Raw genomic sequence first — 133,431 nt, 5'->3', positions numbered from 1 at the left:
AAGTGTGGGTTCAGGGGCTGGGCGGCCTGTGGGGCTGCGGGCTGAGGACGAGAGCTGCCTGTCCCCCAGAACGAGGGCGGGCACCGCAGCCCTGGGCCCCCACGTGCTCAGCTCCTTTCATCTTCCACAGCAGCGCGGAGGCCCCAGGCTGCCCGAGGGCTGAGCAGCTGTTGCTGCTGATGCAAGCTGTTGGCTTCGGGAGGGCGGGAGGGCCGGAGGAAGGGGAGAGCTGCTCTCAGAGTGAGGGTCTCTGTGTAAGCCTGTCGACAAGCTTTCAAGTCTGCGAGATGTGACTCCGGGTCTTAACCAGATTAATTTCTGTCCCAAGTGGGTCTCAAGGCCAGGCCTCTAGGCTTTTGGGGATCAGGGTGGAGTCCAGCTGCCAGCTGTTATGGTAACCTGTACCGCTTCAGGACCACACTGAATGGCTTAGAAGCCGAAGCCCGGGGGACCAGGGGCTCAGAAGTACGTGGCAATCGGCAAGCCCACGGCTGTTCCAGTGGGGACCCTCCAGGGTAGGGCCCAGGAAGGGGCCCAGCTTGGCCCAGTCGCTTCCTCCCAGTCCTCGCCTCTTCCCGGCAGCGTCTCCTGGGTCTGGCCTAACTAAACTGGGCTTCAGCCAAGCTGGCTGGCCTCCAGGTGGATTTGGGACAGACAGCTGGGATGTGGAGTTTCCCGCTCTAATGAGATGGATGCTGGAGACGGGGCCAAGGTGGGGATGCAGCCTGGGGCGCCGAGCCCCTCGGACGTGGATCTCAGCAGGATAGTGGGGTTCTGCTACCTGGCCAGCGGCGGGGGTGGACGCCGGCCGGAGTGTCTTCAGTCAGGTTTCCCAGGGAGGAGATGTATCAAAGGATCAGGGCCAGGTGGTCCCCATTCTTTATCCTGGTGCCCCTGAGACCTGAGCGGATCCCTCTGGAAGGTCGGCTAACTGGCCCTGACACCCCACTCTGAGCTCACCCCGTGGCTCTCACTCATTCAGGAGAAGGGTTCCTCTTCTTTCTGGCGTCAGGTCAAGATAGCATCAGACACTGTCACCTGCCATTTGTTTCATATCCCAGTGGACTTCGTCATAGCTGCCTAGACTCCTGCTTCTGGCATAGCCACTGCCTTCAGCACCCCAAGACCACCTGTGCTTGGCTGTATGCAGCACGCATGACAAATAACACAGCCCTTCTCCCCACCCCCAGCTGCTGGGTTCCACTTTGGCCCTTCTTCCTGTCCTTTCTTGTCTGGACAAGTCCTGTCCATCCTTTGAGGCCATGTCAGATGAGCAGATGTTCCTGTCCTTCCCCATCTGTTCCGGGCAGACATGCTCGTTCCCAGCTCTGTGCGCCTTCAGCACGGAGCTCTGAGGGGACACAGCCTCCTGAAGAGCCGCTCCGAGCTCACTCTCCTGCTCAAGCGTTGTCCGTGGCTCCCCAATACAGAAAGGCCTTTTGGACTTTTCAGCTTCATCCCCCATCTCCAGGCTGTGCCAGAGAGCCCTCTGCTCCAATCAAACGGTCCCCAGCTTCCCCCCAAGCTTGGCCTGCACTTTTCCTCTCTGCTCCCCTGCGCAGGCCGCCTCCTCTCCCTGGAGGGCGCGACACCATGCTCACCTGTCGAACTGCTACCCACTAGGCAAGGCCTGGGTCTGCTGGATCCCTTGGAAGGCAGCTGCTCCCAAAAGAACAGGAGAGAAACCTCCCTCGGGGGCCCAGGGTTCCTCCTCCACTCCCTCCTGTGCTGTCCAGAGCCAATGGCTAGTGACCAATTCCCATCACATATTCCATTATTTGAACCAAGCAGCAACTGACAGCCTCCCTTTAATATCCCATGTGAGTGCACATGGTGTGCCATAGTGTGTGGATGAATACACATGTGTTCATAAGCAGATACAAGCAAGCATGTGCATGGGCAGTTAGGTGTGTGTGCATGTGAGCCTGGGCAGTCAACTTGTGTCTTGTGCCAAAGTGTGCGTGCAATGTGAATCTGATGGGTGTTTGGTGTGTTGAAGGTGTGTGCTCACACGGGCACGTGGATCTACGTGAGCACATGGGTGGATGTGTCCTCATGTGCTTCCTTCCGCCCAGCCTGGGGGCCCAGGGAAGGCCAAGACCAGCCTGCCTTCCGCATCCCCCCGCCTCCAGGGAGCGAGGCTGGACTGCACCCGTCATCCCAGCCTCGGGCAGGGATAAACGAGCATTCCTGTGAGGTTGCCGGGCCAAGGCGACGAGCAGCTGGGAGTGGCAGGCGTCTGGCCCCGTGGCGACCTGGTCCCTGGCCTCCAGGCTTCAGCAGCCCTGTCCCCCACTGAGCTGGCAACCAGGACTAAGAGGGCCCGGGAGGGGTCCAGCAAGAGGTGGTGGCTCTTTCGTGGTCCCCAGGCCACAGGAGCCTCGCTGGGCCTGTGAGGAGCTGCACGTACTGGGCCCTGGCAGGGGGATGGTGGCAGGGCCAGGGTGCCCGGAGAATGCCAGGGCTACGGCCTTCTGTCCTCCGGGGAGTGAACTGTGTAGGAACAAAGCAACAGGCTAATGCTGAGGGAGGGTCCATGTATGTGGGCCACTTAGATGGAATAAGGAGAGGCAGGTTTGAAGTACAGCGCGGAAGTTTAAGCTAGACCTAAGAAAGAGCGTCCTTTGTTGACAGAGGCCACAAAATATCTGTCCGCAAAGACCCCCAAAACAGTACCCATGTCCATGCACAGGGCTGGTAGAGGGTGGGAGGCAGGGAACTGGCCTGGATGACCTTCAGAAGCCCCACCCGCACTGTCCTCTGCAGCCCTAATGGGTCCCGGGGGCGCTGCTGGGGAGGAGATTAGTCAGGTGCACTTCTGTGCACTGCTCCCAAGATCCTTCCCTCCACTCCTTGCTCTGGAACCTTCTTTTCCTCCATTTCCTGCTGCCCTCCTCTCACCTCCAAGTGGCAGCCCCAGCCTTGCCCCCAAAGTGGCTTACTCACCCCCTCCCTGCTGCTCCAAAATTCAGGAAAGAAGCCACAAATTCTCCCCGAAGACCATTCCCAAAGGCCCAGCCCAGTTCTGCTTGGTCCCTGCAGTGCAGCCCTGGGCCTCTGCCCACAACCCCCAGGAGAGGTGCTGGAGGCCCAAACCAAGACGGGCGGGAGGCAGGGCGGCGCAGGCTCAGTGGGCTAGAGCCTTTACCAGGGCGGTCCTCGGGGAGCGGAAGCTCGCTGAGATTGAGAGAGTGCCCTGGCTTGGGGTCAGAGGAGCCTGGGGCCCACCACCTTCGTGCTGGAGTCCCCCTTAGTGAGGGACTTTGGGACCCGGCCTTGCCTTTCCCAGTGGTTTCCTCTTGTTCCCTAGTGAGTGACCCCAGGAAGGACTCACAGAGGTGCTTGGGGTGGATGTGGAGGGAGGGTGGGTTCCCCTCCACACCCTGAGCCCCCCTCCCTCTCCTCCCCCTGATGCTCCTGTGCCTTCCCTGGGAGGTCTGACCCAGGCGAGCCCAGGGACGAGAGGAGGAGGAGGTCATTAATCACCGTTATTTATTATTTCTTATGTAACGGGTGTTATGAAACATGGGCCCTTGTACCAGGCACGACTGGGAATATGTGAAAGATGGTCCCTACCACTAAGAGCTTCCCATGGGACGACCAGGCCGGCCCAGAGTCAGCGGTGACCTGCAGACCGGCCTGGACAGAGGGGTGCAGGCCCGACTGGGCTGTGGCCGGAGGTGGGTCGGTCTCACTCTGGCAGCCCCTCTCTAGCTCTGGAGGCCCCAGACAAGGAAGGGAGCTGGGTTGGGGGCCCCGTGTACCACAGCAGGCCCAGATCAGCTCTGGCTCCAGGGTGGCCTGGGTCACAGCTGGAGTTGTCACAATATTGACCCAGGAGGAGATAACATCCAAAGGGCTTGGAGTCCCAGTCAGACCAGGAGGGGGATGTCGCCGGAAAAGATCCCTGGCCCCAGGGGGATCAAACTAAATGGGGCTTTAATAGGTCTCTTCCAGCTCAGATTTCACGGGTAATTGGAAGCAGGTCCTGGTTGGGCTGAGTGGGCTGGCCCTGGTGGCCTGTCTGGGACTGGGGCGTGGCAGAGGGATGCAGCCTCTAGCCGCCCCTCACCAGGGGGCTTCTGGATTCCCTTAAGCTGCTTTGGAAGTGCTGTTATTTTAACCCTTTCAGGAAAAGAAGGTGGATCAGTGAAGGGAGAAAACTTGAGTCAGAGTTAGCTTACAGGGGAAAAGAGAAGCAAGTACTGAGCCAGTCATGCATTGGGCCTTCATTCATTCATTCATTCATTCATTCATTCATTCACTCACTCAACAGCCCTATATTAACATTTATATCTGGCAACAACCCTTTAAGATAGAACCCTTACATTATTAATTACAAAAGAAGGTACATTCTTGTTGAAGTCAAATTCAAGCAATATCAAGGAATATTAAGGAAGAAATGAAATCTATCTTCCTCTACACCCATTACTCGGCCCCTCCCTCCCCACTCCTGCAGCTTCTGTTCAACGATGCTTCATTAATATCCTTCCAGGGCAGCGATTAGAGTGCATACTCCTCACTCCCACTTTAAAGATGAGAAAACTGAGGTTCTGAAAGCTTTAATGGCTGTCCCAGGCCCCTGGGAGGGTAGATATGATGGCACAGAAGGGCTGGAACAACCCTGAGGGACAGTTGAGTGGAGAGAGAGGGGTGAAAAATGAGAAGGAAGCAGCAGGCTGGGGCTGGGGAGGGCGCATGCAACGTCTGCTGGAAGTGCAGCAGGGTCCCTCCTCCAATGTCCCCCTGGGAGCTGTGCACACAGGGGCATGGACCAAGCACCTAGGGCCCGGAGGCCTGGGCTGGGCAGCTGGCAGTGGAGGGTTTTCAAACCAAACCTGGCAAGAAGGATGGAAGAATTGCATTTCAGCCCCCAACATGCCTGGGCCCATATAGGTCAAGGTTGCCCTCTTCCTAGGTCTCATGGGACATTTCCTGCCTAACATCATTGGCGGACGCTGGCCAATACCCTTGCCTGCTAATGCTGACCAGATGGGCCTGTATCCTCTCTCTAGGGCTATCATCCCACATTCCCCTGCAGCCTCCAGTATGTCCTCTAGCCAAAGGGGGGCACCCCTGATGCAGCCAAAACCTGCAGTAGCCAGGACAAGCCCTTACTCACAGAGGGTTCAGGGCACCTCCCTGAAGGAGGTGACTGAAGGGACAATCAGGTGGGAGGCAAGCTCAGCCTGTGCCTCAGCCTGCAGTGTAAACAAGGCAGGCTCTGAAAAGGTCATGACCCAGGGCCTCCACACGAGACACCTAGCCTTCCTCCTCCTTGCCTGGGACCTCCAAGGGAGGAAACTGAAAGAACATAGAGGATAGGCAGGGAAGAAAATATCCCACGTCCCTGCTGGGCAGGCACACTCATGCACATGTGCACACTCCTGTGCACACGTGCTAATGCAGAAAGGGAGAGCCACTGCCAAATCCTAGGTCTCTGGCCTAGGAATGGCAAGGGTAGTACTGCTGCCCGTCAGAGATGGCGGAAGGGCTGCTACCCGTACGTACACACAGGGGTATGGACTGGGGGCCTTTGGAGAGCTGTCTGCTGCTGAGACTGTTTGGAAAAATGCTCCCACAAGGACCACCCAGGCCTTGGAGGGGATCACAGAGATTCTCCCACGAGGCACTGAAGCCAACTGGGGAAGAGGAGGCTGATCTTGCCAATATTCCTGGCAAACCTCCTTTGTGCCAGGCACCATTCTGGGCCTGAGAGTACACGGTGCACCTGCAAGGCCTGTACTAGCCACCACTGGACACATGGAAAGAGGGTCCCTGCCACCAAGAGAAGGGCCAACCTCTCCACCTGGGGTTTGCTGAGCAGTCACTGAGGGGCAGCCGAACGGTCTTTGGCCAAGCTGAGGCCATTCCTAGGACAGAGACCATGGGCTGCCCTAGCCAGTGCCCAACTTACCCGGGGCCTGGGAGGGCCTAAGTCTCTTCCCTGCCTCCACCCCACCTCCACAATTCTGGCCCAGGCTGGGGCCCCAGAAAGGAAATCACTAAGGAAGACTGAGTGTCGATTCACAAAATAATACAATCAGTGCAAACAGTTGCAGCACGCAGCGTTCCCCTGTGGCTCCCTCTCCTTTTCCGAAGACCCTAGCGGGTGGGGGCTGGCAGGTCAGCCCCTGCTGGGCTGCGAGGCCAATTACAGCGCCTCTGTCACCACGGTGGTGGCGGTGACGCGGCGTTAACAACTGTCTGCCCATCAGGCTCCTTCCTGGGGAGTCCGGGAGGGGATGACCCATCACAGCTCTTCTCCAAGAAGCAGGAGCTCGAAACTGGATCCCAACAGCACGCCGCTGGCCGCCGGCCAGGGTAACGCCTGGCTCCTCTCGCTGCCTGCTGGCCTCTTGTGTGTTCGCCCCTGCTCTTCCTGCCTGGGCAGAGGGCCCACGAGGGGACTGCGTGTCCCGGGCCCTAACGCCGGTGCTCCCCCCAGGCGTCATCATCATCATCATCATCGCTGCCTACAGCTGAGCCTGGGGAGGCGGTGTTCCATGGCAGCCAGAATAAATTAGGTGCCTGGACGTTGAGGTCTGCTAGGCATTTCCTGTGTTGGCTTTGGCTGGTGAGGCCAGGCCAGTGGGCCGCCCTCCTGACCCTAACAGAGTCAAACAGGCACGTCCCAGACTCTGGAGCCCACTGGCTTCTGCTCTGCGCCCCACAGGGAATCCTGTTCCGGAAAAAAGATTCCTCCTCCCTGCCTGGGCTCCCACTGAGTTGCCTTCCTTTGCCTTGTAGGGTGCACTGGCCGCCCCAGGCCTGGCCAGCCCCCAACTGGGCTCCTCTCAGAGCATGTACCTCAGGCTCCAGAATGGAGCTCATGGAGTTTGCAGATCTCTGAGCCTCCCAGTGCCTCCTGGGTGTGGTGAGACCTGTAGTGCAGTCTCCCAAAGCTGGGGTTTATCAGGTTGGGCGGGGGAGCGCTAAACTTCTCTGTCTCCTGCTCCTGTCTGTGGAATAATTTCTCCAGCCCAAGGCCTGTCCTTTGCTTGGACCCCAAGGAGCCGTGGACAAGGAGGCCGCAGTGATGTCAGTTCCCCTGGCTTCAGCCTGGGAGCTCCCCTGCCCGACCCTGGAAGGGCCGGCTTCACCTGCAGGCTTCAGCATGGCTGGCTCGGGTTCCTCAGCCTGTGTTTTCCTTGGCTTTGGATCTCAGGGACACCAGCTTGTCCAAAACAAGAAGGCTTCGTGATACTTATTTTCCCCAAGAGCAGAGTCTGTAACATAATCAGGCTCTTTGTGCACAGCACGGTCCCCAGCTGCCCCCTCTCCGGTTGCCTCCACCCCTGCCCAAGCCAGGTCCCCTTGGGGCACGAAGCATACTCTTCATTCCCAGGGGGCAAGGGTCTCTGGTCTAGGATCTGGCAACGCTGGGCAGAAAGGGCAGTGCCAAATCCCACTGCTATAGACTGTCACTGGCCCACAGCTCCTTCTCCCTTTCACCTCAGGGTGCCAGCAGTGCCCCTGTGAGAGGAAGCAGGACATGAGAACAGTCTACAGCACAGGCTCCAGAGTTGCAGGCCCCTGAACGAGAATCCCAGCTCTATGCTGCACACCGGCTGTGTGCCTTACACATGGGCTCAAATGGCTGTGGAACGGTTGCTTTGTCAGTGAAATGGGGACAAGAGGGTCACCTACGGCACAGGGTTTGTGCAAGCAGTCAGTAAGCCTAGCTGATAGTAAGCCCGCAGTAAACGGCTAGCATTGCTACAGCTATCCCTGTGTGCGGGGTTGGTTGAGCAGTCACTAAGGGCTCCAAGAGTGGCCCCGGGCCAAGCCTACGCCACCCTCAGGATGGAGGCCCTGCACCCCTACCCCACTGGTTGCTTGCTTGCACCCAGCTGGCTCTGCACTGCCGTCTCTCTGAATAGGCTCCAGGCCCAGCTGGGTGTCTCTTGAGCCTGGGTGTCCAATCAAGAACTTGCCATCTCGATTGGACGGGCCAGCCCACCAGGACAGAGCAGCCTTAGGGGCACGGGAGGATGGTTGGGTACCCCAAATCCCTGCTTGTGGAGGTCTCTACCTTTCTCCAGGGAGAAAGAAGACATAGCATTAGCCACCCTGGCTTCTCAGTGCCAGGCACATGAGCGCTCAGAAATTTGCTGACTGTGTGGTAAAAGAAGGAAAAGGTTCTGCATTTGCTACATGGAGGGACAATAGGTATAATGTTTCTAGAAAGTTTGAGGGAGATATTTATCGAGACCGAGCAGCATTTATCACTTTGATGAACAGTTCCAGTTCTGGAATGCTCCCTTGGGAAATAATCTGAAATGTCAGAAGTCAGGCAGGACTGCAGGAGGGCCCATAAAAGTTTCTACAGTGTCATTTATAATTGCAAACAAAAAAAGAAGGTACGTTAGTATACAATGCAGGAGACTGGTTAAGTATATTATGTTATATCCATTCACATCAGGAAGTAAAAGGCACTAAAAATTGTGTTTAGGAAAAAAATTTTAATTATATGGCAGCATCTGAGTAAAAAAAAAAATCAGGATATATAATTGCTGACATAATCTTTTTTTAAAAAGATTTTATTTATTTTGTTTTAGAGAAAAGAGAGGGGAGAGAGAGAGTGAGAGAAACATCGATGTGCAGGAGAAACATCAATGGGTTCCCTCTCTCAGGCACCTTGACCGGGAACCAAACCCGCAACCCAAGCACGTGCCCTGACTAGGAATCAAACCGGCCCCCTTCTGTTTTGCAGGATGCCACCCAGCCAACTGAGCCACACCGGTCAGGGCAGTATAATCTTAATCATATGAAAAAAAAGTTTATGAATGAGTAAACGAAATGTGAGAGAGACATATAATGGAGTATTAATCAGCCTTAAAAAGGAATGAATTCTGACACATGCTACAATATGGATGAGCTTTGAAGACATTATGCTAAGTGAAATAAGCCAGACAGTAAAGGGCAAATACTGTATGATTCCACTTACATGAGGTTTCCAGCGTAGTCACATTCATAGAGACAGAAAGTAGAACCACGACTGCCGGAGGCTGGGGGGTGTGGTGAGTTAGAGTTTAGTAAGGGCAGGGTTTCACTTTGGGAAGATGAAAATTTCTGGAGATGGTGATAGTTGCACAACAATGTGAATGTACTTAAGGCCACTAACCCGTACACTTAAAAATGGTTAAAATGGTAAATTTATGTATTGTATATTTTAGCACAATAAAAAAGAGGTCACAGGGAAACATATCAAAACGTTCTCAGTGAATACTTTTGAGTGAGGGGATGATGCGTGATCTTTATACTTTTTAATCTCCAACATTTTGCCCCTAGTTAATGAGATATTTTTTGTTTTGTTTGTTGTTTGTTTTAAGGGAGCTGGCTCCAGGATCTCCCAGATGTGTGCGGGGGTGGGGGAGGGGAGAGGCTCTGTCCAGCTGCGGTTGGAAATGGGGGATAGAAGCACAACTCGCAGAGGTGGTGGGGGGCGGGGGGTGCTGGCTCAGAGGAAGCTTGGTGCCTCCCCTGAACCCTTGCTCTCCACCTGCCAGGCTGATTCTCTGCCTTCTCTCCATACTCGGGGCCCGGCCCAGGGGCCTTTCCCTAGGAAAAGGACAGTTGCTAGCCTGAAGGAGCTGCCTCTGTCCTAGTGGGAATTTGGGCTCAGGGCTTTCTCAGACGGTCAGTACCCCGAGACGCCTTCCTGCTGCTGCTGCTGCTCCGCCCCAGCCCAGCTGCAAAAACAACAGCCCATGCCCGGGGCCCTGTGACTGCAGCCCCGAGTGGAGCCTCGGTGTGCAGGGGAGTGATGGGGCCTGCTGGCCCTGAACAGAACGAGGGAGCCGCAGGGCTCCTGGGAGGCCGGAGGCTTTCCTCCCCTGGGGAAACCTGGCTCCAAGGTGTGCGGAGACAGGCTTAGGGAGGCCTGTGGGACTGAGGGCCAACATTGCCAGGGGCCTCCCTGACTCCCTGGGGACTGTGGAGGCTGAGGATGGACGGGGGAGGAATCCAAACCACTTGGGAACCCACAGAGCCAAGCCGTGGGCAGGAGGCGGCACCGTCGTGGCTCCCAGGCGGGCCAGGGCCACGGCTTTCCCACGGGGTGCGACTGGTCATGGGGCTCCACGAAGCACCCGCCCCAGGGCAGGGCCTGTGAGCCTAGGGAAGCTTTGAGCAGCCTTCCCTGCAGTGGGGAGGGGCTGGCAGGGACGATTCAGAACTCAGCGGGACTCTTCTCTGCCCATCCCCAGCACCACCAGTTGTGTGCTGGGCACCCTAGCAAGGCCAGGGCACAGCTCTCAGAAGCCTGCCTTCCCGCTTTCTCCGCATCAGCTCTAGTCCCATTGCCTCCTTACTCATGTGACAGGGTAGGGCCAACAGAGCTGCTATCACCAAGACCTGTAAGGTCTTAGACTGGTGGAAGCCCGGCCCCTGTTTGACCCCTAAAGGCCGTTCCCTCAACTCTAACGCGGAGGGTGCGAGTGCTGTGGAATTGGGAGGCATGGCGGAAGTCTCTGGAGACATACCTGGAGTAGAACCTAAGCTCTGCCCACCAGCTATATAACCAGGCATGTCCCTTAACCTCTCTGATCCTCAGTTTTCTCCACTGTAAAATGAAGAAGTTAACGTTTCCCTTGTCAAGTTTTGGAAAGTTTAGATATAAGTGCTTACTAATTGGAGGATACTGTGATTCTTATTCAAGTCCCCAAACATGAAATTAGCTAAGATTGGAAAGACATTCCTGATGTCCAGCCTTAGCTTCTCCTCCCTCGCTGCATCATGCAAATGTAGAGAGTGTACTTGAGCTGCTCCACTTCTGCTCTGTCAGGAGCCACTTAAGTGAACTACATCCTGAAGTAAGACAATGGCTGTTGTTAAGGATGTTCCCGGCCACAGGCCTCGAACTAGCGAAGATGCTCTTCCAGGGAAGCAGGGAAGCGAGATGGGAGAGGGTGAGCTCCCTTTGGGAGCCACGAGCAGCCTCTGACTGCAGGTTAATCACTGCGTCATTTTTGTACTGAGTGGCGGGAAGCTGCTCAGACCCAGGGCACAGGTCTCCTGACTGGGCATCATGAACACTCTCAGGTAGTTACAATAACTGATGTATTCTTGAAAGAGAGGAGTTATGGAAATAAAAGCTGGAATTCTTTTTCTCTGGATTATCCAGTCTTCAAAATTACAATCAGCTCCTTATTAACTACACTCAAACCCCCTTCTTTGGAGATTTTTAAAAATTCTTTCAATTATATAATGGGTATCCAGACCTACTGCTTTGAAGATCACTAATAGGACAGTGTCTCTAAATCTTTGAGATCACCACTTCTTTCAAATGTCACCGTTACTGTCACCTCCACTGACAGACAAGTTGGGAGGGGTAGACCTAAGATCTGAACTGAGATCTGTATGATTCCAAACCCAAACTTCCCAAGAATTTAACATTCAATGACACTTCTACCACAGCTAAGAGGATAACGGGCTAGTGGGCCTCGAATTCCACATTTTTTTTCTCAGAATCACAGACTTTTTTTTTTTTTGTCTACCTATGTGCTTGGCCAATGCTCACTTAGAATGGAACTATCAATTGTGGAATAAATGATCTCTTGACTAGAGCCAGCCAACTTCATAGGACTGTTTAGAGACAAAAATAGGTAAGAAATATAAAAGTTTTTAATGAAAAGGCAAGGTACTCTAAGGGTAAGCGATGAGTTTCCCCTTGCACTAGTACAGGAGCTGTTTTCCAATATGCAGTATGGTGCTTGGTAAAAAGATGCTCTCAATATTTGTTACATATTGAATATGTTGACCTATAAAAAGCAATTGTTAATCTGCAATTCTAATAACAATAGAGGAGTAAATTTTTCTAATCTCATGCCCTGGACCCCTGCCTGTGTCTGTCATTAGAATTTCCCTCCAGATTCCTAGCAATTGACTATGTTCACGTGGAAGGGAATCTCAAGAACAGAGGCAGATTCCACTGAAATATAAGTTCACATATAGACCAAGATTAACTTGTAGTCTGGCAGAATCAGTCAAATAATAATGAACTCCTACCTTGGCTGAAAATAGAGTTGGGCTCCCAGGAAGACAAATGAGAGACTTAAGTGAAGGCTCTAGCAACTCAAAAAGTTAAAACAAAAGGGAATCGGTTGAGAAGTCCAATCTTCAGTCCTGGTTAAATCTAAGGGTTTATTACATCAGCTCATTTAAAGTAATCAACTTATTTGTTTTTTCTCTCTCACTCTAAAACTTGGCTCTGCTTGCTTCTGGTTCTCCCGGAGAAGTTGCCTGACTGTGTTTTGCAGACAAGCTTTCTCCATGAGGCAGGAAAGCTGGCCACTGAGTCCAAGTCGACCTCCTGACAGTGGATAGTCTCAAGGAGAAAAAACTGCTTTCTTCTGGGGTCTGTATAGCAAATCACAGGGAAGGACTGAATGGCTTTGCACAGCCAATCAGCCTGGCAGTAGGGTGCCTGACCAGACCTGAGTGGTGTGCCATGCCCGTGGCTAGGGGCTGCTTGGGGCTTCAGGAGGCCCTGGGAATGACAGTTCCACCTGAATGACATGCGATGCGGAGGGGCAGTTCCCAAAGGAAAAGGGGTGTTCAGGACAGACAAAAACAACAGGTGTCCACTACAATAGCACTTGTTCTCAGGTTGCGTAGAGACATGACTTATTCACCAAAACAATCAGATAAGGATAAAAACAGTAGTGCGTTCACATGCCCAAGTGTTAAGTCAAAGCCCTTCAGGAAAAGGAAGTGATCCGATGGCCTTAAAGGAGATTCTTTAGAACAGGAGGAGAAAGGCACAAATATTTTTGTCAATCTTCCTGCCCCCAGTTGAGAATTATCATCATAATCACCTTATTCCCCACGTTAAGTTTGGAAACATCTATGATTTGGTAATAATGAAATTGGGACACTTTGGGAAAATCAACAAAATCATACTCTCGGTAGAAAAAAATGGGCCTAATGAAAGATTTATTTTTCTTGTTTATCTTACAAGTAAATTTTCTTCCTGATTAAAAATGGGACGTGTTACAGAACAGCACACAAATGAAAATAAAAATCACTCTCGTATTTGTTGAGATGGGGTGTGACTGCGAGCGATGGAAACCCCAAGATAGCAGCGGCTTAAACAAGGCTTAAGTTCATTTGCCTTGCAGCTACATGAAGTCCAAATGTCCAGGCTGGCATGGGAGTCCTACTCCACAGAGGCCTCAGGAGGAGAAAGAGCCCCACTCTTTCCAGCCACTACTCTGCCATCCCTGTGGTGTGGCCTGTATCCTCCTCCTCATCTGAGCTGGCAGAGCAAAGAGAAAGGGATGAAGAGGCCAAGGACTCATGCCAGCCACTTCCTAGGGAAGGTTCTCAGGGGCAGCAATGCAACACTTCTGCACTCTCCCATGGGTAAGAACACAGTCACATGGCCATATCTACCTGCTGGGGAGCCGGGGAAATGGCTTTATTTTAGCTGGCGGTGTGCCAAGTTGAAACTCCATTACTATAGAAAAGTGACTTTTGAGGCAATTAGGGTTTCTTTTTAAAAAAAAGTTTGTTGTTCAATTACTGTTGTCCCTGTTTTTCCCCCATTGCTCTCCCCTGCCCTGCCCACCCTCCTCTCCCACTTTCAGTCCTCCCCCGACCCCACTGTTCTTGTCCACGGGTCCTTTATATACACGGTCCTTGACTTGCCCCTTCCCCTTCTTTGCCCCTTATCCCCCTCCCCTCTCCCCACTGGCCACTGTCAGTTTGCTCTTTATTTACAGGTCTCTGGTTCTAGTTTGCTTGCTCGTTTGTTTTGTTAAGTTCCACTTATAGGTGAGATTATATTACTAAGTGAATATAATATAAGAAGGAGCTCCTTCTTTCTTTCTGCTGCGTAGTATTCCATTGTGTAAATGCACCACAGTTTTTTGATCCACGCATTTACTGATGAGCACTGAGGCTGTTTCCAGCACTTGGTTATTGTAAATAATGCTGCTATCAATATGGGGATGTGTAGAGCGTTTTCTAATAAACCCATAACACGCAACCTAGAGATAGCGTGTATCTCTTGATATATGTGATTTATACACACACATCTATCTACCCACCCACTCATACCTACATAGATTGATAGATATGGAAATATATGTAGATACAGTATATAGACATGTATATGCATATATATATGTGTGGGTATAAGTACATGTGAGCATATATGTATATATATTTATATGTAACAGTTCATATGAAAAACACATATAAATATTTTAAATGAAGTTGAGATCCCACCAAATGTTATTTTTGCATCCTATTTTGAAAATATTGCAGACTTTAAACAGTCTCTTTTATTATATATTTTAGCACTGAGTCTTTGAACAATTATAGCTAATATAATGCAATACTTTATAATTTTCTTTTAAAAAGATTTTTTATTTCATAAATCCTGGTTTATGAAGTTTTTGTTTACTATTTCTTTTAAAATAATTGTAGATTAATAGGAGGTTGAAGGCATGTATACCAAAGTCCCACGCACCATTCCCCTGCCGCCTCCAACGGTTACATCTTATATAACTATTTTACAATATCAAAAACAAGGTATTGACCTGGGTACAATCCAAAGAGTTTATTTCCCTATTTATGTATGTACTTATTCATTTACTTTTATTTCTTTATTTTTACTTACACTTTTATTTTTTATTTTTATTTTACTTTCAAAAAATCTTTACTGTATTTTTTCATTACTGTTTTGTCCCCTTATACCCTATTCCCCCCAGCAATCACCACGCAGTTGTCCATGCCCCAGAGAGCTTATTCAGATTTCACACTTACACGTGCACGTGTGTGTGTTTGCAGTTTGATCCCATTTTACCATGTGTAGCCTTGCAGAGCCGTCACCACAGTCAAGAGACTTTAACTGCGCTATTCTTTCTGTCACTGCTTTATAGCCACGCCCATCCCATGCTCCCACCCATCCCTCAATGCTGGCAACCACTAATCTATTCTTTACCTCTGTAATTATGCTACTTCAGGAACGTCACATAAATGAAATCATGTAGCATGTGTACTTTTGGGAGTGGCAGTTTTCACTCGACATAATTTCATGGACGTTCATCTAAGTTGCTGCACGTGTTGAGCCATATTCCCTGGTAAGAAGTACGAGTGTGTTTAAACACTAACCCATTGGAGGACATCTGGGTAGTTTCCAGCTTTTGGTTATTATGAATAATGCTGTTATGAACATTCATGTGCAAACTCTTATTTGAACATAAGTGCTCACTTCTCTGGAATAAATGACCAAGAGTACAATTGCTGGCAGGTATTATAAATCCATTTTTAGTTTTTAAAGGAACTGTTAAATTATTTTCCAGAGTGACTGTGTACAACCTGCTTTTTAAACTTGATATATTATCAACAATTCAACTTATCATTAAGCATTTTATGTCATTAAATATTCTTCTAAAGCATGCTATTCCTTTGTATGGCTGTATTATAATTTCCTAACTTTGAATATTTAGGAGTATTTGTGTTATACATAATAAAGTAAAAATATTATGTGGTAATACTTTATTTCTATTTCTGATTATTTCCTTGGACTAAATTTCTAAACACAGTTATGCTGGTTTAAAAATTACGAATGAACATTTTGAAGTCTTTTGTTATGTCTTTCCAAATTGTCCCACTGAAAAGTGTTTCAATTTATATTCCCACAGCAATATGAGAATTGGGCAAAGTTTTTAAAAATACTAATATTGCAACACGAATTGCATTCAGACAGTTGGTATCCTTAACATATAAACAGAGCTTATAAATCAACTAGAAAAAGAAAAATATCCAACTCAGGATGATTTGGGCTGCAAGGGACAGAAAACTCAACTGAAAATTATATAAGCAATAGAGAAATGTATTATTTAATATAATAAAAAATATAAAGTTGGAGCAACTTTCTGGACTTGTTGATTTCACACAATGACTTGAATAAAAGGCACCGCAATACACAGACTAATGGTGCAGGCTCTGAAGCTCGACTGGTGAGTTTATATCCCAGCTTTTCCACTGACTAGGTATGTGACATTGAGCAAGTTACTTATCCTATTTATGCCTCAGTTTCCTCTTTTGAAAATGGTTCTATTAAGAGTATAATATTTCATAGGATAGTTGTAATGATGAAAGAGTTAATATATGTAAAATACCTATAAAGTGTTGATATTTTCAAGAATCTAAGTTCTTTCTGTTTGTTTGTTTTTTTTCTATTCTGCCATCCTCAGTATGTTAACTTTATCTGTAGTCTTGAGACTGCCACAAGATAGCCACAGTAACTCTAGGCATTACATCCAATAAGGCCAGAGATAGAACAGACTAAGTAGTCTTCTCTGTTTTTTCTTAAGACCAGAAAACCTTTCCGGTTATTCCCAAATGGACCTGATTCATATCTCACTAGCTAGAAAATGGATTATCCTACACCAATCGGTAAGAAAAGGAGAAAGAAAGTACCACAATTGGCTTAGACAAATCAGGATTTACCTGTAAGCTAAAAACTCTTACCTTTTCGATAGAAATGTTTCAAAATTGGTTCTTTTAATAAGGAAGAAGGAAATGGATATTGGGTGGACAACCAGAATGTCTATCATATCTTACATAAGAAAAATAGGTAAACCATATATACCAGCAATTCATAAGAGGATAAATACAAATGGTATAGAAACATGAAAAAATGTTCATCATGATTAATGATGAATTAGAAATGCAAATTAAAAATAATTTTTAAAATTTCCTCTATCAATTTGGCAATGATGAAAAGAATGATAATCACTTACAATACAAAAAATATATAAGGTGTGTAGAAATAGGTCTTACAAAAGATGTGTAAGACTTACATAAAGAAAATTATAAAATTTTACTGAATCATATTAAAGAAGACTTAAAAAATGCGGGTATATATCATGTTTATGGATTGGAAGGTTCATACCTTAAAAATGCCAATTCTTAAATTGATTTAGAGATTTAAAATCAAAATCTCAAAATCTTTCTCTTTTTGCCCTCCTGTTCCCCTGTCTCTAAAAAATAAATAAACTCTTTAAAAAATTATATATATATATAAAAAAGAAAGGTATATGGCACTGAATTTTTTTTTTACCAGATAAGCAAAACTTAAAAAAAAAGACAATAGTAATTAATGTGATATTGGTTTAGTGACAAACAAATTGAGCAATTTTTATGGATACTTTTGTGGATCAATGTGTTTGTGGGTAATTTTGTGATGATACTTAAATCATCGCACCTCTTCCCCACCTCCCTCTTTTGATCTGGTTGCCTCTGGAGACTCCACAGACACAATGATGAAAGCAGTCAGGTCCTTACATCCTTACACAAACTCTTCACAAAATAGAAGGCCCTCAAAATAGACACACAGTACAGAAACTTGACATACTACAGTGGGAGTACTGAAAGTCACTGGAGAAAAACTGAAAAATGAAAATAAAATTGGATTCCCATCTTTCACCTTATATAGAAATTCCAAATTATGTGTAGAGACAAAATTTTAAAATATTTATAAGAAAATATAGATTATGATTTTGGATTAGAAAATAATTTTCTAAATAAAACACAAAAGGCATTAACTATAAAAGGAATTAACTATGTCTCTGGCTGGCGTGGCTCAGTGGATTGAGTGCTGGCCTGAGGACTGAAAGGTTACCAGTTTGATTCCCAGTCAGGTCATATACCAGGGTTGCAGGTCAGGTCCCCATTTGGGAGCATGTGCGAGGCAACTGATTGATTTATCTCTTGCACATAGATGTTTCTCTCCCTCTCTTTCCACTCTCTAAAAATAAATAAATAAAATCTTTTAAAAAACAAACAAACAAAAAAAAAAAGGCATTAACTGTGAAAGACAAGATTGGTACATTTGACTATATTAAAACCAAAGCAAATTTAAAAAGCCATAAATGGAGAGAAGATATTTATAAGATAAATAGCTTAAAAAGAATATATAGAGAACTTCTATGAATATATTAGAAAAATATTTTTTTCTAAACTGAAAGAGAGGTTTCTGGTCAAGATGGGAGTTTAGGTAAACACAGTTCGCCTCCTAGTAAAACCACGTCAAAATTACAACTAAACCATAGAATAATCATCACAGAACCATCAGAAATCAAGTTCAATTGAAGTCCAATAACTACAGAATTAAAGAAACCACATTCATGCAGACTAGTAGGAGGGTACGAGACATGGAGACACAGAATGGGCTGGCCCCACACACACATGGGGTGGGTAAAAATTTGGGAGATCTATCTCAGGAGCAAGGGGTCCTAGCCTCTCAGCCCAGGGTTCCAATGCCAAAAAGATAAATCCCTATAACTCCTGGCTGTAAAAACCAGCAGAGACTGAGTCAGTGGGAAAAACTGCTGGATTCCCAAGCAGTTCTTCTTAAAAAACTCACACATGGACTTACTCAGACTCACTCCTTCTGAGCTCCAGCACTGGGGTAGCAGTTTAAAAAACACCAGTGGCACATGGGGAAGGACTGAAGTTTCTGGCATCAGGGTGAGAACTGGGAGATAGCGTTTTCCCAGACAGAAAGGCAGGTAGAGGCCTTTGTTCCTTCTCTGAACCCCCTCCCCGAACAGAGCCACAGAATCAGCAGGTGGGTGCCATGTCTGAGACTTTATCAACAGGCTCTCACTCTTTGCCCCACCCTGGTGATTCTCTGAGGATTTGCCCCACCCCACTTACAGGCCCACCCAAGCTGTTAACAGTGGCTTTTCCATATGAATGGCTTGTCTTGGCTCAAGCTTCACATCTTCCTAAATCTTCTCAAACAAGTAAGAGCCAGCCTCAGTGAACCCCCAGCCTCAGTACCTCTTGTTAAGGGGCCCAAGGCCTGGCACTAGCAGCAGCCAGCCTGGGTTCACAGTTTGGCTTTGCCTGGGAACCCCTAAGCCCAACACAAGTAGCAGCCATCTAGCCATCTGCAGACTGTTTTGTAACTCATGCTGGTGACCCCAGGAAGAACACAGGTCGTGGCTAATGTTGGCCTGCATCCCCTGGGAAACCCCAGAGCCTAAACACCCAGAAGACATCTACAGACCACATCAGAGTACCGCCATCATGCCTTTGCACAGCTCATCCTCCATGGAGGGCAGAGGTTGGTGGTCAGTGGTCACAGCCAGTCCTTGAAGCTGACTGGCTGGGTAAATCTCCCCCACTGACCAGTCAACAACAACCAAGACTCAACTACAAGAGGAGGGTGTACTTAGCCTAAATGGAGGATGCACATCAAGTACCCAGCTTGGGAGATAGGGGAGGCTGTGCCACTGTACCCTACAGGACACCTACTATATTAAGCCACGTTACCAAGACAGGGAGTCATAGCAGCTCTACTTAATACATAGAAACAAACACAGGGAGTCTGCCAAAAGGAGAAGATAAAGAAACATGTTCCAAATACAAGAAAAGATCAAAATGCAGAAAAAGAACTAAACAAAATGGAGATATGCAATCTATCAGACGCAGAGTTCAAAACACTGGTTATAAGCATGCTCAAAGAACTTAGTGAGGACCTCAACAACATAAAAATGATCCAGTCAAAAGCAAAGGAAGCACTAATAGAAATTAAGAACAATTTACAGGGAAACAACAGCAGAGTAGGAGAAGCCAAGAATCAAATCAATGATTTGGAACATAAGGAAACAAAAAACAACCAATCAGGACAACAAGAAAAAAAAAGGACTCCAAAAAAATGAGGATGGTGTTGGGAACCTCTGGGACACCTTCAACTGTTCCAACATTCACTTCCTAGAGGTGCCAGAAGAAGAGAAAGAGTAAAAAATTAGAAATCTATTTGAAAAAATAATGAAACAAAACTTCCCTAATTTGGTAAAGGGAATAGATATGAAAGTCCAGGAAATACAGAGTCCCACATCAAGACACATCATAATTAAAATGCTAAAGGTTAAAGATAAAGAGAGAATCTTAAACACAACAAGAGAAAAGCAATTAGGTACCTGCAGGGGAGTTCCCATAAGACTGACAGGTGATTTCTCAAAAGAACCTTTGCAGGCTAGAAGGGACTGGCAAGAAACACTCAAAGTCATGAAAAGTGGGGACATAACAGCCAAGACTGCTCTACCCAGCAAAGCTATCATTTAGAATCAAATGGCAGATAAGGAACTTCGCAGACAAGAAAAAGCTAAAGAAGTTCATCATCACAAAGCCATTATTATATGAAATTTTAAAAGGACCTATTTAAGAAAAAAAGGATCAAAACTATGAACAATAAAATGGCAATACATACATATCTATCAACAGTTAAACCAAAAAAACAAACTAAGCAAGCAAGAAGAACAGAAACAGAATCATGGATACAGAGAGCATTTTGATGGTTGCCAGATGGGAGGGCAGTTTGGGGAACTGGATGAAGAGGTGAGGGGATTAAGAAATACAGACTGATTGTTACAGAATATCCATGGGGATGTAAATTAGAGTACAGGAAAAAGAGAAGCCAAAGAACTATACATACAACCCAGGAACGTGAACTAAGTGGGGGGGTTTGCCTGAGGTAATGGGGGGTGTTGGGTGGAGTGGGGCAAAGGGAGAAAAGTTTGGACAATTGTAATAGCATTATCAATCGAATAAAATTAAAAAAATAAAAGCCAAAAGAAAGTAGGCAAAAGACAAAAACATACTTCACAAAGAAGGAAAACACTTGGCCAATAAACATGTGAAAAAAGTGAGCAAGAATAAGAAAATAAATTAAGATCACAATGATGTAGTCTTTCATATACACATAATTCTCCAAAACTAAAATAGTGTATAATATTGAGTACTGGTAAGGATGTAGATCTGGAATTCTGTAAGTCCTGCCAGAGAGAGCATACATTAATTTAACCACTTTGGCTTTTGTTTGTTTGTTTGTTTGTTTATTGATCATTTTATTTTTTAATTACTATTTTTATATTTATTGACTATGCTATTACAGTGGTCCCATTTTTTTCTCCCCTTTATTCCCCTCTGCACTCCATCTCCCTCCCACCAGCATTCCTGTCCCCCTTATGGGTCAGGGTCCATGGGCCGTACATATAATTTCTTTGGGTCGTACATGTAAGTTCTTTGGCTTCTCCATGTACTATACTCTTCTTAACCTCCCCCTGTCTATTTATTTATGCTTCTTATTCCCTGTACCTTTTGCCCATCCTCTCCCCTCCCCCTATACTCTGATCTCCATTTCTTTGATTCTGTTCCTGTCCTAGTTGTTTGCTTAGTTCATTTTTGTTTTTGTCTTTAAAGATTTTATTTATTTATTTTTAGAGAGAGGGGAAGGGAAGGAGAAAGAGAGGGAGAGAAACATTACTGTGTGGTTGCCTCTTGTGCATCCCCCACTAGGGACCTGGCCCCCGACCCAGGTGTGTGCACTGACTGGGAATTGATCTGATGACCCTTCGCTTCACAGTCCGGCGCTCAATCCACTGAGCCACACCAGCTGTTTTTGTTTTTCTTTTTTAGGTTCAGTTGTTGATAGTTGTGAGTTTGTTGTCATTTTACTGTTCATAGTTTTTGATCTTCTTTTTCTTAGATAAGTCCCTTTAACCTTTCATATAATAAGGGCTTGGTGATGATGAACTCCTCTAACTTTACCTTATCTGGAAAGCACTTTATCTGCCCTCCCATTCTAAATGATAGATTTGCTGGATAAAGTAATCTTGGATGTAGGTCCTTGTCTTTCATGACTTTGAATACTTCTTTCCAGCTCCTTCTTGCCTGCAAAGTTTCTTTTGAAAAATCAGCTCATAGTCTTATGGGAACTCCTTTGTAGGTAACTGTCTCCTTTTCTCTTGCTGCTTTTAAGATTCTTTCCTTATCTCTAATCTTGGGTAATTTAATTATGATGTGCCTTGGCGTGTGCCTCCTTGTGTCCAACTTCTTTGGGACTCTCTGAGCTTCCTGGATCTTCTGGAAGTCTTTTTCCCTCGCCAGACTGGAGAAGTTCTCCATTATTTTTTCAAGTAACTTTTCAACTTCTTGCTCTTCCTTTTCTCCTTCTGGCACTTCTGGCATTCTGACGTCGGAATGTCTAAAGTTGTCCCAGAGGTTCCTAAGCTTCTCATTTTTTAAAATTCTTTTTCTACATTCTGTTCTGGTTGAATGTTTATCTCTTCCTTCTGCTCCAAGTTGTTGACTTGAGTCCCAGTTTCCTTCCTTTTGCTGTTGGTTCCCTGTATATTTTTCTTTATTTCACTTTGCATAGCTTTCACTTTTTCCTCTGTTTTGCAACCATACTCCACCATTTCTATGAGCATCCTGATTACCAGTGTTTTGAACTCTGCATCTGACAGGTTGGCTGTCTCTTTATCACTTAGTTCTATTTTTAGAGCTTTGATCTGTTCTTTTATTTAGGCCATATTTCTTTGTCTCAGTGCACCTATTATTTTGGAAGGGGCAGAGACTTAGGTATTCGCCAGGGCAGGGCAACCCAGATCGCTGCATGTGATGCTGTGTGTTGGGGAAGGATGGGGAGGGAACAATGCAGCTTGCTCTGCTATCAGCGGCTTTCACTCACTTCCCCCGCTACCCACAAGTGAGTTGGGCCCTTTTGCTGCTGATTCCCAGGTAGGTGGGTTTCTGTATGTTCTAGGACCCTGTGGGTCTCTCCAGTGAACTCTCCTGTTAGGCTGGGAGTTTCTCCCACTGCCGCACCCCCTACAGCTTTTTACCAGCAAATGTGGGACTGCCTAGTCTGCCAGCCGCCGCCTCACGCACCTGGTCCTCCAGCTGCCCCCTTGCCGCCCATTCTCTCCACCCCAGCTGCCCCATCTCTACCTCTCCTACCGGTCTGCATGAATGTTTCTTATTTAACTCCTTGGTTGTCAGACTTCCATGTAGTTCAATTTTCTGGCTGTTCTGGCTGTTTTTTGGTTTTAAATTTGTTGTTGTCCTTCTTTTGGTTGTGCAAGGAGGCAAAGATTATCTACCTAAGCCTCCATCTTGGCCAGAAGTCCTGTTTATTTAATTTAACCACTTTGTTAGACTAGCATTATTTGTAAAGGTGAACATTCACATAGCAATGACTCCTCTGTTCCACTGAGGATATACATGATTTTATATTCACCCACCCACTCAAGAAAAGATTGGAAACAACTTAAGCATCTGTTGAAGAAAAACGAATTGTGGTACAGTCACACAATTGAATATTATACAGCAGTAAGAAAGAGAGAACTACAGATACATGTAACAATATGGATAAGTTTTAGGAATGTAATAGTGAAAAATAAGTTGTAAAATATTAGAATTTTTAAAAGACTCAGAACAAGAAAAACTAAATATTTTGTTTAAGAGTTGTAAATATATAATATTTTTATAAAGCAAGGAATATCAAGCAAAATTAAGTTTAGTGGTTATCCTTGGGTATGGGAGAAGGCAGGAAAATGAGTTAGGAGAACAGCACAAATGTTGATGTGATGGTACTGGGAGTATTTTATAGGTTTTTTTTTCACATATCACATATATACAGGCGAGTGCAAAAGTAGGTTTACAATTATAATACAAATAAATGACACAATAATTAATAAATAATAATACAAGAATATCCTGTATGTTTCATGTATTCACAACTGTAAACCTACTTTTGCCTAACCCTGTATTTATTTAAATTTTGGCAAAATACACACAACATAAAATTTACCATTTTAATTTTATTAAAGTGTGCGGTTCAGTGGCATTAAGTACATTTACGTCGTTTTGTGATGTAAGTGCACATCTGTCATCCACCTTGGATCTCTAGAACCCTTTTCATCTTGTAAAACCAAAACTTCAGACCCATTAAATAATAATTCACCCCTCCCTCCAAACCCTGACAGCATTCTTTTTTCTGTGTCTATAAATTTGAGAATTTTAGTTTTTAAGTTGCAAAATAGGTCATGGGTGGTCATTTTGTTGTTATGCTTCATAACTTCCATATACATATATATACACACATATATATGTCACACATATGACTATATATGTATAAAATAGTATTGCCTTATTTTTAATGGCTCAGTACCTAAAAAAATAAAGAGCAATAATATGCAAAATTGGCCAGAACATGGTAAGTGCTAGCAAGCATATAAATTGATGCAATTTTTAGACATTTAAAACTCAACATGCAGTAAAATTGACAACTGTTTTATGGTTTTTGGGAGCTATTATGTTTTCAATTTTGGTTTCTGGTTATTCATTATTAGTATAGAGAAATATAATGGATTTTTATAATATATTTTATTATGTTATTACAGTTGTCCCAAATTTTTTCCCTTTGACCCCTTCCACCCAGTATCCCCACTCTCCTCAGCACCCACCCCTTAGTCCATGTCCATGGGTTGTGTCTATAAGTTCTTTGTCTTCACATTTCCCATACTATTCTTAACATCCCCCTGTATATGTTGCACCTACAAATTTATGCTTCTTAATCCCTACACCTTTCTCCCCATTCTCCCCCTTCTCCCACCTAGCTAATAACCCTCCAAGGGGTCTCCATATCTATGATTCTGTTCCTGTTCTGATTGCTTGTTTTTTGGTTTTTGGGTTTTTTTTTTAGATGCAGTTGTCGATAGTTGTGCATTTGCTGCCATTTTAATGTCCATAATTTTGATCTTCTTTTTCCTAAATAAGTCCCTTTAACATTTCATATAATAAATGCTTGGTGATGATGAACTCCTTTAGTTTTACCTTGTCTGGGAAGCTTTATCTGCCCTTCAATTCTAAATGATAGATTTGCTAGATAGGGTAACCTAGGTTGTAGGTCTTTGCTTGTCATTACTTTGAATACTTCTTGCCAGTCGCTTCTAGACTACAAATTCCTTTTGAGAAATCAGCTGACAGTCTTATGGGAACTCCTTTGAAGGTAACTCTCTGTTTTTCTCTTGCTGTTTTTAAGACTCTCTATCTTTAACCTTTGGCATTTTAATTATGATGTGTCTTGGTGTGGTCCTCTTTGGGTCCATCTTGTTTGAGACTTTCCCTGTTTCCTGGACTCACATGTCTATTTCCTTCACCAAATTAGGGAAGTTTTCCTTTATTGTTTTTTCAAATAAGTTTTCAATTTCTTGCTCGTTCTCTTCTCCTTCCAGCATCCCTATGATTTGGATGTTTGTATGTTTGGAGATGTGCCAGAGGCTTCTTAGTCTACCCACATTTTTAAAATTCTTTTTTCTTCTTGCTGTTCTGATTTAATGTTTATTTCTTCCTTATATTCCAAATTGTTGACTTGATTCTCAGTTTCTCTGCTCCACTGTTGGTTCCCTGTAGATTTTTATTTCACATAATGTAACCTTAATTTCTGGCTGGGTCTTTTTTATGCTGTTGCTATACTCAGTGAGTTCTTTGAGCATCCTGATAACCAGTGTTTTGACCTATCCATCTGATAAGTTGGTTATCTCATTTCATTTAATTCTTTTGCTGGAGTTTTGTTCTGTTCTTCAGTTAGGCCATATTTCTTTGTCTCCTCTATTTGGCAGTCTCCCTGTTTTTGTTTCTGTGTGTTAGGTACAGCTGCATTGACTCCCTGTCTTAGTAGTGCGGCCTTTTGTACAAGAGTAGACCTATGAATTGTGTGGGGCAGACCATTAGGTGATCACCAGGGCAGGGCAACCTGTTTCACTATTTTGTGGTTTTGTGTAGGAGGAGGGCTTGGAGAGGGGACAATGTTGCTGCCTGGCTTCTGGAAGATTGTCCGGAGGAAGCTGTCTCCCAGAACTTATCCTGTTTCTTGTCTCTTCACTTTCTCTCCATATACCACTTGTGCCCTTCCAGCTGTTGACCTGGTGCTGAATCCCAGAGGGAGTCCTAAGTCTGTGCGAGCCCTTTGAGAGGAATCTCCTGATCTGGCAGTTTCTCTGCCACCCCAAACCCCACTGGTTTTTACAACCAGAAGTTTTGGGGATTTATCTACCTGGCACTGGAAACCTGGGCTGCTGGGTGGTCTGGTTTGGGGTGGGATCCCTTGCTCTCAAGGTATCCCTCCTGATTTTATCCACCACACTTGAATGTGGGACCCACCCCCATTTACTGCCTCTCTGCACCACTCCCACAGCTCCATGCCTCTCAGTGCCTCTCCACCTCTCTCCACGTCTCTGCCCCCTGCCCATCTGTCTGGATGTATGTGGCTCTTTTAAATCTTTGGTTGTCGAACTTTCATACAGGTCAATTTTCTGATGGTCCTGGGTGATACTTGTTTTGTAGTCTAGTTGTAATTTTTCCTGTAGTTGTGTGAGGATGTGAAGCATGTTTACCTCCACCTCCACCTTGACTGGAAGTCTATAATCAATTTTTGTGTTTTGGCCTTGTAGCCTTGCTTAATTCACTTATTAGTTTTAGGAGGCTTTTTTGTTACTATTGATTCTTTGGGATTGTCTATGTAGTTAATGATGTCTTCCAAGAAGAGGGAATTTTCTTTCTCTCTACTCTGTATGTTTTTAAATTTTTTTCTTGCCTTATTGCAATGGCTAGGACTAGTACAATGTTAAATAGGAATGATGAGAGGAGACATCCTTGCTTTGTTTCTGATCTTAGGGAAAAAGCAGTCTTTCACCATAAAGTATGATGTTAGGATTTTTTAGATGCCCTTTATCAAATTGAAGAACTTCCCTTCTATTCCTAGTTCTGTGAGTTTTTAAAAATTAAATGGCTGTTGAATTTTGTCAAGTGCTTGTTGCCTCAATTGCTATAATCATGTGTTTCATCTATTCAGGTTGTTAAAAACTGAAACTGGTTTATTAAATTGATTGATTTTCAAATATTGAAACAGTTTTGTATTATAAGCTTAAATTCTTGTTGGTAATTATGTATTAATTTTTTTATGTATTGCTAGATTTGATTTGCTAATAATTTGTTGCAGATTTTTGCATCTGCTGTTCATGTGGAATACTTGTCTGTAGTTTTTTGTTTTTTTTTTCCTTGAACTATCATCTGATTTTGGTATTGATATGTCTTTTCAGAGGGCAATTTTTCAATTGTAACAAGTCTTTACAATGTATGTGTCCAAGGATTCCACTTCTAAGAATTTATCTTAAGGAAATAATTGGAGATTCTCATTACATACAGACTTTGTGTCCAGATAACCCTGGATTTAAATATAAATGCATCCCTTTACTAACTGCTTAGATTCTATGGCTGTTTCCTAATCTGTAAAATAAGGATAAGAGGACATATCTCAGAGTTGTGTTAGATGAGACAATTCACATACTGTAAGCTTTAAGTAAATGGTAGCTCTTGGTATTGTATTATATTGTACAGCCTCTGTATTCTGTCCAAATGGAAGGACATCGTCTTTGCTTCCATATTAACTGCCACTTTGAATCTCCTTAGATTGGTGGGTATGAGTCTCTTCAGTCCTAATCACTCTGTCTCATATTAGGTGCTAGGTGTTGGCAACACAAAGGCAAAAAAGATACAGTCCCAGTCCTCTGGAAGCTGAATCTGTTAGGGAGACTTAAGCACAAAAACTGCATTATAAAGGGGGGCGGGGCGGGCCAAGAGGCAGCAAGAGCTGGAGGCGCTTTCAGAGCGTCTGTGTCAGGAGATGGGGCGGTCACCAGAGCCAAGGGACCAGGAAAGAAGGCCACAGCTTCTCCAACGTAGCCTGGAGTAGTACTGTCAGCTGAAAAGACAGACCGCTCCCATACCTGCGGGACTTAACACTCTCTTGAGGTCTCTGGAGTCAATTCTTCAGCGTCTGAAGAAACAGCGAAGGCGAACAGATACGTAATTGTAAAGAACTGGAGCTCCACGTCTCTGATTGGCTCATGCAGCGAGGGGCGTGGCCCGCCGTCTCCCAAACTGGAGTTCTTCCCGTAGAGCGGAAGCCCATCTAGTCCGCCCCGGAAGTGCAAACCGGCTAGCATTCTTACTGGTGTGGCTGCTGTCTTCCGCGCGGCTTCTTTCAAGATGCCAGGAGCCGCGGCCAAGGTCTCGGAGTTGTCCGAGAGGATCGAGAGTTTCGTGGAGGCCCTGAAGCGGGACGGTGGGCGGCGCAGCTCCGAGGACATGGCTCGGGAGACCCTGGGGCTGCTGCGCCAGATCATCACGGACCACCGCTGGAGCCACGCAGGTAAGGCAGGCCAGCTCCATCGCGTCCCTCGCCGCTTCCGTTCCCTGTTCCCTGTTCCCTGGTGGAAAGTCGCCCAGGCCTCACCGCGCGCTTGTTCTGCTCACTCTCTCTGGCTTGGACTGCAGGGGAGCTGATGAAACTGATCCGCAGAGAGGGCCGGAGGATGACGGCCGCGCAGCCCTCAGAGACCACGGTTGGCAATATGGTGCGGAGAGTGCTCAGAATCATCCGGGAGGAGTATGGCAGGTCAGGTCCATGTCATGGGCTCTGCTCTGGATCCAGTGACGCTTCTTGCACGATCCCCTATCTCCGCTTGGCGCCTTTGTTGGAGCTGAACAGGTCTTGTTACACATCACACCACTTTCACACCTTATTCTACGACGTGTTGCCTCCACAGACTCCACGGACGCAGCGACGAGAGCGACCAGCAGGAGTCCCTGCACAAACTCTTGACATCCGGAGGCCTGAGCGAGGATTTCAGCTTCCATTATGCCCAACTCCAGTCCAACATCGTTGAGGCAATTAATGAGCTGCTTGTGGAGCTGGGTAAGAGTCCTGATCCCTAGGTGAAGAGGAAAAGTTGCAGAAAAAGGAGAGAACAACAGAAGTCCCTCGGAGTTGTTCTTCAGCAGGACTGGGAAATAACTAATACTCTGGTTCTCAGAGGCTTCCCCTCCATCCTGATTAGGAAAGGTTGGAACAGGTGGTAGGACTAAGATAACTCTCTAGATTTCCTTGCAGACCAACCCTTTGGAGACTGCACACTCACTGTGGCAGAGCCTCCATTAGAACAGGGCTTTATTTTCATTTTAACGGAGGTGAACTCACTAAAACCATGGCTAGAAGACCCTCACTTAACTTCCTCTTGAATTTTTATGCCCGCTCTCACCACTACCATCCATCTTGTTTTTGTGACCAAGGATGCCTGCAGATACTTAACTACAATCGGAGCTCCTCCGGAGAGGGAGAAGCTGGGACTGTCTGTGCACTGAGCTGCTGCTTCCAAATCCCACCCCCCATTCTTCCTCTGTGGCCCCCTCTTACGTGGAGGTGTCATGGCCATCTTTTGGAGGATCTTTTAATTTTATTTTAATTTTATTAATTTTATTTTTTAAATTATTTTATTTTATTTTTTTTTATGGGGGAGTTCTGTTTACGCCACCCTCAGCACTTTAGGGTTCCCCAGACTGGACCATTTTTTGCCTGAAATCACTATCTTCAAAATCAGTTGTAAAGGAGTGGGTGTCATGGCAGGGCATGGGTGTAAATTGTTGAGGGGGTACTGCTGGGAAAGAGGGCAGCCTGAGAACTTGAGAGATGGAAGATCTCAGAGGAGCAGCGTTCTTAAGAAAATGTGACACTTCATATTAAGTTGGTAAACCCTGCGCTACAAGGGTCAGCTGGGTGGGCAGTCTGTGATGGGCGTACATCCCATTTTGCGCTCTGTCATGTCTCTCGATACTGGGGCATGACAGTTTCCTATCTTGTAAAACTGATTGTTCTTGCAGAAGGGACAACAGAGAACATTGCAGCCCAGGCTCTGGAGCACATCCACTCTAATGAGGTGATCATGACCATTGGCTTCTCCCGAACAGTAGAGGCCTTCCTCAAAGAGGCTGCCCAGAAGAGGAAATTCCATGTCATTGTGGCAGAGTGTGCTCCTTTCTGTCAGGTAGGGAGACTGCTGGAGCTGCCAAGGAAAATGAAAAATGAGAGAGTAAAGAAGTAATAGATGGGATCCATGACAACTTTGAATTGATAAGCAAGACATTGAGGAGATAAAGTAAAACATTAAGGGAGTTTTCAACTTGTTCATCCTGTGAACATTCTTAAACATGGGTGAACTGCTGGGTCCATGAAAAGATAAACATTGGTTTTTTTTTCAGGTATCAAAATAAGGTAAATTACCTTGGGGATGACTGAGTCTTAGTTGGACCTCACTGCGTCCCTAGGTAAATAGGTAAATAATATGTAAGGAGGTAGAATGTAAGGAAGTAGAATGTTGTAAATGAGGAGCCAGGCCTCTCTTCTCAGTGATGCCTGATTATGCAGACAAGTAGTATTTCCAGTTTTGTGGCTGCTCTGGTCCTGCCGTGGAGCAGTAAGTATTTATGAGCTTCCTTTGGGCTTCCTTGCAGCTCACCAGAGAATACGTACCACAGGCAGAAAAGTGAGTTAGTTATGTGTTGAGACTTGCATGTTGCATATGCCCAGTATCACAGAATTCCCCAGGTCCAGTGACGTTTGAAAAGTCTTTCCCTTGCTCTCACACTCTCTCCCAGCATCAGCCTTTCTCTCTGTTGCAGGGTCATGAAATGGCAGTCAATTTGTCTAAAGCAGGTATTGAGACAACTGTCATGACTGACGCTGCCATTTTTGCAGTGATGTCAAGAGTCAACAAGGTGGGTATATTTGGAGCTCTGAATATCTCTGAAATACTGATTTTTATTCTCCTTTTTGAAACATCCATGAGGAGAGTTTCTAGCACCTTTTGAAAGTACATACTGGTGCCTCTTTAATCTATTAACTGAATTCTTTTCCCTTTGTCCGTATCATTGTTCCTCATTGGAAATCGCCCCTTTTTGGTTAAAGCATTGAAAGAATGAAGTCGGCCTACTCTAAGCAGGTCAGCTACCAGGGATCCCGCCCCCCTTGTGCTCAGAGAGCTCAGCGATGGTGGATGGAGAATGAGAAAGGCTCCCTGCTTCTCAGGAGGTGTGGCATATAGATTTTTAGAAGACAAGGCAAAAAGCAGCAGATGTTGCAGTTTCCTGTCCTGTACTATGTGAACTCTTTCCTTGGGAGTCCACTTTTAAGCTAGAACTTGTCCTGAGCCTAGAATCTCTTTCTCTCTACTGCTGTGTGGCTCCTCAGGATGCCAAGACTCAGGCCTGAGCATATAGGCGGTTGTGACCCATGGCCTTCTAAGGCTTTATCCCCAGGATGGCTCACATTTTTCTTCCTGTCTCAAAGGTGATCATTGGCACAAAGACCATCCTGGCCAACGGTGCCCTGAGAGCTGTGACCGGAACTCACACTCTAGCATTGGCAGCAAAACACCATTCTACCCCACTCATTGTCTGTGCCCCTATGTTCAAGCTTTCGCCACAGGTATGTCTGTCTGCCTTTAACCAACAGAGGGAAGGAAGCCAAAGTGTAGGCTTGATCTCTAGGCCTTCAACCTACTCACTCTGGGGCTTCTTTTTATCTGCATTTACTCAGTGGATTAGATCCAGGAGAGGCTGGAAAAGCCCCAAGAGTCTCGATCCAGGAAAAACAACTGATATTTTTAACCTGTCATTTATAACCTGATATTTATAAGCTTTGAGAAGTTGAAATTGCAAGGTCAAGACAATGCATAGTTGGGGGTGGCCCATTGTTTACATTGCCGCCACTCCCTCTTCACCGGACCACCTTTCCAGATGCCAAGCAAGTCACGTTTAGGAACGTAAATTTGTTTTATTTGTCATAGTTCCAGCGACTGTCCTCTGAAGCCTGAATACAAGCAGTTACTAAGTGAAGAGTCATTTCATTAGTGATAAAAACTATTTGCTTTGGAAATATCAATCTATTTATATGTCTCATTTTTTTTTAAATTGAGGTATAATTCATGTAACATACAATTAACCATTTTTAAGTATTCAGTTCAGTGGTTTTACTGCACACACAGCATTGTGCAACTACCACTCTCTAGTTTCAAAACTTTTCATCATCCAAAAAAATACTTGGTGCCCATTAAGTAATTTTCTCCCTTCTCCTCACCTCCTAGTAATCACTAATCTGCTTTCTACCTCCATGGGTTTGCCTATTTTGGGTATTTTATATAAACAGAGTACAGTGCATGCCCTTTTGCTCATGGCCTCTTTCACTTAGCATGATGTTTTCCAGGTTCATCTGAGTTGTAGCACAGTGCTCTGTTTATTTTTATGACTGAATCATATTCCTGTGTGTGGACATATCACAGTTTATCAGTTCACCTGCTGATGGGCATTTGGGCTGTTTCTGTCTTTTGGATTTTGTGAATAATGCTGCTGTAAGCATGTGTGTCCAGTTTCTGTGGGGACATGTGTTTTTTTAATTTCTCGAGTACCTAGAAATAAAATTGCTGGGTCTATTTTTAAATTTTTTTCTTTTTCAGTTCCCCAGTGAAGAAGATTCATTTCACAAGTTTGTGGCTCCTGAAGAAGTCCTGCCCTTCACAGAAGGTACAGAAGTACCTGTGTGTGCACGTGCGTGTGTTTGGTCTTTGATTTTGGTTCGGTGGCCAGTGGGATTGAGCGCTGCCCGGCTGTGCTTTTTACCATACTGGGGGACTGTCCTCTTTAGCAACTTAGAGTGCCTAGAGACCTAATCTAGTTTAGGTTCATTTTGTTCTGAAACTGATATGTTTTAGCTGAGTTATATCGGCCACAGTGGGTTGGATCACCCAGTATTGATTGGGTTCAGCTTTGCACATTGTTTGAGACACAGGCAACAACCCAGTGGGAAATGTACTTGTTTTTAGTTGCTGTTGGGAGTCATTTTGGTGATGTGGCTGCCAGAGGAAGCAGGCTCTGAAATGTTCCTACTTATAAAAGTAGGCCTGTAACTTGGATACCTTTGTGTGTTGGGGTCCTTTTCTCTGACTTCTGAAGGCAGCAGCTGTGTTGAGCAAGCCTCATCAACAGTTGACATGGTCTTAAGCACTCTTGGGGAGCAAAGCGTGGTATTTGGGTGGTTATTCTTCAGTTGAAAAACTTCATCCATTTATTTAAACATTCATTCTTTTAGAAATATTTTTATCTGTTAAGCACCCGCTATGCACCTGGCACTATTCTAGGCACTAGGGGTATAAAAGTGAACACTACAGAGAGCTTACTCCCACAGAGCTTACAGCCTGTTGCAGCAGATGGACAAGAAAATGTGAGGTCATAGGATGTTTTAGGAAAAAACAAATAAGCATGAAGAGATGGAAAGTGGCTAGGAGGCTGCCTTAGATCGGGGAAGAGCCTCAGTGAGATGACATTTCAGCTGAGCTCTGCGCGTGCAGGGCGGCACATGGAGATCAAGGCGTTGGTGCGGAGGGCCTGAGTTGGGTATGTGCTTAGCCAGCTGGGGAAGGATGGCCATATGACCAGAGGGGAATGAGCAAGAGGGAGAGTGGTACGGTTTGTAATTGGTGTAGTGTGGTGGGTAGGGGCTAGATCTCGAAGGCTGCAGTCCCAGGTTTGAATTCTAATGGCTAGGGAAAGGCACTGAGGAGTTTTAATCGGAGTATCATGATCCTCAGTCATCGGTTGTGGCCTGCATTTTGCTGCAGCTTCCCTTCCTTGGGGCAGCAAGTACGTCTACATTATCGAGCCTAGAATCTTTGTACTGCTTAAGCGTTAGAACAGGATCCTCAGTTTTATCTTTATCGCATGTGATTGCCTTTCAGGGGACATCCTGGAGAAAGTCAGCGTTCATTGCCCTGTGTTTGACTATGTCCCCCCAGAGCTCATTACCCTCTTTATCTCCAACATCGGTGGGAATGCACCTTCCTACATCTACCGTCTGATGAGTGAACTCTACCATCCTGATGATCATGTCCTTTGATACCACTCGTCCTGAGCAGAAGCTGCTTAGGCAAACCCAGAATGGAGAGGGCACTTTGGTGCCACTGCCGAAACGCATTTTCCTTGTAGTGACTGGAGTCAACCCAAAAAAGCTGGATACTGTTTCCTGCCGTTTTAGTCATCCCGCGACAAGGATGCATGTCCAGGACTGGTTTGGTGTAGGGGTGGGTTTTTTTTTGTTTTTTTTTTTTTCCTTTTGCCTTTCACATCTTAACAGAGCAGCAGGGCTTGACCTATTGATTTTGGAGCTTCTTAGTGACCTGGGGTGTCTGTTTCAGGAACTTAAACTTTCTGGTTCACTGGTGTGTTAAACATAACACTGAATAGCTTGCTGGGATACAGGTTTTTCCTCAGAAATGGCGACCACACCTTTTTGTAGGCTGTGCCAATAAAAGCTGCTCGAAGGTTCCGGAATTGGTTTATTTATTGTTCTGCCCTGATTGAACTGCCTGAAACAGCAGCAGCAGAGCCCTTTTCTTGTTTTCATAGAGGGCTGTAATTAGCAGTAACAGTCTAAAACAGAGATGTACAAATGAAAGTATTTATAAATACTTTCTAAAGTTTCTATAGTTTCCTTTAGAATTTATTGGAAATGGCCCCCAACAACTTGTTAGTAACGTAAGATGGTGGTTCCAAAACCTCTCTGATCATTAGAACCATCTGGGAGCTTAAACAAACACACAAACACTGTTGGGCTCCATCCCAGACCCACTGCATCTGATCTCCGGGGTGGCACCTGGGGATGTCTAAAGCTCCGGGGAAAAGGACCCTCTCATGTACTGTTAATAGGATTGTAAACTGGTACAGAGTTTTCTAGGGCAGCCTTGAACTTGTACTTCTAGAACTATTTGTACTAGCACACAGAAGTATAGACGAGGCTGTCCATGAGCTGTAATGTCACAGCCTAGGTGTTCGCAATAACATTTTGTATTCTGTTAGTTAAAAGCAAGAAAGGTTTTAAAATAATTGTGACATATTAAAATAATTATGACATACTGTGGAACATTATGTATCCACTGCAATAGAGGTTTCAAAAGGGTGGCTTGAGGGCAGTGTCTGGATTGAAGACACTTTGGCTGCTGGTTCACCCAGTATATAATTTGAATTAGTTATCAATATTTAAACATCTGGAGATTGCACATTAAACCATTTAGATTTCTTGATTCTTTTGTCAGAAGACTTGGCGACTCTGGGTCCACATTCCCAAGTGGCAGCAGTTGGCTAGAGTTGGGTAGCTTCTGATTCCATTAGATGGGAAACCTCCAATTTCCTGCAGTTCCTCCTGGGTCCATTTAACTTATGTTATCTGCCTAACCCTGTAGGCATTTGATATGTGAGTCTTGTGTTAATGAATGGGGTAGATTTGTAAGGAAGTCCGCTTCCTAATTGTTAGTTAAAAGCAAGCTGCCAAGCAATATGTATCATGATCCTTCATTAAAACAAAATGTGTCCTTGCAGAGGATAAGTCTGGAAATTAACACGAAACAGTGGCAAGGAGGAAGACATCTAATTTTATTTAGTACGTTTATATACTGTTTCCATATTTTGTGTGTAGTCCTTGAGTAATTACATTTTTTAAAAAGCCTCTCCAGGTAAACCAGGCGATCTGTGGGTTTGGGAAGCACTGGTCTGAAGCAGAAGGCCAAGGCAGGCTTGAGTGTGTAGGCGAACCCCCCGGAGTGCTGTCACAAAGGCTGGCCGCCTGCCTCTTGGCGTGTCGGGGTGGAGCAAGCTCCAGAAGTCTGCGTGTTTAACAAGCACGCCAAGGGACTCTAACAGGTGATCTGGTGACCGCACTTGGGTTAGCACTGGCCAGAAGTACACTGTTCTTTTGATAGCTCCTTCAGCCTTAGGGCTCCTGTCTTTCCTGAAGGAGGAAAAAAACAAGATCTGAGTCAGTCTAAGAAAGTGACCTTAAAGTCTTATGACTCAGAGAAGCCTGACTCACTCAGGCCTCAGTCTGCCAATTATTTCTCACAGCATCTAAGACCCCAGGCTTTCTCAGTGAAGCAGCTTATAGCTGCCAATTACAAGCAATTGTCTGCTCCAAAGGCACCAATTCTAACAGCAGTTCACTTGGGTATAATTGTGTGGTCTGGAGTAAGGGCAGCAGTGAGTCAAGGAACTTAAATCTGTTTCTTGCACAAAAAATTGCTTTATACTTGTTCTTTGTGCCTCTTAGTCTCTGGGTTTAAAATTAGCACCAACATCTTCCCAGGCACGATTGAGGTGGATGAAGGGTAGAGGTTCTCTTAGTCAGCTCTTGCCGTGCCTGGAACAGAACTGTGTAAGTGCATATTCTTGAGAATCTAGGACCTCAAGTAAATCCCACAAAGCTATTAATATGCCTTGCTTTTTCTATTTCCCTCTCCCCCTTTCCGGATTTGAGGAAGAGTCAGTATTGGAAAGGGAGACCCTGTCCTGAACAGGGAGAGGCTGAGATGTCCGTGTTGACTTACCACCTCTCACCAGCCTTTGTGCCTGCCTCACTGCCCACCTTTGCAGGCAGAACCCAGAGGCTCGTTAAAAAAAGAAAAGAAAAAAGCTTTTAGCTGAGATAATTAAGAGAAAGAGGATTCCAGCTAAATCCAATGTGAAAGGCTTCCTATGCCAAACAAACCCAGTTAGATAACTTACTTAATACAGTTTATAAAGACACTTTTTCCCACGGTTTATATCTTCCAATTTGGGCGGAGGGCAGGAAAGGCATAATTCTTGGAACTCAAATAAGGAACAGAAATCCTAATTTAGCTTCAGAAAAGAAGTCTCCAAAAAGTATTCTACCAAGAAAAACTTAAATGTAAAGTGATACCTCAAAGAAAAAAATGCTAGTACCCACAGGATCGTAAGTTTCACAGATGTGCTTCAAAACCATTTCTCAGAGCAATCTGTTGCATCAGTGCGGGGGTCACTGAAGGCTGGCGGTTGCAGTTCCATCGTGGAGCTCAATGGCTCTGTACTGCCCCTATGCAGAACTCGGCACATCAGAACTGCTTTGCCATAAAGACAGTACCAGATGGTGATGTGATCATTGTAAGGGCCCCGTACTGTCCACCTGTCCTCGCAAAACTCCCTCTGCAGACATGCACCTCTTTTGACACAAAGGAGCTATTTTGAAATGTGCCTTGGAAGTGTTTTATATCTGGCCTGCTTTGCTTTGAATTATTCTTTTCATTCACTGAACAGCTGTTCCAGGATATTGTGCAAGTGGCTAAGCAATTATTATTAATAAAGACCTATAGTCTAAGCTTTCAGTCTTCACAACACTCCCACAATGGAGGGCTGCCCTTGTGGGCTTCATGGTTGCTCGCTTATATTAAATACGGTGCTGAAGAGAAGGGGCCTTCAGAGGTGTTTCTTTTTTTTTTTTTCCAGGCATGTTACATATGCCTAGAATTAAGACCTGCATAGAAAAAGCTTGACCACGATCCTAAAATTCATAATTTATATGTTAAATTCTGCAACTTACTACTACAGAAGAGGTTATGAAATGCTTTGACTAATGATAAACTAATGACAGTAGCTAAGTCCAAACTACTTTTTTGTGGGGACCATCACTGAATACTACTTGCTTTTGAAGTAAACAAGAGCGCATGTTTGGCCAGGCAAGTTGTTAGGGCAGTCAGGCCAAGTCGGCTTCTGCAGACTGCTGCTGGAGTCACACGGGCTTATTGGCTCCAGGGATTCCAGTATGTGAGACCCTCAGATTCCCACTGGCTTTGATCAGGTCTCCCGAACTTTATCAAATGTTTCTGGATAAGGCTGAGTGCTCTAAGACAAATGGGCATGCATTGAAAATGACCCAAGGGTTTGAAAAAATCCTAAGCCATTGGATAACCCCTTTTTAATTTATATCCCCCCACAATTTCTGATGCAACATATTTAGAAGGAACTCAGGAGTTACTGAATGATGAAGGGAGAAATAGAAGAAAGGGATTAATTGGTACAGATTATCCAGATTTTTGGTTTCCCAGACTTTTTCTCTTCTGAGCCTACCTTTTTGCCATCTCACTGTGAATGAGCAACTTCAGCTCAGAAAGGGTGAAAATAGGTGGAGCAGATAGTGACAAACAGACCCATCGGTTCTTTTTGTAACCCTGCATTTGTAAAGAGTTTTGATGGAATGGATGGCACTTCAGGTGGGTAACAGGGAGAAAGTTCTTTGTGCCAGAAACTGCTGTTCCTCCACTCGGGTGAAGCTTCAGCTGAGCTTGGTTGTCAGCGCTCGAGGACCTAATGGGCTGCATCCATTCTCAGCATGGCTTCCTCAGCCCCTACACACCTCTAGAACTTGGCTCTCTCCTGCCCTGCCCCTGTTCTCACCACCGTGGTTTTTTTCGGTCCATTAAGCCCAGATCCCAGCTGTTCATTTGTTCTGACCCCTTTGCCTTGCTCTGACGTCTGAGTGCTAGAACCTCTCCATTGTCAACTATTCATGGAGTTCCAGATCCCCAGTTAGGGTACGGACCTTGCCCTAGCTCTCCCCCAAGTCCTTCCCCTTCCTTCTGTCCTACACTCTGAGCATCGTGCCGCTAGCTCCTATTGCCATCTATAGCCTTAATTCTGGCAGAATTATTTTCTCTTATCTCAATAATAAAGACAGCTGTAACTCAGTGATCCCTAAACCTAGAGGAAGTTACCGTATTCTATCATCAGTTTCCTTGCCCCTCTCCCTGACTACAGCTAAGCTTCTTGGAGTTCTGCGCCTTTATTTCTCAATAAAAACTTGAAGGATGTTACCAAAAAAGGGAACTCTCAAGAACAGCTTCATTGTATATCTCATCTCTCAAGTTTTACTCAAAAGTTAAAGTCTCCACCAACCAGATTCTAACAAAAATGAACCACTGGCCTTCAAACTGATAAATCGCTAATAAATATAAAATGTATAGGGCGTATGGGGGTAATAACGGGAGGGAGTGTGCAATGTGAAGCCCCACAGACCTGGGTATAAATTCTGGCTTTCCTAGGTAGATCCTGAGCCAACTAGTTAACACCCCTGAGCCTTAGTAGTCTCATTGTAACAGAGACACTAGCTTCCTAAAAGGCTATTGTAAGTATTAAAATATGTGCATGGTAACTGTTATTCTTGTTATTGGAGCTAGAAGACTTGGATGCCACTCTCCGCTTTACTTACTAGCTGTGTGATCTTAAGACATATCATTTAATATTTTTCAGCCTTAGTATCCCCCTCTGCAAAATGGGGAGAATAATACCACCTTATCTCATGGGTTACCAAGAAATTCAGGTAAGTATGTAAAAATTATTTTGTAAACCTTAAGAATTATGAAAAAGATGTTGCAGTGAGAATTTCCGCTTCTGTATTTCCTGACCAGCCTGCTCCAATGGGCCTTTGTATCAATGGAACTATTTTCCATTGATAAATTGGAAAACTGAAATGTATCTTTGCTTTTATGGCTCCTGAGTTAAAAACAAAACAGAGCAAAACCCTAACAGGCAATAATAAAAGTAATATTAGGGGTTTTTTTGGCTAATAGTTTGGTTTTATACTGATGCATGGTACCGAGTTTATAAATTATTAAAATAGGATAATTATCTCTTATACTGATCCAGGCTAGCTAGGAAAATTGGTAACATAATTTATGGCGAACTTTTTATAATCTCTTATTCTCCAGAAAACAGTAGTTTGGGATTATAGCAAAACCTTTTGAAATTATACCTCATCATCCTAATATAAGAAGTGTTATAACACTTTTTTTTAATCCCACAAATTGGCCTGACCTAAAAAGATCTTTACAGCTCCCGGCACAGCAGGCCTCCGTGTGGCTCTGCAGAGTGGAGACAGAGGGCCAGAGGCCACGGCACCCCCGGGCCTGCAGGCAGAGCCCCCGACAGCCTCGCAAATTCCCTGAAAACACTCTCCTTTCTAAGGTCCTCTCTCCCAGCTATGAAACCGTTGAGGCATGTTTAGGAGAATAAGACCATTTCTAGACAGTGGTGCCTATTCTTCAGGGTTCCAATTACATAATTCTACAAGGATCCCCTCGAACACCGGGTTCGGGCTTTCCCTGAACCACCTCTGAGGCGCACACTAATGAATGCTGCACTTCATGGTGTCCGTAAGATCCACTGCGGGGCTGCTGGCAAACACACTTTTCTTCCATGAGCACAGATTTGTTTCCTGTATTTAAAAATGAGGAAAATAATTCCATTGATACAAAAGCCAATTTGAGCAGGCTGGTCAGGAAATACAAAAGTGGAAATTCTCATTGCAACATCTTTTTCGTTGTATAACATCCCAGTTGCAATAAACATTGCCAGCTGTTTTGTTTTTTTGTTTTTTTTGTTTTTGTTTTGCTTTTTTCCCCCTTCTATAGGACTTTAGCCTATTAAGTCTTATTAACCAGAAATCAGGTCACCTAAATAAGTGGGGGAAATACAAATTAAAAGTGGCATAACAAGCATTTGCAGAAAGATCCTAAATGAAATTATGAGGCCATTAGTTACGCATACTGTAATAAAACCAAGATATAATTTGAAAGGGAGCAAAAGAAACCTTGTCTCCTGAACAAATGTAGAGAACACATCTGGTTAGTTCGAAGGATAAAGGCTGCATTTTGATATGAAAATTGCTTTCACTTAAAGAGATACTTTATATAAAGTATAAAAAAATTTTTTTAAAAACAACTCATAGTACTTTCATCATTTTACTGGTTCGGGATATGAACAACAACAACAACAAAAAACATGAAGAAAAGGACTTTAATTTTCTCTATTCTATCCCTGTCCTTGTTCTTTATCAATAGTTTTTACCCCTAAAATATTCTAACTACGGGCCTGAGGGAAGACTACAGAGAGTGTTTTTACCGGGTGTAGAGAAACTCGTTAAGCCTGAGTTCTAAATATGTAAAGGAGCAGCAGAGGAAAGGGAAGAGACTGAAGGGAAAGGAAGGGGCTGGCAGAGCACGACCCTGCGCAGTCTAGGAAGGCGGACTTGATTCCTGGGAGTTCAGCATGAGGTAAGAAATAGTAACGCAAATTATGAAGCTGGAATAAATTGCAAAATCAAACCAAAAAAATGCCACATCCCACCCTAGGAAAACCACAAACAAACCAACCAGACAATTAGACAATTAATTATTAAATTTTATCCCTAAATAAGTTACAAAAAGCAGATATTAAAGGGCAACCGCCTGTATCCATGGATACAATGGAATGAAGGGCCTTTAGGCTTGACTTCCATCTGGCTACCCAACTAGATGGATCAGCTGCTCAAGGAAGACCGACAGGGAAGATGCTGCTCGGGCGCACCGGGCCGCTTCGGTCAGGACCTGCTGGCGCCTGCTCTTTATGCGCTCTGCTCAGAGGCATATAGTCAGCGTCCCTCTGGTTCTTTATAGATCAGTAATTCTCACGGTGGCTCACATGGAGGCACGGATGCATGCAGGTTTTGCCTGGTATCACATCCTTCTGCTTTTCCAAAGAGACACCAGGCCTGGGCCATTTTGCGAAGTTTTGCAAGATTGGGTTTAACCTATGGGAAGAAAGGGAATAGCTCCAATTACCAGGATGAAAAGCCAAGTAGCACGTATGTATTTCTTAATTATGGCTATTCAAACCTGTTTAGATATCTAATTTCTGGATTCAAAAAAGATAGATTTCCTAAGATAAGAGGGACTAAAAAGTCTAGATTCCCATCTCTTCAGAAATAGGGACAAAACTTTTCATTGTCATGTGAAACAAAAAGGTTTTAATGGAGTCAAATCTGCTGGATGAGTCAGAACACATAAGCACCTGAAAACTCCATGCAGGAAGAGATTTTATAGCCCTTGGAAGGAAAAGTAAGCCAAAGAAAAGATTTTGGAAACCAGGACAGTCATATATGCTCTCATGTTGTTTCATACAAGATTGTAACAAGGAAAGGAAATGTCCTTTAATTTAAATCACTCTGCACCTTTACTGTATTAATCATTGTTCTCGGGCTGCTGAGTAATTAGGGCCAAAGCCTAATGTGGAAACAGCCTAAGCTTGGCTGCCCTGCACCTGATGGTCCCCGAATCATAACGCTGGAGGTACTTGGAGATGGTCACCGTTTCCAGCAAGGCCACCATCAAGCAACTGGCTGTTTAGGTTACATTTGCCAGCAGTGAATGTGCTGTTTGTACCAACTTTCTGTAACCCCAGAAAACTTCTGCATCTTATCAAACCTAGAGCCAGTAGGCAACAGATGTTCCAAATACGTCAGTCTGAACATGTGCTAAGCTTAAAAAATACGAAGGCATCATGTGTATAATCTGACAGTGCAGACTAAGCTCTAATTTGAATTTGAGCCGGAAGCTGAAATGGTGAGGCTTTACATACAACTTCCAATGTGTAATTTTTAAAAATCTGTTTTGCAAAGGATTAAGACAGATTACATTTGGATAACAGGATCTGAAAAAGCAGCAACTAAACTTTGCTTTTTCTTCTGTTAGTCATTATTGTACCTGTTTTTCCTGCTCCAAGTGGTCTATGTCCGCCAACGGCAGCATAGAAGGTCTCCCATGAGCACACTGGAATGGCAGCTGGCAGCGGGACAGAGCTTCGATAAGGCGGCAGCTCTCCTCCAAGCTCAGGCCATCATTAAACTTAATGGCCCCTAAATGAAAGACAGAAACAAGAAGGTTATGGTGTATATGGTGGGAAACCAATGCAGACCCTGGGCCAGAGTCAAATATCTGGGAAAAATAAAGTGTTTCTGAGGCTTCTTTCATGTGACTTTAATACTGCTTGTAATTAGCACTTAAGGCCCTGGATGAAGCCGAGGCTTCAGGACCAACCTCTCTCTCAGCTTTTCCTCCCGGAGCCCTTGTCTTTCTGATCCCCGTCGGAGGCGTTCCTTAACTTGCTAGGGTTTTGTTTTCAGAGTTTTTCTCAAAGAGAGCAGAGTAACATTTTTGCTTACTTCTCACAGGCGTATGAAATCAAGGTCATCTTTCGTCCATAGCAATCTATCACCAAGTCTCTGACTGTTTCCTACAATGTCCATTTCATTTGCTGCTTTTTTCTATTTCCATAACAATCTTCCTAATCTAAACTCTCATATTGTCAGAACTTGCCCTTATGCACACATTAACTTAGTCAACAAGTATTCCCAAGTGTACACTTTGTATTAGGAACCAGGCCCGGCAGTGAAGGAGACGAGGGTCTCCACCCTCAGGAAGCTTCTGATCTAATGGGTCTAACAGGTGAGAAAACACTAAACAAACAATAATACAGTAATTTAAATGACAAATTAAATAATATATACTATAAAATACTTTATATATTTTTATATATGTGTTTTATAGTATATATGGATAAGTACTGTAAAATGGAGGGTATGAAAGAATATGTAACAGAAAAAGCAAACCCAGTTTGGGAGGTCAGGCAATGCTTCCCTGGCAAAAGGATATTTAATCTGAGACCTTAGATTAAGAAAGACAATAAAGAATCAGGAAAGCATTTCAGAGGGAGGGAAGAGGCAAGCGTGAAAGTGCAGACACAGAAGAACGAGGCTAAGGAAGCAGGCTAGAAGTGACGGCAGGGTGGGAGGGATGAAACCGGAAAGACGGGGGCCAGAAGCCCCTTGCAGGCCATGGTGAACAGTAAAGCTTTTTTAAAATTTGATTTACTTATTAGAGAGAGAGGAAAGGAGGGAGGAGAGGGAGAGAAACACTGATGTTTCTCTCGGTTGCCTCTTGCACCCAGCTCCCAACCCAGGCATGTGCCCTGACCAGGAATTGAGCCAGCAGCCTTCTGGTTCACAGGCCAGCGCCCAGCCACTTGAGCCACACCAGCCAGGGCTGAAGAGTAAAATTTTCATCCTAAGAGCAATGAATAGTCTTTTTTTTTTTTTTAATCCTTACCCGAGCATATATTTACTGATTTTAGAGAGAGAGGAAGGGGGAGAGAGAGAAAAACACTGATGTAAGAGGGAAACATGTTGGTCAGCTGCCTCTTGTACGTGTCCTGACTGAGGATCGAACCCACCACCTAGGTATGTGCCCTGACTGGGGATTGAACCTGTAACCTTTTTGTGTATGGGACTACACTCCAAGCAACTGAGCCACCCGGCCAGGGCAGCAATGAATAGTCTTGACACATTTTAGTTAGAAGAATGACAGACGAAGAGGGATGTTTCAAAAAGATCCTTCTGGGTGCTGAGGGAAGAGGAGCTTGAAGCAGAGCCAGAATGGAGGTGGGGGACTAAGGGGACTCAAATGGCAAGGACTAGGGAGGTGGCAGTGGAAACAGATCACATCAGACAGATTTAAGATACATTCTGAAGGTGGAGATGGTGAAATTTGGTGATGAAGCACATATGAGGAGTAAGGATAAAGGGGTGAGGGGGTTTAGGGTATTTACAGGAAGCAATGAGTGACTGGTCACTAAGCAGGAAAAGACTTTAGGAAGCGAACAGAGGAGGAGGCTAATGAAGACGGGTCAAACAGAGGGAGGGTGTCGGCAGACTGGACATCTCTCTGTGGTCAAATGATAGTTACAGGGGATTCGATCGCTGTCAGGATCCCTAAGGTAAGTTCCTCTGAAACTGCTTTCTGTATTTTATCACATTACCCTCCCCTCCCCTCCGTGATTCTAATGCCTTCTGTATGAAATCTAAAGGTTTTGTTGTGACCTTCTAGGCTTCTCTATTCTTTTTACCAGCTTAACTTATTAATATGCTTTGTCATATAACTAATTTGTGCCTCTGCACAGGCTATTTCCTCCCCCTGTAGTAAACTCTCCTCCCATCCTATGAATCCACGTCCCTCTGTTCATTCAAAACTTGACTCAGAATGTGTCTCCTCTAGGATTTACTCCTCCACTCATATAATACAACAATTAATAAATAATAACACAACAATAAACTCAGTTTCGCATACTCACAACTGTAAACCTACCTTTCCCCCACCCCGTCTATGTGTTGGTGTTTTGCTTTGTAGCAGTAATTTTTCAGTGCTCATTTTGAGTGCAGTCAGCTTCTTGACCTAAATCGTGCCCTCCGGAGGCGAGGGGTGAACGTGCCCTCCACTTCCTTTCAAACTTGCTGTACGCCTGCCAGTGCTTAGCACTCAGAGGCGCTGTGGCTGCCGTGTTGAGTCTTACCGTGGCAGGCTTGCGATGCCAACACCTTCTGGACAGTCAGTGGCAGCGTCCCTTGGATGCCTCCTGTGGTCTGGAGTAGCTAGTGCGGAAACATATTCTTTATTAATGAGAGAAGGAAATGGACGACGGTGCCTTTTGTGTGCAGAACCCCAAATAAGAGAAAAGTTTACCTCCACTTGTTCTCGAAGAAATTCCTATGAAGCAAAAAGGGAAACAGGCATTAATCCATGTTATGTTATATTTGCCCTTTGATAGTTTATAAAATATCCCCACTTTCTTCTTTAAAATATGCCTCCTGAAGGAGAGTTCTAGCGATACAGCACTTAGGTGCAAATCATTTACTTGTAATACACTTTAAATATGAAATACCAAGACGACTGAATAGAACTCTTATTGAGTAAAGAATATATTTAGCTACTGAAACTTCCTCCAGAGGTAGCACATCAACTCATGGGGTTATGCAACTGGTGAGAGGAGCCTGATGATTCAACCGAATTGAAATATCAGAGAGGCATCTCACTAAGAGGCTGTTTGTATTCATAATCTCAACCAAAACAAGGGTAATATTACACAGAAACAGAATAAATATACAAGAATCATGAACACAACTGTGCACTCAGTGTAACACTTGCTTAAATGTCATAAACATAAGTAGTCACTTCAGTTCCCACAGGCATTTTTTTTTTTTTGGACAATTCCCTTCAGGTCAAAAGCTCACTTTCTGAGGCATTTTATTGAGAAGTTTCTCCTCACTAGCATATCTCTGTCCCAAGGGTGGTCTTTTTAACAGTTATATCCTGGCAGATGTTAATATTTACAAAAGGACTTTAAAGAAATTTAAAGCAGACGCTATTTCATGCTACCTACTTGCTAAATCTCTGGTGGTAACTGTTTTGAGATAATGGCACATTTAATAATTTATTTATAAGAAAACACAGGATTTCTTTACTCGTAGAAATGCCTATGTATAAATCAGCTTCCTAAGACTACAACATGGTAGATTTTTCTTTTTAAACTAGACTCAGAAAATTCTCTCCCCGTCTTCAGTACACTCTACTGTGCTTATAAATGAGCATAGTTACAAAGAGCAAGGTGGTAGGTATTATGCATTTTTAAAAAGCGCCCTATTTTCCCAAACAAACCTAAGCAGAAAGATGTCTCATTAATACCTCACCCCTTAACAAAGCTTAGCGTGGATACAGATCAAACCTAACTTCTTTGCTATTCTCTCTTACGCCTGTATATCTGGGACTTGTAAAACAATAATTTGTAAGCTTTGTGAGGGGTAGATATATCTTACTCTCTGTTCATTTCATATTTCAATGGTTCAATTTATGTCAGATAATTTAAATAATATTAAAATGACTCATTCATCAGGCTAGAGGATAGAACTTTACAGAAAGATGTATTAGTGATCTCTCAACTGCTGGACCCAAGGAGCTACCACTTTCTTCAAGACACCAAAACTATTCCAGCTTCTTCCAGAATCAACAGAATCTCTCTTGATCAGCCTGATTTAACATAATCAAGATTTTCTGAAACTATAAGCCTTGTTTCAACTTGAGGTAAACTCCTTACCAGCAGTCTTTGAAAGTCACTTTATGAAAAGTTTTTATTGTAATTTTCTGGCTAAATACTTAGGGATTGAATTACAATAAAAGATTCTAACAGACCCTATCTTTTGGATTTAAGAATTTAGAGGCACAGCCTTGGAAAAAGAGCTACGTTGAGTGATGCTGACAACAAAGCAAAGGTTGTCTGATCAAAGGGCAGTTTTGGAAAGGGTAAAGTCAAGGTAATCCAAGAGCTGTCTTTTTCTGTCTGCAGCCAAAGGTCCTGAAAGACTCGTGTACTTAGCTCCACTTCCCCTCCCTTCATTCACTCTCTGACCCATAGCAATCTGTCTGCTGCCCTGCCCAACCAGGAAATAATTCCACAATGTAACCCGTCTCCTCAGGGAAGCCAAATCCACTTGCTATTGCTGACCACTCCCTTCTTGCCTTAAACTTCCCTTGGCTTTGGCAATACTGATTTCCCCCAATTTTCCTCCTCCCTCATCGACCAAATAGATTCAATGATCCTTTACTGTTTCTACGTTCCAGCAGCAGCTTTCCAGACTTCTGCTAAAACATATATACCCTGAATGCTGCTGTTCCACGAGCTCCACCCTTTGTTCTTTTCTCTTTTTATTCATACGTTTGCTGGACAATCTCACTTCCTTTAGAATGCCAGTTTCTGATATTATCAAAATATTTATACTATTACCTCCCAAAGAAAGACGGGTAGCCCAGATCTTTCCCAAGTGCTAGGTCTATAGGTCTGCCCATCTACTGGACAGCCCCACTTGTAGGCACATTCAATGTATCTAAAGGTGGACTCAGACTCGCTCCCCAGACAGGTGTACTCCTCCTCTGCTGCCTTTTGCTGTCAAGGGCCCCACGCTCCTTCCAGTCCTTCAAGCCAGAACCCTCAGAACCATTACCTATCTGTTCTCCTTTATCCCTTTTATATTCTGTTGCTTACCAGGTCCTCTTGATTCTACCTCCCAATTTATGTTACAAACATGCCCCTCCTCTGCATTGCCACTGCTTTGCCTTGGCCCCGTCCTCATCCTCTCCTATTTGAACCAGTGCAATAACCTCTCCACTGCTCTCCGTACCTCAGGTCTTTCCCGTGTCCATCTATCTCACAATTTATCCAGTAAATTTATCTTCTAATTTTTATATATTATTAAAGTAGTTCAGATTTCTAACAAAATGGTCCACTAGGTTGATGTGGATTTGCCTGTGCTCCAAACATAAAGAGCTGGAGATGAAGGAGTAAGAAACCATAATGAATAAAATGGGACACCGTGAAGAAAGAACTGACAGATCTGAAAAAGAACCAAAATTCCAGAAACAAAAAATATAGTGATGGAAATTATAAAAAAAAAAAAAATTCAGTGGACAAGTTAAACATCTAATTAAATAGTAGTTGAAAAAAGAATTTAGTTCACTGGAAGATAAATGAAGAAATTTCCTGGAATACATCACAGAGAGATAAAACAAATGAGGAACATGAAAGAAAAGTTAAAAGACATGGAAAAGAAAAAGATAAGGTCAAGTACACATCTCACAGGATTTCTAGGAGACCAGAAATGGGAAAAGAAGCAATCAATGTTTGAAATGATAATAACTGTATATTTTCTAAATTGAAGAATTATGATGAATCTCAAGAAGGAAATGAAAATAAATCCATACAAAGATACGTCATAGGGAAACTGCAGAACATCAAAGACAAGGAGAAAATCTTAAAGGCAACCAGAGAGAAACCCAGATTACCTACAAAAAGTAATGATTAGTTTGACAATGGACTTTAATGGCAAAAATAGAATGTCAAAAGTAATAGAATACTCTTTATGAGTGTGGGGGTAAGGTTGGTTTTTATTTTTAATTATTTTATATCTTTAATATTTAATGTTGAGATTAATGGCCTCTGATGTAAATTATACTCCTGAAGGAATAAGTCATAGACATTAATTTCCTTGTCCTCAAGGTAAAAAAAAGTAATGGAATATTTTCAAAATGCTGAGGGATAACTGGCAATATGTAATATTTTTAGTTAGGCAATCATGCCAGTGTGAAGGCAAAAGAAAGATATTTTCAAAGACAGTTTACCATTAATGGACTCTTAAAAAAAGAACTTTTAGGAGATTTACTTCAATAAAAAGAAACTATACACAAAGTAGGATGCAGGAAGCAACAGTGAATAAAGACTTTGTGAAACATTTTGGTTAATCTAAATAAACATTGACTATAGCCCTGGCTGGTGTGGCTCAGTTGGTTGGAGTGTCTTTCCAGAAACCAAAAAGGCCATGGGTTCAATTCCTGGACAGGGCATGTGTCTAGGTTGCATGTTTGGTCCCTGGTAGGGGCATGTTACGTACTAGAGGCAACCAATCAATGTCTCCCTCTCTCTTTCCCTCCCCCTCTCTTCCCTCTCCTCTAAAAATAAGTATGTCTTCAGGTGAGGATTAAAAATGTATGTGTGTGTGTATATATATTTACTATAAAAGTAATGACTACCAGGGGAATTAAAAACAAGGTGGAATTAAAATAGGCAACAACATGGAAGATGTGAGAGAGGTGATGGTTGATTTTTGTTAAGTTTAGAGAGAAAACAGAGAAATAAATTACTTTTAAACTTTGTTAGATATGCAAATTCAACTTCTAAGCCAGTAGAGGAAATAAAAGAAAATGAAATGAAATGAAGAAAATGCTGCCCTAGCCAGGTGGCTCAGTTGGTTGGAGCATCATCCCATGCGCTAAAAGGGTGCAGATTTGATGCCCAGTCATGGCACATACCTAGGTTGCAGGTTCAAGCCCTGGCCGGGGCACATACAGAAGGCAACTGATGTTTCTCGCTCACATCAATGTTTCTCTCTCTCAAGTTAATAAACATATCCTCGAATGAGGATAAAAAAAGAAGAAGAAGAAAACACTAATAGAAAACAGAAAAGGATGACCCATGATTCCACTGCTGGGATTATACCCTAAGAATCCCAAAACACCAATTCAAAAGAACCTATGCACCCCAATGTTCATAGCAGCACAATTTATAATAGCCAAGTGCTGGAAGCAACACAAGTGTCCATCAATAAATGAGTGGACCAAAAAACTATGGTACATTTACACAATGGAATACTAAGCAGCAAAAGAAGGAAATAGCTACTACCCTTTGCGACAGCATGGATGGAACTGGAGAGCATTATGCCAAGCAAAATAAGCCAGGGGGTGAAAGACAAATACCGTATGATCTCACCTGTAAGTGGAACCTAATCAACAAAACAAACAAGCAAGAAAGATATAACCAGCAACATTGAAAGAAAAAACAATCCGATAGTAAGGAGAGGGAAGGAGGGAGGGAGGAACAGGGAAAAGAAAGGGGAGGGTCAAATCAAGGAACAGGTATAAAAGACCCCTGGACAAAGCCAAAGTGGGGAAGGACTGAGGGTGGGAGGTGGAGGTGGGGGGGGGGGGAGGGGAAAGCGGTGGCGGGAAAATGGAGACAAATGTATTTGAACAATAAAAAAACAAAAACAAAAACAGAGAAGGAGAAAAGAAAGGGCAACAAGGACAAAAATAAATCATGTTGTAAAAAAAAAAAAAAAAAGAAACATAAGTAAGATAAGAAGTAATGGTCCTCTTCAACACCCACAATGCCACGTCCCAGCAGCAGCTTTCCAGACCTTCACCAAAACATACACATGCAGTCATGCTGCAAATGCCTACAGGATGAATGCTAACTACTTAGCAGAATATGCTAAACCCCTTTATGATTTGGTCTTGGCAACCTATGTAGCCCCATTTGGTTCTACCACAACCCCATATATATCTTAATATGAACCATTTGGTAGTTCCCTAAACACAGGATCTGCATCAAACTTCTAGTATCTGTTAGAAAGCCCTTCTCCCCATCCTCTGCATTTGGCAGGCTCCTGCTGTTTTACAAGACATTTTCTGAAAACAAAAACAAAAGCCAGCTTTTCTGTGACAGTCTTCCTGATTGCCACCCTTCTGGGTACAGCAATCATTTTGTATTTCCATAGCACTTCTGCATATACTTATATTGTCCAAATTTCACTGTGTTATAATTACATAAATGTCCTTCTATGTCACCTTGAGCTAATTCATCTTTGACTCTCTAGTACCTGGCATACAGCAGGTATTTCATAAATGCCTACTGAATAAAAGATGACTACAGAGTTTCTAAACAAAAGGGGAGGTTACTATGGCTCAGTAATTTTAACATCTGCAGCTATTTCTTACCTCTACAATACTCTTGGTCACGGTAGGTCTTCCTCTTCGAAGTTCATTGGCTTCTCTTTCTACAAAACAGAGTGGTACTTTTCCTACAAGGACCAGAGAATCACTAGTGTCTGGAAATATAATTCCAAGGCCCAGATCTTCCAGATTTTTGTGGTAACACCTAAAGGGATAACCTCAAATGTAAAAGTATTACAACCTCAAATGTAAAAGTATTAGTTCATTCACATTTCAGTACTGGTTCCAAACGCCTGATAGTTTCTCAAAAGCTGCCGTAAGTTTTGTAAGTTACACTGCTTTTCTCACATTTATGAGTATTTGTTTAGGATTTTGTTAGTAAATTTCTTTTTTGAATCACAGTAACTTTTTTTTTTTCTCTTTTCCATTGAGAGAGTCAATTTAGTTCTAAGTCGTGTTCCTAAGTCTTTATTTTTCACTGAATAATTGCTAACTTCTCATGCTGGCTCTTGAAGGAGTTTGGCACAAATAAAAGGGCTGAGAGTGTTTTGAATCACCAGTAAAGCAGGGAGGTAATTAACAGCCCCAGGAACTGAGAAGTCCTGATTAAGGAGATGTAAATAAATGGATCTGCCTCTAATATAAATTATGCCCCATGGGAAAATACTTATTGGCAGTGGCATATTCCCAAACCTGAAATAAACTCAGAGACAATTCTCTCTTTTTTATTTCCAACAGCCAAAAGTGGGGAAATGTCCTGTCTTGTGACTCATTACATGACTTGCCCCTTGCTTGCGGCCCAGTGTTTTACTTTCTTCCCAGTATGATTATGATAATGAAAACTAAGAATCTAGAATGCACCAAGGCAAAGCATAATGGAAGCAATTACTGAGTAACTTTGCTTTCAGAAAGAGCACAGCATAAACATTGACTGTTCCAAGAAATGGTAAGAGTATTCTAAGCCAACTGCTGGAAAAAATTATCAGGGAAACTCTATCCTATACTCACCAGCTGTAATATAGTGGAAAGAATAGCATTTGGAGTCAGAAAACCTGCCTCTGAGTGCCTGCTCCACCACTTAATCATTGTTATGACCTTGAACAAGTCACATAACCTCTCTTAGTCTCAGGTGACTCATATGAAAAAAGGAACAATAGTTACGCTTATACCTCACAAAGTTGTTGTGAATATTTACACTATCAACAGCACATCCTTGTGGTGGTACTAACCGTAAGAGTCTCCTTTGCTCCTCTGTTACTGTTATTTCTAGTGGAGGACTTACAGTGGAAGCGAGTAATTTTTTCCGACCAGAGCCTGGTGGCTGTTGCTTCTCATAGGAATCTATTGGGAGAAAGACAAATGGGTTAAGAGTAGGAAGTGAAGTCTTCTAGATTCAGATAAAAATGAAGCATGGCAAGGCACAGCCATGTAATTACTATAGTGCTTAGCAGTGGTTCAATGTACAGTTTTAGGCTTTGAATTTCCATTATTAAAGTCAAACTAGTGAATATCCAGTCTGTTTATTCATGGAATACAGTATTTCCAAAAATAAGAAATAGAAGGCTTAAATCTTATATTCAAATGAATAATGCAATGTTCCTATAGATAGTCAATAAATGCGGCTTTAATTACAGAAGTGAATGATGTGGACTGCTGAGGAAATAAAGTGGGTTTACTCTAACAGTCCTGTGGCTCAAGAGGGCCTCCCCATTCCTTCAGAAGGGTTCGCCAGTCTTTGAAGACTTAAGTCATTAGTACTATTCTCAAATGGTCCAGGGATTAGAGCAAGTAAGTTTTTACTATACTTTTTCCAACAATTAGATCTTCATTTTACAAGAAAAAGTGAACATGGAGGGAACATCATTGCCATTCTAATCCATAAAATATCACCCCAGGTCCTCGCCTAACTCTTTGACATTAGGTATTTCATTACTTGACCATAGCAGTTAAGAGTTTCCTTGTATTTTACCTCTTGGGGAACATACTGCTCAATGATGAGAAAAAAGGGTTGCAAAGATTAGAAAGCACGCACCGACTTTGGAAGGATACATAACAAATTAATGATACTGGTTGCATCTGGGGAGAGAAACTAGGTGGGGTGAGAGACAAAGGTGGAAAGAGGACTTGACTATATTTCCTTTTGTACCTTTCTGACTTAAACCTACTTGATTATACTTATTCAACCACAAAATTTAAAATAAAAACAATTTATTGGGCTTTCTGAGCTGCTGGTGGTCTCTGCCTGATAAACTGTGAGGAAGGTACACCAAGATCATATGGGCAGCCCTGGCTGGTGAGGCTCAGTGGATTGAGTGCTGGCCTGTGAACCAAAAGGTCGCCAGTTCGATTCTCAGTCAGGGCACATGCCTGGGTTGTGGGCCAGGTCCCAGTTGGGGGTGTGTGAGAGGCAACTGACTGATGTATCTCTCACACGTCGGATGTTTCTCTCCCTCTCTTTTTCCCTCCTTTCTCCTCTCTGTAAAAGTAAATAAATAAAATCTTTAAAAAGAAAAGATTATATGAGCCCATGGCATATATTGGTGCCTGACATCATAATGAAGCAGCCTAATCCTTAGACACCCAATCCTTAGAGTTTATGATAAATATACAGCAAATGTATCTTTGACAATGCAAGGTCCACATGTTTGAATTAGTAAAGTGAACTACTTCATTCTTTCAGTTTTAAAAGAAGCTAAACCAGAGGACTTCAGCTTAATTTTTAAAACATACAATTCATTTTCCTCACAACAGTCACAGTTAGAAAAACTTTCAGGTATAGTCATTTGGCCGAGGCATCTCAACTCTCTTTTAGTCCCAGGTAGATCCTTACCAATAATAAGCTGCTCCAAACGGACACGCTCGTGGGCAGCATGCTGATCCACCAAGACTAGCAAATTTCCACCTAGAAGATTATCAAGGGTTACTAGAGTTTCAAATTAGTCGATCAAGATTAAAATAATCAGTCCTGGCTGGTGTGGCTCAATGGACTGAGCGTCAGCCTGCAAACTAAAGGGTCACCAGTTCAATTCCCACTCAGGCCACATGCCTGGGTTGCAGGCCAGGTCCCTAGGAAGGGGCGCGCGAGAGGCAACCACACATTGATGTTTCTCTCCCTCTCTTTCTCACTCCCTTCCCCTCTGTCTAAAAACAAAACAAATTTTTAAAAAATCAGTCGATTCTGCTAAAAAAAGATTAAAATAATCATGTGTAGAGCGAGCAAAAGGTTAATTCAAACTACTTAATGAGGTGAGCATAAGAGAAACATACTGAGTAGTAAGAACTGTATATTTTATTTCCTTAAATGAAATTATGAGGAAAAATACAACAAATTTATGTCTGATGAAAAACTCTTTAGTTCATTATTATTTCATTTATAAAACAAAATTAAAACCCTACATTTTAATCTTTAAATAATGGTTTCGCTTTATTAATTCAAATTTGGTAGAATGAAGGATCATTAAACAATACATTATTATAATCAGCTGATGTTGATTTGCAAGCTACTCTGGAACTGATGAAGAATGTAACCTACTACGCTTTAGATCAGAGTTCAGAAAATTTTTTTCTGTGAAGGACCAGAGAGTAAATATTTCAGGTTTTTGAGACACATGGTTTCTGTCACAGCTACTCAACTATTCATTTTGAACCAAAGCAGCCACAGATAACATGTGAAGATTGTAGCTATGTTCCCGTAAAACTTAGTTTCTGTATACTTTTAATATATCAAGAAATATTCTTCTTTTGCTTTTTCCCAACCACTTAAAGAATGTAAAAACCATTCTTATCTACCTGGCAGTAAAAAAACAGGTGATGCCTGGATCTAGCCCACTGGCCACAGTTGGCTTTGATTTAGACTCAGGCTTTTCAAACTTTGATGGGCACACAAATCATCTAGAGATCTTACTAAAATGCAGATTCTGACTCAGTTAAGTGAAGGGTGGAACACGAACTTCTGCGGTTCTAATGAACTCCCAGGTAATGGATGCTGTTCACAGACTGTGAGTAGCAAGGGTTCAGGTGCTCAAGTGCAAGAGAGGAGGCAGAATGTCCTGACCCGGAAAGCCAAAACTCATCTTTTTCCTGTTGACAGGAGGACTGATTCTCACTTACATGACTACATCTTTTAGCTTGTAATTTTAATATTTCTGGCCAAAGAGTTGAGGTTTATTGATACCGATCACATTGATTAAAAAAACTCTCTTGAATTTAATCAAAATAGACACTGCCTCTTTTCCTGGATTCTACTAAAAAATTGCTTCTCTGACACTATCAATTCATGGCATGCGAGCTAAGATTAAAGAAAAAAGGAAATAACTTTTCTGACAGCATGTTCAACCACAGGAACAGGCCCCAAAATGCTGAATTTTAAAGTCCTCTGAGGATAGGAGGAGTTGCAGCTGGTTGTGATGAATACTGAACATCCTGTATTGGGCAAGAAAATGGAATAAATAATAAATTGTGAGGGAGTAACCTCAAATTTGAAACTCGAGCCAATGTGAATTACTAAGAGTCAGTGACCCTAAAAGAATCACTCTTGTACCTGACTGTGGAGGAATGGCTTATAGTTTACATAGTGTTCACAACCTTTTTCATTCCCTGAATGATGCAGAATATATGAAGGTAACTACTAATGCTGGATGCTGTATTTTGAATATTCCAACACAACAGAATACAAGTCTTTTATAGGCAAGGATTTCTGTTATATTTCTAGCACGTGTAACAGCAATCAGGTACATAATAGGCACTCAATAATGATTTACAGAAAAAATGAATGAATCCTTATTCTTTAGGGTATCATAACAGAACAACTTATGTTACTGTAGGTGGAAACATTAAAAAATGCCAATATATGACAGTAATTTCACTATAATTTAAAACATTAATATATTTGCCCATTACAAAAATATGTGCAGGTAGTAAAATATGTTGTTAGTTCATTGTAGGAATAGGTTGCTTTTGATATTCATGAGCAACAGTAAAAATACATTTTGATTTAGAAAAATGCATTTATCTAAGAGCACCCTTTGTTGACAGCTAATCGATACAATGATAATATTGTATCTTAAGAGAAATTTAGAAAGGTCCCTTTTATTCCTTTGCACATCAATAGATTTTGTGGCAACACCCATCTTGGATGCCATTAGTTGAGATTTGAGTATTTTAACAAAGAATTCCAGATAATCAACACTTCAGAATAAAATCTATTCATTTTCTAGAAACAGTAATACTATAATTTGACCTTCACTAATTCACTAATGATAACTATGACAAAATTTTGGTTAACTTGCCTTTGATCTAGCATGACATTTATTAGAAAAGTCTACATTGTAAACAGGACAAAAGGGAATATTTTGAAATACAAAGGGAATGAACTGTTCAAACTTCAGAAGCACTTGCCTGCAGGTCTACCGATGTGGAGCCAGCTCGTCCACTTGTGCTCCGGGGTATCAGCCACGCAGGCCTTTTCTGGAGCCTTACAGTATCAAGCATTGTAAATGTGCTCAAGAATCTCCCAGTTTAAAGCAAAGAGCCTTCTCTCACCCTCGCCCTTTTCGGTCTCTCTCTGCCACGTCACAGATGTTTGAGTCTCTCTTTGCAGTCTCTGCCAGCCTCCCCCCACCTCTTCCCTGAGACAGTTCTCACTTCAGGTCCCTGACTTCCGCTGTCACTAAACTGAACAGATCGTTTTGATCCTCATCTTACCTAACCTCTTGGCAGCATTCATGTGAAGTCTTGGCTTTACAACACGACCTTTGTCTGTTTTCTTCCTATTTCTCTAGCTGTTCCTTCACAACTTTTTCTGCTGGTTCACCCTTTTCTGGCTAGCCATTAAATATGGGAATTATTCTAGGTTCAGAATCTCTTTTTCCTTACCCTTCACTTTTTTTAGTTAAGTAAAGTTACACTTATGACTTCAATGACCAACTTTGTGCTGACAACTCAGATTCGTACCTCCATACCAGAATGCTTTTCTAGTCCCAAACCTGTAAAATCCAACCACATTCTTGACATCTCTCCTTGAACATTTCAAACAGATTTCAGCTGAACTCAAGACTTTCACTTTCTGCCTGCTTTTTATCCAACATCACGATGTCCTATAACATCATCTACTCAGTTACAGAGGTCAGAAAACCAGGGGCCATCTTTGATATATCTTCCCTATATCCAATCCATGACCAAACCCTGTTGACTTTATCTCCTAAATATCTTTCCAAAGCATTCAGTTCTCTCTGGTCCACTTTGGTCCCAGCTATACTGCAATATGCTCCTAACAGGCTCTCTGCATTACTGGGACTGCACCCCCATACCTAAGCCATTCTCCATACTGCACCCACGGCAAGATTTTCAAAATGTAAATGCGGCGTAACACACGCCACCACAAAAATAACATTAGAAAAACAGTAAAAAACGAAAACAGAAAGCTTTCAATTGTATCCAGTTGGTGTTGGGACAAAGACAAACTTGAAATTGGCACTTGGGACCGGTCCTCATCTTCTTGATCTAACTCCAAGTGCACTTGCCCTGCTTCCCCTCACGAAAGGAGAGGAAATCACAAATTGCACGCTATTCTCTCTGCCAAGAATACTCCTCCCTCTCTTCTTTCCCTGGCTAATTCATACTCATACTTCCAACCTCTTCTTTTTACCAAGAAAACAGTCCCTGGCCTCCCTGACTAAATCAGATCTTTCAATACAGGTTCTTAAGGCCTTTTTCTCTCATCCATAACACTAGCTAGAAATATTTAACATTTGTGTAATTATCTGTTCCTCCTCCATGTATTTCTCTTCCTCACCATTGTATCCCTAGGACCTAATACAGTCCAGGGCATACGACAGGTATTAAATATTTGTTGAATGAGTTCATATTATTTACAAACTATTACTGTTTTATTAAAGCAAGTCACCAAGCAATTGCATCTAACTTTTGATAAACATAGTATACTTCATTATACAAAGTTTCTATCATTATGAAGGGAATACATAAAAACATTATTTAAAAGTCAAACAATAAAAAATATTTTAAAGTAAAGCATGAAATTTCCCCTTTGCCTACTTCCATTCTCACTCCCAAAGTAACTACTGTTTAATGGCTTAACATGTATCTTAGCTATGTATGTCTTATATATGTATGTGTATGTGTACAAAATTGAATGTGCTTTAAAACTATCACTTCAAAATATTAAGTTAGATTGGTTTCCCCTAATCTTTCCAAACCCTTGCAATGGTAGTGCATATACAAAAAAACCTTAAAGGGGGGGCTATCAGAACAGTAGCTGGTTACTCGTCAAGGCTAATCTCCACTCTTACCTGCCTCACCGTTCTCTTCAGTCTTAGTGCTCATTAAACAGGCAATAAACTTTTTATCCACTTGCTGGAGAACCTGCCATACATTGAAATAAGTGGTACAACATTAAATAAAAATTAACGTAGGCTTATCTGTACAGAAAGAGACAAAACTATTTAATTTAGAGTTGTTTGCACTATAATTTTTCATAGAGGTGCTGATGAACCTAAGGGGTCATCGGGGAGGATAAAGGGATGGGCAAGCAGAGTGGTCAGAAGACATAACAGGAACACAGACTGGGCATCTGAGAGGGATGTGCTAACAAAACTTTCGAGTAGACCTGAAATGTTCCCAACAGAATGACCTTTCTTAATGTGTAATATAACCACAGAATTATTAATATGACCAGAGATTGCTAACAAATAAAGGAGAATAAATTTTTAAAATTTACACAAAAGCAAGGAAAAGCATTTTTGAAAGAGCTAGTCCATTAAAGCAGTAAATTAAAAAGCCACCTGTGGCTTTAGGCTTTGATGGCTCCTCTCTGTCCAGGTCCTGATAAGGCTCCCCTCACACCCCCTAATCTGTATCGCTACCCCCGGGCCTATTTTGGATGGAGTGACTGGGAGTTTACCTCACTCCTAGTTTGTCTAACCTCCTAATTTGTTCCCATACTGAAAACAAGGAGACAGAGTCATCCAGAGAGTGGTGTAGAGAGAGGGAAATCTAGAAAAGCAGATGAGACAAGAGGTCCCTTTTGCTAATGGAACTCCTCAATCTAGGACATCTCCTAAACCATGTCATTTGTAGCCTCACACAACATAGGGCTGTTTAAAAAGGGACATTGTTGCACATTTGAAGACAATGTCTCTCTAGTACGCAGTTGATTTATAAATTATTGTCAAAATATAAAGTCAATTTATGAACCTTAACACTGTGAGCCTGAATCCATAATTTATCCCTCCAAACCTGCTCACCCTACTAAGGACATTTTTTTCTTTGTAATTACTTTTAGTCCTTTTCTTTTTCTTCTGATGATGAAGTTCCAGTAAGAATTTAAAAAACATCTGTGCCTTGAGCAGGGTGGTCTATATCATTAAATAAATCCAATTTCACAAGAGTTAGTCTAGCTTGGGGCTTAAATATATTTTTTATGAGCTATCAAGTCAATCTTTTACCTGCATCGAATGAATCATGTCTTTGGTGAAACGATAAGGATACAAGATGTTGTGAATTTTAACTGCTAGGCTCTCAGCCTGACCACTGCTTACATCGACAGCCACCTAGAAAGACCCAGAACAAATATCATTTAAATGTAAATTTTTTCTGTCTGCAGAACTGTTTTACCAAAGGTCTCAAAGTGCTTTAAAAACATTCGTTTTCATAGAACCAACTAGAGGTGGGCTGTATTCAGAAAATTTATAGAAATTCAAAAGGCTCTATGAACAAACTCACTGACAAAAACTGACATTATTTCAGAATAACAATTTGTCTAGGCTCCGTGATCAAGTCTTTAAAGGTATCTTAACTGAAGAATCAATAATTAAATGCTCATCTCCTCCTCGCCCTCATCACAACACAGTACACTCTGTGATAGCCCACGAAATGAGAACATACACTCAGTTCCAGGGATGAACTGTTCCTCCAGTAGAAGATTCACTACTTTATTTAATAACGGTTTTTATTATCACCACCCTAAATACTCTGCCAGAGGTTTTTAAGAGTAGTGAACACTTTCACTATTCCCACACTGATTATGTTTAATCCAAAAGTAAAGCTGGACTCCCAAAATGCTATTAATTCTGATTCCTCCTTTCTACATTAAACACTAATTTCCAAATAAATTATTTGGAAACATATCCACTTTCCATTCATAATTACAAATTAGTATAGTCAGTCATGCCCATACCCAACTTAAATGAAATTCAGTTAACAAGCGAAGAAAAATTGCTACAGACCCACCTCTGGGTAACGGGCAAATACTGGATTGTCCCATTCCGAGAACAAAGACTGAAGTGATTCTCTACCAACAGCATCATCCACAGTATCTAGTGCAAAAGGGTACAGGTAAAGTTGGCACCAAGAGCCTTGGGGAAAAAGGTGAATGGCATCTCATATTTGGTGTGGTATAGCCTAAAGACCAAAGATCAGACACACTGTCCCCATATTCTACAAAGGTTCAGAGTTTGCCGTTTGCAGTATCTCTAAATTGTTTTTATCTGATACTTTTAACTGGAGTTGATGACTGTATCTTCTGGCATTATAGCTTTTCCTCCAAACTGTTTTCAAGAGATATTTCAGAATACAAGTCCAGAAGAAACAGGTTCAAATTAGTAGCCTCACTTCCTTTAGTAAAAAATATGCCTTATCTATTTTCAGAAACAAAGAAAAAATAATAAATGTCTCTAGTTTCTTTTTTAAATATAAGAGTTTTGCTTACATAAAACTACTGCACTATGGAGCACAACTCCAATCTTTAAAAATAAGAAACAATTTCTCAATCACAAGACACCACCGACTGCATAACCCCCCAGTACTGTCTTGAAGTCTGGGAAAGTAATTTCTGATCTAAATGTATGCACAGAATCACTTAGTTCTGCTGTTAAATAGGACCATGGAGTATTCCTGGTTCCAGTAAGGCGCAGCTGGCATTGATCAAGCTTAATAATACAACCCTTCTTTGCTTTTTCTTCCTTTTTTATTTTTTTAGTTAGGTGGTACGCTATGTCCGCGGTGTTCCAGCAATCTCTGTTATTGCCCCTACCTCTGTTATTCTGTCTCATCACAGTGCTCTCTTCCCGAGCTCTAGGAAGGAAAGGAAGAACAAGGTCGCTTCTAAAAGGATGACACCTGTACTGAGATCCTAAATGTAAAAAAAGAAAAACCTAGGCATTCGAACTCAAAGTATAAACAGACTATTATAAATTAAAATCTCTTTCTGTACAAACTGAATCAAGACCTAAGGCAGACTGCTAAACTCTAGATGGAAAGTCAGAAGTTCGTTAATGAAGTTACCCTGCTAACTTAGAAATCTCCATGAATGCTTAGTCCCATTATCCATCTGTACCTGACAGAATGAGGAGTTTAATCTGTACCTGATTCTCAACAGGGGCAATTTTACATGGGGAACATACGGCACTATCTTGAGACAATTTTGGTTGTCACTACTTGGGTAAGGAGTGCTACTGGCATCTCGCAGACAGAGGCTACGAATGCTGCTAACATCTTACAACGTATCAGAGAGACTCCACAACAAAGACTTACCTAGTCCAAAACAAGAGTTCCACAGTTGAGAAACACTGTATTAAACATATATTGGTACTTAACTGTCATCCTTCACTACTGAGTACAACCTTCACAAGTCCCCGATTTATATGTCTCTTATCCCAATATATGTATTTATTACAAAATTTATCTCATCATATTATAATTATATTTAGATCTCATCACATTATAATTATATTTAGATGTCTATCTTCTATCGCTTCTCAGCCTTTTGGTTAAGATCAAGAGTAGATAGCTAGCTATCTGCTTTAATAGGCTGTAAACTCCTAAAAGCAAAGTCAGTTAATCTGCAATGTGGCAGGGCCTAGCACTGTGTGAACAATCAATAAATGAATAGATAAATGAATAATAAATTTGGAATCTAAACTCCAAAGTCCAGTAAGATCTGGCCCAAAATGTGTCCTCCTCTCTGAAGGATGATGAGATTTGTGTTTTAGAAATAATGCTGAATTTGACAGTTTTTTCAATAGGGTCAAAACATAATGAAACTATTGTTTCAAAAAGATAAATTGGTTGAACAAAAATTGGAAATTAATTTAGAATGATAAAATTAAAGTAGGAAGTAAAATAAGGTTGCAGAGTTAAAGATACTTTAAAAACTGCCAGGCCTTGGAGACTTGATACAACCCCTTAAAATGACCTTTATGTATCCTCTCTTCTGCACAATTAAATTTACCTCTTAACAATTCATCTTATGTTTGTTTGTTTGTTTTAATCCTCAGCCAAGGATATGTTTCTTGATTTTAGAGAGAGAGAGAAAGGGGAAGAAACAGAGAAGCATTGATATGACAGAGAAATATCGATTGGCTGCCTCCTGTACTTGCCCTGACTGGGGATTGAAACCACAACCCTGATATGTGCCCTGAAGGGGGATCGAACCCACAACCTTTTTGGTGCATGGAACAATGCTCCAAGCAACTGAGCCACCCAGCCGGAGGCATCTTCTGTTTTTATGTATGGTTTAAGAATGTCTTAATCTCCTGCTATACATCAGCCATTTCAAGAAAGGTAACAGTCCATTAAGGAGAGTACTTAGGAGCCATCTTTTCATGGAACTTGTTTCTGTATCCAAATACTTTATTTTTCATTATGAAACTGAGTCAACATGATCTTCAAAAGTTCATTACCAGAGTTGCTAATCCAGAAAGTTAAGTAGGTTGAAGTGTTTTTTAAACATCTAGATTTATTTAACAGAAGCAGATGTTTATGTTGAGTATGGTGGCCAACCAAGATTTTCCCCTTTGTTTAGCAACAGTCAGCTCAGTTTAATGGAATCCAGTTATTTTTTATTACCGTATCAGAAGCAGTTGCATTTCAGGAAGATGAGGTGCCAGTTCCTTAGATTTACCTCTGATAAGCATTCAGTATAAATCAGGACATAAAACTACATTGATTGAAAAACACATGTGTCTTTAAGAGCAACCTGATAGTCTCAGGAGCACATTGAAAGGAAAGGGTTTTCTCCTATTTAATTCTTTGAAATTTACTACTGTGATTATTTTTTTTACAAGGGAAAAAACTGGAACCCACTGAAAAATAAAGATCTTATTTAATCTTAAATCAGAACCCCCTTCCAGAGACATTAATCCTAAAGAGAAATTATAAATTAATTTGTGATTACATTCATGTAATTTACATTTTTTTGGCAACATTCAAGACTTTTAATATGGAGGCACACTTAATGTTTATCCTCCTGGTACAAAACCAAGAATTACAGCCAGATGGAAATCAGCTCTACCATCTCCCAACATCTGGCTCTAAACACACAGCCAAAACAATGTCACTATTAATGTTGACTTAGACCTGAGAACTCAGAGTCCTAGGCTAGGCTCTGATGTAGCCTTGTGGTATGATCTCAAAGCCACATTACTGTCTTCCTGAATAATAGCTACTTATACAATAAACAGATCAAGTGGATTAGCATATGCATTATAATAAAATACATTTGAAAAGTATAGTTATGAAGGCACATATTTAATCTATATTCCAAAAAGACTATGGTCAAGTCCTATTCTCTAAAAAAAACAAACAATAACACATACTGAGCCTTTGATTTTACTGGGAAACCTAGGATGATTACAGGATCATTCTGGCTGTTTACCTGGGAGCTGCACTGAGCGACTTCCAGAAAAATACTACACTGGCGTTGCAGGTGCCTTTAAATTTCTAGGAAAGTTGTCTGTTTGGGAGAAAGGGGAAAGTGGGCTAGGGAAGCACAGTGGATCTTCTCTACTATTAATTGTACCATTTCACTAACAACTGTCTCGCCCTGGCCAGGTGGTTCACTTGGTTGGAGCATCATCAGTACACCTAAAAGGTTGCGGGTTCCATCCCCCAGTGGGGTGCATATGGAAGGCACCAATTGATGTTTCCCTCTCACATCAATGTTTCTCTTTCTGCAATCAATGAAAAAAGATTCCTGTGTGAAGATTAATAAATAAAAACTGTCTCACACATATACATTTATGTCTCACATTTATGTACACTTCCATTCTATAACAGTGTTTCATTGTATTTCTAGCTTTAAATAGTATCGGACCTAGAGAATCTACATATATAATAAAACACATTTTATAACTAAACTTCAAAATGTTCTATCTGCTGAGATAATTTTCAAAAGCATTTCATGCCAGTAGACATTATAGACTTACCATTCTCAAGTATCACATCCACAGCCACAGTTGTTAGGTCCTTAGTACAAGCAGCCCGAACGTCCTCAGTAGGAGCAATGAATGTGCTAAGTCCAGTTATTTTGTTGATATAAACCATTCTTCCAAGGGCTACATCAAAGTGCTGCTGCCAATCCAAAGAACATGTGTTTGACTCTTCATTTTCAGAACAAGTTCTTGCTATAGATTCCTCACTCTGAAAACAAGTTCCATTTGTGTTGGCTGTGGAATTGTCTATGTGATTCATTAACACTCCACTGAGAGAGTTAGGACTTCCCACCTGCTGTTCTGAAGCTATAAGAGCATCTGAATCTTTACTATTAACTGCAGAATGATTATAGGGTAACGCCAAATTTGTTTCTGATATCACAGAGTTCTTTCTTGTACTGTTATTAGAATATGTTTCACTATCTTTATTGAAGGAATTATCCTGTGTGACAAAGTCTGACATTGGGACAACACTCTCTGTTTTTTTAGGTTCACTTTTGAATGACATATAAGAATCCAGGGATAACCCATTGTACAAGTCACTGTCTTTCCTACTGGAATCTGATTGGGGAAGTTCAATATAATGACTCATCATCTCCACTGTCTGAGTTTCTTTTTCAGAGCCTTTCATTCTGGATAATTTAGAGGCTAGTGATTCAAGTGACTTCTCAACATCCAAAGGTTTTCTATTAAAATGAGATGGATCCTTTAGTGTTACAGCGCTTTCTCCAAAGCAAGGCATCTGTTGTTGTAAACAGTCTTCTTCCTTGGAGAATACAAAGTTTTCTGAATACGGAATGTGACTTACTGGTTGACTCCTACTATTTGAATCATTATGTTTCATAGCAGTGATTTTACACATGTTAAAGTTATCTAAGTGGTTTTTGTCTCTCTGTAGAATGTCAGGTTCAACTTGAGGACTGAGATTGGTAGTGATTTCAGAATTATTGTTTTCCTCCATTTCGGCATTTAGAGGATTTTTAACCTTCCCATACTGTCTCTTGAACTTTTCTAAAGATCCTAGTTGTGAATTTAAGCTTAGTTTTTTAAGCGCTATGGGTCTGGAGGAGCCAATCAACTTATCTTTTCTCTTACTACCACTACACCAGGTATATGCAGTTTTTGGTATAGGTTTGTTCTCTGACCTATAACTTACATTTGTTCTGCACAATTTTTTGTTGGGCAGTTGAGCAAATTCTTTACTTAAAGTGCTGGTTAAATCTTTCATGTTTGGAGTCTCAACTGAATGGTGTATTCTATTTCCAAACGTTTCTTTGGCACTCATAGGACCAGGTTGAACACAATTTTTAAACGAATGTTCTGTTTCAGTTGGTTTAGTTTGCTCACTCTGTACCACATGAGTTATAAAACCAGTGGAACATAATTTAATTTGCCCATAACTAAAAACATTTATTCCTCCACAATTACTAGGTTCTTTTTTTCTTTTTTCTTCCTCCCTCTTAGCACCATGTACTCTCAGTGATGTTGTCTCAAAAGGCAGAGGTTGGCATCCGATTTCAGTAGCACCTTTAAATGTCTCTAGTTGGGTCTGAATTCTATTATTTTTCCGGATGTCCGCAGCCATGACATGAAGAGTAGTACTTACTTTCTGTATTTCGAGATCATTTCCATTCTCTTCAAAGTGACCTAACGTCTGAAAAGGGCTCGCAAACATTTCTGAACTGGTTCCACATGCATTTTCTGAAGAGTTAAGTTCCAAGCAAGATGTTTTATGTTTCTCATTTTCTCCTGACCCAGATGCTTCAGCTCTCTCTTGTTCTAAGATGCTTGATGCTGAGCAAGAGCTATCTTTGTTTTGTAAAGTTGATTCTGTCATTTTACTATGCCCTGGGCCATCCGATTCACATGTATGCAAAAATGAATCATTTGTATTTTTTCTGATAGTTTCTGAATCCCCAGAGTTCTGTGTGTTTATGTTTTCTGTAGTTTTTCTTTTTACAGCTTTTGATTGCAAATTAAACATTTCATAGGAATCCAAAATATTATTACATGCTTCTTGGAAATTTACCTGGTCACACTTCTCATCCGAGGACACATGCTCCTGAAGAGTAGCACTAAATAAACTAAAATCATTATCTTCACTAAATTCCTTAATGTCCTCACCTGATAATTCCACAAATAGTTTTTCTTTCTTTAAAAACTTCTTCATTCCTTCCTGAATGCAAACCAAAACAGTATCCCAGTTCTGAAATTCAATCAGAGTTTTTGCTGGCTCTATGCATACATCATATTCACAGAATTGGCACTGCACATTGATTACATATATCCCATAGAGTTCTGGGTTAGATCGGTGCCGAGGGTTTGAATTCATTTGCCTACTGGCAGGGCCATTTTTTGGCTTGCAAATGATGCTTTCTTTCCTTAATAAAAAGTCAATGAGTTTATGCAATTTCGTCCTTAAAATCAGTCTTTTGTTCACAAACAAAAACTGCATATTCTTATTGTAATGGGCTTCAGAGCTGATATAGCCACTAAGCTCAAAATCCTTATATTTAAAATTTATTTCTCTTAACTTTTGGGACCTACCTAGTCCATAAATTTGACAAAATCGTGAACATATGTCTTTGGTTTTAGGGAGTTGAAGAACCATAGAACCAGAAACATCATTTCTCAAAGAGAAAGAAATGGAAGGGTGCATGAGTGAAAGAGCTTCTATCCTCTGCCTAACCTTCTCAAACTCCAGTCTAGGATCCATGCATTTCCTCCTTACAGGTAACTGATAAAATAGGTTAAATACTGTTACTGTTGTCCCAGCACTTGGCCTAGTCAAATCAGCTTCACAAGCTTTCAGGGCTTTTCCATTTTGAAACAGTTTCACAAAAGTTTTCATTGTCCTGTTTTTCTTGGATGAAATTTCCACAGCACTGGCCATGTCTGCTATACTGGCCAAGGCCTCCCCTCGAAAACCATAAAACCTCGGGTTCTCCAAGTCCTGTATAGAGTTGCATTTACTAGTAAAATAACGATTTCCTACCTTGTCTATATCATTGCTCCCTATCCCAAAACCATTGTCTATCACTTGAACTTGGAAGGTTTCCATATTCACCCTCACTGCCACACATTTTGCTTCAGCATCAATGCTGTTGACGGCAAGCTCCTCCACACATTGGCCTAAGGAGCATATAGCCAAACCAGAACGCAGTTTGGCTTGTACTTCATCTGACAAGCACTTGATCATGGCAGGTAGAAATCTGGTGCGTATGCCAGGCTGTGGTTTCCTTTTCTGATTGAAATAATGGCCTATGGGAGAAAAACAAAACACACAAGCACACTATCAAAGCTTCAAAGTTACATAGCATTACCCTTTTCTCTGAAGCAGTATGAAAAAATATCATCTGACGTACATGAAATCTCTTATTAAACCATGTAAAGCAAAACAAAACAAATTATGGCTCTGACCTCTTGGCAAGTCACACAGCTCATGTTTGATACAATGGATTTAACATCCAAAGTGGCACTGATAATTTCATAATTTTCATCGATTCCTTCTAAATCCACATGCCCTAAAGTGAAGTCATAATCACATTTGAAGTTAATCCATGAAGTCAGTGTTTGAAATTCTAATCACTTCACCAGAAACAGATGACTACACTCTCCTCAAAAACATTAGCTAGAAATTATTCACACAAAAAAAAACTCGTTAGTTTCGTAACATTCATACATTACACAATAACCATGACTTTTACAACACCTTATAAAGTTTTAAGACATTGTAATATGAAGATGAAGGAATAGGAGGAAATAAAGTCAAATTATTATATCAAGAAGAGATGGGCATAAAGAGATTATTATTAATAACCATTGTTATTATGATTAAGTGTCGTTACCTTGGGGGAAAAAGACTGGGAATGGGTAAGGATAAGGCAGGAAAATTTCTTTTCATTATAAGCCTTTGTTTGATTTTTAAATCTTGTTAGTGTATTTACTTTGCTAAGTTTTCATAAAGTTATTACTAATATCCTTTTACTTTTGGTCTTTACAGTAGCTACAAACTACCTTGGCAATAACAATGATGGTAAGGGGATGTCTAACTTTGTTTTTTAAGTTTCTCCTAGGTGGGGGGAAAAAAAGAAAAGGAATAATTAAGATGATAGTGCAATTAAAGGTCCCCTCAACTGAGAGAACAGCATGGGCTACACCTCTCGCAGGTGGTAGGGCTAGTTTTTCAATCCAGGAAAATCATAGGTATAATTGGAGATCTGGCGATTTCCAAGACAAGTAATATAAAGCTTTGGGGAATGGGGCCCCGGCCGAAGGCGACCACCTCCCCCGATCAGGCTGGGCGTAGGCGCCACCCCGGCCCTTCCCCCACCTCGCAACCTTAAACCTGGCCCGCCCCGACGAGGGCACCCGCAGTGAAGGAAGGCCGCGAGATCTCCTGGGTCCAGAAAGCTGACCCGCAGCGGTCGGCACAACGCTTCTGGTGTTAGAAGGGCGCCCGGAATCCTCCTTTCGTCCCCTGCGTTCCCCCAAGTCACCTCAAATCCTGCTTTACCAACTCCAAATACCAACCGCCACGGAGGCCAGCTGCGCGCTCCTTGGCTCGCGAGGCTCGTGCACGCGCGAGCTCAGAGCATGCGCTCCTGAGATTCCCCGAGAAGTCCCTGTCGTCCGTTGACACTCCCGGGCGCACGCGCACTAATTGCGTCCCAAGGTCTTTTCACACGGGTACCTCGAATTCCCAATCCTTATCCCCTTTTGGCATGGTGTGAAAAACTGTTTCTAGCAATTTTTACTTTCGTGTTTTTTTTGTTTCCTCTTTCCTGCTCGTTTGCACGTTACCATTTAATTCAATATATTATTTTATTTGCTTATTATGTGTCTTCTCTCACTAGACTGAAAGCAATAGAAAGGTACAGATTTTGTCTGTTTTGTTTACTGCTGTTATCCCTATGGCCAAGAACAGTGCCTGGCTTATGTTAGGCACTCAATGAGTGAATACATCCAGAGGCTTCTATATTATCAAATTATATATTGTTTAAGAACTGAGAAGACTGGGAATCTACCTACCTCCACAGTCTTAATTTACAGATGAGGACACCAAGACTCCCTTCATTGCTTTTTTGGGTGTCTTCCCAATACCACCACGGCTTTTCTAACAGAATGAGTGGAACCCTAAGAACACTGAAAATAGGTGTTTTGGGAGTCATTAACCAGCTTTTGCTGTCTCATTTTAATTGAAACCTTATATTTAAAAAAATTGGAATTTGTGACAAACTTGTCAAACCCAGTAAGCATTTGATATGTACCTGCTTACCAGCTGACCAAACCCATCAAGAGATTTCTAGCGCTAATGAAGCAAATTCTGATTACTGCTTTTATTAGTTTGCCACAATAAACCACCACTGGGTGGCTTAAACTACAGATACTTATTTTGTCACAGTTCTGAAAGCTAGAAGTCTGAGATCAAGGTATAAGACATGGTTTGATTTCTTCTGCAGATTCTCTCCTGGTCTTGTAGATGGTCATCTTCTCCCTCTGTCTTTAGGTGTTCTTTCCACTGTGCATGCACTTGTTAGGGTCCAAATTTCCTCTCCTTATGAGGACACTGGGGCATACTGGATTAGGGCTCACACTACTGACTTCATTTAACCTTAATGACCTCTTTAAAGGTGCTATCGCCAAATACAGTCACATTGTGAGGTACTGGGGGTTAAGCTTTAACATATGAATGGGGGTGCATAATTTAGCCCATAACATTGCTTTTTGTGAATTCCTTACCCAGAGAAAAGGACAGCAGAAACTCAAGAAAACTAAAATTAGTCCAAAACATCACTTTAGCAGCTAACGAAATGAACTTGTGGCATTTGTTCTTATTAGGTGTGCAATTTCCTGAAGCAAATTTCATGGAAACCATTTAAAAATAGAAATGATTCAAAGTAACTAACTTTTTCTTTCAGACCCCTTTTTCATTTCTTTTTTCTTTTTTTCTTTTTTTTCAGAGAGGGGAAGGAAGAGAGAGAGGGAGAGAAACATCAACGTGAGAGAGAAGCATCAATTGGTTGCCCCTTAAACACGCAGGAAATCAAACCAGTGTCCGCTTTGCAGGATGATGCCCACCCAACTGAGACATACTGGTCAGGGCCAGGCCTCTTTCCCTCAACATTATCTTCCACAGATGTTTACTGAGTGAATACCTTTATTTTGCCCCAAATGAAGTTCACCCTACACAGATGGATCTCATGTGTTTTTATTAGAATTGTGTACAGTTGTAATCCTTCCTTCCATCATACATATCGTACGCAGTAATATTCAAGTGTTGATACTAAAATAACTTACTGAAAAATCCTAATATTGGACTCAGAATAATTCTATCTCTGTTAACAATAAAAAACAAAACAACTGAGTTTCTCCTGGAAAATTTAAATTCAGGCTATTATTTTACAATTTGGAAATCTGAGTAATCCAAATTTAAGATGACTTTCTCATTGTTGAAGTTTGCTCTGTCGATGTGCGATTTGGGACTTCCTCTTTTCTCAAGCCATTCCTGCATATGACGCACTTTGGAGATGGGACCTTGCAACTGTCCTTGCACCGTACCCTGGTCAGTGTTCTGGACCCATCCTACCAATCCCAGCTTTTTACCCTCAGCCTAGGGGAAAGAAAAAAAAAGAGAGAGAGAAATCCAGTGAGATTAAACAAAACAAAGTGAGACTACAATCTGTTGCCAGAATGTTGGCCTAGAATCAAGCCACTGAAACTAATCTGATATTGTCCAGAACAGTCAAAACAGAACAGCAAGAAGAATCTCATTGCTGATTTTAATATGAAGAGTTGGCCACTTCACTTCATTTCCTTTTACTACCCTGTAAAACCCAGGCACTAGGATTTTTTCACTTTGTAGTACTAATGACTTAAGATCAACTCAGATGCTTTCAAAATGATTCCCGAAGGCTAAATGTTGTTAGGATACTGGGCTGTATCTTGTACATTTTCCCCCTGCTTCCTAATCAAGAATCTATTGGATATATTAAGTAGAAAAAGCATGAAGTTATCTGATCCTTCTCTTTGTCTTCAGCCAGGGCCATACCTAAACAAATCCAGATGAATGAGGGTCCATTATATCTTTAAAGATCTTAAGAGTATTGCACAATTTCCTGGGCAACCCATTCCATTGTTCTCCCTGTAGAGAAACTGTCTAACCCACTGTCTTTATGTTGTATTCAAAGCCCACTTTCCGTCATTCTTCTAGGGAAGAAAAAGCAACTGGTGATCAGCCTCTGAAAAACCAAAGTTTCATGAGATCACATAACTATCAGGTTTCCACTTTCTTTTCTTCTGTCTAAATAATCATGTCTTTAAAGTTGAGTAAATTTATGAAGACCATCTAATCATTGTAGTTGCTCTTTTCTTAGCCTTTCCAGTGTTTTCTCCTTTAAGCCATTAAACTGTGGAATCACCAAACATTTGGAAAGGTATCGATGTTTTAGAGGTAATTTCATTTTTGTAAAATTTCCAAGTAAGAATATTATAAAAGTTATTGTTAAAGTAACATGATTGCATGCCCAAATGCCAGAGTAGTGACCTAGTAATTGTGGGAAATTGCTAAAGTTGGCCAAAGAAAATGTTATGCATGGCAAAGCTATGTTTGATGAGGAACTGAAGTATTCATCAAATCATATATTCAAAGCAGACACAGTGCATAGTGAACAAAACAGAATGCAGTCAAATACATAACAATTTATGGGATACAGAGGAAATTAAGGAATGAAGAAAAATAGAGGATACCTATAGTACGCATGAAGGGCAGAAGATGTCAACATAAAAAAAAAATGTGGAGAATGGATTTTGAGGAAGACTCCAAACCAACTGACTTTATATAACACCTGCACTCTTTTGCTTCAAATTAACCCAGGGGAGTTGGCTAGCCCTAATTCTTAGAGTTACCTTATATGGTAAGTAGCTATAAGAATAACTGTGTTGAGTGTTGAGTAGTGAGGTTATAACAGTCAAGTAAGTCTTTAAATTACAAGATAATTTGTCTGAACTCCTGAAAGTGAATAAAACACTTCCAACTTTGGTGTTGAGAATGGGAATTTCCTACAGGTTTTATTTATGCACTTGATTCTGCTCTTACATTTTAAATGATGGCACAATGTTGCTGACTTGTTTTCAGTTTTGAATGTCTATCTAAACAAGTAAACAGCACTTTTTGCCCTATGAAAATTCCAAAAAGCTAATTTACCCTCATAACCTTATTTTGGAAACATTGTAGGGAATATACTCACCAACTCCATTCTAAATCTAAGAAGAGAGCCTGCTCAAATCAATAACCTAGACTTCTACCTTAAGAAACTAGAAAAATAAGAGCAAACCAAGACCCAAAAAAGCAGAAAGAAAATAATACAATTAGAGTAGGAGATAATAAAATAGAGACTAGACAAAAAAGAGAAAGTCAATTAAACCAAAAGTTGGTTCTTTAAAAAGATCAACACACTTGCCCTGGCAGATGTGGCTCAGTTGGTTGGAGCACTGTCCCATAAACCAAAAGGTCACAGTCCGATTCCCAGACATGGCACAGGCCTGGGTTGCAGGTTCAGTAGCCAGCCAGGGTGCGTGTGAGAGGCAACCCATTGACACTTCTCTCTCACATTGTTGTTTCTCTTCCTCTGTCCTTCCCCTCCCCTCTAAGCATGTTCTTGGATGAGGATTAAATAAATAAATGAATGACATAAAAAGATTAACAAAATTGTCAAAACTTTATCTATACTGATAAAGAAAAAAAGGCCAAAGGCTCAAATTACTAAAATCAGAAATGAAAGAGGGGACGTTACCTGCAAGTTTACAAAAATAAAAAGAATTACTATAAACAACCATATGCCAACAAATTAGATAACAGATGAATGGGGAAGATTTCTAGAAAAACTCAAACTACAGAAACTGAATCAAGAAGAAACAAAGAATCTGAATAGCTTTACAAGAAAAGAGATTGAATTAGTCATCAAAACCTTCCCACAAAGAAAAGTCCAGGACTGGATGGCTTCACAGGTGAGTTCTACCACATGTTTAAAGAAGAATTCTTCACTAATCCTACCAAGCTCTTTGAAAAAACAGAAGAAAAGAGTCTTCCCAAATCATTCTATTAAACCAGTCTTACCCCCATATCAAAACCAGACAAAGAAAGTCATCACAAGAAAACTAAAGGTGAATATCCCTTGTGAATATTGATGCAAAACTCAACAAAATATGAGTGAACCACAATGAAAAACTGGGACTTACCCCCAGCATGCAAGGTTGGGTTAACATATAAAAATCCATATTAATAAATACAATAGAAATCAGATGATCATCTCAATAGAGGAAGAAAAAGCATTTGACCAAACACAACATCTTTTTTTGATAAAAAAAAAAATTCAGTAAAGTAGGAACAGAAGGGAATTCCTCAACCTGATAGGCATCTATGAAAAACCCACAGCTAACAACATCAGGAAAGACTGAAAGCTTTTGCCTTATGATCAGGAACAAAACAAGGATGTCTGCTCTTGCCACTTCTATTCAACATTATACTGGAGGTTCTAGCCAGGGCAGGGTAAAAGAAAGAAGGTATTCAGAATGGGACATACCTTGTATATGGAAGAATCCTAAGGAATACACACACACACACACACACACACACACACACAAACTGATAAATGAGTTTTGCAGGATACAAAAATCAATTGTATTTCTATACACTAGCAATGAACAATCAAAATGAAATTAAGGAAACAATTCCATTTATAATAGATCGAAAATAATAAAATTCTTATAAACAAATTTAACAAAAGATATGCAAGACATATAGAAAAGGGCAAAACATTGTTGAAAGCAATCAAAGATCTAAATAAATGGAAAGACATCCTATGATAATAGATTGGAAGACAATACTATTAAGATGACAATACTTCCTAAACTGATCTACAGATTCTATGCAATCTCTTATCAAAATCTCAGCTTCTTTCATAGCAGAAATTGACAAATTGATCCTAACAATCTCAAGGAAGTATAAGGGGCTCAGAATAACTAAAAATAATCTTTAAAAAGAACAAAGGTGAAGGACTCACATATCCTGATCTCAAAATTTACTACGAAGCTACAGTAATCAAGTCAATGTGGCCCTGGCATGAGGATAGACATATAGATCAATGGAATAGGACTGGAGTCCAGAAATAAACCCTTACATTTATGGTTAACTGATTTTTGACATCAGTGCCATGACAATTCAGTAGGGGATATGATATCTTTTTGACAAATGATGTTGGGACAACTGGATATTCACACGTAAAAGCATAAAGTGGGACTCCTTACCTCACCCCACATAAAAAATGGAACTGGATCAAAGACCTAAAGCTAAGAGCTTAAACTATAAAACTCTTGGAAGAAACCTTCAGAAGAAAGCATAAACATGAGCCTTCATTACCTTGGATTAATTTGCAAACAATATAAAAAGGATCTAGTATTCAGAATATATAAAAAGTTTTACAATTCAGCCCTGACTGGAATGGCTTAGTGGGTGGGGCGTCATCCTGCAAACTGAAAGGCTGTAGGTTTGATTCCAGGTCAGGGCACATGCCTGGGTTATGGGCAAGGTCCCCAGTTGGGGGGAGTGTGAGAGGCAACCCATTGATGTTTCTCTCCCTCTTTCTCCCTCCCTTCCCCATCTTTAAAAATAAATAAATATAATCTTAAAAAAAAGTTTTACAATTCAACAATAAGACAAGTAATTTAATTAAAAATAGGCAAAGATTTGAAAGACCCTTCTCCAAAGAAGATATACAGCATCTTTTTTCCATGTGCCAATAAGCACATGAAAAGATGTTCAACATCATTAGGCATTACAGAAAGCAAATAAGACCACAATGAGAATATACATATATGGGAATATTCAGCCTTCAAAAGGAAATTCAGACACATGCTACAACATGGATGGTCCTTGAGGACATTATGCTAGTAAAATAAGGTGGTCACAAAAAGACAAATACTGGATGAGTCTACTTATTTTAGGCACCTAGAGTAGTCAAATTCAGAGACAGAAAGTAGAACAGTGGTTGCCAGGGGCTGGAGGGAATTAGAAGTTACTGTTTAATGGGTACAGTTTCAGCCTTGCAACATGAAGACTTCTGTGGATGGACAGTGGTAATGGTGGCACAACAATGTAAATGGACTTAAATTTGAGTACTGTATACTAAAAATGGTTAAACTGGCCCTGGCTGGTGTGGCTTAGTGGATTAGGTGCTGGCCTGCAAACCAAAGGGTGGCTCGGTTTGATTCCCAGTCAGGGCACATGCCTGGGTTGCAGGCCAGGCCCCCAGTTGGGGGCGCGTGAGAGGTAACCACACATTGATGTTTCTCTCCTCCTCTTTGTCCCTCCTCTCTCTAAAAATAAATAAATAAAATCTTTTAAAAAAAGAAAAAGTTAAAAAGTGGTTAAAATGATGTTATTCATTATGTATATTTTACTGCAATTTTTTTAAAAAGTGTATTATATAGTTTACATATATTTGGAGATTTTCCAGTTATTTTTCTGTTATTGATTTGTAGTTTAGTTCCACTATGGTCAGTGAACATGCTTTGTATGACTTCAATCGTCTTAAATTCACTGAAACCTCAGAACAAAACAAAACAAAAAAAAAACACAATGAGATACCACTTCACACACTAGGATGGCCCTAATAAAAAAGACAGATAATAATTGTTGGCAAGGATCTGGAGAAATTAAAATTCTTATACATCATTAGTGGGAATGTAAAATGATGCAGCTGCTTTGGAAACTACTTTTGTCCTTCTTCAATAAGTTATACATAGAAGTACTATGTGACCCAGCAAGGTACTCCTTGGTATATATACCCAAGGGAATTGAAAATAATGTTTGCATAAAAACAAATACAAAAATGTTCACAGCCAAAATTATTCATAACAGTCAAAAAAATGAAAACAACCTAAATGTCCATCAACTGATTCATGGATATATAAAACACATACATAGAATATTATTCCATACATGGAATGTTATTCAGCCATAAAAAGGAATTAAGTACTGATATGCTACAATATGAACCTTGAAATAATTGTGATAAGTAAAAGAAACCAAACACAAAAGACCACATATTGTTATGATTCCACTGACATTAAATGTCGAAAATAAACAAATCCATAGAGACAAAAATGAGGTTAGTGATTGCCGGGGTCTGGAGGGATAAGGGGTAAGTGCTAATGGCTATGTGGTTTCATATGGGCGTGATGAGATATTTGGGAATTCATGTACAACTTTGTGAATATACTAAAACCCACTGAATTATACACTTTAAAAAGGTGAGTTTTATGGGATGAGAATTATACTCCAACTTAAATTCCCAAGTATTCTCATCACTCATTCTAGGAGTGATGAAATTTAATAAGGAGGCTAGATGATATCAACATGCAAACAGACTGTAGAAAAGCAAAACAACTGTTAGAGCATATATATTTAAGTGGTCATAAATAGTAAAGAATAAGCTACAAGTCTAACTAAGGGGGGAAAAGATAACATTTTCCTTAAAGTTTTCCAAATCAGTATTTGTTTTTCTGCATTCTTTTATTATCTCTAAACTGAGGGGGTTGGGGGAGTGGGTGAATGGCAGCCCTTTGACCTCAACCTTTAATCAATCTTTGAAGCTGACACCTCCATTTGCTATATCACAGGAACTTACCCTGCATAAATGGTAGCAAAGCTAATTGGAACATAGTTCTTCTGCTATGACTTTCAACAATTCCTTTTTTTTTTTTTTTTAAACCAGTACTTCTTATGAGTGTGAAACAGAGGAAATGATTTGCAAGTAATTGGAAAAAGAGGCAGTGACATTTAACATTCATATTTCAAAGATTCAGGTTGAATTTTAAGTACTATAGTCCCAGGAATGTGACACTTGGAAAGTTCTGCGGTCTTAACTCATTATCTTCGGGGTTGGAGATACATTGGGCAGGCGATAGCCTGATACCCACCCTCATCCCCCAAAGACAGAAGGGAAATGGAGATTGCATTTCTGTGTGCATGTGAAGGGGAGATTAATGACATTAAGGCAGAGGTAGCAGCTGTCAGCAGTTTCTTCATCCCCACAATTACTCCATTATACTCTAGTAAGAATACCAGACTCCCTGTTCAGTGTTGCTATTACTTACCCTGGAATGGATTAAATATTCTCATTAGAAAATCTTCAGCTGGAAAGTGCAATTCTTTCAATGCCAAATTAATAGAAAAGAATTAAGTGGGGGAATGGGGGAAGTGAAAGAAGTCTGAAGAAAATGCAGCAGTTACAGAAGAAGCTATTACATATATCACATAAATGTCATCGGCTTATCTAAATGCCGTCTCCTTGGTCAACATTAGCTTTCCTACAAGAGTGGCGATTGGTTTAATGATGCCATAACAGGGGGAACTGGGGAAGACCTCTAATCCCCTTTGGAAGACAGAAGCTCATTAATATGTGTCCAAGGACTCAAGTACCATTGTTAGGGAAACAAATTTTTTTAAAAAGCAGATGAACCTTGCATTTACATTGTATTTTACCCATTGCAAAGCATTTTCATACCCACTGCTCTATAAACCACCTTTGCCATGCAGCTACTAAATAGCCAGCTTCTCCTAATGCACTTGGTAAGGAACATATCCCTTGTTTCCATGGCATGTCCCAAAAGCCCGTAGGCCACATACCTGAGTGTACTTGCGGAAAAACACCCCTTGCACCTTCCCAAAAATTTCATAATCCACTGATATCAGGGTGTCCCCTTCTGCCATGTTCCTGCTCAAATCTGTCGGAAACAGGGAAAACAGAAAAGTAAGCAGGACCTATCTATTCCAGGACCCCCAATCCTGAGGTAGAAAAGGCCACACCCACACTTCCAACCTCTCCCTAACCTGAAGGTCCCGTAACCTCAGAGTATGTAAGCAGTCACGTGTAAGCACAGGTGTGCCAAGTAACAGGAAGATACCTGGGCAAGGGAATTTCGGGTCGCAATTGCCCACAGAGGCCTCTGTGGAGACAATTACCTTTCTATCCAATGACCTTCCCACACCAGTCCCGCTCCCCCTCCATTCCTTCCTTTTCCCACGGAACTCGTTTCCGCATGCCCACCAGAATCCCCTTTTAGTAACATTTAAGGCTACTCGAACTGATGGGCACGCCGCGGGCCTGGTCCCAGGCTCACCCTCCTGGTCCTCCTATCAGGAGGAGGGGAAAACACCGGCAACCACCAAGCCTCCGTTCCCCGAGTCGCTAACCGCCGCGCCCGGAAGCTCAGAGCGCAGTTCTTCCTTCGCTGTTTCGAATGTCTATCACGTCCTTCAGCCAATCAGGACCAGAGTCCGCCCACCAGGTGGGATTTCGGGACCCCGTTTTCTGGGACAGCTCAGGAGCCCGTAGTTGGGGATCTGTCCAGGGTGTCAGGGCCGATTTTACAGTCCCAGCCCTTACCCCTTCTCAATTACTAAACGCATCCCTTTTCTCATTTTCTCGTCGGAAGAAGGTCATGATGGAGAAACACTTGAGAAAAATTCAGTCATTCAATAAATATTTACTTAAGAGCCTTCTCTGTGTCAGGCACAGTTCTAGGTAGTTGATATATCAATATATTAGTGAACAAAAAGGATTCCTGGGGGGGCTTAAATTCTGGAGATGGGAGGCAGACAGTAAATATTAAACATCATAAAGAAATTGAATAGGACACATGCAACCTTTTTTTCCCTCACTTTTTCTTTCAGTTCTCCTCCAATTTTAAGTCATGCCTAACTCTGGAACTGGGAGCAGGGGAGATAAATGTATAAGAGGTCCTAGCGGTGGTTATTTCTCTTTCTGTGCTACTGGAAGTTGCCTACCAGAGTCTACCTTTGGACTGCCTGTATACATTTCGTCCCTTCAAACATAAGACTCCTATGTGAACAAGTGATGTTGGCAGACTTGGCAAGGACAGATGGCTTTGCAACGGAAGCCATGGTGATTAATCATTTCATTAGTTCCCCACTATGAAGTGAGGCTCTGGATCCTGGAGAATCTTACAACCTCAGTGCTAGCATAGGAATGGGAGTGGGAGTGGGGTGGGAAGCTGGATTGCATGCTCTTGGCAATATTTGGAAATAATGCTAAACAGAGTACGTGCCTGATGTTCTTTCTTTGAAATTCATTTAAAAACTGGTTTCCCTATAGAATTTAAAACCAAGTGTCTACTAAGTGTGGGACATTATAGGATATATAAAAATGAATGATATATAATCTTTGTCCTCAAAGAATTTTTAAATTTAGTGCAAGGAACAAATATGCATGCAAATAATCACAATACAATGCACAATATACTAATTCAATTCCATGAACATCCATTGAGAGCTCATCATGAGCCAGCCCTGTGTTATAACCAGAACAGAAAATATAACAAGAGCACGAAGGAGCAAAGAGATTCATTTTGAGTGAGAAGATTGGGAAAACATTCTTGGAGGAAACAGCGTATAATCCAACCACAACCAGTAAGCGATCGAGCTGGGATTTTGTTCCAAGTAGTGTAAGTACAGAGCCCACTCCCATGAAAGCCATGCCCTACCATCTCCCAGTCTGTGGAGCTTGGAGTAAGGTAGTACCACTGAGATAGGAAAGTGCAAGTAGTCAGATGTGGCTAGACCAGGGATTGTCAATCCTGGCTGCACACTGGGGGAGCCTCTAAAAATGCTGAAACCCAGGTCTCATCCCCCCAAATTGCTTTTCAGGTAGTGTTAAAGCACAGTCAGGGTTGAAATCCAGTGGATTAGACTCTGGGGAGGAAGGGCTTGAAAGGCAGGCGAGAGGTTGAAATACAAGGATAAATTACCCATCTCAACTTTATTCTATAGGTAAAGTAGAAGCCACTGGGTAGCAGAATGGCAGGATCAGGCATATTTATGATAATTATTCTGGCAGCAGCATGAAGGGTGGGCTTGGAGAGCAGATGTTGAAGACAAGAATAGCAGTTTAGGACAGTGACACATGCCATCCCAATGAGAAGTGAGGAAGAACTTGCCTAGCGCAGTGGAACTATAAAGAAGAGTCATTTATTAAGACTTTGCAGAGTAAATTCAAGCAAGCCTGCCAGCCAGTTAGAGGAAAGGGGTGACAAAGAAGGAGAAGCAGAACAGGACTGATGCTTTCAGCAGGACAGGGAATACTAAAGAAGTGGATTGGGAGAATGGGGACATGATTATGAGTTTGTTTTATGTCACATTGAGTTTGAGGTTCCTGAGGAACTAAATGGGAAGTTGGAAATTTGAATCTGTAACTGAGAGAGAGCTAAGCCTTATATCATTTAAACACAGGTGACACCTAAATTTTCAGCATTTTGTTGAAACCATTAAGGAAGAGCATGCCTGGATCTGCATATACATGAGAAATAAGAGGGCTCAGGAGAACAGCTAAACTTGGGGGACAGGTGAGGAAGAGACAAGTGACAGAGGCCTGGAAGAAGACAAGGCAAGGGCACGAAAGAAACCAAGAAGGCAAAATGAGAAGACATTTCCAAGGGAGTGAAAAAAATCAATGATAAGGCCTGCAACCAAGACTGCTCCACCCAGAAATGCTCTCAATTAAAATGGAAGACGGAATAAGGAGTTTCCCAGACAAAAGAAGGCTAAAAGAATACACCTCCACCAAACCAGCACTGCAAAATATGCTAAAGGGACTGCTTTAAGATGAAGAAAAAGTTTCTATGAATACCCAGGTCCTTTCAGAGTTGCCAATACTTGATTGGCTTAAATTTAGTGCAAAGAGCAAAAGAGCAAAGAGATTCATTCTGAGTGAGAAGATTGAATTTCTACCAATATTTTCAATACTCATTAATCTGATTGTGACAATGATGTTAATTGTTCCTTTACTATTTGTTGAAACTAAACCTGTTTTAGTGTATTTCTTGCCTATTTCTATTATTTAAAAAAAAGCTTTAAATGACTTTTTGGTATTCTTTATCCATTTATTGATTAAAGGTTTGTAGAACTTTTTTCCCTTAAAAAAAAACCCAACCTATTAACCATGTTTTAGATGTGTTGCAAATACTCTTCTATTCTATTCCTTGTCCTTTAACTTTTTATATGTATATTACTATACAGTTAAATGTTTAATATAGTCATATTGTCAATATTTACTTTATAGCTTCTGGGTTTGAATATTTTACTTCGGGGTAAGAAAAATATTAGTTCTTTTTTCTTCTAAAACTCCTTTGATTCTACATATTGATTTTTATCTCACCTGAATATTTCTTGTATAATGTGTGAAATAGGGCTCTATATTTGTTTTATTTCAAGTAATAGTGGTCCACGCACCTTTTTTGTTGAATAAACCTTATTTTACCCATTGATTTGAAATGTCAACTTAATCATATATTACATTGTTAGACAGATATATACTTTTGTCTCTAGAATGCTCATTATGTTTCACTGATCTACTTGATTATTTCTGTGCTGGTGTCATGTTGGTTTAATTGCTGAGACTATAATGGTTTTAAATTTTTTTAATATTTTATAATTAACTTTGACATTTAAAAGAATAAAATCAATCTGCATTTAAGAGAGAGAGAGAGAGAGAGAGAGAGAGAGATGGAAACTCCTACCTTTTGTGACAACATGGATGGAAATGGAGAATATTATGCTAAGTGAAATAAGCCAGTTGATGAAAGACAAACACCATATGATCTCACCTATAAGTGGACTCCATTCAACAAAATAAACTAATGAACAGGATAAACTACAGGCACAGAAACATGGAGCAGACTGAGAATGACCAAAGGGGACGGGGAAAGAGGACAATGGTGGAAAGAAAGGGAAGGGACTAGACAAAGAACGTGTATGAATGACCCACGGACATGGACAACCGAGTGGGAATTGACTGTGGGGGTGGGGGTAGGATGGGTGGAGGGGGGCAAAGGGGGAAAAAATTGAGACAACTGTAATAGAATAAACATGATTTATAATTTTAAAAATTGTAATAAAAATAAAATATTTTTAAAAATAAAAAAATTTGATAAAAAAATAAAATAAAATAAGTAGGCTAAAGAAGCAGCAGCTTTTGTCTTTAGTCATTGGAAGGTCACCAGCAGCCTGGCAGTTAAGTGAAAAGAGTGGATGCCACACCATAATGGACTGAACAGTGAGGAGGAGATGAAGAAGTGATGGACAGCAAATGTAAAGTTTTCTACCAAGAAGCCTTGTGGAGAAGAGGAGTAATGAATGGTACCCTAAGATAAGTGGCAGCAGGTCAAGGGAAATAAGATTTGTTCTGTAGGGGAAGTAAGCATACAGGAGTGGGCAAAAGCAGGTTTGAAACCAGAAAAGCCACCATTCATGCTGCCTGTCACCTACCAGACCCAATAAGCAGAGGCAGGGATTGAATCTTTATGGGCACTTTGTTCAGGTGGTCCGTGATCTGAGAAGAAGGTGGGTTTGTACCCTAAACCCTAACAGACTGTCTTCAATTCCATTTTAAACCAACTCTTTTGTAAGGAGAAGAAAAGTGTAGGTAAGGGGGTTTGGAATTCAGGGAAAAAGTTAATCAGATAAAAAGCTGCAGCATTCTTTCATCTGAGCCCTGGGCGGTGATCTTTATCTGTGCCCGGGCAGTGGTTTTTCTCTGTGGGTGTCTGCCCCCGAGCACAATGACTCAGATACCATTTTGATTGCTTGCCGTCCTCCTGAGGCAAAAAGGTGGAGCTGCTCATGGTCTCCTGGAGTCAGAGTGAGTCATACCTCCAGTTTCTGAAACAACAGCTTTTTACATACATTGATTATTAATTTTATTAGCTTACCTGACACTAAAACTGAAAATGAAACTTACCTGAAACTAAAAATTTCCCAGTCAGGTTTACAGTTGTAATACAAATAAATAATACAACAGTTAATAAATAACAGGAATAAACTCTGTTTTGCGTACTCACAATTATAAACTTACTTTTGTCCACCTCTGTATTTTAAAACCAAAGAGAAGGCGTATGTGGACAGATACAACTGGAAGTTAACAAGATGGAGTCCATTCCTGAAAGGGACTAATTCTGGAGAACTCATGAAAGGGAAAGATCCTTCCTCAAAAACAAGAAGGAAGGCACACCGCTTTATTGGTTGAGCGTCATCCTGTTCACCAAAATTAGCCTGCGGGCCAGGGCATACCCCAGGTTGCGTGTTTGATCCCCGGTTGGGGCAAGTGCAAATAGGCAGCCCATCCCTGTTTCTCTCTCACGTCTGTGTTTCTCCCCCCTCCCCCCACAACAACCAAACAAACAATGAAAAAATGTCTTCAGGTGAGGATTAAATAAATACATAAATAAATTAAAAAAAAAAAGAAGAAAGGAAGTCAAGATGCAGGGAGGCACCCTAGATTTCCTGGATTTCTAGATTTCTGCCAGACTGTTAGAGAGTTAGGGGAGTTGATGACAGGCAGGCGACTGCTGAGATAATTGGAACCTTAAGAGTGGGAAATGTCTGGAACTCCCTATGATACAGAGAAGGCAGGAGAGAGTCAACTAGGAAAGAAAACAAGGAATTAAAAAAATACTCTGGAGGACTCACCAAGGAATTTCTTTGTAATATGTAAAAGCTGTAATATGAGATGTTGAAGTATTAACACCTACCACGGCTGCCTATATTATTTTCCTTGTGCATGAATCTTTTACGTAGTTACAGGGAAAATAACCAGTTGCCTGTTCCATACGGCCTACACAAATGAACTGAAGCATGAGGGAAATGAACTCTTCTTATGTTGACAAGTCATAATGTATCATTTAGTGTTGAAATCAGGTTATACTAATTATTTTCAATCTAACAGTTAACTTTATTATCATTACATTTGGATGAGTCATTCTTGGGCCCTAAGAAGAGAAGGAGTTACCACGTGAGAGTAAAACACTAAATCAAAATAATTAGATTGGCTACAAAACTACCGCAGAAAGACAGAGTAACAAAACCTAGCCGAGTTGCTAAAATCTGACTGCAGAGTCCAAACTACAGGCGAGGAAAGGCACGGAGAAATATTGCAGAGCCATACCTGGGGCCCAGACCGAGGAGCCGGCGGTGCTAAGAAAGGCAATCAGTAGGCCCACTCCCGCTAAGTGGGCGTACCTCGGAGTGTGGCGGCACAATGACTCGAGGGCATAGCTAAGGGGCTCCCTTTTCTTCCGGAGGAGCGCATGCCCCACGTCCCGGGTCATAGTTCTCAGAAAAACACGAGTTCTTTGATGGAGCCCCAGAAAAGCCTCCCCGTCTCCTCCCCCTTGCCCCAAGGGCACGGCTGGACAGAGCTGCCAAGTGACGGGACACCAAATCAAGTGACACTTAGGCTGACTTCGGCCCCTCCCGGGTCGCTCCCAATCACGTTAGGACTGCGCCTGTGCTTGATTCCCCCAAGGTATTCGCGGCGGGCGGTGGGGCTGGGCGCGCAGGCGCGCCCGTCTCCAGGCGACGGGAATAACAGGGGTCGGCTGAGAGCGCCTGCGCGGCCGTCGGTTGAGTGAAGGGGGTTTGGTCGGGAAAACTAAGTCCTGGGGTTTTCACTGAGCAGTTGACCCTGAGAGCCTCAGGTACGCGGAAGAGCGGGGTGACATGGGGTCAGCGCCTCGACCTCCCAAAGGCCCGATGGACAAAAGAGTGAAGGCTTGTCTCCAAAGCCGAGTCCCCAGTGGGGGCGCCCGGCTGACCCTCCAGGACAGAATGTGACTTCCGTGTTCCGGATCCAAAACGCGCGGCAGTAAGGTCAGGTTGCCCCCCACCCCCCCGCCCCGCCCCGCCGCTTGTCAGGTTACAGACCTTCCCTTGTCTGGCCGCGGAGACTCCTGCTCCTTGGGTGAGGGTTTGACAGCCAGGCACCTGCTGCAGGCCCTGAGCGGCCTCTTTGCTCCTGGGAGTCAAGCAGGTATCCGGCAGGAGGGAAGCCCTGAGAGCTCTTTGTGCCAGTCGCTTACCTCTGGGCCGCAATTTTCTCAGGTAAAATGATCTTGGAGTCCTAAGATCCTTAAATGACAATCATGTAACTGTGAGCGAACCCCTCAGCTTCTGGGAGAAAAAACTGGAGCTGGCAAGCGCAAGTTGCTTGACCTGTGTCACAGGACTGAAACCTGACTTTCAATCCAATAGCTCTTTTTTGTAGCTCTTTCCACCTATTAGGGAGTATACTGTGGATGGCGGGAGCATCAGTGAGTACAGGAGGTTGGTACTGGTTTAGGCGGGAACACTGTATCACTTTCGTTTTTCTGACCTCGGGACCTAATTAGCACTCACAGAACAAAATAAGAACTCACCTATAGCATATTGAAGGAAAGCTCTAAGCAGACGCAGCACCGCTGTCCTAAAAAGTTTAAAGGAAAATGTGGGAAGGACAAATGTACAGTTTGCTTTAGTGACCAGAGTGAATCTCAGACAAACTTCTCACATATATCTGGTTTAAATCTCCCCTAGGCTTCAGTCCAGGCCCTGAATGGCTGGTCTCCATTTGGCATTACCTCTGCCTGTGGGCGTTATGCTCCCATATAAAAAAACAGACGCTCCAGGGTTCCACTCAGCTAAGGAAAACCCCTATGAAAAAATGGACTCGTCCCAGCTGGCGTCCACGGGGCACCCAAGGAACACTTCCCAGGAGAAGTTTTTGAGCAACAAAGAGCCAACGCTGAATAGTCTCCACACTCAGTCCAAATGGAACACCTGCACAAAAGCCTGGAGCTACTTCTATCCTCGCTGTGCTGGAATCAGCCAGCAAGATCCAAGAAGCAGTCTCCAGAGTCAAGCAAAGGATTTGTTTTACTCGTCAGGCCCTCAGTCTTGGTATCCCAGAGCAAATAACCAGAAGTTCTTCCCCTTTACAAAGAAGCGAGTTGGAGTGGACCGGGCATATCCACTGAAACCCGTGTTCCATCGGAAGTCTCGTAGTACAGGTGAGGCTGGAGTGGATTGGGACCAGGATGTCTCCCCAAGACCCCCTGAGCCAAGGGAGTTTTCATACAGCAGCTCCGGTTTGAGGAACTGGGCAAATTCATCTGCGGTCAGTAATGTTGCTGCCATGCAGGAGGAGAGGGCCATGGCAAACCCCAAAAGGACCGAATGGACGCAGATCCAAAGACTAGAAGCTACAGGGGAGAGTTTAGAGGAAGAAATCCGAAGAAAAGAGACCCTCCTGAAGGAAAAGCTGAAAAAGACGGAGGAGGAACTCAGAAGGATCCAGAAAGAAAAGGAACAGTTTGAGGAAAATGAAAAAAGAGAGCCACAGAGACTGACACCCCCCAGGAGAAAAGTTAAAGGTAATAGCAACTCCTTGTACAAACCTATCTTCTCCCAGAAATACGAGTCTAAGGAGGCCTTCAGTAGAGACAGTGGAGAGGGTGAAACTTGGGGATGGTCTCACAAAAATTCTAGTCCATTCCAGTTCTCTGATTATGGGATACAGAAGCTCAAAAGGGGAAGTCTAGTAGCAAGCAATAACAAAATCCAAAACCAAGTCTCAGAGCCAGTGAAAGAGAAATTTTCTCAGCCTTCAGAAGCGCCAGGCAGTGCTTTGCCAAGGTCCACCAGCAATTCTAACTTGTCTAGGGCTCCAGACTCCTCAGGTTCCAACTGTTCCACTGAAGAGCCAGAACTCGGCGAGTGCAGTCACTGTGGACGCAAGTTTCTCTTGCTCAGGCTAGAGAGACACTCCACTGTCTGCAGCAGGCTGCAGGGCTCCAGGAGGAAAGTGTTTGACTCCGTCAGGGCCCGCGCCAAGGGCACAGAACTGGAACAGTACTTGAACTGGAAAGGACCGGCCTCAGTCAAGGTACCAAGGGCCTTACAGATTTGACTTTGAGCGGGGATTATTGTAAGGGCCTGTTATTCCTCATAAGGTTTGTTTTTTTTCTTTTTAAGAAGGATTTCAAGTGTCATAAAGGGAGAAAGTGAAACATTTCTTATTACTGTGATGGGAGCTTTTCCTATGACCCTTACCACAACGATGTAAGGATTTCATTATCTCTTATCAGTTCAAAAATCAAATCTCAGAGAGGTTAATTTGCTTGAGATTACAAACAGCTTTAAATGGCAGAGTTAGCATATAAATCTGGTTTGGAATGACTCCAAAATCTAGACTTAAAAATATATGTCCTTTTGATTGTAAAAATAATAAACATTTCCTGTAGAATTTTTTTTTTAATTTAAACTATTCTACATTTCATTACCTCAAGAGAATTACTTTCACTTTGCAATATATTTTGCCACCTCCCAAGATCAGAATCTGTTATCACTTCTGTATCCACACCTACTTTTTCAAGATTAGCTCAATTTTTATACTTTCTAAGTAAATACATAAAACACAATTAAGTTTGAAATTCCATTTAGAGTGTAAACACCTTAAAGGTAAAGGACTTTATTTTTGGTTAACATTCATAGCTTCAGAAAAACTAGGTTGTACCCTGGTTGGTATGGTTCAAGGGCTGGGCACCATCCCATGAACCAAAAGGTTGCTGGCTCGATTCCCAGTCAGGGCACATGCCTGGGTTGTGGGTCAGGTCCCTGGTTGGCGGTGAGAGGCAGCCGATCGATGATTCTCTCCTCTTTCTCTGTTCCCCTCTGTCTAAAAATAAATTTAAAAAAAATGTTTTCCACAACCTGCCTGTTGCTGCTTCCTGAATGTGTGTGTTTGCTCGTGTACTTGTTTTGGTCTCTCTCTTGTGAGAATTTACTCAAGTATCTGTCAATACTTGACTGTCCATTAATATCTAAGCTTAAGTGGGGCTTCTTGACTAAAGACCTTCACATTTGGGTCCTCCAGAGCAAGTGTCTGATGGCTTTTCTGTCACCTGCTCGGTGCATCCTGAAAACCTTTCAGTCTCCTAAGAAGGTGCCCATGTGCCTGGTAATCTGGGAGCTGAACAGGGGAGGGAAGCTGACAGTTCCCCAATTCATTATATAGACACACTGAATCCCCATTTTCAGTCCCAAGATTACCCTTTTCTCCCCCATGCCTGGATTTCCTGTTGTCTGACACCTGTCTGGTTGAGTTTCTCCAGAGAATAAACCCCCATTCTCCTGTGAGGGTGCTGGCTGTGCAAGGCGGGGTACATGGCACTTCCTGGCACTTCCAAGCACTGAAGTTCTTAAGGCCTCTGCTGGGGAAATGGCTTGCCTCTCAGGACTCATCCCCCTTTGCAGACCCTTAGTTTAAGTGCCTCTCCTCCAGTCAGTCAGTCTTCCCTGTCCTCCTTTCCTGTTCTCTTTGACCTTGCGGATTAACACCCTTTTTATTTCCTTACTGTTATGCTAGTGGAGACTCAGGAGCTGAAGTAACCGCCAAGTCAAATGATCCAAATGATCGGTCTTCCTTCTACTCACAGGCTGAACCTCCCCCGAAGAGCAACTGGAGACAGAAGCATGAATCTTTCATCCGTACCCTCCGTCAGGCTCGAGAGGTCCAGCAGGTAATTGCCAAAGGTGGAAACCCCTCAGACTTGCCTCCCATCCCAGCTGCAGAAAATCCAGACTATATTCAGTGTCCTCACTGTAGCCGTCACTTTGCTCCCAAGGTGGCTGAGCGGCACATTCCCAAGTGTAAGACCATTAAGAACCGTCCTCCACCTCCAAGAAAGCATTGCAGTTGAGCAGACAACAGTGGAAACCTCCTCAATAGCTCAGGCAAGCTCTGCTTCTCCTCAGCAGTTAAGTGGGAGAGTAATTTGATGCAAAGCAGGAAGAACTAAAACTTTTACATGTCCCAGATCTTCCCAGAGCTGAACTCAATGAGGAGAAACCCACTGCTAAGCAGCGGGAGACAGAGGGAAGCCTCCGCTCCCCACTAAATTACCCCCTCAGGCTGATGTGCCTTGTGTTGTTGCCCCAAGGACTGACGGGCGAAGACCCTTGGGACCAGTGAGCTGGCTACATTAAAGCGCTCTTACAGGCTCACTTGTGGTTTGTGCTCAGTGCCCACATTCGTTCTGCCTTCTTGCCACTGCTCTGCTTGTCTGTCTGTGGTCCCTGTTAACCCTTCTTGCTCTTGCAGGAAGTTGGCTCATTATGAAGAGTTGGTATCAGAGGATCATGGTCACCCAGATGGTATCTCTTGTAAAAGATAGTATGATTTTGGTGTAAGGAAATTGGAAGTATATCCTTAACTTCCCTGGTGCATGGTCCTGCCTAAAAGCCAACACAAGCATGTTAAGGTTAGAGTGCTAATATATCCTGAACTCTCCCTAGGGTGTGCTGTGTAATAAAGGCAACCTCACCTTTATGTACTTCCAAGGGTAGGGATGGGGGAAAGCACACTATATTTCTCTGGTTCTTCTTTTCTAAGTCAAAAACAGGGAAGACACTCCAGTTTCAGCTGCTGCTAGCACTCTTTCAAATTAGGGTGGTGGAGTTGGTTGGATGGTGTTTTAAATGAAGCAGCAAAATGCACCATCAGGGCAAGCTGTGTCCTGTGTCCCTGCTTCTTATACCAGTTAACTTCTACTTTAGAAAGTAAACTTTGAAGGAAAAGGTACGAGATCTTTTTAATTCTCTATGTGCGGAACCATCTGCGGAGTGCCAATAACCGTTATTAGGCCCTCAAAAAATGGGTTTTTGGGGATTAAAAATTAACCAAATAATAAAATGAGCGTGTCCTAGATGTGCCATAGGGGAGCAGTGATAAGGTAATGTCTGACAGGGGTAATAGCAGTTCCGGTAGGATGAAGCTAGTGTAACAGATTTGAAATACTAGTAGGGTTATTGTCCAGTTATTCAAAATGTTATTTTAAAATCCTGGAAAAAAACCCCACCCAACCTGACCTGGGCAAAGGGGACTGGGCAGACAACAGAACCATATTTTACTCAACAACAGATGGCCACTAACTCCTGTTTCATTTCCTCTGCAGCTTCTGCTGAGTAATTGGGCTAACAGATCAAACCAATTTGAAATGTGAGCTTAAGGCTTTAGCTGTGAAGCTATAGAACACTAAGCTAAAAAAAATTTATATACTTTAATTTTTTTATTTATTGATTTTAGAGAGAAACATTGATTCATTCATCCACTTATTTATGCATTCATCGGTTGATTCTTGTATGCTCCCTGATTGGAGATTGAACCCCCAGCCTTGGCACATGAGAATGACGCTCTAACCAAATGAGCTATTTGGCCTGGGCTAAAATTTATATATTTTACTTTTTTTAATATTTTATTTTGAGAGAGGGGAAGGGAGGGAGAAAGAGAGGGAGAGAAACATCATTGTATGGCTGTCTCTCACATGCCCCCTACCAGGGACCTGGCCTGCAACCCAGGCATGTGCCCTGACCGGGAATTAAACCGGCAACGCTTTGGTTTGCAGGCGCTCAATCCACTGAGCCACCCAGCCAGGGCTAAAATTTATATATCTTAAAGCCAGCATCTATTGAATTGCTTTATTGTTGCTCTTAATTGTTGCAAAGAAAGATATATCACATAACAGGGCTTTTGGTTTGCCACCTAAAGAAACCTCACATAGATGCACGAGATTTATTTTTTAAGATTTTATTTATATAATTTTAGAGAGAGTGGAAAGGAGGGAGAGGTAGAGAAACATCAGTGTGTGAGAGGCACATCGACGGGTTGCCTCTTAGCCTGCAACCTAGACATGTGGCCTGACCGGGAATTGAACGGGCGACCCTTTGGTTCGCAGGTTGGTGCTCAAGCCAGGGCCATCCTGGATATTTTAATCTAACATATTCATTCTCCAGGCAGGTTTAATAAGGTACACACTTTCACACTTGATAGTAAAAACAATAGATGGCAAGAATGAGCTGTGGTCAGCGTTACTACGTCGTAGCCTGTGGACTGCTTTGCCCCACGAATATGTTTTATTTGGCTGGCACCGAACTAAAACTATAATCTAGCTTTAAAAAATTGGGATGTGGAGCATCTCTTAAACAACTGGAAGTTCTGGAAACACCAGGTTGGCAACGGAGCACAGCACTAACTGAGGGAGGTTCAGAATCAGTCACTCCTTGAGCAGGGAGAGCGTTCAGATCACCAGAGCTCCGCCGGCCTGCTTCACCGATTTGTCTTACCTGCCTAGCCCCACGGGCACTGGGTCTGGGATCCCTGTATGATATTAAGGCCACAGATCAGGGCCCTCCAGGGAGAGCAAAAGTGTGTGGGAGGAATGCTTTCCACAGACACAGGAAGGATTCATTCTTAATGTTGCTAGAGAAATAAAACAATGTCTTAGTGTTCCCTTCAATCTCAACATGCTGAGGCCTTCATTTTATTAGCAATGTCTATTAGTCTTTTAAATTTAGCTTGATGTGATCTTTGGGACAGGGTTAGAAACATTTTTCTAAGTCTCTTCCTGGATAGCACAGGACAATTGTGGAGAAATAAATGTTTGTTAGTCCATGTGTTATACTACATTATCCAAGAACTTCAGTGAATGTAAATGTTATAAATTTTAAAGTTCAAAAGGTTAGGCAGTGGGGAAAATATGGTGACTCACTTCATCTAAAAGTGTGTACAGGCACGCTAAGATAGTGCTTCTTAACAGAAGCGTATTTAAGGTGGCACAGGACCTTTTGGCCAACATTTTTTTGTTCATCAATTTATCATAGAAGGCGGCAGAGATGTGATACAGTGTTTTACTCCCTATTATTACGATTCTGTGAGGCTTAGTGATCAGTATATGTCCATAGTCAATTATTGAAGCAATAAATGATTTTTGGCTTTGTAGTAGGAAGGAACATGTTTTGTAGCCCTGACCACAGCTTACTCTGCCCTAACACTGTCATGAACAATACTTCTTTTTAGGTCCAGGGTTACTTATTTGAATTATTTACAATACATCTTTGCTCCAGTTGTTCTGTTATGAATGATTGTAAATATATGGCAAATCAAATCAAATGTGAGTACAAGGCTGCTTTTGCTTTAAACTCCAGTGAAGTGCTCAGCCAAGAGAGGTTGTAACTTGGCTGTGCTATGCCAGGGAGACCAAAATACAGTTCAACTTCTTTGAGGGAAAACAGTTTTATAAACATAAACAGGCACTTCCATTTGAAAAAGCCCACTGTAACTGGGGAGACAAGTATCAGAAGTGATCCTTCCTTTTTTATTTATTTTTTTGGGAAAGATATTTATTTACTTTTAGAGAGAGGGCAAGTGAAGGAGAAAGAAGTGGGAGAGAAACATCAATGTGCAAGATACGTGGATCTGTGGCCTCTCGCACGCCCCCAACTGGGGACCTGACTCCCAACTCAGGCATGTGCCCCGATTGGGAATCAAACAGGCAACCTTTTGGTTAGTAGGCCAGTGGCACTCAATCCACTGAGCCACACCAGCTACGAGGATCCTTCCTCTTTTAATGGCTCTTTCCCCCCCGCCTCCTTCTGCATTTTAAGCATGGTATTTCAGAAGTTGCGGGGGGGGGGGGGGGGTGTTGTAGCAGCGGAAATGATTCTGATAGCAAGAAAAATAAATTGGAAAGAGGCAAAGATTATTTCTGTGCAAATGTCCTTTGCATTGTTTCTGTTACAGAATGCAAAGTCTTGTTTGACTCAAAAGATTCATGAAGGCCTAGAATCTGAGTGTTTTATCCCCAGTGACTAGGGTCCATGCACAGACTTACTGAGGCATAGCACTGATTGAAAGTTTAAATGTTTATTTAAAACAGAAATGCCAAACCACTCCACCCTCAACCTTTCAAACATCTGGCTAACAAAAGCTAGTTCTTCAGCAACAACGTCAGAGCAGAGGAGTGACTCAGACTATATTATAACTCAAAAGTACTACTACTGGAAAACTTAAAACACCTTGCATTGCATAGAGAAGAAAAGTAGAGAATTAGCTACAGAAAACCATTCAAAGGCATTTCTACTGTCTCACCTTTCACTTTTTACCTAATGCATGGCTGCCACCTTTGAACTGGCTTCTGTTTGCATAGCTGTTTGGTGGGAAAAATCATATGGCTGTCCCAGGCACAATTTGGGAAAGTGCAAATTGTTTCTAAGGCACAGAACCCAGATTCTCAGCCAGATTCATAGCAAACCTAGGTTTCCCAAGGGAACATGTTGAGAAAATGACCACAGCATTCCACTGCTGGAGCGTAACTCCGCTCTGGAACAAGGGCGGGGCTCTCGCCCTCCCTTTAATGCTAACTTCCGTCCCGCAGTCTCAGCAACGTCCCATGTTCCTCAGACCCACAGCGGAAGTAACACTCACGATTAACACCCAAAATGACCTGCCTCTCAGGCCTGCTGACAGGGTAAGCATGAGGAATACATGAAGGTGAAAGGCCAGTCAGTCCTTTAAAACACCAAAGTTGCATTTACATGATGAACCAAAAACCCACTGTTAGGGCTTATTGCAAACCCCCAAGTCACCAGAATTTGTAGCTAAATCCAGGTTTGGCCCCTTCCCTTATTTTAAGAAAAGGCTTCAGTGATTACATTAGTACTATTGTACTAGGCTTCCCAGAATTGAGAAAACAATGGGAACATCAAACCAAAGAAGGTCCCATTGAACAGAGTTGCCCATCCCCAGCCATGGGGTTTTCCTGGAGCACCAGCTTTTGCATCACCAGTTTTAGGGAAATGACAAAATTTCCATTGCACAGATCCTTCCAAAATATCAAACAGACATCAAGCATTCATTTTTTGGTTTAGGGAAAATGAAACAAAAATAATGTAGCTGTTTCTAGGAAGGTAGGATGTGGAAACTCATAAAGGCAGCTCCTGGGACCCAAAATACCACAGGAACCTTTCACAAGCCTAGGGAGTAACACAAAGCTCACATCCTAAAGTAAAATCATCAAACGCTTCTAGGACACCTTCTTCGGGAAAGCTAGCTTGCTCCTGTCTAGAACGTGACTACAGGGTTAGAAGAGAGCTCGCAGTCCATTCCTTTCTCTTGGCAGGTTCTACTTGTTCAGTTAGGCTTCAGGGACTACCAGGTTTTAGGGCTGGCTTTGGGCCACTCAAGAAGGAAAGATGATACAGATTCACTGATATGGCTTCATAAAACACCGAAGGGGAAAAAATACTGACTAGACATACAGAAAGGGAGTGGCTGGGGCTGATGCCATCAAGATCAGAGCCCGAAGAGCCATGAAAGAAGAGGCATAGGAAGCTTCCTCATGGGTAGAAGACTCGGAATCACTCTAGGCCCTCTCAAGGATGCCAAGAGAGGCAGCTAAAGGGGGACTTCCTCTCCCTCACAGTTTTCTCTTACGGCCATTCCTACTGCCCCACTGACTCAGTTCTGTACAAGACACCTCATCTCTGAGAGGTATCTGCCAAAGCTAGGAAAGCCCACCCTGCATCGGCCACAGCCTGACACTCCACTCCAGCTGTGTGATGAGGAGGGACCTGCCCTTCTTTCTCTACTCCTCACTGAAGAAATTTCAATCAATCTCAGAGGAAAAGCAATCTAAGCCCACTTTTCCTCCTAAAGCACTGAGCTGCACAATGTAACTGAACTTTCTGAAAACAAGCCCAAGAGACTGACTCCACCAGACATAATTTCCTGGACTCAGGGCTCCCAAGAGAGCTCAGAGCACTTGACCATTCTCCAGATGACCCTGGACGGGCCATGCCTGGTTCCAGCCCACTCCAGCTTGACACTTCCCTCCTCCACCCAGAGGTGCAATGCCTGGTGCTGAATTCCCAAGGCAGCTTCCAATTATTGGTGAAAATGATAAATGGGATATAAGCTGCTACCAGCAAAATTAAGGTGAGCATTGTGTCTCCTCTTCAAAGGTGGGATCACCAGATGAGGTACAGAGCTGCTGTTGTTATGGCAGTCACTGAGGACAAAGCCAGGGCCATTGGGCCCTTCCATTCTCCAGAACAAAACCACTCCTAGATCCTATCTAATAGGCAGTGCCACTCTCCAAGTGTATGTGGAAAGTGCTTCAGAGCCTCCGCCTTGCGCTCCTTGTCTGCAAGTGAACAAAGCCAGGAAAGCGCTCTCTGCATTCAGTAAGTGTGCTGTGAAGTTCTTTGGATCCCAGTTTCCTGGAGGCCATAGAGGCTCAGGAGACTAGAGGCTGGGTCGACAGGAATCTGTTCCCAGGAGGCACCAGGAATCTGAATCTATGTCAGGCTTTGGATCCATTTCCGTCTCCTCCTTTGCCGTCTGAGTTCCTTTGGAATGCATCCCCATCTGTCCGGATAAAACACAGTTCCACATTAACACTCCTGCTGCCTATCACAGCAGTTCAGGATGAGATTTTCAGTGTCAAACTCTAAGGCTTTGTGGCCACAGTTCTGTGAGAAGTTCATAATACTACCTCAGGGAAAGTCTGCACCTTTACATTTGCTGTAGGTAGGATGACCAACTGTCCAGGTCTGTCTAGGCCTGCAGATTTTCTGGGATTTAGAACTCTCACTTTTAAAATTGAGACAGCTCTAGGCAAAACAATCCTCCTGCCGGCTGCAGCTGCCAATCCTTCCACACTTACCTCAAGTATGTACATACTTCTCAAAGTATGTTCATAGACATTATTTCATTTAATCCTCAAAACAACCATACAAAGTAGGTGGTATTATTTTCTTTTTTTAGGTGAGAAGCCGGGGCTCACTGAAAAAAAGTAATTTGTCCAAACATAGGAAGCTGATAAGTGGCAAAGCCAAGGGTTGAAGCATATTTTCCTATCCTAGTTCACTCTATCAGATATGGCTCTTTAAAAACAATGCAAGCAGCATCACCTGTGAAGTATTTTTATGAAAAATGTTCAACTTAAATCTAATTGAGCTATATGTCTAACTTAACAGTTTACAGAAATGACAGGGTAACAAAGGAACAAGTTAAGCAATGTCCCAAGGAAACAAGACAAATCCAGAAATGCAGACATTCTGTTAAACAACTGACCCTGTTTCTTCAGGTCAATGCCATGAAAATTAAAAAAGAAAAAGAAAAAAAAGTGATTGTGGTAGAGGGAATTGTTCTGGATTAAGAGAAACAAGAGACATAACAATGTAAAGAAGGGTTCTTGACTGGATTCTGGTCTGATAATAGTTAAGGACCTTTTTTTGTGGGAAAACTGGAAAAATTAAAGTATCAACTGGATACTGGATAAGAATTGATATTATTAGTGTTAATTTTGTTAAGTGTGATAGTATTTTGGTTATTCAGGAGAATGAATGTCTTTATTTTTGGATATGTGTAATAAAATATTTAGGCTATGTCATGACTTATAATTTACTTGAAAATGGTTTAGCAAAATAAAATACACACATTTTAAATACACACATATACACAAATAAATCTAAACACACACACACACACACATGCATGAAACAAATATGGCAACATGTTAACTGTTGAATCTCGATAGTGGAAATATGGATGTTCATTGAACTGTAACGTTTAAAGTTTTTCATAATAAGAAGAAAAAGAAAAAAAAAAGGAATAACAAAAAGCATTGGAAATTAAATGATAAAAATAATTCAATCCAGGTGCCTGAACAAGGCCCAGAGCTTATGGGATTAATTCAAAAAGTTACATCATTAGAAGGTATATACTTGCTAAGGAGTATTGGTGTTTTGTTTCTGTGATTTGTCACAACAGATTTTGAAATTGAATTATTCTTTTAATGCTCTCACCTGCTGCCCTCCTTCTAATTTCTTGTTCAGCTTCTGTAGTTGGGTAAAAATCTGGAAGTTTTCTTGCTGTAGCTTCTGTTGTTCAGCCAGACACTTTAACACCAGACCCTGCAATCTTTCAACCTCCACCTGCAGAGTGCTGCACGCACAGCTAGGAGGGATCAATGGCGTTCCCTTCCCAGCACATGCTCCTTTAGGAGTCAGCCGAGGTGGCTACAGACCGAAGAGAAAGAGGCCATGAGAGGTTCTGCCTGGATGCCACAGTTCCCCAATCCAAATTTCCTCCAGGTGCTATCAGATTTTACTTTTAAAATAATGAGATAAAACATACATACATATGAAGTAAATGCAAGAGGAACAGAAAACAGCCAGGATTACAAGAGCACCTAGCTCTAACATAGTAAGGCAAGAGGACTCTGCCTCAGTCTCCATTATGCTAAGGTAAAAGAACAATCTATTTTGTGAAAAAGTTTAAAGTGTACCGATATCTTCCCATTTAAAGTGCTGAAGTGGGGAAAGTATAAGTTAGTCTGGAACAAGTCTTTCTGATTACAGTGAGAACTGTGGTCCAATGGGTCAATGTTCGTGAAATGTAGTGGATCAGGCTTTAGAAGAGATCTGAGAGATGTTCAGTAAACGGGACTGCCAAAGCAATTCAAGAAGGCTAATTGACAGAGGAATTAAAAAGTTCACCTTGAAGTTTAAAGGTTCTATTACCTCTTCTGAGAAGCTTTTCAATTTTCCTAGTCTGAACTTTTCTCCTTCTATAGTAAACTGTTTATAACAAGAATTAGCATAAGACTGATAGGCCAAATCAGGACTATTGCCTATTTTTGTAAATAAAGTTTTGGTGGAACACAAGCATGTTCATTCATATATCATCTATGGCTGCTTTTGTGCTACGTTGTAAGAGTGGTATAGTGGCTGAAGAGAATGTATGGTCCACAAAGCCTAAAATAATTACTATGTGGCTCCAAAAGTTTGATGAACCCTGATTTCTGTCAAGGCTAGGTATACATGTATTGCTCCTTCACTGGACTACAAGCATTATTTCTTATACAGGGTTAAGCAAAAGTAGGTTTATATTTGTATGAAAAATAATACAGTAATTACTAAAATAATAATGCAAGAATAAACTCTGTTTCACATACTCACAAGTGTAAACCTACTTTTGCCCTACCCTGAATTTAAAGTCTTCAACCCACCCCAACAATGTCATGAAAAACTGGACTTGAATTTTGGAATTTCCATTTTGGTACTTCTGAAACAGAGAGAACAGACAGTTCTCTGCTATAGAAAGTGTTAGCCTGTCAGCAATGTGAAAGGGTGAATACTCTTCCAAGACAATCAATTTATCCTTCAGGAGAGACTTTAAGCACTACCAAATACAATAATAAGTTGAGACAGGGCAGCTAGGAGACCGCTGAAGCTAGAAAAGAAGTGAGGCCAAGAGAAATGGGCAGAGCTCGCAGCCACTGTTTACGTAGTTGAGATTCAAAGGCAAAAAGCTCAGTTACCCAGGCTCCTTCTGGGGGCTTGTGTTCTGAAGGCGCTTCTGAGGCCACTTTGAGTCCTTGAAGCTCTTCATAGGGCAGGGTATCTTTCTCAGATTCTGAAAAAACTGCACTTAGGGGAGATGGGCTGTCAGGCATGGGAATGAATTCTGCATTTTCCAGCTCCTGCGTATAACAAAGAATCTCATCAGCTCTGTTTGAGTCTTTTACTTTCTCCCCAATTTCCTTCTTGCTGTATAGCTTTCACTGTTGTGACATCAGCACCCTCTAGTGGCGCCGGACAGTTATGGTTCAACACAGCTCATCCTACCTGTCCGCAGTCTGCCAGCCTTTCCTCAGAGTTACAGTGGTAAGAATTCAAATTCAAGAACAGTTTGGAGTGACTGGCATGTCTCTCCAACACACTTATTCTATGTAGGCTACTCAGTGTGTTGGGAAGGTTTAGGGTGATGTTAGTCAGGCTGACTGCCAGGCTTCTAAAGGCTGAGGCCGAAGCTTTACGTGGTACGGCGTGCTGGTTCCTGTAGTCACACTCCTACACCGCTATCAAGTTTGGTTATCAAATTATTATATAGGGAGCTGTAAATTACACAGATTCTCTTTTTCTGGTAAAAAAGTTTTAAATTTCACAGACTGTAAGTGTTCGCTGTAGAAATGAGAAGATACAGATGGGCAAAGGGGGATTATAAAAATCACCAGCAATTCCATTACTCATGGATAACCACTGTTAAAATAATATATAGTCTTCCTAGTAGATATTCTTCTATGCATTACATATTTACTAAAAGAATGAGATCATACTGCACAGGTATTATTCCATCCTTTTATGCACAGCCTGATGTTGTAATCAACTTTCCATACAATAAATATACTCCGACATTTTTACTGTCTGTACTTCACCTCTCATAATCCATTTCTCTATTGTAAGGTATTCCAATTGCCCCAATATTCCACTTCTACAATCCACAGTACAAAATCATTTAAGCTTAATCTTTGCACACATGCATTACAAAAACTGCCTTGAAGGAAGGCTGCATTAATCTGCATTCATTTAAATAATATAAATATGAAAACATTTTGTATCTCTTCTTATCAGAAAGAAAAAAGGATTTGAGATGTGGTGATTTTGTGCCAGGTAGCAATCAGGAACCCAGGTCCCTGATGCAAAACACTTGAATAGAACCTAGGAGACTGAAAGATTCTGACAACTCCTTTTTAGTCCCTCCAAAGGTCATGATATTTTATCTACAGTATCTCTACCAAAGGAATTACCTTCCGAAGCCAGCCAGGACAGGAGCTGCTGGCCCCACTACTGATCCCCATGGCCTCCGTGGGGCTGACTAAACCTTCCATTCCTCGGTCTGCTTCCATTGTTCCTCGGAAGCCTCCACTTGGGTCAGGAGTTTCAGATTCCTGCTGACTGTCCTCCTCTTCTCCCCCACCACCGCCGCCGCCTCCTCCTCCCGGGCTAGAGCTCTGAACCACTGACAGATACACAGCACAGAAATATACAACTTTGCTATGCAGCAAGAAAGACTTACCATCTTAGAGCCCCACTGACCCTGAGGGAGGTTACCAGAGTTGCATGAAGTGGAACAGCAACAGTCTAAGTCAGATATTTGGGACTCAATTTTTTAGTTCAGTACTTTTTAAAAAAATTCTTTTTTAAAAAAATTTTTCACACACAAGTTCAGTATCTTCATAATGAGAATTCATTTCTACTTTCCAGACTTGCTTACCCCTATGTTCATAACAGATGATCAGTGTTCTAAAGCCCAGCAGAACAATCACCCCACCGTGGCTTACCAAATCTAGCACCCACTTTAATAGATACATCCAGACCCCAGCATTCTCCACAGGTTCATCTTATATACAAATCTCTTTCACATTTCAGCCAAAAACCAGTTAAAGTTCCACATAAACTTAAAACCAACTTCCTTTCTTGGGAAATATCCTGAATGATGAAGTCGTCAACCATCACATTCCTTAAATTCTTTGATAACTATTTGTAAGAATTTAAAAATACAATGGCTGGTTCTTTCATATCATGAACACATTTCAAGTTACCTTAATGAAGACTAGCTGATGCATAGTCAAGAAATGAAACTGCATTTTACTATGGGCCAAAGGAAAATATAATTTAAAAAGTAAATTTGCCAAAGCTAAAAAGAAAATAATTGCATGGTATACTCTGAAGTTAAATATAAAGGGTGTTTATGATCACCAGCTATCCTGGCTGACTGATGGTGCCAGAGTGCAATCCAGCTGAAGCAGCAGAACTGTAGGCGCTGAAATAAGTCTGAAGCTTGCTTTTTGTTGTCAATGGCTTTTAAAAATTATGTTACATTTGAGATACACATAAGACTATTTTTAACGTATGTGTACATTTTGATACCTAACAATATAATACACACTAATCCACCACCTGAAGAACTAGGATGGTGCGCTGGCTGGTGTGGCTCAGCGGATTGAGCATCAGCCTGCAAACTGAAAGGTCGCTGCTTGATTCCCAGTCAGGGCACATGCCTGGGTGGTGGGCCAGGTCCCTGGCTAGGGGCAGACAAAAGACGAGTGATCGATGTTGCTCTCACATATTGATGTTTCTCTCCCTCTCTTCCTCCATCCCTTCCCTTCTCTCTAAAAACAAAATCTTAAAAAAATAGCTAGAATGGTACTTTCCAATATGGTAGCCATATATGGATACTGAGCCATCTTTCAAGTGCTCACGAGACATGTGTGGCTAGTGGCTATTGTACTGGGCAGCACAGATACAGAACATTTCCACTGCTGCAGAAAAAGCAAAGGGACCATGCTGGACTAGAACATTACCTATATAGCTCGATCTGCTTTGTAAATTCCTTCCTTCTTTGGCCTCCTACCCAGCTGTAACCACTATTTAATTTTGTATTTATCATTGCTTCCTTAAAAACAAAACAAAACAAAAAACAAACTTTATCACACATTTATGTATCCTTAAGCAATATATTATTTATTTTGCTGGGTTTTGAACTTTATAAAAGGTATGCAGTCTGCTGTAACTTGCTTTTTACATTTTATATTATGCAAATATTTGTAGATGTTGTTGATTTTCACTCTTGTATAGCATTCCACTGGATGGTCATAACACATTCAACTAACAAATACTGACTGAGCATCTACCATTTGCCAGGCATTCTTCTAGGCAATATGGATAAAATTAATGAATAAAAAAGACAAAAATCCCTACCCTTACAGAGTTTTCATTTTCTAGTCAATGGACATGTGCTTTTAATCTTGTGTTTTTTCCTTTAAATATTGTTCCAGCAAAACAAAGCTCTAATAGAACAGCTGTGCTTTAGCGAAAAGATAGTTTATCATTTATGACAGGTATTAATATGCAGACAGATGCTGAGGAATGAATTATAAAGGGAACTAATAAGTATAATGTATATGCGTGTATGTGTGTAAACTCAAGTTCAACAATTCTACATCAGATTTTCAACTATTTCTTTTTGGAGGATTAATCTGCCTTTTTTCTGAGTTTTTATTGGTTTGTTTCCACAAAATATCAGAATCCAGGTTCTGAGACATCAAAGACTACAGGTACTCTAGTAAACGGAAAACCAAAAAGGAACACAGATCCGGTTTCCTGGCATGGTCCCAAATAACACAGCAGCAAGAAGAAAAGTCAAAGGAAAACTACCGGGGAGCTTTGGGCTAATTTTCTAACCACTTGGAAGTTTAGCCAACTTTTAATTTTGAGAGCCTGTTTTGAATAACTATTTTTATATACTAGAATACCCCTAGGAATACCATGGAAATATAGGGTAAACAGAACCCATAGCCCCTAGGCATAGTAAGGAAAGGAACAATGCGTAAGTCATATTACAATGGTGGGCAAGCCACTTAATTACTTTCATATGCGTGGTGGCAAAGATGTACTCTCACTCTGACCAAATGTAATAGTTGTAACTTATTGTGAAATCCACCAAAATATGATCCTCCCTCTTGATCACGGTATTCCTCATTTCCCAAAGATATTTCCTATTTCCTTTTTTCTCGGGGGAGACTGCATGGAATCCAACCCCAAATCCCACACCTCACAAAACCACTGGTACCTAAGACGTTGCTACTTACCAGTTCCAATGGATAAGCCGCTGCTATTGGAACGGATGGTCTTAGAATTCAATACTTTTTCTGAGGAAAAATATTCAGTAGTTAAGTATTATATACAGCTATAGGCAGGAAAAGTGAGAAGGACTAGGACAGGGAGTTAATCTAGGGGATAATTGCTATCCCTCACTCCAGATAAATTAAAATTAATTAGTTTTAGATATTAATATCATAAGCCAAGCACCACTAGCTACTCTAACTATATTCACTATGTAAAGCAGTAATTCTCCTTAACTCATCTTTGGAATCATTGGAAAGCTTTAGAAACTAACAATGCCTGGGTCCAAACCATAGATTTGGATTTAAATTGGCAGAGATTTCTAAAAGCTCCTCCAGAAACCTGATGTGCAGCCAAGGTTGTGAACCACTGACCTAAGAGAATGAACTTGTAAATCCTCACAGCAGGCATTTATATAATTTAGTTTATAACAAAGCAATCTGTATGCAGAAAGCAGTTATGATTTAGTTTTTTTCTAAAGGTGTACTAAATGGTTCTCACAACAGCACGAACACAGACAACAAATTAATTAGTAGAGGACTAAAAATGGAAAATTCAATGGCAAGAGGGGCAGAGAACAAAGTCATGTTAAAAAAAAATCAAGAGGTGGGCAATGACGAAGCTCAGACGTGACAATGTTCTGTTCCTACCACAGGCATGGCATCACTGACATTATAAGACTAACAGCAGTAGCCTCTTTTCTTCAGGACACTTCTGTTTCTAAGAACGTAGCCATCAGCACCTTTGGTACAGGTCTATCCTCTGTCAAAGCCACCTCACACAGAAATGAAACCCTTACCAACAATGAGGATGGTGTGCCAGCCGCGGCAAGACAGATCCGGGACATGATGCAGAGACCCAAAGATAGGCCGAGGCCATGAGGTACAGATATCGGAGCCATGAGTTCTCTCGGTGGGAGTCATTGCCAGGCGGCCATTGCCACCGTTGCCCCAGGCAAAAATGTGATTATCTAAGGGGGGAAAAACATGAAACAGCAGATCGTTTAACAGAACACTGGCATCCCGACTCTGAGTTCCCCATCCTTATGCCATAGAGCTAGAAAGATTTTCCATTATATACGAAACAAGGGAACACTGTTTATTCCCCTATATAAGCCTAAACAATTCCTGATACTACCCAGGTAAAAACAATGGCTGTTCCTATGTACTGCCATTTCCTATTTCCTTTTTTCCTACATTCATTCATTCATTCAACCAACTATTTATTGAGCATCTATGTCATGAAAAGCACTGCTTGAGATGCTGTAGACAGAGCAGTGAACAAAAGTCTCTGCCCTGTAAAAACAACATTCTAGTGGGGGAAGACTCCTAAATGAAAAATAAATATCTAATACTTCAGAAGTAGTGAGTGTTATGAAGGAAGATAAATGGTCAAGTGGCGGAAATAAAAAATAGTGGGGTATTATCATTTTAGATAGGGTAGTCAGAGAAGTACTTGTTGACACCTGGAAGAGACTTACATGAAGTGAGAGAGACAGAGAGAGACAGAGCACGCATGCCATGTGCACATCCAGGGGAAGAGCTTTCTAGGCAGAGGAAAGAGCAAGTGACAGGTCCTGTAGGTAAAGTGAGTATCACAAACAGGGAACAAGAAGGCCCCTGAAGCCGAAGCAAAGTAAGAGAGGCAACAGTGGTCAGAGAAGAGATCAAGAGGTTGCTGGTGTCCTGGTCATGCAGGGCCTATGCCATTGTAATGACTTTAATTTTTACTGATTGAGATGGAAAACTATTAGAGGTTCTGAACAGTAGGTACTTAAAAAAAAAATCCAGCAGGATACGATGAGGAGAATTGATTGCAGGGGACTAAAGGTGGAGGCAGAGAGACCATCTGTAGTAGTAGATGCTGAGAAGTGGTTGAATACATTCTGAAGATAATCAATAGGTTTACTGACAGATGAGATATGGGGTAAATGATGGAGCTGCCATTTACTGAGATGGGAAGGCTGCAGGTAGAACAGGTCTGCGCAGAAAATCAGAAGTTTGTTTGAGATGCCTGTAACTTCTTATCCAAATAAGGACATTTTTGAATGAAAAGGGGGGTGCTATTAATGATTAAGCCAGGACAATAGGCATGAATCAGGACTGATTCAGGAAAACTAGACTAGTATAGAGCCATCCTATCTTTAGATATCTAAGTTGAGGGACTGTTGAGTATGTAGGTCAGGGGCAGTATATAAACCATCAGCATATGTGGAGGATTTAAGATAATGGGCTTGCCCTGGCTGGTGTGACTCAGCAGATAGAGTGCCAGCCTATGAACTAAAGGGATACTGGTTCAATTCCCAGTCAGGGCACATGCCTGGGTTGCAGACTGTGTTCCCTGCAACATCGGGCACAGGAGAGGCATCAACACATTAATACTTTCTCTTCCTCTCTTTCTCCCTCCCTTCCCCTCTCTCTAAAAATAAATAAAATATTTTAAAGAAAAAAAAGATAACGAGCTCACTTAGGGAGTAAAGCGAGACAGTAAAGAGAGAGAACGATTGAGCCTGGGGCACTCCAGGGCTTAGAGGAGTTCAGTGTTGCCATCAGCACCTGACCTACCTGCTTGTCTACTCTGTTTATATGTACACCTCTCCTATACTACTAGACTATAAGTTCCTTGAGGGGGCCTTTCTGAGATTCACCTCTATGTTCCCAGAGCCTAAAAGGGAACCTGGAGCATAGCAGGCACTGAATTTGTTTGCTGTGTGAATGAGGCGATCAAGTACAGTTTAGAAGACTATAGGAACATTGATCAAGAAATAATATGTCCAGCCCCTCATTCTGAAGCTTAACTCATGAAATACACAGATCTATTAAAGAATTACCTCTTTGAGGTCCTGTGAGAAAGTGCTACTAAATTTAATCCTTAGTGACACCTAAATTTAATCCTGTCTTTCTAGGTAACATTTCCATTTATCAAGTTCAACATAAACAGTTTGCTTTCTAAAACCTTTGGTTTTGGGACAAGCAGGGAAGGTTAATGTACTATACTAAAAGCTGTTTTAAATATAGTAACCGATAACTTAATCTGATACTATCCCTGGATCCTTCATGTGTATACAACAGGTAGACTAGAAGAAAACTTAAGATAGAGCATAAACAAGAGTCAAAAGAGAAGATGCAATATGATTTGTTGTTCACCAGCCACAAGAAAGAAGTAGCTATACAAATAAAAAAATGTTCAGGAGGCGAGAAAAAGAAAAAAAGCAGATGAAAGAGGGGAGGAAATGAAGAATAGCAGATGTGACAGTACAAAAGGAAAGTGGTAACAGGAGCAAGAAGATGCTGCAGAGAAGAAATAAGTATGAGAGGAAAGAGAAGAAAATTCAGTCAGAGCAATCCAGAAAGCTGAGAGACACAGAATACAGACCTTCAAGCCTCAGCAATTCCTAAAGACATCTCTATAGTGCAGCTGACTCTAACCAAGGGGCAAGGTTAAGTTATGTTCTCTCCTCCAGCCACCTAGCTGACATTTATTGAAACCCATATAGTGCTGAAGGTGGGGGTGGGGGGGAAGGATTAGTGTATATGTGTATATATTGTTAATTAATAATTCTTTTAAAATTTTTATTCATTTTAGAAAGAGAAAGGAAGGGGGAGAAAGAGAGAGAAAAAACATCGATTTGTTGTTCCACTTATTTATGCATTCATTGGCTGCTGCTTTTATGTGCCTTGATGGGGGACTGAACCCACAACCTTGGAGTATGGGGACAACACTCTAACCAACTGAGCTACCTGGCCAGGGCTAGTATTTAATAATTCTTAAGACGTTTTACCAAAAAAGTTAAAAAAAGTAGAAACTTAGAATATTAACCTGCCATTATCAAGAAATCTGATCTTTTTAGAACAATCATTACGCTGAATACATGAATGAAGCTCCACACACAGGCAACTGACCACCAATTTAACACAAAAGGTAAACATATGATCCAGCTACACAAATAACCAGTCCTCTTTCCCAACCAAAAATTAAAACACAGCCATCCATCCAAAAAGTTTGGAAGGATGTGTACAGACTCACCATCAGTGGCAGCAATGGTAAACTCATCACCGCAGGACACCCTTATCACTTGCTTCCCACCTAGGGGTCCTCCCAACAGGTTGATTCCTAGACGCTTTTTATAATTCCCAACACCTAGCTGTCCACATTTGTTGCAGCCAAAGGTCAGCAGCCGGCCTCGCTCTGAGAGAGAAGCAAAAATAAGTAACTAGACAAAAATGGGTCATGGGACAGAGAGAAAGAGCCGCCAAAGCAGAGTTCCATGGACTAGCTTCTGGTTGTTAGCGTATATAAATATGAAGCTGACCACACAATCCTGGACCTGGGGCAGCTAGGCTATACAGAACCATGACCAATCAGAGCCTGGAAGTAACTCAATATTGTATTTTCTAATATTGTATTTTAAATGTAGAAAATCAGTACTACCTAACTTAGAAAACTTACAGAAGGTACTAATTAAAAACAGTAGTTGTCTGGAATTATAAGTGTGGCATTCTTATTAAGAAATGTATTAATTATGCCTTTATAATGATTATCAACAAACATCTACTTGAATGCTTAATTTGTTAATAATAGCGGATGCTAGGGGGAAATCAGAAGAATGTATATATTGTTTGGAAAAGCTTATACTTGATAGAAAAACAGCCTGAGCTACTAAGGCCTGTGTATACAATCGTATATCAACTCACCATCAATAGCAGCTGTGTGAGTCTTGCCCGGGGCAATTGTACGGATCTTATAAAAGGACAACTGTTTGGCCAATGTAAAGGATGTTGTGTAAGGAACTTCATGGTATGCCTGGAAAAAGGTAAAACAAAAGTGGAGACTCATGAGGTAAAAAATGGCAGGGTAACAGGCTTAGAATGTTGTCATGATGACCAAGAGGCCTTTCAAGCAAATTGTGGGAAAAGGTGATTTCATCATGCTACTCAGAAGAGCGTGTAATTTGAAATTTATGAATGATTTACTTCTGGATATTTTCATTTAATATTTTTGGACTGTGGCTGACTGTGGGTTAACCAAAACCTTGGAAAAATGAAACCTCAGATAAAGGGGAACTAATTCTGAATATGCCTTTTCAAACCATGCACTCTCCCAGACCTGCCCTGTTCACTACTTCAGAGACTGCTTTAAAAATTAATTCTTATGTTTTCCATTGAGTCAGGAAACTTTAATCTCTTATTTTGATTTTTTTTTTTAAGATCTTATTTTTAGAGAGAGGGGAAGGGAGGGAGAGAGGAAGAAAAACATCGATGTGCGAGAGAAACATTCATCAGTTGCCTCTCACACGCCCCCAACTGGGGACCTGGCCCACAACCCAGGCCTGTGCCCTGACTGGGAATCGAACCAGTAGCTGGTGCTCAGTCCACTGAGACACACCAGCCAGGGCTTGATTCTTTAGAAAATGATATAAAAATTCATCATACTAACACAAAGAGGAGAATAAAACTTAGTATCAGTGGTGAATTTCATGACATCCTTGAAGGAGGTGAATGGTAATTACATTTAATAAGCCTGTATAGTATCAGTGATTTGGGAGCAATAAATCTACAAAACTCTCCAGAGAGGCAATAGACAGAAATATGATTCTTTGATAATTTTCTTACACCTATTTCAATGATAAGGTAGAACCTGAATTCCATCACTTGATTCTTTGTAATCAATTTATTTATTGAAGTATAACAAACTATAAATTATACAGCTTGATACATTTTTCTGTATGCATACAAACATAAAACCACCACATCAATAAAGTTATAGACCATTCCCACTGCCCTAGAATTCCCTCTTCCACCCTCTTCTGTTAATACCCACCACCCTCCTCCAAAAGTAACCACTATTTTAACTTCCACCATCATAATTTTGCTTGTTCTTAAACTTCATATAATTGGAATGATATAGAATGTACTCTTTTGCGGCTGGCTTCTTTTGCTGAACACATCTGTGAGATCTTCACTTTATTCTTAAGTCAAATTGCACGGTCACTGACCAATAATAGCATTCCCAAAGAGGTTCTAACCATGTGCTTAGGAAACCAAAGGAGGTACTTACTTCATGGTTGATGATACCAGACATACACTGATTGAGGCCCAGTTTGTTGGCCTCATTGAGTCCACAGGCCAGTACTTTGCCTGACTGGGTCAGCAGAAATGTCCCATCACAGCCACATTGAACTGCAACAATAATCAAGGCCTTGGGAACATCCACCTGTTTAAAAAAAAAAAAAGAAAAAAATCCTCCAAACATAACTTGTATTACGAAAAAAATCCTCAGATTCTTAAAAAAAAAAAAAAAAAAAAAAAGTACACCTACATTTAAGAGAATGACTACAGGGAAGTACAGATTGCTCTGTGCTCTTCAGATTTGCACAGCACCTTAGAGACGACTGTTTTCAACAAGGAGCTCAAGTTTTATAATGAAGTAAAAGAAGGCAGTCCAGGTTAGCTAAACAGCCCCTTTCAAGGTTTGTTTTAGCGACAAGTCCTACTTCAGAAAACTTCTCACAGAACCGTGTGAAAGGAGAAGCTTCACTCTACTGTTGATGGCTATCTTCTGAGGTGGAAAGCCCCAGAACAGTCATAAGAGAAACTCAGTAGCGCTGGGGGTCCCAGTCCGGTCATATGATAAGTGGGGAGACACGAGACTGAGGTAGCAGCCAGGACTTGCGGACGCTCACAGCCCCCTGCGGCTAGCCATTGGTAGACAGGACTGGAGAACGGAGGGGGAACATAGGGAGTGTCTGCGAAACCTGCGAACTCAAACCTCAGTTTCTATGACAGCCTTTTCAGAAGAGGAACAGCTGACAATCCTGAGAATGGCCCCACTAATATGTAAGTTAGTTTTTAAAATGTAATAAACATTGTTAACAGCGAGTGGTATGGCTGACTAAAGCCGACCTCTGAGTGGGTGGGCCCATGCCCCGGGGCAGATGTGAGAGATGTGACCGTACTCCCCTCAGCGAGTTCAGCTCCTGTGCGTGTGTGCTCTTGCAGTGATGAGAGTAATCAGATACTGTTTCACGCAAAATGACCCTAAATACAAACGATTTCACCTGGTGTTCAACTGTGGCAGCAGGAGGCAAAAATGGCTGTGTTGGAGTAAGAGACAGTATGTTGTTTTCCAGTACCTTTCCAAGGAATTTTCCAGGGTGCATTTAGCTCGATGTGACTTTTTCACTGCAGAAGCTAATTTTAGCTCTCATTCCCGAGTGAGATGTCACTGCAGAGTGTCCATAGCAGCTATATCCTCTTTCTTAACTTTTTATAATTTAGTCAGATGACAAGACCACATAGTGCTAAATCAGGAATCCTGGATTGTCAGTATTCCAGATAGGAAATATTTCAGAAATAAGCATCTTGATATGAGGAGTCAGGGAAAGAGGACATATTGCTGGAGTCTGTGTGACCTAGATAGGCTTTAGGAGGAAGCTGTTTCTGATTTTACCTTTTGTGGTGTATAATAATCCTCTTCTGAATCCAAACCCAGTCGTCCTGAGACACACATAAGAAATAAAATCATTAACATGAGGGCCTCCTTCCTAGTGGAAATGTTCCATAAGATTCCCCTTTACTGAATTAACACTTCTCAGGTAGAGGCTACATCATGTGTTTAGATGCACATAAGCCAGAAGGCAGGTTGTGTGCCTGGGAATAAGTGGACAGAGACAAGGCTACACCTACCATATTCACCACAGCCCCAAGAATAGACTTCTTTGTTTCGTGTCAAAACCACCACATGATTATCTCCACAGGAGACCTGCTCCACTGGATTGTTCATGAAGAAGCTCAGCTGCATGGGTTCTAGCACTTCGGGGCCAGCAGCCTTGTCCACCCCCATGCAGCCATAATAATCAGATCCAAAAGCATAGAGCTGACCCTCATCTGCAAAAGGAAGGAAAGCAGAACCCAGCAAAGGAATGATTTATTTTGTTTAATCAGGGCTGTAATGAGGACTACCCCAGCCAACAATCTCACATGAGATGATTATATCAGAGAAATCCAAAGAATAGACTATGTAAGTCTAGAGTTATTTTTATGTAGGGGGTTACGTGTACTGTTACAATAACAGTTTTAAAAGGTGGTAGTATAATCAAGTTAAAAGGCTTATAATTTTACTGGGGCCATCTCTATTTTATAGAGAAAAAGGGAAGGACTAAGGAATCATAAAATGAGTACTGGCAAGACCAAAACTAAATTTCAGTTCTTGATTCATGATTTAGTGTTATCCTCACCTGACCAGGTGGTGAGGTTATTTTTCGCCGTACCTGGGACATACCACATCCCACCTCTTCTCTGTCATCCATTTGCCTTCTACCTGCTCATCACTCCCCATAATAGTATAACAAATTGGGCTCGTCATTAATGTGTATATTTGCTCATTGTCTTTTGTTCTTTGAATACTATCTTTTGTTATAAAATCCCAACTAAAACTGCACAGTATTAAGTATGATATTCCACATTAAATATACCTGGATGCTTTTTGCTGATGGCTTACCTGTCACACAGACAGTGAAATCATCACCGCATGACACCTGACGAATAGCTTTGCCCTGCAACTTTTCCACATGCTTTGGCTGTCGGTAAGAGGCTTTGTCTCCATGGCCCAGCTGACCATGGAGTTTGGTGCCCCCTTGCATGTTCTGTGAAATAAAGAGGTCTTGTGAAGTTTTAATTTTTCATGCCAAAAGCTAATCTTCAATATAACTTCTTATTAAGAAAAACAGTAGGAAAAAAATCAGCTGGAAATGTAGAAATGGAAAAAAAAAAAGAAAAAAGGTAAGGAAATTGAACCTTTTAATAGTAGTTAGTATAAAAATCCCTGCCAGCAGGTACGGATTTAAAAAGTATCCAGACTGATATCCATCAGGCTTTGAAGGGACACAGTTCCAATTTTATCTTTTTCTTTCAAGTCTAAGGTAAACTATGTATTTATTTAAGGGTGATGGTGAAAAAAACTCTTTCATCTAGTCTAATTTATTTTCTACAAGAGTACATCCTCTTGAAAATCCTTACTAGAAGTATTATACATTTTGGTAACAGTTTCCCTGAAACACAGAGCAGTTATAAAGAATCTGGCTACATCAAAAAGGCTGCTATATAGCACTGAGAATAGTCCTAAACAACTTTTCAACATTTTTATAGAGATAATAGTTTTCATTGCTTAATTCAACTCTAAGTCCTTACACAAATGTTTTTTAAGGTGCTATTCCATGCTACTTCTGGCAGCACACCCAGGAGCTAGTTCTTTAAGGGATAGTGTTTTAGGAAATACCAAGTTAATACTCGACAATAGAGGCCATATCATACATTCATCCTTTCAATCAATCAATAGTTGAGATTCTCGAGTCTGTCACACACTGGGGATAAAGCCTGTCCTCATGGAGAAGTTATTGGAAATTACTGGCAGAGTGAGCTCCCTCAGGAAGAAAAGGAAGAGTGAGAACCATAGGCCTAAGATAAGACCAGGTGAAGGAAAAGCAGCCTAAAACGAGCCAGAGAAGGCACAAGTGAAGAAACAGGAGGAGAGTCCAGGGAGCACGCTCTCCTGGGAGCCAAAGGAAGGCAGAGCTTCAAGAAGGGGAGTGGTCACTGTGTCCAATGCTGCTGGGAGATGACGCAAAATAAGGACCTGCTTGTAAAAAGTACTGGTTTTATTTTCACAATTTATACGTCATTTTGTCAAGAGTTGTTTCAATCAAAGGACAAAGATGAAAGTTGCACTGTAGGTGAATGAGGAATGAGTGGGAGATATAAGAAATAGCAATACTGGTGACCTGTTCATGAAAGTGAGAGACAGGGTGGAATCTAGAGGGAAACAAAGGAAAATCCTACTCAAGTTACACCTAGCTATCCTCAGTTACTGGTGGAGGCTTTGGAATTTCCCTGACATAGTCCACTGCTTCATCTGTTTACAAAGCTACATCATAGATACCAGTTGTTCTGAACCTCATGCTAATAGAACAGAGTAATTAAGCACTTTCTGAAATCACCCAGCTATAAATGAGAGTCCAGTCTCCAAAGTCCAAATCTAGGCCTCTTTTAATTCTTTTCATCTCTCACTCATTCATTCAAATAACATTTACAAGAGACCTAATACATTCTAAGCTTTAGGCATACGTCAGTGAATTCTAAAGACAAAATCATTGCTCTCAAGCTTATATTCCATCACCCCATGCTGCTACTGCAGCAGCACATGTTCAGCTAAAAAATACTTAGACCTCCTGGGTCCAGTAAACCATTATGCTTACATCACTGTTCTACAGCACTTAGCTTTCACTTACCACCCAGGTGTACAGTTCCTTCTCCACTGTGACCACTGCAAAGTGGGTCTTCCCTGCACACACCTGCCGCGCACTACAGCCACTCTTGATGACATCCAGTTTCTGGGGAGTGGATTTTCCGCCACCCCAAACATAAACTTCACTGGTTCGCGATGTTACCACAGCAATGGGTGCTTCAGTCACAGTGCTTGACCTGCCAACAACCCCCAAAACAAAGAAAGGCACATTTAACATAAAAACTGTATCACAGAAAAATGCTCCCAGTCTGTTCCCTGCAAAGAACTGCCAATTATGGTATGAGAAAGTATGTTCTTTCTCAACAACCTATGTCAGCCTCTACCGCTGCAGGCTTCACAATTCCTGCCTCAGGGCTTCACCGCAGCTCGGCCAGCTCAGATTTCAGTCTGATCCGTGACACCTACACTTTTCAACTTTTCAACATTCATCATGGTAATGATGTCCACTTTAGCTAGAGGGTGAAATTATAGCGTTCTTTTTTTTTTTTTAAGGATTTTATTTATTTATTTTTAGAGAGAGGGGAAGGGACAGAGAAAGAGAGGAAGAGAAACATTAATGTGTGGTTGCCTCTCATGTGCCCCCAACTGGGGACCTGGCCTGCAACCCAGGTATGTGCCCTGACTGGGAATCGAACCAGTGACTCTTTGGTTCATAGTCTGGCACTAAATCCACTGAGCCACACCAGCCAGGGCTGAGAATTCTTTTTTTTTCATAAATGACTGTCTGACATTTAAGCAGATGTTAGCTTCTGAAAGGAGGCCAAACGCTAATTACTAGGATGAAACAATGCACAGACCCACCAAAGACCCCCCCTGGTGGTAATTTAAGATATATTACTTTTCGAGAGTCTCCTGAACATTTACCTTGGTCTCTTTGTAGGTGCATTAAGCAGTGTGACTTTTTCCTCCATCTCTCTACCAAGAGAAAAGCAAAGATAGATGAGCAAAAACTGGACCCTATATTGCACAGTGTCTCTTTAATACATGTTACAGATCAAATCCTCTATAGTAATTTTTGGAAAGTACCTTGATTAAACCCAAACAGTCATATAGGCCTGCCTATACGCAATTCTTTAAATATAAAGCAGCTAGCAGTTTGGGACCATTTGTTTTCTACTTCTGAGAATATTCCAGGCTGAAACAGAGAGCCTTGAGACCTCTGACACAGATTTTTAAGTGCCTGCCAACATCTCCATCTAGTCTGCGCACTGACTCCCCAAACTCAGCATCTCTAAATGTGCGCTCATTATCTTTCTCCCACACAGTGTTTCTTTCTGATTCTATTTCTATAACTGCCACTCCCCTCCCCCCCGCCCCCATTCTCCCAGTCAACAAGTTCTACAGGTTCTACCTATACAATGCCCTATATAGTCACCTCTCCTTTCCAGTCTTACCAACTTAGTGCTGGGCATCTTTGCTTCCCACCTAATTGGTCTCACCATAGCTCCAATCCACTTTACCCAGTCCTATACCAATATAACACCAATGTTAGTACTGCTACATAACTCTTAGGTATGCCTCTCATCAACATCCAATACTCATGCACTATATATCTTGAATAAAGCACAAATTCCTTTGGCACTCAAAATTCTCTACCTGTCTTTCCAGACTTCCTTCCCTCTATTTACTGCCCATGTTTTAGCTCAGGGTTCTCATTCTGCTTAAATCATTTATAGCTGAATTCCTGGGGTGGAGTTTAAGCATCACTACTTTTTGAAAGCTTCTGAAGCACTGTTCTTGAGAGCCCTGTGACTGGAACCACTAATCTAGCCAAACAGGACTTAGTGTTTCCTGAGCATTTCCCGCAACTTCCTGTGTATGTGCCTTGTCTGCAAAGCTCTTCATGTCACATCTTTCCATCAAAGTATGAAATTCTATGCATGTAAATCTACAATTATATCAATAAAAATTGCAATTAAAAGTTAATAGTGGAAATATTTAAAGAAGAGATTACAATAGTAATTATACTTAAAAGTCAGATAAAAATTTTAAATATACTTAAGCAGCTCTAAAGGGTGATACTGCCTGAACATACATAGAACATAAATGTAGGGTCACACTGCTGTATCTGGGATATCATACATAATTAATTCTAGGCACTAAAACACTGTTTTGGAAAAGAATCAGGAAAAGATTAATTAAATGACACAACAGAATAAAAGTTACTGACCAAACAGAAAAGATTGTGGAATTAGGTGTATATTTAATGTATCTAAAGGGCAAGGCTTAAAAAAGAGCATAGCAAATGTTTGAATATTAGGAAGATACAGAAACAAAGAATTGGTATGGAAGGAAGGAGGGTTGTAAAACAAAAATAGTATAATAGGATGAAATACAGACTAGAACATTTAAGAGGATAAAGAACACCTTTTCCTCTATGTTAGGGATTGAAGCCTCCTGTAGAAAGTGAGGGATAAAGGACCTCCTTCCTACCTCTAGAGCCTCCTAACAGAATAAATCTCAGGAAACAACCTGTCAGGAATCAATTAAGCTTGACTTTGGGAAATGGTACATAAAGAGGACCTCTCTATCCCTCACCGAACACTAAAGGAATGCACTTAAAAAAAGAAAAGAAAATCCACATGACTCTCCAACAACGACTGGGCTCCTTCGTGCCAGGCCCTCCTTTAGTGTTCATCCTTTCTCACTTTACAGAGGAGAAAACTAAGGAACAGAGATATTAAATAACTCGACAAACACAATGACAGAACTCAGATTCAAACCTAAAGATGGCCTCTCTTAATTACTAAACTCTAATGCCCCAACTCTAGTCATATCAATATAAATTTAGAACAAAATAGCACAGGCTAAGGAGGCAAAAGTCAGGAGCTACTCTCAAACAATGAAAGCAGAGATGTTGGTTGAAAATAGAACCAGAGCGGCCAAGTCAGGAAACACCACCCTCTTTGTGGTACTCTGCTCAGACCTCTATCAGTCAACCACCTACGGAAACAACAGAGTGACTTTTCTGTACTTTACCTCCTGCCTTTCCTGAGAAGGGGGCGATCTAGTAGTTCATCTGCAGTGGGTCTCTGCTCAGGATCCTAAAAAGTACAAATGGGGCTAGTTTTATTTGAAAGGGAATGGGCAAAATGGGATCTAAAGAGGCATTTTTACTTCTTCTTCACTTGCACAGTGGCTCTCAAATTCCAATATATATAGAACATAAGAATCTTGTGGAGTGCCTGCTACAAATAAAGATTTCTGAGCTTTATCCACAGAGATTCTGCTCCCGTTGGCCTGGGATGGGGCCCAGGAATCTTCATATTTTGCTTGTAAACCACCCCATGCCTGTGGTTCACGGACCATATTTTGAATAATAATGACCCAGAGTTACACTGCAAAGCAAACTGTGAGATATTAGAACAATATACATTCTGTACTTTAACAACTCTAAATTACCTCCGACTATACTTTTATGAAATCAAGTTACAAACATCTTGATCATAAAAAATGGAGCACAATTTCATAAGTTAATAAAGAACAAAGCAGAATAAAGTAAGAATTTGTTGGCTGAATCACACAGCTATCATTACTTACCAATGCCTTGCAAATACACCCTATCTGGGGAAGTGGATGTGGTTTTGTGCAGGATCTTCTATTTCACACCCCAAACACTAAGTCTAAAAGAGAAATCACTAATTGAAATCAATTTTTAAGTCACACTTACCTGGTCAAGGCATTCATGGACCATTTGGATCAATTCGAGAGAGTACTGACTAGAATCAACTTCCATGGCCCGGATTCCTTGTACAATCTTCACACACAAGTTGAGTGGATTCTGTAACAAAATGATGATGGCACTGTTCTTGGTTTTATAAAGACTTTATAATATTCCAATAGGGGCTCTGAGATGTTATGACTATTATTTAAAGAAGTGGCAATAGTTCTGCAGTAGGTCTGATGTCTCTTTATAACTATGTGCATGCATCAACAACAAACTGTTAGGGATGTAACGCTGCTATCAGATGGAATGAAGCCAACTGGCCAAGGTGGAGATATCACTATGTGACCAATTGCATTATACTTAGAGTATACTATAATTTGACCCTTCAACTGAATCCCCCCCAAAAGGAAAGGAAGGTCAGCTATGCTTCTTGGCTTTAAGTACTTCCTTTGCTAATTAACTTGCCTCCTAATTTATATATCCTAATAATAGTTATACAGGTGATATTATGCTCCAACAGGCAAAACAGTAAATAAGAAGTAGGAGCTGATAATGATAATATTATTATAATAGTACCATCACCACCTTTACAGAGAGACCAGTAGGTATTAGGCAGGTATACGTATTTGATCTTTTTTAACCATTGCAAACGCCACACAAGGAGGTTATCATCATTACCAATTCAGAGATTTAACTTTCCCAAGACTACAAATAGTAAAAAAATGGAGCCATAATTCCAACCAAAGTCTATCTGACTCCAAAACTCATTTTCCTTCCACTATAATATTTAGGAGAATTAGACAACATACTAAACTTCAGAATTTAAAAAAATAAACATGTCTCATGAAAGGCCAATGAATTTGTATTCTTACATTTGCATTTTTCATATGCATTATCAGAACATCTCTATGAGAGGAATATATATACATATATATATATGTTACAGATAATAAAATAGAGGATCAAAGAGATGAAGTGATTTACCTAAGTTCTCACATCTGGTTTGTAAAGGAGGTTGGATATGAACTCACTTTTGTTACTCAAATTGTGGCCCACAGACAATTAGCATCAGCATTATCGGAAAGCTATCAGTCCTGCCCCAGACTTACTCAAACAGAGCCTCTATTTTAACAACATGCCCAGGTGAATTCCTGTGTGTAACATTTGAGTAGCACTGCTTTACACTGGACTTCACTTAAAGAAGAAAAAACACTCAAAGGAATTTGTTATCCATAAAACAATAATAATCTTTATAAAGGGTTGATGAGTAGTTTTTATAAAAAAGATCTAAACACTTTAATAAATATTATGTAATTTGCCTTAGCTTAAAATACACACACACACACACACACACTCTCACATATTTGAAGCATAAGAAATGAAATGGCTTGTCTAATCCATAGTATCCCATAGCAGATCCTAGGGCCAGTTTTAAAATTACAGTTAACAAATTCAAGCACATTAGTCTAACTACTGCACGTGATTATGATTATTCAATGAGGGATTCAAGTTGGACATAAATCTGGTCTCTTGTATTCCAATAATATACTACTAAGCCAATGCCAGGATGTTGGTTGTTATTTTTGCCTACAGCTAACTTCTGTTCAAGGAATCAGAAGTTCAGGGATAAATGAAGTTTATTACTTCAAACAAGTTGTACTATTTGTAAGGACAATGTGGGGATAACACATCCACTTACTGTAGCATCAAATGTTCTCTTCAGCGTAAGCAGTTCAAAAATGACGCAGCCTACTGCCCAGATGTCGGACTTGAAATTGTATTTTACTCCTTGGCAGAGCTCTGGAGACATGTAATATGGAGTTCCAACAAGCTGAACAACAAAGAAAACAATCAAACAATAACTTCTTTTCTGAGGTAACCATATTAATATTTTGACAACTAAATTAAATTTCCCAGGAACTAGTGATAACAATCATAAAACATCCATTAGTATATATCCCATAATGGTTTTTATGAGATGATGTCACCATGGGAAGAAATCTTATTCATATCAAATCTCTTGGGCCAATTATCAAGTAACAACCTCTGGGGTAACGGCACTGTGGTCAGTGTGGGAGCCACAACAGCTCTGTGACTCATGGATCGCAGAGGCTGCAGGTATTCAAGGCCCACTGAAGACTTCATACAGATCGAGGCATATTTAGTCAAAGTTCACCAAGGGGAAAAACAAAACAAAAAACAAAACAACTGGCAGTGGAGAGAAGGTAACTGAATAAAGGGGTTAAATGTTCTGCAATACTAACATAGCTAGTGAATTTCTTTCAAATTTTAAAAAGATTTCTTGAATTCAAGAAATTCAGAAATAAAAATGTCCTGAATGAAGGTCCTATCTTTCCCAAGATGAGAAACACTGAGTGCTCCAGGAATTCTAATAAAACTGAGAGCCATCTTTAATCAGCAAAACAAAGAAATTTTCAGATGGCTTACATGGCATTTATAAATTTTCACATCATTCCTTCTTTGCATTTAACTGGCTAACAAAAGTCAAATCTTGGTTTTATCAGATTATTCCTGATGAGAAAAATCCATGTGAGACGTGCCTGCTTCCTCAGAAGCTCAATATGGCACCACCATACAAAGACGGAGTTCTTGAGGCAGAGAATTCCAACCCTGGCTATCAGCATCCTTGGATGTCTCAATATTGCTTGTAGGCATATTTCGACATGACCAAAAAACATCATCAGAACAAACTTAAATTTTCAAGACCTTTTAAGGACAGAGCATTATGAAACCAGAAAAGTAATAGTTGGGTTTTATAATCCCTAAAAGGATGAGGTCACTTTCCTTAAGGGTCAACTGATGTCTACTCTTTTAACTAATGGTCTTTCTTAGGATCAGGTGAGAAGGGAGCCCGGCAGTTCAGACTGTGAATAATGTGCAAAATCAAACTATTCTCTGGGCATCAGCCTTTATCTGTAATATACAGCTTCTGAACCAGAAAAATACAAAGGAAACAAAAAAGAAAAATGTCTAACATCATAAGCTCAAATATTAAATAAAAGATAAAGTGAAATCTACTAGAAAAATGACAAAGCATTCTGTTGCTTTTAGAAATCCCTAGGACGTGTCAGAAAGGGCTTCGAGGTCAGAGCTGTAATGTGGACAAGGACTCTCGAAAGAATATCTGAGTATGTAAACGCCTGTTAGTAAGCCCAGGAAAAAGGCTCTTGAAGATTTGCTTTATAAGCACAGAAAGCCTACGCGAATATTGAGAAAAGGGGGCAAGATTTCGGGGGTATGATTTAGGGAATATAGTTATATCTCATGATGCTGGAAAGGAAAAGGAAAACAAATAAGACAAAGGCAACACATACTTACTGTCTCAGCCATGGAATATTCAGAATTAAGTTTCTTTGCTAGGCCATAATCTCCAAGTTTTATCAGGTTTGCCTTGGTCAGAAAAATATTTAATGTCTTTATATCTCTGGAAAAAAAAAGAGATGCTGCAGAGTAAGGCTATATAGTCCATTGTTTTATCTCATCCCCCACTGCACACAGCATTAGTACAGAATAAAAACGAGTGCGTCACCACTGCTCAGACAGTTATGGACCCAAATAGAGGTCATCACTTTCACACATACTTTAACACTGAAAAGGGACATGGGGAAGTGGAGGCAGAAAACTAACTTCACCCTCCAGGGCTTCACGGCACTGGCTTGCCTCCCATACCACTTAAGTGCAGAGGAAAAGCTGAGAGGGTCAGACAAAAAGCGGTGCCTCAGGTTATTCTAATTCCTATAAGGTACACTACCTCTTCAATTACCACTTACACACTGAACAAAGAGATAGCAAGGCAATTTTTACACTTGGTTGGTGTCAAAATTTCAAACCTGTTAAGGCAAGAGAAGCAGCTGCTTGTCCCAACAGCAGCGTAATTAGGTTGTGCAGAGCACCCAAAGAAAATCACTGGCTATTTTTCTAAAGATGAATTGACCATATGTAAAACAAATAAACTGTGCCTGGTTTATAATCTAGCTTTCTTTCCTAAAAGGTGTAAAAAAATAAGAATAATATTCTCTGTAACTTTTGAAAAGAAAGTAGTATGCAATAATAGCCATTCAATAGTTATCAAGAAATATACATTGATAATTAATAAGCCAACAAAAAAAGAAATACTGGTGCATTGACACTAATCTCTAGCAATGGTCAATGACTCCAGAAGGATATAATGAGGCGGAAATGTTCATAGTGGTTCTCTTCTATAGCTTGAAATGAAAACTGTTCTATTCATTCCACACCCAAAGATCTAGTAAAACTGTACAATTAATTATACTAATAGGATTTTTATTCAAATTAAAAGAATTCTATAATTAAAAATAATTGCCAATGAGTATTGCTCAGAGAAAATATTTATTGTGAATTCCAAGCAATCAAATACCACTTCACATAGTGGCTTCTAGGTTTTACTGATGAATTAATGAAATGAACTCTAAAAATATCTCTTAAAGAAATGACTGAGCAATACTTAGCTGTTGATCACAAACATGGTTTAACTTCAGGAAGAAAAGATAACGCCTCTCGTTATTCACTCCTTCCCTTCTACAACATATCGATGTAAAAGCCCTGACTGCTTCATCAAGGGAATGACAGGAATGACGGGAGGAGGCCCCCAAGGTGGGGCCGGACTGGTGGGGAAGAATCAATCCCACATTCTTCCACTCGTTACCTATGCAGGATCCCGGCTTTATGGATACAGCTCACTGCTGAAACAATCTGAAACAGGTACCACACCACCATCTACAGAGAAAACATAAATTATATTTGGACTGAAAACAAACAAAAATTCAATTTAAATTCTCTCTCTCTCTCAAAACAAATAAAACAAAGGAAGCTGCAACCAGAGGTTATGATTCAACATGACTTGACATCTCTTTCTTGCAGGTTGAATAAGCAAAGAAAAGTGACAGGGGTGAAAAACAAACAAACGAAAAACAGGTCACCATAAACTAGGACCAAGGTCATTATAAAATATAGTATGGTGAAGCAGACTTGTGGAAAGAAATCCAGGAAGAATGCAAAGGTATAGAAAACTGGGCATACCAGTATGCAGTAACAGAACCGGGAAAGAAAGCCCATAGAGAATCATGATGTGGAGGTAAACCGTTTAGGAAGCAGCTATAGACAGCTTCCTTGTTAGAGGTTTCCTTTCCCATGAATATCAACCAGAGTCTGGAAGGAGTCTGAACAAAAGGAAAAGAAATACTCTTCATTGTTGGAAGAGTTAATACAGAACTAGAAAGCAACACATTACAACTCTAGCTTCCTACCATAGAAATATGAATTACCTCTTCCTCAAACAACTTGTCCTTCTGACGAAGGATTTTGTCATACAGGTTCCCTCCTGCAATTAAAAAGAGATAGGTTTGAAATGCTTAATAGAGATCAAAGCTTAGCTCCAGGGTTTTAACAGGTAACACAAGGAAATGAAGGGATTCTGTTTCCTATCCAAAGGAAACCCCTTCTTCCCTCTTGGCTCTCACTGGTTACAAAACTCTTCTCACCTCTCAAGGGCTATATCAAAAATATTCTTCATGGAGACTAATGTATTTGAACAATAAAAAAATTTTTTTAAATTTAATAAAAGAAAAATAAAAACAGGAAAAAAAATAGTCTTCAAAGAGTCCTCTCCCTAATGGAAGAGTCTCAATACAAAAACAGAAGACATTGTTGAAAAGATGAGAGAGTAAAGACCATTCCTATAGTACCCCTATTAGTGAAATTACCTTAAATATCTTACAAATCAGGTGATTTTCTTTTCTAGAACTCCTTTTAAAAGAATCTGTAACGTTTTTGCAAGAATTCTCAGTGTGACTACTAGAACATTTGGGTCACACCAGCGATAAAGTGTTTTGTATATTCGGGTGTATATCAATTTCTCTTTCCACTGAAGAAGTTTCCTAAAGTTTAGCGATTTACAACTGGTGTACCGAGGCACACTGGTGTGCTGCAAGAATTTTTAAAACATGTAATACTTGACTACTTATTTAGTCAGAGGCACTGACCTCTTTTCCCTTAGACTGTCGAATTAGAAAAAATGACAACAGCTAACACAGCAACAGCTGTTTGGTGTAAATGAATTAAAATTATACAAAATTTCTTTTGTGTCAGATTGGCCAAAAATGTATTTTCTGATGTGCTGCAGAATTTTAGTAATTACCATATTTTGCTGTGTAAAATGTGCCCTTTTTTGCCCAAATTTTTAAGGGAAAGAAAGGATGTGCAATAAATCTTTTAAATTCTTTTAATTATGCTTATGTGTTAAACGTGTAATTCTAGAAAGCAATAATGATATCTGTATGCAAAATACCCTGGCATATAATAATCGGTTTTGTTTCTAAGTATAAATAAATAATTGAATTAAAACGAAAGTTTTTTCTTTTCCCTGAAAGTTTGGGCCTAAAACGTGAGGACACATTAAACATGGCAAAATACAGCAGCTGGTGTGCACCACGAGATGAGAATGGCTGAAAACCACTGCCCGAGGCTGTTTCCAATCATCCCTTTACTAATTCATCCTGCAGAGTAAGTTTGAATTTGTTTCTCCCTTTCCTTTTTCAAGTAATATCGGCTACAAATGATCATAGGCCATTTTATTTCCCACCTGCAACTATAACTGACACTTCAGCCCCAGCTAGCTTTCACAACTCCCCCCCCCCTGTCATGTACTGACTTGAAGTTTCAATAAATGTACTATTTGTTCTACATTCTCCTGACCACAAAGGAAGTTAACTACATGAGGCTTCTGCTACTTCAGAAATCTCTAATCTTCTACATTCAGGGCTGATCAGCACCAGGAACAATCATGACACACAGGAGTCTAAACAAGAAAGTTAGAATCTAGCAGCTTTCTTTTACAGATTTAAGTGAAGAATGTGCTGGGACCATTTTAGCATGCAGCTCAAGAAAGGAATTTGGAGGTTCCCTTATGTAATAAGAAGGATAGTAGCTAGTACAGCATGTATCAAACATCTGCTATATACCAAGTACAATGCTAGGGGTTTCACAGTCATTTAATACAATAACCTTAAGAGGTAAGTTACAAAAAAAACTCATATTTAAATAAGGAAGCTGAGTCACAGTAAAGTTAAGTTTCTTGTGCAGGGTTACAGAGCTAAAAAGTCATGTAGCTTGGAATGTGGGTTCAGAGTCAATTTTCTTAACAACTAGACCATATTGCTATCCTACAAGTAAAATGGTCCAAAGATATCAGAGACCAGATAAATAAGACCATTTTCTAAATTCAGTTAGATCTTTGGACCACTTTTTAATAGAACAGCTTTTGGTGAAGTCAATTTAAATCATTATCACCTATAAGATTTCATTAAATATTTTATCAAGCCACGCTATGTGTTCTGTAATGCCTAACTCATGTCATTCCATGAGGAAAACCTTGAGAAATGAATGTAAAATCCAACTGAACAAGCAATTTGAAGACAGAACTATAATCACAAGGCAGTATTTGAGTATGCGGGGGAAAATCCCTCCCTTTTAATGTATTTTGTACATTACTTCAAAATTCTCTAGGGCCTGAACTCATCTTCGAAACTCAAGAAATTAACTTAAAGTTTTTATCACTGTAAGTCTTTTTCCTTCCCCCTCCCCTTCAAGGTAAGCATGAGTACAAGGCTTTCTTTCTCGAGGAAGCCCCGCAGAATTCTACCTCACCATTACAATACTCCAGCTCAATAAGCAGGGTGGTGTCGTCCATGAAGTGGTTGTAGTAGGCAATAATGTTGTCATGCTGCAGCAGTGCCAGAATAACAATCTCATTCAAGGCATCCCGACGTTCCTTCTCCGACAGTCGGGTCAAATCAACTTCCTTCCACACGACCAATGAGTCATCCTACAACACAGTAACAGAGGTATAGTGCTTTCCTCTTGCTTGGCAGCGAATGAATCCACACATGGATCTGTAAACCTAGAAAGAAAACTTCCTAGATGGCGAGAGACTGACTTTATTTTTTCCTTTAAACAAAACATGAACAGACCTCAAAGGTTTGGCATACAATTGCGCATAATTTACTGCAGGACATTAAGATGCTGTTACATTGCTCCCACACTTAATTTGCATAAGATCAATTCTAGGTAAAAATATGATATGGAAGTAGAGTTCAAAAATTCGGTTGAGGGACATTGTGACAGACTGTTAGTCATGATGAGAACTGTAGTAGGGCTAGAATATTGGAGAAATTGAGAACTGGAGAGTAGTTACCTACAGGTGACCACAGTTTCTTGCAAAACAGAAATCTTAAACTTGCTTTTAATTTTATAAACTTAGATTTCTCTAGTGATTTTTGTTTACCCTTTCTGAATAAGAAAAAGTCATATCTAAGGGCTTTGAGTTCACTGAACTTGTGCTGCCCATTCTGCAACCCTTTCTCCTATCATTTTTATGTATCATATTTTCCTCTGTTCATGAAAACTTAACTGCAGCTCCCAATATCTACTCTCTTTTATAATGTCTCTAATTCTTCCCTGACACTGCTTCCCAGCCCGGGGACACCCCCATCTAAATAACCCTCCCTTCCTTTAGAATGGCTCCGCTAGGCCTTAAAACTTTTTTGGGAAGGTCCTGATGAACTTTTTGCTGTACATTTATTCAATGCAACCATTCTTCTAATTTTCAGGTCATGCACTGAAATAAAATTTTCTTTTATATACACATACAACTTAAATGCTATTTGTTTATTAATTTGTCTTCCCATTGAAATATACACTTCTTGAGGGAAAGGGCTGCTTCTAATTAAACTTCGTAAATTCACAGCTCTAATAAATACTTGGTGACATGGATAATGTTACACATTTTTTGAGAAGTTATGATCAAACTTAACTTAAAACAACCTCAGTAATGAAGTTGAACGTGATAATAATGGAAAAGCATGAGCAAGGAGGTGTGAAACTTTGTTCTAGTCAAAGATTTACTTCTAATTTAAGTGAACAAGTCACCTAAATGTACTGCTTTAGTATCTTTACCTATAAAATAGGAACACTAATGCTCCTCTTTCTCGTATTGTGAGTACACATAAGAAAACAGAATACTAACAATAACTCTAACATCCTTCATTAATGTGGCATTAGGATAAGAAAAGAAGACTTAGACCCTGGCTCAGTTGGTTCCAGTGTCCCCCAGATACACAAGGTTGTGGGTTTGATTCCCCAGTCAGGGCACATACAAGAATCGACCAATGAATGCATAAATAAGTGGAAAAACAAATCAATGTCTCTCTCTCTCTCTCTCTCTAAAATCAATTTTAAAAAAATTTAAATTATAAAAATTGAACAAAGGTATTCTCTCACAACCACCTCTCTCCTCCATCTTTCAGCCTTAAAACTATGTTAGCTTGGGACACACAATTCCAGATGGATCACTGATAGACAAAATCACCTTCAGTAGCTCCAACAAGTTCTCATTCAAAACTTAACTACTCTAAAGCTTAAGTTTTAAGGCTTTAGTGATCAAAATCAGTTTATGTTTAGTTTTTGGAAGTAGAGTCATCACTACAGAATTTTAGATTAATATACTTTGTGAACTTAGGGATGAGTGATCCATGAATCTCTTCAAAGAATATGTATATATGCAAATATAGATGAGGCGATTATGTTTACATTAGATTTGCAAAGGACTCCTTGTGCCCTTCAAGTTAAGAATTAATGGCTTAGGCCTTGGTCAGTGTGCCTCAGTTGGCTGGAGCATCCATGCCTAAACCGAAAGGTTGCAGATTGTTTCCCAGTTGCGGGTACATGCCTAGGTTGAGGGTTCAGTCCCCGGTCACGGTGAGTGTGGAAGGTGGCCCATGGGTATCCATGTTTCCCTTCCTCTCTTTCTCCCTCCTTTCCCCTTTCTCTAAAATCAATAAGCATGTCCTCGGATTAAAATTTTTTAAAAAATTAATGGCTTAAAATATACCAAAAATGCATTCCCCAGGCATAAACGCTGCTAGATAAACACTGATGAAGAAACCAACACACATAACGATCTCTCCATTATCTTCAAGAAAAATCTCCAATTGAGTGTTCTCATTTAAACTTAAAGGTAAAAGCAAAAAAAAAATCGGAGCTGCCACTGACCCGGGAATTTTGAAGCTAATGCCGATCCTCCCCACCCCTTGACCTTGGAGAGCTATAGAGCACGAGGGGGAAGTAAGTGTTGACAACACCTCACATTCGTATACTACTTTAATTTACACTTTGCAAAGCACTTTTGCTTTATTTTCAAAATAACCATTAAAATCAAGATGGCCCAAAAGGTAGTGATTACTAACCCCATTTTGTAGATGGGGAAACTAAGCCTAAGAGAAGGTTCAATGGCTTGCACTGTTCCCCGGGTTAAGAAAAAACATAAACAAAAAACGACCAGTTAGTAAAACCATTTAGCTAACGAAATCCTAGTGCAGGTGACTGTGAAGAGTGGTGGAGAGGTTCCTGAGACATACACCTCGGGGGCGCCCAAGCGCAAAGTGAGGACCCTGCGCAAGACGCGGGGAAAGCGGCACGGCGAAGGAGGGGCGGAGGCTGCGGAGCCAGGGGCCACTACCTCGGTGCGGCGGTACAGCGTGGCCTCCCCGAAGGCGCCGCGGCCCAGGACGCGGATGGGGATGTAGTGCAGCTCCTCCTGCTCCGGCGCGCCGCCACCGGATCGCGGCCCGGGACTGGCGCTGGGCCCCGGGCCCGAGTCCCCGCCACCCCCGGACTCGCTCCCAAAGTCCGAGTTGATGGAATCGCAGTGTCGCTCGTACTCGCCCAGCACCGACATGGCGGCGGCCGCCGGGCCGGCTTGCGTGTCACCAGTGGCGCTTGCCGCGCTGGGTACCCCCCGCTTCACAAGCCAGCCCGCGTTTCCGTCAGCCCAGCAACCGCGGGAGGTTCCTTGGTCGCCCCTTCCCCCTGAACCGGAAGCAGTTGCGGGTGCTTCCGGCCCGGTGGGGGTTCCTCCGCTTTAGCTGGCCCACTGCTTCTAGTCCGCAGGCCACGACCGGCCTCTCTCCGGTTTGGCGGGTAAAGTAAGGCCTCGCGGGGGTGTGTGGGCGCGTGGTAGGGACTACGTGGAACCGAAGGGCTCCGGCAGCAGCAAGGGAATCCCTGATCCTTGGCTAGGTCCCAATACAGCTTCGAAGTCCGGAGTTTGTCCAGTCTCATCTTGGCGCCAGGCTCATCTCAGGGGCAGTAAATGGGGAAGCAGTCCCTTCCAACGTTGCACAGCGCTTTGTTTAGATACTGTAGTAAGCGGAAATATTTGTTCCCTGTCTTCTGAAGATTTAATGGGCCCGGTTCTCCCATAACCACCTAAGTCCCTACTGCTTATACCCAACTCCAAAAAAATCTTAAGCCAATTCTGACACTCCCCTTTTTTCTTATTTGGCGTTCTTGTGTCTTTCCAAATCTTTGACCCCATGCAACATTCTTCGAGAGCTAGGTGCCACTGTATTTGGGGGGTGGGGAACCTACAATAACATTCTCCCTGGCTTTAAGTGAATAAGAGAATTGCAATACCATGGGAAAACATGTTCCATCAGTTATATGACCTTGGGCAACTTCACATCTCCAAACTTGCTTTTTTATTTTTTTTAAAGATTTTACTTATTTACTTTTAGAGAGGGAAAGGGAAAGAGAAAGAGAGGGAGAGAAACATCAATTTGTGGTTGCCTCTTGCACGTCCCCAGCTGGGGACCTGGCCTGCAACCCAGGCACGTGGGTTCTTTTCTTTTCAGAAGAATACAATTTGTCTCTTAACTGGTCTCCCTGCCTCCAGTCTTTGTCTTCCACTGTGTCATCAGAGTTCTTTTTAAAATATAACTTTGATCTCATGTAAGGTGAACACATTGTTGCATGAGCTGGGCACTTGAGCAAAGGAAGACTATTATGCTGAGGGCAGAAAGGTGTAAATTGGGACTTAGCCAGCAAATAGGGACATAACAGTCACACTAATCATATACTCCCTGCTCAAAAAATATCCAATAATTACCCATTGCCCACAGGAAAAACTAAACTTTATAAAACTATATTTGAGGCCTTGTCTCTTTTACCCCACGTGCACCCTGGCCTCCAGCCACATGACCCTTTCTTAGCCCCAACACATACTGCTCTACGAAAGAGGTCTGGAGCCAGATGGCTGGGTGTGACTCCTGTTAGGGTGGTCGGTGACGCAGGCGGGGAAAGAATTCAAGAGAAGTGCAAAAAGCAAAAGTTTTGTTTCTACTTTCCCAAGAGAGGGAAAGGGCTACATTTGGGGAAACACACTGGCCCTGAGGGGTCAGGGCTTTGGCTTTCGTCAGGTAATGGGGTGGTTGTAGAGCAGGATGTTTCAACTAGGCTGCAACTTGTTTCGATGATATCTTTGGGTGCAGGGTCCCTTGTGGTCTGGTATGTCCTGTTTCGTACCTCCACACCTTCAGGACACTTCCAGTAACTTTATAGTCATAAAACAATTAGGGTCAGTCATGCTTTATGGGATCCAGCTAACTCAGGCAAAGAGGGCCTGAAAAAGGGGCTTTTGTCCTATTAACTCCCAGCTCCCCTTACTAGCTATGTAACACGGAGCAGGTTACAGGTAACCTCTCTGTATCTCAGTTCCTTCTGTGGAATGGGAATAATAGGATTAAGTGGGATGACACATGAAAACACTTAAGTCGTGTTAGGAACACACCACTCTGCAAATGTTGTTAACTCTCTAATCTGGATCATATTCCCCATATTACAGATTAGAAAACAAGCTTGGAGGCCCAGGCTGGTGTGGCTCAGTGGATTGAGTGCTGACATGAGAACAAAAGGCTCTCTGGTTTGATTCCCGGTCAGGGCTCATGACCGGGAATCAAACCAGAAGAGGCACTAAGAGTGCTATCAGTGTGAGTAGAGAGAAGGTCCAGACTGAAGAAATCCACCCAATGAAAATTTAAACTTTGTGATCATTTGGGACATGGTTAGTCAGGTAAATGTGAGAATCCAGGGGACACTTCCAGCTTTTTAACTAGGTGGATAGTGATAGCAAATTAGAGGAAGAGAATTGGTAGAGTGGGGTGAGAGGTATGAGGGCTAATGCCTTCACGTTCGTAGGACCTCCTTACAGTTCATCAGCATTCCTTTTTAAGTACCCTACACTGCATAACATCAGGTGTGAATAGTAGAGTAGAAGGTCTGTCTCCTTTGACCTAGATCCAGTATTTCTGTTCCATTAGTGTACCAGCCTTCATAATTGTGGTCTGCCTACACAGTGCTTGTACAATACTTAACTAAGCCTTTTTCACACCCAATCCAACCTAAAATAACACAACCCTTCCACCAGATCACATCACTCCTTATTTCCTTCACAATGGTTATCTATAAAATATTGATGTCTTGTTTATTTTATTGGCTGTCTCCATTCATTAGAATATAAGCTTCATGAGAGGATTTTGTGCTCTTGTTCACAGTTATGTATCATCACTGTCTTGAAAAGTGCTTGATTTTATGGACTCAGAAATGACTTGTTGATTATCATGTCGCTATTATCTTGTATGTGTACAACTTTTTAAACCTAAAATGCAGACTGATAACCCATTAAATTTTATTTTGTTGGTTTCATTCCAGAGTTCTATATTGTATAGATAGATACTTTTGAATTTTCAGTATATTCATTTGACAAACACTGGGTACCAACTTGTGCCAAAGGCTGGGTTAACAAGAGGAAAACAAAGTAAACATGGTTTCTACTCTCATGGAGCTCATGGCCCATGTAACAGACAGATAATGAAGCAATTATAAGGATAACTGTATGCTATAGTGCTACTATAAAGAAAGAATAGACTTCTAGAAAGACATTTAGGAAGGGCATCTTTCCAAGACAAACTTGCAGGGTTAGTGAAGACTTCCTGGTGGAATATACAATGTTAAATCAGTAATGGCTAAACGGAGTTCTGGATAGAAGCCATTCCATTAGCTCCTCCTAATAATTAGAAGGCACTTTGAGGATAGGTATTGCTTCTCATTTATTGGGTCTACTCCAGAGTTTAACTCAACATATTAAACAGAATGGATATCCAACAAATGTTTTCTTGAGTTAAAAGATAGAAAAAAACAATTACTTAAAATTAGAAGTGTTGGCTTTCATTCAGAGAAATTGAATAGGTTTTGGTCAACGCTTAAGGATTCTTCCTGGCACCTTTGCAATGAGGAACTAGTTTCTATAACTTGGTTAGCCTGATGATGGTGAATTGTTCTATTCATAATGCATTGATAAAAGCTTAACAGACAAATGTTTTTGTCCGTCTTAGAGAATATAGAACAGAAACACTCATACTCAGTTCTTTATAATGGATATAAATAAAACTAAGTATCTGACCTTTGAATATTCATAAGTCCAGAAATATTCAACATTCCAAAGCTGTAACTGATTTTAAAATGCCTTTGGTCAAAAAACAGCTATTTCCATGTTATATTTTAACAAGTGAATAGTCAGGATGTTATGTAGCAAAAGTTACCACTTGTGAATGGCAGATCCCCAGAGGCTATAGAGTTACTGTAAAGATTAAAGGATCTACCGAAGTACCAAGCAAAATCTTTATCTTCATGGTCTAATATGGCAGCCACTAGCTACATGCAGCTGCTGAACAAATAAATTATGGCTAGTCTGAAAGATATGCTGTAGCTGCAAAATGCATACTGGAATTCAAAAACTTTATGTGAAAAAAATAATATATCATTTTTATATTGACTACATGTTAAAATACTATTTTGGATATATTAAGCTAAATGTATTAATTTTACTTTTTTAATTGGGTACCACAAATTTAAAATGCATGGGGCTCATGTCCTGAGGGACACCACTGGAGTAGACTAATTTGGGAAATGTACTACCATTTAACAAGTATATGATGCTGTAGAAAAGTTTTGCTGCATTTATCAGTATTCTCTAAAAGTTAAAACTTCAGTGAGAAATAGGACTTTTCTGATGTTAAAATATTTATACTCAAATATTGGGAACCACTACTTTGTGTAGATTCACTAACAAATTACCTGTTTTTCCGGGGGCTGGAAGTAGAGGGCAAAGCACTTCAAGTGCTCTTGGAAAGAAGCTTTATGAAAAATGTTCAACTGCAAATGAAAGGAAAGGAGAGAATGGCCTTTACTTGGTGGGGTGGGGTTTTGTATGGATATGATGCACCAAAAAAGCAAGTCCTGAGGGGTTCTGCATTGGGAGGGGTGTTTTAAGAAAGGAGAGCAAGGGAGAAGACCATCTGCGGGAATAATTCCAATAGCAATTTCCAAAGGAGAGAAGCTACAGAAGAATGCCTGGCCTGCAGAGCCCTAATTTGGTCTTGCTGAAGATGCATAATTATTTTTATATACATTTATAATTTACATATAAAATGTAATAAACTTGTTAGCTCACATAAACTTTATCCACCTGGAGTAAATTATGGACAACTGTATTTTTTCTTTACTTCATCACGTACAATTTGCCATACATAAAAACTGAAGAATATGAAGGAACTACTGCCAATCCACAAAGGTACTCAAGAGTAACCAAAACACACCTAAGACCGTTTCTGCTAGCCTTTATTTGAGAAAAATTTACACAAAAATCCCCATCCAACACAAGTGAATCTGTATAAATGTCACATGCCCCTTTCCATTAAACAAGCAGAAAAATGGCTTTTGACAGGGGGTTACGACAATGGTATAACAAAGCTTAAGTTGCATCATTCTCATCCATACTATATAGACTGTGTTGAATAGGCTCAAAAACAGGAAACCAGGTAACGCCCTCATTTTTAAAGCTGATTTGCTCTTGCATAAGCCTTTTATCAAAGGCAAATAAATTTACTCTTTAGATAACATCAAGTTGTAATATCAATGAACTTTAACCCAAAAGCACAAATATCTGGTAGTTTTGGCATGAATAAAAAGAAAGGATGTGAAAGAATTTTCATATGTGACTTTCATAAAGTCACATTGGGAACAAAATCATCAGCAAAATAAAATATTCTCATGTTTTCTTTGTTGACATTTTGTCAGAACAGAGTATTACAACGAAGCCGCTTTCATTGCTTCTAAAAGGGGAAAAGGCACCAGTCAGAAATGTGAGACTAACGTATCAGGATAATGGTACAGGCTAATTTAACACCTTTAAATGTCTAAGGACTGATCTTAACCAAAGGTTTGGTCATTCTCCTCCCTACTTGGATGCATCCTCTGTCATTTAGTCTATGTAATAACACAGATCTCAACATCTGCTGCCTTTATGGCAGATTCAGCTGCCAGGTTCTCAGTAGTACCTACCAATTCTTAACAGCAGATGGCAATGCTGTCCAGGTTTAATAAAGAACCACTTTTATGCCACACCAGAGAAGTTCACACAGGGAGTCAAAAAGAAGGAAAAAAAGGCCTTGGGGTTCACAGTAGCTGGAATATTAACCAAACAGCCTGACATTTTGATGACCTAACTCACTCCCTCTCCCGCCTTTGTACCTCATCCAGGTCATCACAGTGGTGTTCTCTTGTTAATGCCAATATGCCGCTTAACTGCAAGCTGCATGGCTCCATGTCCTGTAATTCTTGCCATTGCCATTACACAAGCCACGTGGCAGTCAGGAGGGTTAAAAAAGAGACTGCAAAAGGACAAACTCCTTCCCTGGGAGAAGTGGGGAAAATGTCAAGTGATAGTATCTTTCATAACTGTTTATAAACATGGTCATTTGTATCCATTTGTATTCTCTTATTTTTATTAGTATTGGCCTTTAGACACCTCATATCCTTATAGTGATTCTTGCGCCTTTGCTTTCATAACATGTATTCTCAAGTATTTACTCTAGTCATGCTGATCCTCCCAGTTGTTTGTGTTTTTTTATACTTCATGTCTCAGGGGGGACACGTAAGGACAGAAATTAAGTCAGTAACTGGCCATGTAAGAAGACCTGGTAAATTTCACTGATTTTTTTCCTTGGTAGATGTTATGTTAAAAATTTAAGCAACCACATATCTGATAAAGGACTTGTATCTAGGATATATAAGGGAACTCTCAAAATTATAAAGAATCTAATTAGAAAATGGGCAAAGGACATGAACAGATATTTCACAGATGGCAAATAAACTAATGAAAAGATGTTCAACATCATTAGCCATTAGGAAAATGAAAATAAAAATCGTAACGAAGTCTCATTACATACATCTATCTGAATGACTAAAATAAAAAATAATAACAGCAAATACCAAAGAGGATCCAGAGCACCTGATTGGCCATATGTTGCTGGTGAGAACATAAATAAAATGGCACACTCACTCCGGAAAGAGTAGGGCGGTTTCTTAAAATAATAAACACGTGCTTACCATACAGTCCAGCAATTGTCCTCTTTAGCATTTATCCCAGAGAAATGAAAATTTATGTTCACATAAAAACCTGTACATGAATATTCACAGAAGCTTTATTACTAACAGTCAAAACCTGAAAATAACCCCTATGTCCTTCAACGGGTGAATGATAAAACAAACTGTGGTACAGCCACAGTGTGATATATTGCCAAGCAATAAAAAAGAACAAACTATTGATACATGCAACAAGTTGGGTGGACTTCG

At 41.4% G+C, this 133,431-nt stretch overlaps 4 protein-coding genes across 20 annotated transcripts; 2 read left to right on the top strand and 2 right to left on the bottom strand.

The window, feature by feature from the left end:
- Positions 1-27,799: 27,799 nt before the first annotated feature.
- EIF2B2 (eukaryotic translation initiation factor 2B subunit beta) lies at positions 27,800-34,076 on the top strand. 2 transcript variants are annotated; one of them, XM_054567262.1, is made up of 8 exons: positions 27,800-28,027; positions 28,153-28,273; positions 28,425-28,573; positions 29,536-29,699; positions 30,334-30,429; positions 31,001-31,138; positions 32,166-32,256; positions 33,444-34,076. In XM_054567262.1, exons 1-8 carry the CDS (start codon positions 27,865-27,867, stop codon positions 33,599-33,601), a joined length of 1,080 nt encoding a protein of 359 aa, XP_054423237.1. In that variant the 5' UTR covers positions 27,800-27,864; the 3' UTR covers positions 33,602-34,076. The 2 variants fall into 2 exon arrangements, with proteins under 2 accessions (XP_054423237.1, XP_054423238.1); XM_054567263.1 differs by having other exon boundaries at positions 32,166-32,232; positions 33,444-34,074.
- A 6,611-nt stretch (positions 34,077-40,687) lies between these two features.
- On the bottom strand, positions 40,688-84,690 carry LOC129065885 (acylphosphatase-1). 10 transcript variants are annotated; one of them, XM_054567252.1, is made up of 15 exons: positions 83,716-84,092; positions 77,385-77,482; positions 76,655-76,664; positions 63,689-66,955; positions 60,517-60,615; positions 59,715-59,800; positions 58,931-59,035; positions 57,776-57,848; positions 53,299-53,370; positions 51,698-51,809; positions 50,514-50,673; positions 44,877-44,900; positions 44,707-44,785; positions 42,066-42,217; positions 40,688-41,113 (listed from the first exon to the last, which is right to left on the bottom strand). In XM_054567252.1, the coding sequence occupies exons 1-15, from the start codon at positions 83,876-83,878 to the stop codon at positions 40,991-40,993; spliced, it is 4,623 nt and encodes a 1,540-aa protein (XP_054423227.1). In that variant the 5' UTR covers positions 83,879-84,092; the 3' UTR covers positions 40,688-40,990. The 10 variants fall into 10 exon arrangements, 9 of the variants coding, with proteins under 9 accessions (XP_054423227.1, XP_054423218.1, XP_054423220.1 ...); XM_054567243.1 differs by lacking the exons at positions 76,655-76,664; positions 77,385-77,482; positions 83,716-84,092 and adding an exon at positions 67,115-67,980; XM_054567245.1 differs by lacking the exons at positions 60,517-60,615; positions 76,655-76,664; positions 77,385-77,482; positions 83,716-84,092 and having other exon boundaries at positions 40,690-41,113; positions 63,689-67,980.
- ZC2HC1C (zinc finger C2HC-type containing 1C) lies at positions 84,169-122,321 on the top strand. Of its 6 annotated transcripts, none has more exons than XM_054567259.1 (4): positions 84,169-84,419; positions 85,122-86,469; positions 88,022-88,105; positions 122,274-122,321. In XM_054567259.1, exons 2-4 carry the CDS (start codon positions 85,141-85,143, stop codon positions 122,289-122,291), a joined length of 1,431 nt encoding a protein of 476 aa, XP_054423234.1. In that variant the 5' UTR covers positions 84,169-84,419; positions 85,122-85,140; the 3' UTR covers positions 122,292-122,321. The 6 variants fall into 6 exon arrangements, with proteins under 6 accessions (XP_054423234.1, XP_054423232.1, XP_054423235.1 ...); XM_054567257.1 differs by lacking the exon at positions 122,274-122,321 and adding an exon at positions 89,540-89,870; XM_054567260.1 differs by lacking the exon at positions 122,274-122,321 and having other exon boundaries at positions 85,122-85,957; positions 86,255-86,469; positions 88,022-89,525.
- Positions 90,340-126,751, bottom strand: NEK9 (NIMA related kinase 9). 2 transcript variants are annotated; one of them, XM_054567254.1, is made up of 22 exons: positions 126,419-126,751; positions 123,550-123,727; positions 121,170-121,225; positions 120,551-120,621; positions 119,203-119,308; positions 117,563-117,694; positions 115,867-115,977; positions 115,176-115,240; positions 113,061-113,111; positions 112,180-112,372; positions 110,394-110,538; positions 109,580-109,780; positions 109,344-109,390; positions 107,952-108,107; positions 106,589-106,697; positions 105,921-106,082; positions 102,694-102,864; positions 101,861-101,920; positions 99,017-99,228; positions 97,748-97,909; positions 96,231-96,443; positions 90,340-94,788 (listed from the first exon to the last, which is right to left on the bottom strand). In XM_054567254.1, exons 1-22 carry the CDS (start codon positions 126,635-126,637, stop codon positions 94,666-94,668), a joined length of 2,943 nt encoding a protein of 980 aa, XP_054423229.1. In that variant the 5' UTR covers positions 126,638-126,751; the 3' UTR covers positions 90,340-94,665. The 2 variants fall into 2 exon arrangements, with proteins under 2 accessions (XP_054423229.1, XP_054423228.1); XM_054567253.1 differs by lacking the exon at positions 97,748-97,909 and having other exon boundaries at positions 126,419-126,705.
- Positions 126,752-133,431: the final 6,680 nt, after the last annotated feature.

The sequence above is a fragment of the Pteronotus mesoamericanus genome, unplaced genomic scaffold (assembly GCF_021234165.1).
Source record: "Pteronotus mesoamericanus isolate MK-2021 breed Mesoamerican mustached bat unplaced genomic scaffold, CSHL_Meso_final contig_182, whole genome shotgun sequence".
Classification (NCBI taxonomy): Eukaryota; Metazoa; Chordata; class Mammalia; order Chiroptera; family Mormoopidae; genus Pteronotus; species Pteronotus mesoamericanus.
Note: the sequence above shows the minus strand (reverse complement) of the source record. Positions and strands in the feature narration are given on the sequence as shown.

Excerpts from the sequence above, each read along its gene's own strand:
- EIF2B2 (XM_054567262.1), top strand. The coding sequence starts at position 27,865 with ATGCCAGGAGCCGCGGCCAAGGTCTCGGAGTTGTCCGAGAGGATCGAG. Across the intron at positions 28,028-28,152 it reads CCACCGCTGGAGCCACGCAG|GGGAGCTGATGAAACTGATC; the intron begins GTAAGGCAGGCC and ends CTTGGACTGCAG. Across the intron at positions 28,274-28,424 it reads ATCCGGGAGGAGTATGGCAG|ACTCCACGGACGCAGCGACG; the intron begins GTCAGGTCCATG and ends TTGCCTCCACAG.
- NEK9 (XM_054567254.1), bottom strand. The coding sequence starts at position 126,637 with ATGTCGGTGCTGGGCGAGTACGAGCGACACTGCGATTCCATCAACTCG. Across the intron at positions 113,112-115,175 it reads CTTCTCAGGAAAGGCAGGAG|AGAGATGGAGGAAAAAGTCA; the intron begins GTAAAGTACAGA and ends TTCTCTTGGTAG. Across the intron at positions 109,391-109,579 it reads TTGGGGCTGTGGTGAATATG|GACGACTGGGTTTGGATTCA; the intron begins GTAGGTGTAGCC and ends TGTGTGTCTCAG.
- ZC2HC1C (XM_054567255.1), top strand. The coding sequence starts at position 85,141 with ATGGCTGGTCTCCATTTGGCATTACCTCTGCCTGTGGGCGTTATGCTC. Across the intron at positions 86,470-88,021 it reads AAGGACCGGCCTCAGTCAAG|GCTGAACCTCCCCCGAAGAG; the intron begins GTACCAAGGGCC and ends TTCTACTCACAG.
- LOC129065885 (XM_054567252.1), bottom strand. The coding sequence starts at position 83,878 with ATGACCCGGGACGTGGGGCATGCGCTCCTCCGGAAGAAAAGGGAGCCC. Across the intron at positions 59,036-59,714 it reads TATTTGCCCGTTACCCAGAG|GTGGCTGTCGATGTAAGCAG; the intron begins GTGGGTCTGTAG and ends GGGTCTTTCTAG. Across the intron at positions 50,674-51,697 it reads GAGCAAAGGAGACTCTTACG|GTGTTACCACAAAAATCTGG; the intron begins GTTAGTACCACC and ends TTATCCCTTTAG.